Raw genomic sequence first — 144,179 nt, forward strand, 5'->3', positions numbered from 1 at the left:
ATCTAAGCAATCTGACTAGATTGCTTAGAAGTTAAGCACGGATCTCTCCGTGTGTAAGCCCCACAGCAATAGCGATGTGCGGCCCCGCACGTCGCTATTGCTGGTGCTAGATTGGCCTGTATGTAGGTACAATCTAGCACATCGCTAGAGCACCACCCGCTCCCCCCCTCGCTCAGCACACATCACTCTGTGCTGAGCGGGGGAAGAGATGTGTGCTGAGCGGTCTGTGATAGATCGCTCAGCACACATCTCTGCCCGTGTGTACTGCACTTTAATGTCCAAAGCCACAATATTCTCATTGTATTTTTTATCTTCTATTTTCATTACTAATGTTTCAGAATATCACTTTTATATAGTTAATAAATTGTCAGTGCATATCAAAGTCCCAATATATAATTAGTGATTAAAAGAAAACCAAGAAAACCTATGGTTAATATAAAAAACTATATAACTCAACCATGCAGGCTCTGGTAGCCCAGAAATTTAACAGAGTTTCTCCATATATTCCTCAGCATATAACGCTAATATAGGATCTTTAAAGGGTTAACTTTTTCTGACTCTTGTAAGGATAGGAGAATAAGTAATTAACACAGTCTTATAATCACTTTCCAGAGAGCACATATAAAGAGCTCATATTATATAAACTCAAATAGCCACCACAACTTGCTTCAATTTCTCCACGTATTTCTCAGCATCGAAAACTAAGATAAAGGAGTAAATGTTATAGGGTGCAAGAGGTCGGTGGAGCGGTACTTCGTTTGAGAATGCCCATATTTTTAAAGTGGCAATCACTTACAAGACAAAACCAGGTTGGTGTTGCCTTCTAAATGATTGCTGCTTTAAAAATATGGCCTATCTCACACAAAATCCGGCACCTCCGGCATCTTGAACCCTATTACATTTACCCCAAAGTCTTTGAAAGTTTGTCCCTCAAATAAATGTAGACGTGCTGGATACAACAATGCAAATTTGTGGTCTAATTGAAACAAGTAAGAAAAGATGGGGAAGAATACTTTCCTAGCCCTTTGTACGCTTAGGGGAGTAATCTTGAAAAGTATAAAACTTGGAATTGTTCCAGGAGAAATCCTTTTGCTTACGTGAGGCTGACCATATTGCTCCTTTATGTAAATAATTCAGGCAACAAAACAATATAGCTCTAGGTTTGGATTCAGACTGTGATCTAATAGGCCTAGTCCTGTGAGCTCTCTCAATAAAAATGTCACTGCATACATCTTTTATCTGAAGAATCTCAGGTAGTTTGTTTCTTAAAAAGTGATAAAATGCAGGACCTTTAAGTGTTTCAGGCAAGTCCACAATTCTCATATTATTATACCAAGATCTGTTCTCAAGGTCGTCTAATTTAGCCCATATTCGCTAGTCAGGCAGCTGTAGTTTAGAAGTCAGTGCTTTTAACTCTGTAACATCCTGAAAGTTTTCCACACACCTCTGTACCAACAGAGACACTCTCAGGGCTGGTATCAGACCACAAAGTAGAAGCTGCTCACTCCATATCAGCAAGAACAGCCTCCACCCTCCTGTGTGGTGCCATTTAAAAAAAAAAACATGCCCTAATGCAAATGAGAGTTTGTGATATGAAAAAAGATATTTAAAAAAGATTTGAGGTGTGGAGACTGGGCAGTTAGTATTTTAGGAGGAAAAAGTTGGGAGGCGATAGTGGGGGGGTGACCCTAAAGTGATAGTAGGAAAGACATGATATATTTGCATTTTCTACCAAATGTAGATACTATATAATTAAGCCTGGAAGCCCAGAAATCACCACACAAGACACATCCAGTGGCGGCTCCAGAATCAAATAGAGGAGACACACCAACTGCCACCCCAGACACTGCCACCCATCGCCAGCTGTGACTCACTGGCAGTTGGTGTGCCTCCCCTAGTTGACTCTTGACTGCTCTGCAGCCCCACATCTGGAGTCACATCTCAATAGTCCACATAAAGTATGCACCAGCTACTATTGTACACTGGGGGATTAACATAAAATGTGAGCTCATAGTTTTATTATCTGGATATTATTTATAAGGTGCTATAAATATTATAACAGAACTAGATTACTTTTTCTGTATATGTGACCAACAATCTAACTTTTAAATATTTACCTTTAATTCAAAGAAAATTCAGCTAAAAGGCCAGATGTACTTAGATTAGACGCATTACTCAGTGTATATGAAACGCGTTAGTGCACAATGGTTTTTATTCTTTCATAGCTGTTATATATATATATATATATTTCTGTTTCTCTGCTACTGTCTGTATATACAGTGTAGTTTCATTAACTGTACTGTACATATAAAAAGGGGGAAAAAATTATAATCTGATAATGGTTACCCAGGACGCACATGCTGCTTCTATGCCATTGTTCAGTAAAAGCTTAAATTGCTTTGCTTTTCATGAAGTAATGAACACTACATTCTACTTCAGTCAGAGCGCCATTGTGAGCTTAGAACATGGCCAATTAGAAGAAAAGAATACAGCACTTCACTTCTATATATTAATTTAAGTACTCTGAAAGTGTGTAGGAATGATTGTGGAATTAGAATTGCTTAAATAATGGCCCTGTAAAAACTAGTCAACATTTTAGCTATTATGTGATCTTTCTGGGGGTTTTACACTATGTAAATTCTTAGACATGTAAAATTAACAACACGCATTACAGTAAATCTAATGTTACTTCTAATCACAGTGACAATTAGTATATATTTAGAACAATAATCTTGAAACACATGCTATGTATTATATAAAATAGCATATAGATCTATGTATACAAATACTTTGTACCTATTTTACACTATTTAGTATGATGGTGCACAGAAGTCTTAACTGACATACATAACTACATTTTCAAGATGCTGGTGCTGCAACATCCCAGTGTTCTTGCAAATGCTGGTACTGCAACAACCCAGTTATAGCTGGTGCCGTCCATCCCAGCATTACTGATATAACTGGTACTGTCTATCCCGGCGTTCCTGTTATAGCTGGTGCTGTCCATCCCAGCATTCCTAAGCTAGCTGGTACTGTCCATCCCAGCCTTCCCGATATAGCTAGCTCTGTCCATCCCAGCATTCCTGTAATAGCTGGTGCCATCCATCCCGGCAATCCTGATATAGCTGGTATTGTCTATCTGGGGTGGTCTTCAGTATGCCGACTGACGGGATCCCGGCGCACATTATACCGGTGCCGGAATCCCGACAGCCGGCATACCGACACTTATTCTCCCTCGTGGGGGTCCACGACCCCCCTGGAGGGAGAATAAAATAGCGTGGCGAGCGCAGCGAGCCCGCAAGGGGCTCATTTGCGCTCGCCACACTGTCGGTAAGCCGACGGTCGGGCTCCCGGCGCCGGTATGCTGGTCGCCGGGAGCCCGACCGCCGGCATACCATAGTGAACCCGGGCAGTACGGATGGTGTAATGGTTAGCATTACTGCCTCACAGCACTGAGGTCATGGGTTCGATTCCCACCATGGCCCTAACTGTGTGGAGTTTGTATATTCTCCCCGTACTTGCGTGGGTTTCCTCCGGGTACTCCGGTTTCCTCCCACAATCCAAAAATATACTGGTAGGTTAATTGGCTCTCAACAAAAAAATTAACCCTAGTGTGAATGTGTCTGTGTGTACATGGAATAGGGAATATAGATTGTAAGCTCCACTGGGGCAGGGACTGATATGAATGGCCAAATATTCTCTGTAAAAGCGCTGCGGAATATGTGTGAGCTATATAAATAACTGGTAATAATAATAATAATAATAACCCGTCTATCTGGGATGCTGGGATGGACGGCAACCAGCTATAACAGGTATTGTCTTTCCTAGTGTTCCTGATATAGCTGGTACTGTCCACCCCAGCAACCCTGACATAGCTGGTACTGCTACGCATCCCAGAAATCCTGATGGGTATGGGTTATTGGGTCGACCCAACTTAGGTCGACACTCATTACGTCGACCAATGAAAGGCGACATTGCCATTAGGTCGACATGCATTATGTCGACCTTTTGACCTGTCGACCCAGTACATGTCAACTAATGGCCATGTCGACCTAATGTATGTCAACCTAATGGCATTGTCGACCTTCAGTGGTCGACCTAACGACCGTAACCCCTCCTGACATAGCTGGTACTGCTCTGCATTCCAGCACCATAGTAACCACAGAGCTGCTCCTTCTCTCTTCGTTCATATATCCTGCATGAAGAAAGGGTTTATTAAGCCGCCTAGTCTGACATCTTCAGATCTAACAAAAGGGTATTGGCAAATTCTGCTAATGGAGCAGGCAAAGGCGAAGACTACATTTTCAACTCCTGATGGGCTGTTCCAATATTGGATGCTGCCTTTCGGTCTTCATGGGAACCCAGTCACTTTCCAGGGGGCTATGGATAGAGTGTTGAGGCCACACCGAGTTTACACAGTCTAACACCTCAATGACATAGTCATTTTCACTCAGAATTGGAAGGACCACCTTCCCAAAATAAATGCAGTCCTCCAGCCCCTCCAGACTCATGGCCTCACCACTAATCCAGAACAATGTGCTATTGGCATGTGCAATTCCCAATATCTGGAGTACATACAGTAGTAGGGTGTGGATAGGTAAAACCTCAAACCAGTAAAGTAGAGGTGGGGCTTACCTTGCCTGAACCCACTTGTAAAACCCAACTATGGACCTATTTAAGGTCTAGTAGGCTGTTATTGAAGGCTTAGTCCCCATTTTGCGACTAGAGCTGCGGCTTTAACTGATTGCCTGAAGAACAGCCCAGACAAGATTATCTGGCCACAAGAGGTAGAAGCTGTGTGGAAGGACTTGAGAGAAGCCTTGTGCTTGTCCTAGTGTTACAAGTGACTGATTAAAAAAAAAATTACATTTAATTTGTACAATTAAATGTTACAAACGGATGCTTTGTAAAAGGGTCTGGGAGCTGTTCTGGCTCAGGAGGTGATTGGAAAGGAAATAACCCGTTGTATGAGGGTCGTTCTGACCTGTTCGCTCGCTGCTTTTTATCGCAGCCGAGCGAACGGGTCCCTACTGCGCATACGCTGGCACCATAGTGCGCCGGCGCATGCCAGACGGCAGAGGTGGTCGCTGGGTGGGAGGGGGCGGAACGGTGGCGTTTGGCCGCCATTTCGTGGGAGCAGTCCAGCCAACGCAGGCATGGCCAGACCGTACGGGGGGCAGGTCGCAGCGGCTGCATGACGTGACACGCAGTCGCTGTGGGCCGGGGAGCGATGAGTAGCTCCTGGCCAGCACGCTAAAGCTGCGCTGGTTGGGAGCTACTCTTGAAGTACAAAGGCATCGCCGCACTCACATGCTGGGCGTCCCCCCGCATGTCAGTGTGAATGATCGTAGCTGTGCTAAATTTAGCACAGCTACGACCATCTCGGAATGACCCCCTATATCTTATCCACAAGCTCTTACCCATGGATAGGAAATATGTCACAGTAGAGTGGGAATGTCTGGCTGTAAAGTGCACAGTGGAAACATTACAATATTTCCTTCAGGGTAGAGAATTTCTGTTGGTAGCAGACCACGCCCGTTGAAGTGAGATGAGGCTCCAATTGCGGTCATCTTTTTTTTTTCATAGTTCTTTGACCTACATTTATGGATGTTGATCCAAAGAAGTACTAATTAACGATGCTTACCTATAAATAAGTATATCATGGTAAATGGGGCCTAATTCAGTAAGGATTGCAAATACTGCTAATTAGCTGGGGCTGTCCATCGCATGGCAAGGCTGCCCAGCATGCTGACCGATGCCTCCCCCCTTGATGAAGCAGAAATTGCTTCATCGTAGAATTTGAGGTTGCATCTGCTGCAGGAGGCCCGACGCCATGTTTCTGATTGCAGTGGCTGCGTGTGTCGTCATGCAGCCACCGCGATCACACCCACGCAACGCCGCCCATTTCCTAAATGCCGCCCCTGTTTGTCCGCCTCTGCCCCCGCAATGCACCGTCTCCGCCTAGGAAACGGAGCGTTGCCACCCCCCTGCCCACCCCACGAACGCCTCTGCCTAAATGACAGGCAGAGGCGATCGCATTTCTGCGGCCCCCCACAGAAAATGCATGCGCAGGACAGGCGCTGCGCATGTGCCCGCATCCTTTTAGAAATTTTTGCAGTCTGATCACGTTTTGCTATTTTAGCAAAACTGCAACTGAAGCTGAATAAGGCCCATAGTACACATGTGCTGCAATGTTCTGATCTGTCGCTATTGAGGAACGTACGCCTGTCGCTGCCAACTTGCCGAGAGCTGTGCAGGGGACACCTTTCCTCAGGGGGCTCCTGCCCACAGCCCCCTGATGACCAATTATGATGATACTTAGTCTAAAACCTGCATGGGAAAATTACCTACATAGCATACTTGCCTACCTGACCCTCTCCATGAGGGAGAAAATGCTCTGTTCCTGGACTTTCCTGGTAATGTATGATTGCCATCACCTGTGGTGAGACGCCTTTCTTATCAATTAACTAGCTCACCACAGGTGATGGCAATCATACATTACCAGGAAAGTCCAGGAACAGAGCATTTTCTCCCTCGTGGAGAGGGTCAGGTAGGCAAGTATGCTACATAGACAATGGTGAAAAACTCATCACAATTGGTTCAGTGGGTTTAGAGTTTATCGCAATCAGACAAACCAGCAAACAGACATTTTTATTTGTAAGATGTATAAACAATGCATAAAGCTATTCATGTTGTAGAATTCAAACCAGCATACATCAGACAGACATAATTTGGGAAAATTACTCTGGTTCAATAACGTACATTTGGATCAGAAAAATTGTCAAAAATAGACTAATCAAATAGCAAATTACCTCTTATGAAACAAAATTGCTTACTATGCTGAAGGCCAATGCAATAATCTAAACCAGCTCTTTCCAAATTACAAGTACAATAATAGAACAGTGTTGCTTCTGTTGCAATTTTTTCTGTATCTTTTAACTAATAAGTGACCTGCAGAGAGCGCATGCCCCTGTTCAATAACTTAAAAACCAACAATAGAAACAGCTTTTATGGAAAACTGTGGAATGCATTCCCTGACTAATCACATTTCACAGAATTTGCACTAGTAACACCCCCCCCCCCCCTCCCCTGTGGTTTTTGTATTTGCAGTTGTCTGTGCATTTTATGCAGTAAATTATGGAGGTATCTATCTGTGGGGCTCACGTAGTCCACTGGATGCAGGTAGCACCATTGTGTCACAGGATGAGGGGTGCTGTGCTGGGAGAAGGGTTCTCTATGAGGGGTGTTGTGCTGGGCGAGGGGTGATGGGTGCGGAGCTGAGTGAGGGGTGCTGATATGCTGTGCTGGGAGAGAGATGCAGGATGAGGAATTCTGCGCTGGGTGAGGTGTTATGGGTGTGGTGCTGTGTGAGGGATAATAGGTGCAGGGAAGATGGATACATTGCTGGATAAGGGGTGATGACATGCTGTAATGGGAGAAGGATGCTGGATGAGGGGTGCTGTGCTGGGTGAAGTCTGATGGGTGTGGTGCTGGGTGAAGGGTTCTGTATTAAGGGTGTTGTGCTGGGTGAGGTGTGAGGAGTGGTGCTGGGTGCTGAATGAAGGGTGCAGTTCTGGTTGAGGGGTGCTGTGCAGTGGTGTAGCAAGATGTCATGGTGCCTGGAGCAAGGTATGTTTCGGCGCCCCCCTCCCTTGTACTGAATTGGGGGCGTGGCCACCTGGGCCGGTTCTAGACCTTGTGGCACTCAGAGCAAAAGTTTCCTTTGGCGAGCCCCCCCACACACACACACACACACACACCCGCAGGTGAAACAGTACGCGCCGTAGACGTGCGGAAAAAAAAAGGAGCATGGCTTCATAGGGAAGGGGCCACAGTTATTCCGCCTTTAGTTATGGACCCAGTAGTTGTGCCCCCTGTAGCTGTGCCCGGAGTAGTTGTGCCCCCAGTAGTTGTGCCCCCTGTAGCTGTGCCAGCTGTAGATTTGCCCCCTGTAGTTGTGCCCTCAGTAGAGTTGCCACCTGTAGTTGTGCCCCTGTAGCTGTGCCCCTGTAGATTTGCCCCCAGTAGTTGTGCCCCTGTAGCTGAGCCCCCTGTAGATTTGCCCCCAGTAGTTGTGCCCCCCATACTTGTGCCCCAGTAGTTGTGCCCTCAGTAGTTGTCCCCCAGTAGCTGTGCCCCCCGTAGATTTGCCCCAGTTGTTGTGCCCCTGTAGCTGTGCCCCCAGTAGTTGTGCCCCCAGTAGCTGTGCCCCCTGTAGATTTGCCCCAGTAGTTGTGCCCCTGTAGCTGAGCCCCCTGTAGATTTGCTCCCCGTAGATTTTCCCCCAGTAGTTGTGCCCCCTGTAGTTGTGCCCTCAGTAGTTGTGCCCCCTGTAGATTTGCCCCCAGTAGTTGTGCCCTCTGTAGTTGTGCCCCCTGTAGATTTGCCCCAATAGTTGTGCCCCCTGTAGATTTGCCCCAGTAGTTGTGCCCCCTGTAGATTTGCCCCCAGTAGTAGTGCCCCCTGTATATTTGCCCCCAGTAGTTGTGTCCCCTGTAGATTTGCCCACAGTAGTTGTGCCCCCTGTATATTTGCCCCCAGTAGTAGTGCCCCCTGTATATTTGCCCCCAGTAGTTGTGCCCCCTGTATATTTGCCCCCAGTAGTTATGCCCCCTGTATAGCGCCGCTTACACTCACAAAGAAAAACAACAACAAAAACAATACTCACCTGCCCCGCTCCTGGTGCTCCGTCTCCGCAGTCCTGTCCCATCTGGCTGCGGTGCGTCTCCACCCGTCGGGCGTCTGCCGTCATGACGTCAGCCGCCCGTGCATCACAAAGCACGGAGCAGGGGAGGGAGGTAGAGAGCTGACGCTGCTCCGGCTTGCAGCTGTCAGTGACTGACAGCTGCGTGCTCCGTGCGGCCAGACGGAGGTACCGGTGGAGTTGAGCTGCGGCGCCCTGTACTGTCTTGGGCGCCTGGAGCTCGAGCTCCACCGGAACCACCCTCCCTACGCCCCTGGTGCTGTGCTGGGTGAGGGGTGATGGATGTGGTGCTGGATGAAGGTGAGGGGTGGATGGATGAGGTGCTGGATGAGGGGTGCTGTGATGGGTGAGGGGTGATAGGTGCAGTGCTGGGTGATGAATTCGGTGCTGGATGAGGGGTGATGGGTGAAGTGCTAAGTGAGGTGTGCTGACATACTGTACTGGGATAGGGGTGCTGGGAGTGGGGTGGCGGATGAGGGGTACTGTGCTTGGTGAGGTGTGATGGGGAGGGGTTCTGTATGAAGGGTGTTGCACTGGGTGAGGGGTGAGGAGTGATGGGTGCTGTGCTGGCAGAGGGGTGCTGGATTAAGGGTGCAGTGATAGGTGTGCAGCTGGGTGAGGGGTAATAGGTGCAGTGCTGGGTGATGGGTGCTGACATACTGTACTGGGAGAGGGGTGGCAGATGAGGGGTATTGTGCTAGGTGAGGTGTGATGGGGAGGGGTTCTGTATGAAGGGTGTTGCACTGGGTGAGGGGTGAGGAGTGATGGGTGCTGTGCTGGCAGAGGGGTGCTGTGTGCTGGGAGAGGGGTGCAGGATGAAGGGTACAGTGCTGGGTGAGGGGTGATGGGTGCAGCGCTGAGTGAGAGGTGCTGACATGCTGTGCTGGGAGGGGGGTGCTGGATAAGGGGTGCTGTGAAGGGTGTGGTGATGGGTAAGACGTGATAGGTGCAGTGCTGGGGTAGGTGTGATGGATGCGGTGCTGGATGAGGGGTGATGGGTGTGGTGCTGAGTGAGAGGTGCTGACATGCTGTGCTGGGAGAGGGGTGCTGGATAAGGGGTGCTGTGATGGGTGAGGGATGATAGGTGCAGTGCTGGGGAGGGGTGCTGGATGCAGTGATGGATGAGGGGTGCTGACATGCTGTGCTGGGAGAGAGATGCAGGATGAGGGATGCTGTGCTGGGTGAGGTGTTATGGGTGTGGTGCTGTGTGAGGTGCAATTCTGGGTGAGGGAAGATGGATACATTGCTGGATGAGGGGTAATGACATGCTGTACTAGGAGAGGAGTGCTGGATGAGGGGTGCTGTGCTGGGTGAAGTCTGAGAGGTGTGGTGCTGGGTGAGGGGTTCTGTATTAAGGGTGTTGTGCTGGGTAAGGGGTGAGGAGTGGTGCTGGGTGCTAAATGAAGGGTGCAGTGCTGGGTGAGGTGTGATAGGTGTGGTGCTTGGTGGGGGGTGATAGGTGCTGTGCTGGGTGAGGGGTGATGGATGTGGTGCTGGATGAGGGGTGATGGATGTGGTGCTGGAATCGGGTTGCAGTGATGGGTGTGGTGCTGGGTGAGGGGTGATAGGTGCAGTGCTGGGTGATGGATTCGGTGCTGGATGAAGGGTGATGGGTGCAATACTGAGTGAGGGGTGCTGACATACTGTACTGGGAGAGGGGTGCTGGGATAGGGTGGCGGATGAGGGTTACTGTGCTAGGTGAGGTGTGATGGGGAGGGGTTCTGTATGAAGGGTGTTTCACTGGGTGAGGAGTGATGGGTGCTGTGCTGACAGAGGGGTGCTGGATGAAGAGTACAGTGCTGGGTGAGGGGTGATGAGTGCGGTGCTGCGTGAGAGGTGCTGAAATGCTGTGCTGGGAGAGGGGTGCTGGATAAGGGGTGCTGTGAAGGGTGTGGTGATGGGTGAGGGGTGATAGGTGCAGTGCTGGGGTAGGTGTGATGGATGCTGTGCTGTATGAGGGGTGATGGGTGTGGTGCTGAGTGAGAGGTGCTGACATGCTGTGCTGGAAGAGGGGTGCTGTGATGGGTGAGGGGTGATAGGTGCAGTGCTGGGGGAGGGGTGATGGATGCAGTGCTGGATGAGGGGTGCTGACATGCTCTGCTGGGAGAGGGATGCAGGATGAGGGATGCTGTGCTGGGTGAGGTGTTATGGGTGTGGTGCTGTGTGAGGGATAATAGGTGCAATTCTGGGTGAGGGAAGATGGATACATTGCTGGATGAGGGGTGATGACATGCTGTACTGGGTGAGGAGTGCTGGATGAGGGGTGCTGTGCTGGGTGAAGTCTGATAGGTGTGGTGCTGGGTGAGGGGTTCTGTATTAAGGGCGTTGTGCTGGGTATTGGGTGAGGAGTGGTGCTAGGTGCTAAATGAAGGGTGCAGTGGTGGGTGAGGTGTGATAGGTGTAGTGCTTGGTGAGGGGTGATAGGTGCTGTGCTGGGTGAGGGGTGATGGATGTGGTGCTGGATGAGGGGTGTTGAATGTGGTGCTGGAATCGGGTTGCAGTGATGGGTGTAGTGCTGGGTGAGGGGTGATAGGTGTAGTGCTTGGTGAGGGGTGATAGGTGCTGTGCTGGATGAGGCGTGATGAATGTGGTGCTGGAATCGGGTTGCAGTGATGGGTGTAGTGCTGGGTGAGGGGTGATAGGTGCAGTGCTGGGTGATGGATTTGGTGCTGGATGAAGGGTGATGGGTGCAGGGTGCTGGGAGAGGGGTGATGGTGCTGGGAGAGGGGTGCTGGGAGTAGGGTGGCGGATGAGGGGTACTGTGCTAGGTGAGGTGTGATGGGGAGGTGTGATGGGGAGGGGTTCTGTATGAAGGGTGTTGCACTGGGTGAGGGGTGAGGAGTGATGGGTGTTGTGCTGGCAGAGGGGTGCTGGGTGCTGTGAGAGGGGTGCTGGATGAAGGGTACAGTGCTCGGTGAGGGGTGATGGGTGCGGTGCTGAGTGAGAGGTACTGACATGCTGTGCTGGGAGAGGGGTGCTGGATAAGGGGTGCTGTGATGGGTGTGGTGATGGGTGAGGGGTGATAGGTGCAGTGCTGGGGGAGGTGTGATGGATGCGGTGCTGGATGAGGGGTGCTGACATGCTGTGCTGGGAGAGGGGTGCTGGATGCAATGACTGTAAAGTCCAAAACAATCAGTACTTAGTTGCTCAGCAGATTGGACCATTAGATCTAAAGATAGGACTGGCCTTGGACAGGACAGGCTTCATTCACTGGGCTGACTTGGAACTGAAATAGCAGAGTAACTGGAACCGGGCTGAAACCGGAATAGCACAATGGGGTTGATTCCGAGTTGTTTGCTCGCTAGCAGATTTTAGCAGCATTGCACACGCTAGGCCGCCGCCCTCTGGGAGTGTATCTTAGCTTAGCAGAATAGCAAACGAAAGATTTGCAGAATTGCAAATAAGAATTTCTTAGCAGTCTCTGAGTAGCTCCAGACCTACTCACAGATTGCGATCAGCTCAGGCCGTTTCGTTCCTGGTTTGACGTCACACACACGCCCAGCATTCGGCCAGCCACTCCCCCGTTTCTCCAGACACTCCCGCGTTTTTCCCTGACACGCCTGCGTTTTTCCGCACACTCCCAGAAAACGGCAAGTTACCGCCCAGAAACACCCACTTCCTGTCAATCACACTCCGATCACTTCAACGATGAAAATTTTTCGTTCGGACGTGAGTAAATCTACTAAATTTTGTGTTAAAATACTTAGCGCATGCGCACTGCGTACCATGCGCATGCGCATTTTAGCCTTAATCGCTCCGTTGCGAAAATCGGCAACGAGCGATCAACTCGGAATGTCCCCCAATAACTGGATCTGGGCTGGAACCGGATAAGCACAATAACTGGATCTGGGCTGGAACCGGAATAGTACAATAACTGGATCTGGGCTGGAACCAGAATAGCACAAAAACTGGAACTGGGCAAAATCCGGAATAGCTCAATAACTGGAATAGGGCTAGAACTGGAATTGCACAGTAATTAAACAGAAAGAAACAGAAAACAGCCATGTGCTTTTAGGAAGGTGCTCCTGGATTCCAAGTATTGAAGTACACCCAGACCTCTCATAAATGAACATACTGTACACACACAATACAAACTGGGAACCAGCACTCTCTATAGTAAGTCACTTTTTAGTTAAAAGTTATGCATGAAAAGTTATCCCACAGTGCAATGTTATGAAGATTCCTCCTACACTTTTAGACTAATGCTAACTCACATACACATTAAGGTATCTTTGCTGGATTTTGGATTTCCACTTTACACAACCCGCTTTCCCCCTGCAGCAAACACTTACAGTTGTGTTCTGTCACAAATGCACATAAAGGTATCTTTCATCCACCTTTGCCACAATACTGGATGGGTAAATGCTTGAATGAGGATTAGCAGAAATGGATGTCCAAAAGGTATTTTAGCAATAAATATATAACTTCTCCTTCAAATCCATATAACAATCCCAGTGATTGAACGGTGCAAAAAGGTGTCAGACACCGGAGGCTGATGAAGTAATGTGGCTTACATAAATCCCAGCTACAGACAGGGAGGTATGAACCATCCGGAGCTCGCTATCCTCACTGGTATCCAGAATCTTGAAACTCCTGGATCATGAGAGACGACTTCAACGTGTTTCTGGGAACACTGGCCCCTTTGTCAAGAAGTGCCGTTTATCTCCTGTGTCTGGGATTTTATTCCCAAACACCTAGACATGTGATTTAGTACGAGCAGTGATCGTATATTATTGAACATATATATAATTCCAAAATCACTTTCAATAAATTAAAAAAAGATGCATCATGTGAGGAAATGAGAGGTCTGTGACAATTAATATAGCTATGCCTCATTTCCCATGTCAAATATGTACTTTTTATACCCATATCTGTATACATTCAGTTCATCTGTTTGTTCATTCTCCATAATATGTCCATTGCTGCTCACCCAATATTGTGTTTAAATCAATCTTATTATCTATTTATCAATTGTGTCATGTTATCTGTTACCCTTTAGCTAACGAATGCAGGTTAGACCTAGTTTCCTATTGTTTACTAACACCACAGTGAACATTCAAAGGGTGAGTCATATAAGGTACCATTGTCCCTTTTTGTTTACTCCCTATTGTCCAACAGTGAGCTGACCAGACAGGGTGGATCACTGACTGTTGTAATCACCTTGATTATAATATGTATGGTATTCCAATGCTGTAAGATCCTAAGACAAAGAAATCAAACACACCCCTTCAATATGAAGCTTCTGGGGGTATAAGTAGAGCTACCCAGAGAGCTGAGAAAGATGCTATGTTCCTTGACTAAGAAGTAATGTTCTGTCAGGAGTTTGTGGTGGGAACTGTCATGTGGAATTGGATTACAGAAGTGTGCTGAACTGTTTATAACCCATTCTGTTTAATAAACCACTGTTGATTTTTCATACACCACCATGCCTGAGTGATTTGGAACCCGGTATCTTCATATTTGGTGGCAAGCAGAGGGATCACTCAGGTTACAAGCATGGATACAAGATATTACAGCAGAATTGAGGCAGCAGCGCAATGCTACAAACACAGGAAGTAGGGAGTCCTGCAAGAACTGTGTCATGCAAGAAAAATTGTAATCAATGCAGTGGATACCAAGGGGTACCTAATTGGAAAATTAGCTCAATGGGACTTAGAGCACCCTTGTGATGAGGAGGAAGAGGAGCATATGGTCCTGGACCCATTGGAGGGGACCAGTAATGGAACCTGGGCAGTGGAGCTTGTGGATAGATTTTCTTCAGCATATCGGCAGGCTGGGAAACCAGGTTTTGTTATTTATATTTACCAAGATGCAGTACATTTGGGAGTACTGGAATGAAGCTCAGCAGGTAATCAGCAGGTGGAGAGTATCCAGCATACAGGACAAATTTTGTCATCTGGGCAATGCGTACATGCACTGCAGAAGTGAAGCAGCCACATGGAATCTGCTGGGGGAGCCAGAGTTTGTGGAATTCAGGAAGGAAGTGATTGCCACAGTGGGCCCAAATGACACAAAGAATACAATTTACAGAGACGGAAGGGCAAGTCCAGAGTAAATTGTCTTCCCGGACAGAGCCAGAGGAAGTGGCATTGGATCGGGGGCCCCTGGATACCCCAGCATGGCGAGACCAGTGTTGCAGGGTTGATGCTGAAAAGCACCATCTGCAACAGCTTCTCCCATACCCAAGGGAAGAAGCTACCCAGTGTTCTAAATGGAAAGTGGGTAGCGCTTAAGTGATAAAAGCAGTGCCCACAATCCAGACACCCAAGGAGGAACTGTACTACAACTTCCCTTTTGCTGAGATGGAAGATGAGGACTTAGTGAGAGAGTGCCAAGGACTGTCTGCTCAGTATGTTACAATGGGGAAGGCCGACCTTGACCAAGTGGATGCAACGAAGCACTGTTTGCAACCCCTTATCTCCTCCCTGGGGGAATGCCGCAGTGAAACACTCTGTGACTAGCCTGAGCTGTGTTACAACTGGCCATTTGTGGGCTTGGACGATAGAAAAAATCACAGAGTGCAAGTAAAACATTGAGGAAGAAGTCACCATGGTCACCCTACCATCACTCGAGCAACAGAACCTCCAAGGGAATTCCTCAGGTGAGCACTTACCAGTCCTGGCTACTGAGCCATTCCCAGTGTTGTGTTTGGGAGGGGGAATTGGCTTTTGAGGGAGAAGGCATGGACAGGGATCTGTCAGTCCTGTCAGCTTCTCTGCAGCCACGTGGGGAATTATGTGAGGAAACAGTGGAAGTGGCTTTTGAGCGGGAAGAGATAAGAGACAAATTGTCAGATTTTGCTACCTCCCTGCAGCCTAAGTTCAATTTGCATTTGGCAATAGGGCACTATCCCCAACATGTTACTTCCATTGGGCAGATTTTAGGGCATGCAATCCGGGGAGGGGGGAGAGCCCCACACTGTATCTGGAGCCATTGCCGAGCACCAGCATGTGCCCGTCTTTATGCAACTGACAAATTTATGTATGGTACACATAGATAAAATACCCACTCCTGAAGTGCCAGAGGCGAGGGATGTAATGCACCACCAGGAGGAAAACAGCTCTCAGCCAGCATCCCACTGTTTGCTTGTTCTCAGGTGGAAGTCCACGGAACAAGTGGGAGAGCTACAGGCATTTACAAGTATGTTTTGGTCCCAGAGTTATTTGCTACCAGGGATATATAATTGGGAATCTGGTGAAGAACTGAACAATGGTGGATTGCTAATCATAATTCCACCAGACCCAAAAGACCTGTCATTAGACTTACTGGATTGTCCCAACAGCCTCACTTAAGGACTTTACCTACAACTTGCCGGGACATTGGGTCGTAAAAGTGGGAGAGGAATGTGAAGAAATGAGAGGTCTGTGACAATTAATATAGCTATGCCTCATTTCCCATGTCAAATGTGTACTTTTTATACCCATATCTGTATACTGTACATTCAATTTGTCTGTTTGTTCATTCTCCATAACATGTCCATTGCTGCTCACCCAATATTGTGTTTAAATCAATCTTAACATTGTTTATATATGCAATTGTGTTATGTTATGTTATGTTATGTTATGTTATGTTATGTTATGTTATGTTATGTTATGTTATCTGTTACCCTTTAGATAATGTATTCATGTTAGACCTAGTTTCCTATTGTTTACTAACACCACAGTGGACACTCAAAGGGTGAGTCATATAAGGTACCATTGTCCCTTTTTGTTTACTTGAACAGTGAGCTGCCAAGACAGGGTGCATCACTGAATGTTGTAATCACCTTGATTATAATATGTATGGTATTACAATGCTGTAAGATCCTAAGACAAAGAAATCAAACACACCCCTGCAATATGAAGCTTCTGGGGGTATAAGTAGAGCTACCCAGAGAGCTGAGAAAGATGCTATGCTCCTTGACTAAGAAGTAATGTTCTGTCAGGAGTTTGTGGTGGGATTTGTCGTGTGGAATTGGATTACAGAAGTGTGCTGAACTGTTTATAAGCCATTCTGTTTAATAAACCACCATTGGTTTTTCATCCACCACCATGCCTGAGTGATTTGGAACCCGGTATCTTCACACATCATTATACATATTCATCGATCATATTTAAACCATAAAAATTATTTGTATCAGTTTTTATGGGTGACGTGACACCGATCAGTATTTAAATAAAATCATCCCATAGACCGCAGAGGCCGGCAATGAACCGTGTATCAGCGGTAACCATGATAAATGATCATACAATTGACTATGCTATATGTAATCACGTGACCCATTAAATCAAAGTCTTATAAAAAAACATAGCCCTATATGAAAGATTGATGTCCAAAAACGGATACCTGATTATCTAATACTTCCATGTAGTTCTCTGCTCTGAATAGAGCGTAATACAAAGCATTAAAAAGGATACATAAAGAATACAGAGGAGACATATAATAACAATTATAACTCCAGGAGGTCGATTACATGACCACCTTAATCCAATCCGGAGATTTAAAGGACGGATCATGCAAAGTGATAAAGGTAGCCCCAGGACAGGGCACCCCTCGCTGATCCAAGTTCAAGCACGCACTCAGTCGGTCAGCATCAGGTTCATTCATGGCTGCAGCAGTTACCAGTTAAATAAAGAGAGTGAAGTAGGAAATAGCAGAAGCAGAAGCAGATTTTATTTCCTGAAAACAGCATATTATAAAGGAATACATATTTGCATACAGTGTCGTAATTTCCTTACACAAAGCTTAATCCTATTGGTTAATGACCTCTTTAATTCTATTGGTTAACATACTTTCTAATCCTATTGGTTAATAAACTCCTATCTTATACGTAATATTTTTAGTAACGTCTAACATTTCTATATGTGCTCTTAAGTGGAATAACTGGGGTTTTTTGCTAAGATGGTAACCTACATATGTCTGGTTATGTTTTCACACCTGCTATACCGCAAACTGATAAATACCCTTTGAATCTTAAATGTCTAGCTGCTGACATTATATTTCTGCTAGGAAATTACCTTAAAATATATCTTAGCTAAAGGTCATAACTTCACAATATGGGTTCAAACAAAGTACAATGTCTGGTACTTTTTCCAGTATCAGCACTAAGCTAAAACAATTAGAAATAGATTATCAGATGTCAATTACAAATGGAGTCTTATGAACAAAAATGGCTTCCATCTTTATCAACTTCCCCTCTTTGTTTCTAATTTTTACCTCTAATTTACCCTTCTTTTACCTGGTCATTGATTCTATAGGGACACCTACTTTCACGTAAAGTGTACCATAAGGGCACTCAAGACGTGGGCTAGTCCATTCAACACCCCTATGCTCAGGCAGAACCAATGTTCCCTATTCTCTTATTCCTAACTACAAGAGAAAGTTCATAAAGGAGAAACATTTTTTGAAGATGAGATTGTGATAATGATCATAGTCCTTGCTCAATAGTCCTCGAAAGTCTTTTTGACTCAATATTGTGACAGCAAAGTTCATTAGATTACGTCATCATAACAGTAGGGACAGCTTCTGAGTATCTTGTATGGCAGCTTTCACAGTAGTGTGATGTGGAGTTATATATTGTAGCTCCTCCAATAAGTTCCATATAAATTGGTTGCGGTTTAGCAGTTTCAGCAATGCCTTAGGTAGAAAAACATTTTAGTGTCAGTATCCACATAATAAGCCTTACAATAAAATATGCAATTAATAGCAAAACAAGTCCCTTAGCAACAATAGATAATATTCCTGAAAAGCAATTGGTTGTATAGTGTTTATAAAACCAAGAAAAGAAAGAATCTGGAAATACACTGATATAATTATGATTAGTAGCAAACTGATATTTCAACTGTATTACTTTATTTATCTTTTCATCAATAATATCCTCTGGGTTAGTATCATTAGTTAAATAAGTTCAACATTTAACTACATACACAGTTTGCAATGTGACACAATAGCCTGCAGATACAGTAAACAATTGGTGACCGTTTATATTGGTCCTGTTTTACGTTTAACGACCAGCATCTTCTATGCCTATTTGTCTTTACCTGGGTAATTGTTGACATTCTATGTGTAGACATTTCAGGTGGAGTAAGGGTAGTTAGTTGTGTATATATATTCCCTTTTGTTCTGTTATTTTTGGCATAGTTACTGATCATTGCACTATCACTTGACTCCTCATATAAGTAAGGGTCATTTATTACTGTTTATATAAGAATAACCATGCTAACAAGAAGAACTGAGTAACACATTATACATCCCCCAGACCATTATATGGCCTGGGGCCTCTTAAATTGTATTTATATATTTTGATTATGTATCGTGATTGGATAATACTTCCTTTGTCACTTTCTTGCAATGAGATGCGTTTATTTACGAGTTTCTTTCACTTAACGTGACTGAAGTGGCGGTAGTCAACAGAACTTAAAACGGTCCTTTGAATCTGGGTTCAAGAGACTTTCTTTTTTCTTAGTGACCACCCAATCACCTTGCTTTAGTTCATTTGAGTCTTGGGAACAGTTGGTATCTGGAATAGAATCAAAAATTTTGCCATGCAATTTGGTTAGTTGCTGTTGTATATGAATTATATAATAAGTTAAGTCACCATGCTCATGCAGAAGCTGCTGGGGAAAATAACATACTGTCCTAGCAACAATACCAAATAAGATTTCATATGGTATTAACCCATGCTTTGCCTGTTTCTATAACTAATTTTTATAGCTTTAGTTTTAAGGTAATAGATAAGTTATTCTACATGTTTACTACTCTGCTTATAGGGAGTGTAAAAGGCCTGAGTAACACCCAGATATGACAACATTTTGCCTAATACTTCTCCTGTGAAATGGGTACCTCTGTTGCTTTCAATAACTTACGGTAACCATAGTAACCACAGAGCTGCTCCTTCTCTCTTCGTTCATATATCCTGCATGAAGAAAGGGTTTATTAAGCCGCCTAGTCTGACATCTTTAGATCTAACAAAAGGGTATTGGCAAATTCTGCTAACGGAGAAGGCAAAGGCGAAGACTACATTTTCAACTCCTGATGGGCTGTTCCAGTATTGGATGCTGCCTTTCGGTCTTCATGGGAACCCAGTCATTTTCCAGGGGGCTATGGATAGAGTGTTGAGGCCACACCGAGTTTACACAGTCTAACACCTCAATGACATAGTCATTTTCACTCAGAATTGGAAGGACCACCTTCCCAAAATAAATGCAGTCCTCCAGCCCCTCCAGACTCATGGCCTCACCACTAATCCAGAACAATGTGCTATTGGCATGTGCAATTCCCAATATCTGGAGTACATACAGTAGTAGGGTGTGGATAGGTAAAACCTCAAACCAGTAAAGTAGAGGTGGGGCTTACCTTGCCTGAACCCACTTGTAAAATCCAACTATGGACCTATTTAAGGTCTAGTAGGCTGTTATTGAAGGCTTAGTCCCCATTTTGCGACTAGAGCTGCGGCTTTAACTGATTGCCTGAAGAACAGCCCAGACAAGATTATCTGGCCACAAGAGGTAGAAGCTGTGTGGAAGGACTTGAGAGAAGCCTTGTGCTTGTCCTAGTGTTACAAGTGACTGATTAAAAATAAAAATTACATTTAATTTTTACAATTAAATGTTACAAACGGATGCTTTTTAAAAGGGTCTGGGAGCTGTTCTGCCTCAGGAGGTGATTGGAGAGGGAAAAACCCGTTGTATGAGGGTCGTTCTGACCTGTTCGCTCGCTGCTTTTTATCGCAGCCGAGCGAACGGGTCCCTACTGCGCATACGCCGGCACCATAGTGCGCCGGCGCATGCCAGACGGCAGAGGTGGTCGCTGGGTGGGAGGGGGCGGAACGGCGGCGTTTGGCCGCCATTTCATGGGAGCAGTCCAGCCAACGCCGGCGTGGCCAGACCGTACGGGGGGGCAGGTCGCAGCGGCTGCATGACGTGACACGCAGTCGCTGTGGGCCGGGGAGCGATGAGTAGCTCCTGGCCAGCACGCTAAAGCTGCGCTGGTTGGGAGCTACTCTTGAAGTACAAAGGCATTGCCGCACTCACATGCTGGGCGTCCCCCCGCATGTCAGTGTGAATGATCGTAGCTGTGCTAAATTTAGCACAGCTACGACCATCTCGGAATGACCCCCTATATCTTATCCACAAGCTCTTACCCATGGAGAGGAAATATGTCACAGTAGAGTGGGAATGTCTGGCTGTAAAGTGCACAGTGGAAACATTACAATATTTCCTTCAGGGTAGAGAATTTCTGTTGGTAGCAGACCACGCCCGTTGAAGTGAGATGAGGCTCCAATTGCGGTCATCTTTTTTTTTTCATAGTTCTTTGACTTACATTTATGGATGTTAATCCAAAGAAGTACTAATTAACGATGCTTACCTATAAATAAGTATATCATGGTAAATGGGGTCTAATTCAGTAAGGATTGCAAATTCTGCTAATTAGCTGGGGCTGTCCATCGCATGGCAAGGCTGCCCAGCATGCTGACCGACGCCTCCCCCCTTGATGAAGCAGAAATTGCTTCATCGTAGAATTTGAGGTTGCATCTGCTGCAGGAGGCCCGACGCCATGTTTCTGATTGCAGTGGCTGCGTGTGTCGTCATGCAGCCACCGCGATCACACCCACGCAACGCCGCCCATTTCCTAAATGCCGCCCCTGTTTGTCCGCCTCTGCCCCCGCAATGCACCGTCTCCGCCTAGGAAACGGAGCGTTGCCACCCCCCTGCCCACCCCACGAACGCCTCTGCCTAAATGACAGGCAGAGGCGATCGCATTTCTGCGGCCCCCCACAGAAAATGCATGCGCAGGACAGGCGCTGCGCATGTGCCCGCATCCTTTTAGAAATTTTGGCAGTCTGATCACGTTTTGCTATTTTAGCAAAACTGCAACTGAAGCTGAATAAGGCCCATAGTACACATGTGCTGCAATGTTCTGATCTGTCGCTATTGAGGAACGTACGCCTGTCGCTGCCAACTTGCCGAGAGCTGTGCAGGGGACACCTTTCCTCAGGGGGCTCCTGCCCACAGCTCCCTGATGACCAATTATGATGATACTTAGTCTAAAACCTGCATGGGAAAATTACCTACATAGACAATGGTGAAAAACTCATCACAATTGGTTCAGTGGTATTAGAGTTTATCGCAATCAGACAAACCAGCAAACAGACATTTTTATTTGTAAGATGTATAAACAATGCATAAAGCTATTCATGTTGTAGAATTCAAACCAGCATACATCAGACAGACATAATTTGGGAAAATGACTCTTTGGTTCAATAACGTACATTTGGATCAGAAAAATTGTCAAAAATAGACTAATCAAATAGCAAATTACCTCTTATGAAACAAAATTGCTTACTATGCTGAAGGCCAATGCAATAATCTAAACCAGCTCTTTCCAAATTACAAGTACAATAATAGAACAGTGTTGCTTCTGTTGCAATTTTTTCTGTATCTTTTAACTAATAAGTGACCTGCAGAGAGCGCATGCCCCTGTTCAATAACTTAAAATCAACAATAGAAACAGCTTTTATGGAAAACTGTGGAATGCATTTCCTGACTAATCACATTTCACAGAATTTGCACTAGTAACACCCCCACCCCCTCCCCTGTGGTTTTTGTATTTGCAGTTGTCTGTGCATTTTATGCAGTACATTATGGAGGTAACTGTGGGGCTCACGTAGTCCACTGGATGCAGGTAGCACCATTGTGTCACAGGATGAGGGGTGCTGTGCTGGGAGAAGGGTTCTCTATGAGGGGTGTTGTGCTGGGCGAGGGGTGATGGGTGCGGAGCTGAGTGAGGGGTGCTGATATGCTGTGCTGGGAGAGAGATGCAGGATGAGGAATTCTGCGCTGGGTGAGGTGTTATGGGTGTGGTGCTGTGTGAGGGATAATAGGTGCAGGGAAGATGGATACATTGCTGGATAAGGGGTGATGAAATGCTGTAATGGGAGAAGGATGCTGGATGAGTGGTGCTGTGCTGGGTGAAGTCTGATGGGTGTGGTGCTGGGTGAATGGTTCTGTATTAAGGGTGTTGTGCTGGGTGAGGTGTGAGGAGTGGTGCTGGGTGCTGAATGAAGGGTGCAGTTCTGGTTGAGGGGTGCTGTGCAGTGGTGTAGCAAGATGTCATGGTGCCTGGAGCAAGGTATGTTTCGGCGCCCCCCTCCCTTGTACTGAATTGGGGGCGTGGCCACCTGGGCCGGTTTTAGACCTTGTGGCACTCAGAGCGAAAGTTTCCTTTGGCGAGCCCCCCCCCCCCCCCCCCCACACACCCGCAGGTGAAACAGTACGCGCCGAAGACGTGCAGCAAAAAAAAGGAGCATGGCTTCATAGGGAAGGGGCCACAGTTATGCCGCCTGTAGTTATGGACCCAGTAGTTGTGCCCCCTGTAGCTGTGCTGTATCTTGGTTCCTCCTGATCCTGCTTGGTCGGTTCTCTGTTGCTGCTGCAGCCCTGCCGTTTCTTGCCTGCTACTGCCTGTGGAAGCGCTCCTGGAAAACCCGGTCCAGTAAGACTCTTTGGGCACAGTCGGCCCCGGGTCTTCTGCCTCGTCTTTCAAGCCACACTCCACAGAACTCCTTCACCAGCCACGCCTTTGTACCACTGACCACAGCCTGCAGATTATTATCTTCAAGCCTCGTTTACCACAGTCCACAGTCCTTGTCTCCAGCCACGTTTTCAACTACCATCCACAGTTCCACAGTTCATCATCTACAGTCTCGTCTTTAAAATCACAGTCCGCAGTTCTTCACCTCCAGCCACGTCTTTAACCATTGTGCTTCAGCCTCAGTTCCCTACCTCAGCCCTGTACATAATAAATACTTTCCATTGACTCTCAAACCCCGCCTACGTTCTTCATTGCTCCGTGTCCCATGCGAAGGAACTATATCCAGCCCCCTCATCTGGTTCATTCATAGCCTGCTACCTCCTCGGGCAAATCTCAGCAGCCGGATCCTCAAACCCTGCCAGACGTGACAGTAAGCACTGGCCCAATGGATTCGACGGGTGATCAGGCCTCAGGAGGGGATTCAACCGCAGATATCTGGTCTCGCTTAAGTAAGCAGGAGGCCACACAATCTCAAATCGTGCAGTTCATGCAGAGTATGTCCGAACGTCTCGATTCTCTCTGTGTTGCCATGACGGCACCTCAAGTATCTACAGCTGCTCCCACATTGGCACCTCCGGTCCTGCTTCCTCCTGTACCAGTACCACTTCCACGTTTGCATTTGCCACCTCCCAGTAAATTTGATGGGAATCCAAAACAATGCCGCGGGTTTCTTAACCAGTGCGAAATCCAGTTCGAACTACAGTCGGCCAACTTCCCATCAGCACGAACCAAAGTAGCCTATATAATTTCTTTACTTACCGGGCAAGCATTGGAATGGGCTTCACCTTTGTGGGAGAGGATGGATCCCATCTTATCTAACTATCCAGAATTCATGGCCACCTTTAGAAGAATCTTCGACGAACCGGGCAGGACTTCTGCCGCCTAATTGGAGATCCTGCGCCTGCGTCAGGGCACGCGTACGTACGTACGGTCAGTCAGTACGTGATCCAGTTTCGCACCTTATCCTCAGAACTGAACTGGAACGAGGAGGCTCTCATTGCAGCTTTCTGGAGCGGTCTCTCCGAAAAAATCAAAGATGACCTCGCAACTCAGGACGTACCTGATAAGTTGGATAAACTAATTTCTTTATGCAATAAGTTAGATCTGTGGTACAGAGAACGCTGTATGGAGAGGTTGCGGTCAGATCGCCCTAAGCCTAGAGTTGTTCTTCCACCAACACCATCATCACCAACTGTGGAAGAACCCATGCAGATTAATCGCTCCCACCTCTCCAATGAAGAACGTCAGAGACGGCGACAAGGGAACCTCTGCCTGTATTGTGGTGCATCTGATCACTTTGTTAAAACTTGCAGTCTACGTCCGGGAAACGCCCGCTCCTAGTTTGTGCTGGAGAGGTCAAGCTAGGAGAATTCTCAGAATTACATACCAAGAAAGAGTCTGTCCTGTTAACCCAATTGGAGCTCCCTTCTTCTTCTCTTCTCATCCCTGCACTACTCGACTCCGGAGCCGCCGAAAGCTTCATTACGTCAGCTCTGGTCAAACGATCTGGAATACAAACGGTTCCTTTGGATCGTACCATTTCTGTTACCGCAGTGGATGGAAGTTATATCCCAGAGGGTATTATATCCTTTCGTACTATTCCTCTCAAGATGAAGGTCGGAGTTCTCCATTCAGAAAAAATCTCTTTCCTTGTAATTCCTAAAGCCTCTCATGAACTAATCCTAGGGTTTCCATGGTTAATCAGACAATCCCCACATAGATTGGCAAACTATGGATGTTCTCTCTTGGGGACAAGACTGCTTTCAGAACTGTTTACCTTCAGTTAGACCTCTCTGTTCTTCCAACCCTTCCAGCCTTCCTGTGGAGTACCAATCTTTTCAAGATGTTTTCAGTAAGCATGGGGCGGACACCTTGCCTCCGCATCGTACTTGGGATTGTCCCATTGAGCTAGTACCCGGTAAGACTCCTCCCCGAGGTCGAATTTACCCTCTCTCACTTCCCGAGACACAGGCCATGTCGGAGTATATACGGGAGAACTTGGAGAAAGGGTTCATCAGGTCTTCTACATCTCCGGCCGGAGCAGGGTTTTTCTTCGTCAAAAAGAAGGATGGGGGGTTGCGGCCCTGTATTGACTATAGAGGTCTCAATGACATAACAATTAAGAACAGATATCCGTTACCTCTGATTCCAGAACTGTTCGACCGTGTTAAAGGAGCTACTGTATTTACTAAGTTGGACTTACTGGGGGCCTACAATCTTATACGTATTCGCCCAGGGGACGAATGGAAGACGGCATTTAATACCCGCGACGGCCATTATGAATACCTGGTAATGCCTTTTGGCCTATGCAACGCCCCAGCCGTCTTTCAAGAGTTCATTAACGAAATCTTCAGAGATCTCCTCTATGACTGCTTGGTAGTGTATCTGGATGACATCCTCATTTTTTCTAGGGATCTGAAGACCCACCGGGAACAAGTCAAAGAAGTGTTAACTCGTTTACGAAGGAATCAGTTATTCTGTAAGTTAGAGAAGTGCACCTTTGAAGTACCCACGATTCCATTCCTCAGTTACATTCTTTCAGGGCAGAGGTTACAGATGGACCCCGCTAAAGTCCAGGCGATTCAGGATTGGGCACTTCCAGCTACCCTTAAAGGAATTCAACGTTTCCTGGGGTTTGCTAACTTCTACCGAAGATTCATTCAAAATTATTCTTCTGTCATAGCTCCTATAACCGCATTAACTAGGAAGGGAGCTGATCCTGCCAAGTGGTCTAAGGAGGCTTTGGAAGCTTTTTCATCTTTAAAGGAGGCCTTCACGACTGCTCCAGTTCTTCGACAACCCGATCTCAGCCGTCCGTTCTTGGTGGAGGTTGATGCCTCTACTGTAGGAGTAGGAGCAGTATTATCCCAGCTTTTCGAGGACAAGAAGGTCCATCCTTGTGCATTCTTCTCGCGAAGATTCTCCCCCGCTGAACAGAATTACGCTATTGGGGAACAGGAATTACTGGCAATTAAGTTGGCCTTTGAGGAGTGGAGGTATTTGTTGGAGGGAGCTCAGCATCCAATTTCGGTGACCACGGATCACAAGAACCTCCTGTATCTACAGTCAGCCCGATGTCTGAACCCACGCCAAGCAAGATGGGCACTCTTCTTTACCCGTTTTAATTTTAAACTCGGTTACAGACCAGGTTCCCTCAACAAAAAGGCAGATGCATTATCTCGCTCCCTAAGTTCAGAAGAGCCCTCTGACCGTTCAAAAGAGCAATTTATCCTGGAATCCACCTCTTTTTCTGCAACTAATACCTCTCCACTTCCTCCTCCAGGGAAGATCTTCGTTGCACCAAATCTACGCAAAAAACTTCTTACATGGGCTCACTCCTCCTCCTTCATGGGTCATGCGGGCGGTCATAAGACACTTAAATTCATTCAACGCTCCTACTGGTAGCCTCATCTCAGGACTGACGTTCAGGAATTCGTAGCTGCCTGTCCAAAATGTGCCCAGCATAAAAGTCCCAAAGGTCCACCAGCCGGGTTACTCCATCCTTTGCCGGTACCACTAAGACCATGGACGCATATTTCTATGGACTTTATTACAGATTTACCTATGTCTGGTGGGCGGAACACCGTATGGGTCATAGTTGACCGATTCTCTAAAATGGCACATTTTGTTCCTTTGGTTAATCTTCCATCTGCATCCCAGTTGGCAAAATTGTTTATAGCAGAGATCTTTCGACTCCATGGTCTACCCCAGGAGATCGTGTCTGATAGAGGTCCTCAATTTGTGGCCAGGTTTTGGAGATCCCTATGTTCTGCTCTTGGCGTGAAATTAAACTTCTCCTCAGGATATCATCCTCAAACGGATGGTCAAACAGAGAGAGTGATCCAGGATCTGGAGACTTTTCTGCGTTTATTCATGTCCTCCTCACAGGACGACTGGCTGGACTTCCTCCCGTTCGCAGAATTTGCCCATAACAATCTTTATCACTCTGCCACAAAATCTTCTCCATTCTTCATTAATTATGGTTACCATCCAAGAGTTCCTGACTTCCAACTTCTGCCTACGCTCGAGGTTCCGGCCGCAGAGTCAACACTTCGTCAATTTACTGAAGCCTGGAAACAAGTTCACAAGACTTTGCTCAAGACATCCAAGAGATATAAGACCTATGCAGATCTGAAACGAAAAGCTGTACCAAGCCTTAAGGCAGGAGATCGGGTTTGGGTTTCCACACGTAACCTAAGATTAAAGGTTCCTACAAAAAAGTTTGCTCCCAGATTTATCGGGCCTTACCCAATCGAAAGAGTGTTGAATCCTGTGGCTTACAAAGTGAAATTACCTCCGCAGCTAAGAAATCCTAATGCATTTCATATTTCTCTCTTAAAACCACTGGTACTTAATCGGTTCAGAGCCGCTCTGCCTAAATCACCCAAGATCCAGTCAGCACATGGAGATGAATTTGAGATTCACAAGATCCTCGATTCTCGCAGACGTTATGGTCGCATCCAGTACCTTGTTGATTGGAAAGGGTATGGGCCAGAGGAGAGATCTTGGGTAGATGCAGAGGATGTCCATGCTCCAAGACTTCTTCGGACATTTCATGCCAAGTTTCCAACTAAACCACATAGGTGTCCGGAGTCCACCCGCAAAAGGGGGGGTACTGTCAGCGTCCGGAGTCTTACCGGTACGCTGGGGCCGCGGGGCTGGCTTCCTTGGCGTTGTGCGGGCAGCGGCGGAGGTGGGCTGCGGCGCCGGATCCGTGGGCAGCAGTAGCGGAGGTGAGGGGGTCCGCTCGTGGCGGCGGGACGCCGCTACAGCGGGTCGCTCTTGCTGAACCGTTGCTTGGAGACCAGGGGCAGTGAGCAATGTGGCTTTGCAAAAAGGTCTGCATTACTGGGCGCCGCCATGTTGGAGACCAAGTTTTAAGCATAGTTCCTGTTTCCTGTTTCTTCCAGCCAATCCAGGGGAAGCTCTCCCTATAAAAGGGGGCTGGTTTAGGACAGGGATGCCAGTGCTTCAAGTTACAACCCTGTTGTAGGTGCTTTAGCCTGTGCTCCCAGGATTCCTGCTGTATCTTGGTTCCTCCTGATCCTGCTTGGTCGGTTCTCTGTTGCTGCTGCAGCCCTGCCGTTTCTTGCCTGCTACTGCCTGTGGAAGCGCTCCTGGAAAACCCGGTCCAGTAAGACTCTTTGGGCACAGTCGGCCCCGGGTCTTCTGCCTCGTCTTTCAAGCCACACTCCACAGATCTCCTTCACCAGCCACGCCTTTGTACCACTGACCACAGCCTGCAGATTATTATCTTCAAGCCTCGTTTACCACAGTCCACAGTCCTTGTCTCCAGCCACGTTTTCAACTACCATCCACAGTTCCACAGTTCATCATCTACAGTCTCGTCTTTCAAATCACAGTCCGCAGTTCTTCACCTCCAGCCACGTCTTTAACCATTGTGCTTCAGCCTCAGTTCCCTACCTCAGCCCTGTACATAATAAATACTTTCCATTGACTCTCAAACCCCGCCTACGTTCTTCATTGCTCCGTGTCCCATGCGAAGGAACTATATCCAGCCCCCTCATCTGGTCCATTCATAGCCTGCTACCTCATCAGGCAAATCTCAGCGCCGGATCCTCAAACCCTGCCAGACGTGACACTGTGCTTTTAGAACTGTCCTCACAGTTCTGGAATAGCTGGTAATTTGCTTTAGCCTGAGGGAACCACTGCCTTTATTGTGTGGAATACGCTTTGGTGTGGGATACACATCTGCATGGAATGAGATTTTATGTTATGTCTATGTTTTAAATTGTATTAAATTGTACTTCACTATATGACAATTTCTCGCTCCTATTTCATGTGAACCTCCGGAGCGATACACTCACGATCTGGAAAGGTTTTTTTTTACAGGGGACAAGAACGTGATTTGTTAAAGCGCCAGTTAAGTCCCACCTTGATCTTTTGTTTGAGGCTAGTGTCTTTATGTGAGTAATGGAATGCACCTGTGCCCACTACTCAATACCTGACTCCACTACCCCTGTATCTACTGCCATATTTACCCCAGTGCCCCCTGCCATATCTAATACTGTCTCCATTACCCGTGCATATTACATAATCTACCCCTGACTCCACTATCCCTGTGCCCACCCCCATATATACCCCTGACTTCACTAACCCTGTTCCCACTGCAGTACCTAACTCTGACTCCACTAACCCTGTGACAACTACTATATATACACATGACTCAACTAACCCTGTGCCCACTATTATATATACCCCTGAATCCAGTAATCCTGTGCCCACTACTATATATACCCCTGTATCCACTAACACTGTGCTCACTACCATATAGCCATTTGGGCAGTACGGATGATGTAATGGCTAGCATTACTGCCTCACAGCACTGAGGTCATGGATTCGATTCCCACCATGGCCCTAACTGTGTGGAGTTTGTATATTCTCCCTGTGCTTGTGTTGGTTTCGTCCAACAATCCAAAAATATACTCGTAGGATAATTGCTCCCAACAAAAAAATTAACCCTATTGTGTAAGTGTGTATATGTATATGGGCAGACTAGATGGGCCAAGTGGTTCTTATCTCCTGTCACATTCTATGTTTCTATAGGTAATGCAATATCCTCTGGTATTAGTGTTAGTTTAGAGGTTTGGGTTTTGGGGGGCCCCAAATGGGTATCTTACCTTGGACCCCATGAGGTATAAATCTGGCTCTGCATACAGGAGTGCAGAGTAGGACCTGTTCCTGGGCCTTATACAGTGATTTAGTGCTTCAGCATATGGTAGTGCAGAGTATTGCATAGAGAAACCATGTATCTAGTGCAGAGTATCAGGGGACTTGTTTAGCCCATCTAGCCAGTGATCACCATCAGGGGGTGCAGTCAGTACTAATGTTCCAGGCCTAGATTTAGGGGCCCCTGGCTATGTCATTTGTACTTGTCCTCACAATTTCTAACAGTAGCCTGGTTGCAGTGCAGATCCTGGTGTCAAAGTAAAAAATATTACATACACACCACATGCAAACACCAAACAGAGTGGCCTCTGTGCGTGCGCGTTTTCGCTGTGCGTACGCATACACGCACGCTACGTACACTGGTTCACGAGCCTTGCGTATTGGCACATGGTATGAGTAAATACGGTAGCATACGCATTCGCACAGAAAAGCCACAAAGTCATATTCAATATTCTATTTATATAGTGCATAATTTGTCTCCACACACTTTTCCAGCAAGTTACATATACTCAAAAGATAGAACAACAGAGTTATTCAGGTTTACAGGGTGTGAGGGGATAGAGTATTTTGAGATCTACGTTCCGGTTGCTATTTGCAGTTTATAGCATGTTTCAGTGCATAGATATGCGCAGAATTGTAATATTCACAAACTACTGTAAATACCGTGTATTTCACCTCTGGGCATCTGGTATGAATTTACGCCTCTGGTGATGAGTAAGGAGGCCCATCCCGGTCCTTTTTTTCAATCCTGGGTATCAGGATTGAAAAAAGGTCAATTTCAGTATTCCTGGGATCGGGGTGAAGACCCGCCCAGCACAGCTCGCACAAATACTCACCATTCTAGGTGGGAACTGGGCTTGCGGGTGGCGATGTGCGGTCCGGGCGGCTGGCTTTAGATTCACCATTGTGGGTGGGAAGGCTCGCGGACGGCATGGTGCGGGTGGCGAGGCGCGGTACGGATGGCGCAGGTGGCTGGCTTCACACTGCGCAGCGTGACCTCTGACATCTTGTCACGCTGCGCAGTACACTCTATGGGGGCAAGGGAGCCGGGAGGAAAGAGTTGGGCAACGTCTCAGCTTCCTGAGGACGCTCAATGCTGGCCGGACATTTTTTGGCCTAAATCCCAGGATCCCGCCGATCCTGGGATTGGCCTCCCTAGTGATGAGTATGCCGTTTTAAAATAAGTTTATACATTCAATTTGATACACAGCCCAATGGTCGACATACTGTACCCTATATATATATATATATATATATATATATATATATATATATATATATTTTTTTTTTTTTTATTATTTTTTTTGATAGATTTCAATTGTGTTTACATCAATCTAAATTGATGTTGTGTTTCCAGGGCTAAAACACACATTTACTAACAGACCTTTATATTAATTTTTAAATGTTAGGAAATGTGTGTTTTAGTCCCTGACATCATTTATCATACAGTAGATTTGAAAATGATTATAAAAACAACCGTTAGTAAATGAATAGGAAACTTGTATTATTCAAATTTATGGAATAATATGGCTTGTTTCTACATTTGCCTGCAAATTCAGGTGCAACCTGTGTGCATTGGAAAGAGCACACCCTAGTGAAATAAGTGGATATTGCAGTATCATGTCCTTCAATCATTCATTAGACTATTTTTTATACTGTGGTTGCTGTTGTTCTACAACACTACTATCTGTCAATCATGGTTTTTAAAAATGTAATGTATCAAGCTTAAGGTACAGTATGACTGTGAGGAGGAACTGTAAAACTGTACAACTATTTTTTATTTGCACCAGAGTGAAATGCATCTCAGTATATGTTTATTTAAAAATAAATACATCTAGAAAACAAATTCCATTAAAATATGTGCACAATAACCTTCCTGTTAACGACCAATGCAGTTATAGAATGTCACCATGAATTAACATTATTTTGTTTCAATGTAAAAAATACACACACTGATAAGCCATAACTTTACACTACGTGCCTAATATTGTGTAGGTTCCTCTCATGCTGCCATAACAACTCTGACCCGTTAAGGCATGGAACTCCACAAGACCACCGAAGGTATCCTGTTGTTTGTGGTGCCAAGACATTAGCAGCAAATCCTTTATGTTCTTAAATTGCGAGGTGGGACCTCCATGGCTTGGACTTGTTTTACTTGCACAACACACAGACTCTAGACCAGATTAAGATCTGGGGAATTTGAAGGCCAAGTCAACACCATGAACTCTTTATCATGTTCCTCAAGCCATTCCTAAACAATTTTCATTATCCTGGTGAAAAAGGCCACTGTCATCAAGGATCTTAGATATTGAGGACTACAAAAAGTACTGGAGTGAAAAAAAAATTGAGAGGTAACCCCACTGAAGGTATTGAATTTGTATACCTCCCAAGGGGGTACCAACTCAGTTCTCTAAAACGTATCCCATAACATGAATTCTTTATTAGAGCCATTGGTATGGAAAACCCCCCCTCCAAAGTCCAGGAGGGAAACATTCTCCAAATGAAGAGAAGCAATAGGACACGAGGACATGCACTGAGACTGGAGGGGGGGAGGTTCAGGGCAAATTTGCGGAAAAATGATTTCACAGAAAGGGTAGTGAACAAGTGGAATAGCCTCCCATCAGAGGTGGTAGAGGCTAAGACAGTAGAGCAATTTAAACATGCATGGGATAGACATAAGGATATCCTTACAAAGAAATAAGGATCAAATAAGGTTAGAGATAAAAATATAAAAAAAAAAAGGGGCAGACTAGATGGGCCAAGTGGTTCTTATCTGCCGACAAATTCTATGTTTCTATTTCAAAGATACTATTTCAGTTTTAAGAGAAGTAACTAATATGGAATGGAAACCAGGGTATAAGATCGTGACTTCAGATGTAACATCACTTTACACCATCATAAATCATGAACTGGGTTTACAAGTGGTTGAATCCTTTTCAGATGAAGAATATGTCTCAGAGGAGCATAAGAGGTTTATATTAGAAGGCATTGCAATTATTTTGCAAAATGATTATTTTTGGTTAGATGGCTCTTTTTAGTTGCAACTTATAGGAACAGCCATGGGCTGCAATCATTCTTGCTGTTGCTCAGACTTGATCAAACTGAATACCTGGACTAGATTCCACATCCATGTCAGGTATGTTTATGCTGTCCGTGTGACAATATATTTTTTATATGTATCTATTTATAATTATTGATATGTATTTTTTAAATAACTTTTCACTGTTTTTGATGTTCCTGCTTAATATGTATACTAATGGTATTTTTTTAAATTCTTTACATGGTATTTTAAATGCTTGAAATATTTGAGAGACATCTATTTATATGGAAACAGTTTTCATGTCCCTAAACTTCAGAAAAATGGCACAGGTCCAACCGTTATGAGTGGATATATTCCAAAATGGATAATTCCCAGTTTGTGTTCCTTTTCAGTGGAAGTTGTAATCACTACGTCCGTTGTATGCATTCCAATTGCCAGAAGTCGTCAAGGGGAACTTCCAGCACTCAGACACTGTCCAGAAACCCGGGATGACGTGGCTTTTAATGTGGCTTCCAGAAAATAATGCTGGAAATGACGCCTACTGGACAGTGCTAAAATACAGACTAAACTGTGCTGGAACTAAACATTTTAAGATGTACTAACGGAGTAAGTTGTCTGTATTGGTGACACTACAGAAATATGTGGAATATCAGTAGTATATATACCCTATATAGTATTAGTTATATATGTCTTCTGTTTTGTTTCATGTAGTATTAACAGATTTTATTGTAATCAATTTCTGTAATTATTGCCACCTCAGGACATGTGACCTGTTACATGTGTCACAGTAATTATTTTTCTTATATGTATTTTGTTTTTCGTTATTTTCTTGTTAAGTAAAGTGTTAAAAAAAAAAAATTAGTGTCCGTCTTTCTTTATGAAGTTATTAGCATATACAGCTTTAGAACTTTTGTAAATGTGTTTTTTATTGTATATGTATGTACGCTATCAAGGGGTAATGGGTTTGGGTAATGGGTTTAGCACTAAACTCACACATTTTACAAACTCAGACCTTATTATATCCCCCGAGTCTGTAAAATAAGGTGTATTTAAAAAAAAAAAAACATTTGGTAACTTATTACCATGTGTTCATTACTTGCCTCATGCAGCTGAAAGAATACAGTACGAATTCTGAATTTACCATTTAGTCATATCATACCAATTTAAAGCCAGGTGAATACAGTGCTATTAAAGCTGAGCACCATGTATAGAAGTGATGCCAGTATGGTCCCTCACAGCACTCGCTCCCCGCATTGCTCCATACCCCACTCCCCCATTCGCAGATACAGTAGATTAGAGGCGTGGATAAATTAGTGGCACTGGGTGCCTCCCCAACCATAGAACTTACAGCATGTCAGTGCGGCGGTAAGTTCTATGGCTGGGGAGGCACCCAGAGCCACTAATATTTTTAGATCAGAAAAAATGAATTAGCATGGAGGAATTGTAAAATATGGTTTGTTTTTTTCCTTTTCATAAACCGTGCACACCAGGAATCAATGACTGGCCCTGCTTTTCAACTTGTCTTATTATTATTTTTGGATGTCACTTTAATAATATTCATGCATTTCATTTCTTGTTAATTTAGTTTCCAAGGCAGTATATCTAAACCAGAAGGATTTGTTGAGATAGGAAGAAGAGCTGCCAGCATTAACAATGTACTATTTTTAGATTAGTAAATAAATCTTCTGTGTTGTGTGTCAACATGGTTCACTCTGTTACAGTGAAGATAACATTATTTGGATATATAGTAGTCCAGTCTATACTAGCTTGCAAACCTATATCATACAACAGTGTATTCTTACGTAGATCCATTTTTCTAGCCCCTGATATTTATTATAACTAGTGTCTGAACAAACAGTTCAAGTAGAATGAAGGATTCCAAATCCCCCAGTCATATCATCATGCACTAACTAATTCATCAGTGACACCTTTCTAGGGATATATTTGACAGTTGTGGCTAAATGAAACTGGGCTCATTAATCGCATTAATGTAAAGAGCAAAATGCAATATTTTATATACTGATGTGGATGCCCACTGTACACATCCTTCTTCATGAACTTGGCCAACAAATACAAAGCAATTGGTGATCATCTTGAATGTAATGAACAGATCTAACAGTTATACACTCCTCCATTCTTCTCCTCACTTAAAAATCGTTCCCTATCTGACCGACTTGCTATACAAGTTGCTACAGTGATTTGCTCTACTTTGAATAACTAGTCTGAAACATTCCTCCAGTTGTCTTAGCAATATATAGGTAAACATCCGTCATTGTAGCTTATCAGCTCTGCTTTCAGTTATAACAATGAGGAGCATCCAATTAGAGGACATTTAAAAAAAAAAAATTGGGTATGACAAAAAACAATAACAGTTTTTTGCATTTTTTAACCATTGTTTCACACATTATATATATATATATATATATATATATATATTTATTTTTAAACAGACTATCCAATTAGATCACCCGGGAAAAGAAAGAAAAAAAAAGCTTTCCTTCCAAAAACAGAGAAACCTGCATGTTTCATGAGAAAACGGTGATGTTTCCGGGTATTTGGTTTTGCTAGCCTGAGGATGGCGAAACAAAATCCCTGATAAGCCGTGCCTCGTGCCGGCTTATAGGGGCTAATTAGATAGCTCCCGGCACACTATTTAGCCCTGGTAAATGACCGCAGGAAATACGATACCGCCAATAGTCAACCAGACTGGGCTAGAACGGTTGTAGTAACGGAGAGGGACCATGCCAAAGTGAGCCTGCTAGTGACACAATGTTCCTATAAGCCCAAGCATATGGCTGTGAATATGTAACATTGTTAATAAAAACCTTTCCCCTACTGTACAAGGATGCATGTGAGTGCGCAATTACTGAGATGCCCACTTTGTGTATCTTTAGATGCAACATTCCTGTAGGTGCATCATTAGGCCCTACCCATCAGTCTTACCATTGAAAATTGCACCTGCCTCACACTAGGTACAAATTCTCCATCAGAGTATGGCCTTCAAATACAAGAAGTTAAAGCATCGGAGTTTGCAGATAGTTCTGCAACACACCCACTACATTCCCATAACACATCCGTAAGATGTTCCATATCGGTGCATCTGAATAACTATCTCCCAGTCACAGCACAGGAACACTCAATTGCTACCTCAATGCTGTGTGTACAGACCATGGGATGCACGTGTTGTGCAACTTTTTAGTGACTTAATTAAACACACACGCAGTTGAAAAACATTGACTATTTGTGTGCAACTCAGTCAGGTCCAAAGCCATGTTTTCAGTACAGAAATTGGAGGATGTCTTCTTACATTCTGTCTGCTTCATAAATCTAATTTTTCAAGACTATCCATTCAGTGTACACCATATATATTAGGACTCCACACCCACCATACACCTTATCTTATTTAAATGGCATCTAAAAAAAAATATGTTTCTTCCATCACTGAGCGCCTTGTACCCGGGAGAGATAATGCAAACATTCAAATTTCACAGCAGCTTCAGTTTATACACGAGCTACTGACAAATAAAGCTGGTTTTAGAAATTATCTAGGTCCTAATAAATAGCAAAACAAACAAAAATAATTTTTATATATATATATATATATATATATATATATATATATATATATATACATACATACATACATACATACATACATACATATATACACATACATACATATACACACACACATATACATACATAACACACACACACACGTATATACATACATAATAAATAAATATGTTCCAATACAAGCATTAATTTTGTCATAACAAAACTGTGGGATTAGGAGTTTGTAAGTACCCAAATTAAGCATGAATCACCCTCCATAACACTTACAGAAAGAGCCCTTTTTGTACAATAAATTAGTAAAGAAGTATTTGCTGCACAGTGTAATCCATATTTGGCTAATATTTTGAACATAATTCTGAAAGTGAAGTTGTATAATATAATAACCAGTTTATCTATATTCTTAGATTTTACCTAGGACATGAATAATTGCTTTGTGATTAGCATGCAGTATCCTATTGCTTTACTCTTGAAATTTTGGCTGGACTAACCAGTCCCAAAACAAAAAAGCACAAGGGGTCAGTGAATGCCAAGGACTCCTGGCTAAAGCGGATGGTACAGTCGGTTGTGCGTGGCAACTACTTGACAAGTCAGGACCAGTAAAGAGAGTGCTCCAAAACAGTATTTTCAAACAGTAAATATTTTAGAAAAGCAATGTAACAGCTGAAATTAATCAATCAGAGATCAGATTTGCTTAATAAAAACAGAAAGCCATTCAGCTATCTACAGCCATATACATGCTTTCAAAATAACATTTTTATTTCTCAAGTATAAATGTACAGGCATAAATGCAGACAACAGTAATGATAAACCTTCTACATAGCATATACAGTAGCAGTCCTATTCTTCAGTGATTTGTTTTTTATCTTTTGGTGGAATGATTGTTATATCAAACGGTTTAAAATACTCCAGCATGGACTGCGTGTCCTTCATATTTAAGCTGTACTCTTTTGCTATTCGCTCTTTCGTCCACGTTTTTGGGGATAGTTTGTAATTGTGTAAAACGGTCAAAGCCTCAATAAAAGAAATGTTTCCTTTTTGAATTTTGTCAACATCAATTCCAGAAGCCATATTCTTCAGTATCTGGTTAGGAAGTCTGAACTCTCCTTGCTCAGATGCCTGTAGTTCATCTTTTACCTATTTTAAAAACACAGAGAAAAACCATGTACAGGTTAGCAAGAATTCAATAGTAGCATGAAAATGTCAATTAAATCAGATAATAGCCACTGATGTTATACAATTTAGCTTGATGCCAACCAAACCTGTTTACTGCGATTTCTAAAGCACCAACATCTCAAGTCTATTCAGCATTTTCTACGTGTCAACGTTGATGTTGACTTTTTAACAATATCGTTATCACACCAGTCTACATTTTGGTATCAATATTATGAATGTTGACAATGTTACTGCATACCATGCAGACTCCTCTTACACAGCAGCAATAATTTACTGGTTAGTTTATAAGTACAACCTCTGAATAGACCCATCTTTGTAAAGATTCTTATTCTTTCAAATAGATCTTTAGCTACAGTACAAGATATCTGGCTCTCACAGATGCATCAACTAGCAGACTGAACAGAGCAGAGCAAACGTTACTGACACTACTCCAAAGGGGTAATTCCAAGTTGATTGCAGCAGGAATTTTGTTAGCAGTTGGGCAAAACCATGTGCACTGCAGGGGAGGCAGATATAACATGTGCAGAGAGAGTTAGATTTGGTTGTGGTGTGTTCAATCTGCAATCTAAATTGCAGTGTAAAAATAAAGCAGCCAGTATTTACCCTGCACAGAAACAAAATAACCCACCCAAATCTAACTCTCTCTGTAAATGTTATATCTGCCCCCCCCTGCAGTGCACATGGTTTTGCCCAACTGCTAACAAAATTCCTGCTGCGATCAACTTGGAATTACCCCCCAAATACACAACATTGTGTATGTGGAAAGCTGGTGGGGGATGGGTGCAGAGAGAGGTCTGCATATGTGGTGCCATGTGTGTTCTAATGGTGAGATCCTTACTATGTGATTTCCCTTGAACTCCCCCAGAGCCCAGATAGTCAAAATATGTGCTATCTGTGATCTGGGGGAGTTCCAGGGAAATCACAGTCAAAATCTGTGCTATCTGTACTTGAGATTTTGTCTATGTACGATTTTGACCATACTTTGTACTAGAAACTAGATAGTCAAGATTGATTTGACTGCACAGTCTGTCTAGCCTTGCAATACCGACCCTGCGGGAGTGCGCATCGGAATCAAATCGGTATCGCAAGCTGCCTAACACCTTGCGATTTCTACTAATTTTCCTTAGGATTTTGACTATATAGTCAAAATCGAAAGGAGAAATCTCACAGTGTGCACACTCCTTAAGTTTACATGTTAGATATAAGCAGGGTTGGCAAAATTAGCCAGTATAAAAAAAAAAAAAAAAAAAAAAATAGAAAACATACAAACATACTTTTGTTTAAAATGCGTTTTTTTAACCCCTTTTCTCTTCCAGTTAATGTGTTAACAAAAAAAAAAAATCCTGCTTATTATATCATCAATACTGTGATACATTGATATGTATTAGATACTTGATCAATCATTGTTTAATGCTTTATAATATTAACAATACAAAGTTACTGGGCTTTGATACGATTTATTTTATATGTTTCAATAAAATAAGATTTTAAACCTACCGGTAAATCTATTTCTCCTAGTCCGTAGAGGATGCTGGGGACTCCGTAAGGACCAAGGGGTATAGACGGGGCTCCGCAGGAGACATAGGCACCTAAAATAACTTTTCCTATGGGTGTGCACTGGCTCCTCCCTCTATGCCCCTCCTCCAGACCTCAGTTAGAGAACTGTGCCCAGAGGAGATGGACAATACGAGGGCAGGATTTTATAAATCCAAGGGCATGATTCCTACCAGCCCACACCAATCATACCATGTAACCCGGAACATACATAACCAGTTAACAGTATGAACAAACAGTAGCGGTCCAAGACCGATTCTAACTGTAACATAACCCTTATGTAAACAACAACTATATACAAGTCTTGCAGAGTTTCCGCACTGGGACGGGCGCCCAGCATCCTCTACGGACTAGGAGAAATAGATTTACCGGTAGGTTTAAAATCTTATTTTCTCTTACGTCCTAGAGGATGCTGGGGACTCCGTAAGGACCATGGGGTTTATACCAAAGCTCCCAATCGGGTGGGAGAGTGCGTATGACTCTGCAGCACCGACTGAGCAAACGCTAGGTCCTCATCAGCCAGGGTATCAAACTTGTAGAATTTAGCAAAAGTGTTTGACCCCGACCAAGTTGCTGCTCGGCAAAGCTGTAATGCCGAGACACCCCGGGCAGCCGCCCAAGAAGAGCCCACCTTCCTAGTGGAATGGGCCTTAACCGAATGCGGTAACGGCAATCCAGCCGTAGAATGAGCCTGCTGAATCGTGTTACAGATCCAGCGAGCAATAGTCTGCTTCGAAGCAGGCGCGCCAATCTTGTTGGCAGCATACAGGACAAACAGAGCCTCTGTTTTCCTAATTCTAGCCGTCCTGGCTACATAAATCCTCAAGGCCCTGACTACATCCAGGGACCTGGAATCCTCCAAGTCACTCGTAGTCACAGGCACCACAATGGGTTGGTTCAAATGGAATGAAGAAACCACCTTAGGGAAAAATTGAGGGCGTGTCCTCAATTCCGCTCTATCAACATGAAAAATCAAGTAGGGGCTCTTGTGAGACAAGGCCGCCAATTCCGACACTCGCCTTGCAGATGCTAAGGCCAACAACATGACCACCTTCCAGGTAAGAAATTTCAACTCAACCTTGTTAAGTAGTTCAAACCAGTGTGATTTTAGGAACTGCAACACCACGTTCAGGTCCCATGGTGCCACTGGAGGAACAAAAGGAGGCTGGATGTGTAGCACTCCCTTTACAAAAGTCTGGACTTCTGGAAGAGAAGCCAATTCCTTCTGAAAGAATATCGAGAGGGCCGAAATCTGTACCTTAACAGAGCCTAATTTCAGGCCCATATCCACTCCTGTCTGTAGGAAGTGGAGAAAACGACCCAAATGAAAATCTTCCGTAGGTGCGTTCTTGGTTTCACACCAAGACACATATTTTCGCCAGATACGGTGATAATGTTTTACCGTCACCTCCTTTCTAGCCTTTATTAGAGTAGGGATGACCTCCCCCGGAATCCCCTTCTCAGCTAGGATCCGGCGTTCAACCGCCATGCCGTCAAACGTAACCGCGGTAAGTCTTGGAACACGCAAGGACCCTGCTGCAACAGGTCCTCCCTTAGAGGAAGAGGCCAGGGATCTCCTGTGAGCATCTCCTGAAGATCTGAGTACCAGGCCCTTCGAGGCCAGTCTGGAACAATGAGTATTGTCTGTACTCTTTTTCGCCTTATGATCCTCAACACCTTTGTGATGAGAGGAAGAGGAGGAAACACGTAGACCGATTGGAACACCCATGGCGTTACCAGGGCGTCTACTGCTACTGCCTGAGGGTCCCAGGACCTGGCACAATACCTCCGAAGCTTCTTGTTGAGGCGTGACGCCATCATGTCTATTTGAGGAACTCTCCAAAGACCCGTTATAACTGCAAAGACTTCTTGATGAAGTCCCCACTCTCCTGGATGGAGATCGTGTCTGCTGAGGAAGTCTGCTTCCCAGTTGTCCACTCCCGGAATGAAGACAGCTGACAGAGCGCTTACGTGATTTTCCGCCCAGCGAAGAATCCTGGTTGCTTCCGCCATCGCGGCTCTGCTTCTTGTCCCGCCTTGGCGGTTCACATGAGCCACTGCTGTGACATTGTCTGATTGAATCAGAACCGGTAGGTTGCGAAGAAGACTCTCCGCTTGTCGAAGGCCGTTGTATATGGCTCTTAGCTCCAACACGATGTGTAGACAGGAGTCCTGGTCTGACCACAGTCCCTGAAAATTTCTTCCTTGGGTGACTGCTCCCCATCCTCGGAGGCTCGCGTCCGTGGTTACCAGGATCCAGTCCTGAATTCCGAACCTGCGACCCTCCAGAAGGTGAGCACTTTGCAGCCACCATAGAAGAGACACCCTGGTCCCGGGGGACAGTGTTATTTTCCGATGTAAATGTAGATGGGACCCGGACCATTTGTCCAGAAGGTCCCATTGAAACGTCCTTGCATGGAACCTGCCGAAGTGGATGGCCTCGTAGGCTGCCACCATTTTCCCCAGAACACGAGTGCATTGATGAACGGACACTCTTTTTGGCTTTAGCAGGTCTCTGACCATGTTCTGGATGTCCTGGGCTTTTTCCAACGGGAGAAAAACCTTATTTTGTTCCGTATCCAGTATCATACCTAGGAACGTTAGTCGAGTTGTCGGAATCAACTGTGACTTCGGTAGATTTAGAATCCAACCGTGTTGCTGGAGCACTCTCAGAGAGAGTGTCACATTGCTCAGCAATTGCTCTCTTGATCTCGCCTTTATCAGGAGATCGTCCAAGTATAGGATAATTGTGACTCCATGCTTGCGCAGGACCACCATCATTTCCGCCATTATCTTGGTGAATATCCTTGGGGCCGTGGAAAGCCCAAACGGCAATGTCTGAAATTGGTAATGACAATCCTGAACAGCGAATCTCAGGTACTCCTGATGGGAAGGATATATGGGGACATGAAGGTAAGCATACTTTATGTCCAGTGACACCATAAACTCCCCCTCCTCCATGCTGGCTATTATCGCCCTGAGCGATTCCATCTTGAATTTGAATCTTTTCATGTACAGGTTAAGGGATTTTAGATTCAAAATAGGTCTGACCGAACCATCCGGTTTCGGGACCACAAAGAGGGTTGAATAGTACCCTCTTCCCAGTTGGTTCAAGGGAACCCTGATAATTACTTGCTGTTGATACAGCGTTTGAAATGCAGCTAACACTACATCCCTGTCTGGGGTAGAAGCTGGTAAGGCCGACTTGAAAAATCGGCGTGGGGGCACCTCTTCGAATTCCTGGTTGTAGCCTTGGGAAACTATTTCCAACGCCCAAGGATTCAGGTCTGAGCTGACCCAGACCTGGCTGAAGAGTCGAAGACGAGCCCCCACCGGTGCGGACTCCCACAGGGGAGCCCCAGCGTCATGCAGTGGGTTTTGTAGAAGCCGGGGAGGACTTCTGTTCCTGGGCACCAGCCGAAGCAGGTGTTCTTTTCCCTCTACCCTTACCTCTGGCAAGGAAGGAGGATCCCCGACCTCTTCTGGACTTTTGTGACCGAAAGGACTGCATCTGATATGTTGGAGTTTTCTTGTGCTGTTGGGGAATAAACGGTAAAAAGTTAGATTTACCTGCGGTAGCTGTGGAAACCAGGTCTGCCAGCCCATCCCCAAACAACACGTCTCCCCTATAGGGTAGAACCTCCATATGCTTTTTTTAATCCGCATCACCCGTCCACTGGCGGGTCCATAAGGATCTTCTCGCTGAAATAGCCATGGCATTGGCTCTGGAAGCCAGTAATCCAATGTCCCTTTAAGCGTCTCTCATATACAAGACTGCGTCTTTGATATGGGCTAGAATTAACAAAACAGTATCTCTATCCATGGTATCAAGGTCAGCCGACAGGTTATCTGTCCAGGCTGAAATTGCGCTACATACCCATGCCGACGCAATTGTCGGTCTTAGCAAAGCTCCAGTATCTTTGACAGGCGCGTTAAAGCCTTGTCCACAGTGGGAGAGGATTCCCAACGTACCCTGTCCTGTGTAGGGAATGGGTGTGCCATATCAATTCTTTTGGGAATCTGCGGTCTCTTATCCGGAGTCTCCCAAGCTTTTTAAAAAAACTCATTAAGTTCATGAGATGGGGGAAAGTTTATTATCCGTTTCTTTCCCTTAAACATGTGTACCCTCGTGTCAGGAACAGAGGGTTCATCAGCAATATGCAACACATCTCTTATTGCTATAATAATACACTGAATGCTCTTTGTCACCTTAGGGTGCAATTTAGCTTCATCATAGTCGACACTGGAATCAGAGTCCATGTCAGTAGTTGTGTCCACAATTTTTGCCAAGGGACGCTTTTGAGACCCCGACGGGCCCTGTGAGTCGGTCCAATCCGAGGATTGACCCCCTGACGCCTCCCCGAATTCAGCCTTATCTAGCCTCCTATGTAAAGATGTCACACTTGCATTCAACATATGCCACATGTCCATCCATTCCTGAGTCGGCACTACCGACGGGGACACACCACTCATCTGCTCTACCTCCTCCTTGGAGAAGCCTTCCGCTTCAGACATGTCGACACGCACGTACCGACCCCCCACACACAGAGGGATATACCTATAAGGGGACAAAACCCCAACCAGGCCCTTAGGAGAGACAGAGAGAGAGTTGCCAGCACACACCCAGCGCCCAAATGACACTGGAAAAAAAAGATAGCGCTTTTTTATATTATATATATATATATATATATATATATATATATATATATATATATATCCAATTTCTCACTCCACTGCGCGCCACTGTGCCCCCCCCTTTCTTTTTTCCAACCTCTGAAGCGTTCAGCAGGGGAGTCCGGGGAGCCAGCGTTTCTCATGCAGCTCTGTGGAGAAAATGGCACTGGTTAGTGCTGAGGGATCAAGCTCCGCCCCCCCAGCGGCAGGCTTCGGTCCCTCTTCAATTTTCACAAAAATGGCGAGGGATCATCTATTTGCTGCCTCCGCAGTCTAATAGCACCTTATTGCCCAAAAACGAGGTTTATTGCTGCCGAGGGCGCCCCCCTGCGCCCTACACCCATCAGTGCTGTCTGTGTGTTGTGTATGGGAGCAATGGCGCGCAAGATCTGAAGTCTTCTGCCGCCTGAGATGTCTTCTTCTTTCTCATACTCACCCGGCTTCTATCTTCAGGCATCTGTGAGGAGGACGACGGCGCGGCTCCGGGACGAACCCCAGGGTGAGACCTGTGTTCCGACTCCCTCTGGAGCTAATGGTGTCCAGTAGCCTAAGAAGCAGAGCCTATCAGTTAAGTAGGTCTGCTTCTCTCCCCTCAGTCCCACGATGCAGGGAGCCTGTTGCCAACAGGACTCCCTGAAAATAAAAAAAACCTAACAAAATTCTTTTTCCACAGAAAACTCAGGAGAGCTCTCTGCAGTGTACCCTTCTCCTCTGGGCACAGAATCTAACTTAGGTCTGGAGGAGGGGCATAGAGGGAGGAGCCAGTGCACACCCATAGGAAAAGTTATTTTCGGTGCCCATGTCTCCTGCAGAGCCCGTCTATACCCCCTTGGTCCTTACGGAGTCCCCAGCATCCTCTAGGACGTAAGAGAAAACCAATTTTTTACTGCTTATTATTTCTAATACATTTGAATATATGAGAATAGACTAGACATATTAAAACATACAAAGTACAGTCAAAGGGGTGTAGTATGGTATGCCGGCGGCCGGGCTCCCGGCGACCAGCATACCGGCGCCCGACCGCCAGCATGGCGAGCGCAAATGAGCCCCTTGCGAGCTCGCTGCGCTCGCTACGCTGCAGGCACGATGGCGCGCTACGCTATTTATTCTCCCTCCAGGGGGGTCGTGGACCCCCACGAGGGAGAATATGTGTCGGTATGCCGGGTGTCGGGATTCCGGCGTCGGTATACTGTGCGCCGGGATCCAGACATTCGGCAACCAGAAGACCACCCCAGTCAAAGACATCTCAATAGGACTGAAGGTTTTAAATTTAAATAAACATGAAGGAGATTAAACCAGGAGGTGTTTCTCCGTGTATTGCCTATTTATTGTGTTGGAGCTGTTTACACATTTAAGATTGAGAATGTTAGTTGTGGTTTTCTCCTGTCCTAAAAGATTGATAGGGGAGGAAATTGTGGAGTCTTAAGCCCCATACACACCAGGGAGATGTGTGCTGAGCGATCTAGCACAGACCGCTCAGCACACATTTCTCCCCCCACTCAGCGCGATGTATGCTACGTGAAAGGGGGGGGGGGGGGCAGGGCGACGGGGGGGCCTCTCATTTCACCCAGTAGTGAAATGAGCGACATCCCCTTTAGATTGTAAGCTCTCACAAGCAGGGCCCTCTTCCCTCATGTGCTTATCCTTTGTCTTACTTTAATATTCTTCAACTGTACCACATCCAGCAGTCTTCTGCCACCTGATACTTATTCCAGTGTCATCTGCTGATGTAAATATGTTTATTTACCCTGTACTTATCCTATACTGTCATCAACTGTAAGTTGCTGTTTTCCTGTTTGATTATTTATGTACTCTGTAATTGGGCGCTGCAGAACCCTTGTGGCGCCATATAAATAAAGGATAATAAAAAAACAAAGGTTTCACTGTCTCCCTCTCACTCAAAAACTCTGTATTTCGGAACATTTGGATATGAGATACTCAACCTGTATCACAATTAGAGATGAGCGGGTTCGGTTCCTCGAGATCCGAACCCCCCCGAACTTCCCCTATTTTACACGGTTCCGAGGCAGCTTCGGATCTTCCTGCCTTGCTCGGTTAACCCGAGCGCGCCCGAATGTCATCATCCCGCTGTCGGATTCTCGCGAGATTCGTATTCTATATAAGGAGCCGCGCGTCGCCGCCATTTTCACTCGTGCTTTGGAGATGATAGCGAGAGGAAGTGGCTGCATTCTCTCAGTTTCTGTGTTCACTGTTCAGTGTGCTGCAAATATCTGTGCTCAGTGTGCTGCAAATATCTACGTTCTCTGCCTGAAAACGCTCCATATCTGTGCTGCATTGTAGGAGGACAGTGCAGAATTTTGCTGACCACCAGTATTTATTTATTTATATATATATATATATATATATATATATATATATATATATATATGGTACAGTAGTACATTGCTCTACCTCTGTGTCGTCAAGTATACTATCCATATCTGTGCTGCTTTGTAGTTGTGCGCAGTATATAGTAGGACAGTGCAGAATTTTGCTGACCACCAGTATATATATAGCTTTACGGTACAGTAGGCCATTGCTCTACCTCTGTGTCTTCAAGTATACTATCCATATCTGTGCTGCATTGTAGTTGTGCGCAGTATATAGTAGGACAGTGCAGAATTTTGCTGACCACCAGTATATATATAGCTTTACGGTACAGTAGGCCATTGCTCTACCTCTGTGTCGTCAAGTATACTATCCATATCTGTGCTGCATTGTAGTTGTGCGCAGTATATAGTAGGACAGTGCAGAATTTTGCTGACCACCAGTATATAGCAGTACGGTACAGTAGGCCATTGCTATTGATTACTGGCATATAATTCCACACATTAAAAGATGGAGAACAAAAATGTGGAGGCCGGCCGGCCACTTGGGTCGCTTAGCTTAGCCATCCAGCGACCTTGGTGCACCTCTTTTTTTCTTTGCATCATGTGCTGTTTGGGGACTATTTTTTAAGTGCCATCCTGTCTGACACTGCAGTGCCACTCCTAGATGGGCCAGGTGCTTGTGCCGGTCACTTAGCTTAGTCATTCAGCGACCTCGGTGCAAATTTTAGGACTAAAAATAATATTGTGAGGTGTTCAGAATAGTCTGGAAATGAGTGAAAATTATGGTTATTGAGGTTAATAATACTATGGGATCAAAATGACCCCCAAATTCTATGATTTAAGCTGTTTTTGAGGGGTTTTTGAAAAAACTCTTGAATCCAAAACACACCCGAATCCGACAAAAAAATTTCAGGGAGGTTTTGCCAAAACGCGTCCGAATCCAAAACATGGCCGCGGAACCGAATCCAAAACCAAAACCCGAAAAATTTCCGGTGCACAACAATGAATATTTATTTCTTCACATCACGTCTCGTCACTATGGTATCCAGGCCCTCATTCCGAGTTGTTCGCTCGCCAGCCGCTTTTCGCAGCAGTACACACGCTAAGCCGCCGCCCTCTGGGAGCGTATCTTAGCTTAGCAGAATTGCGAACGAAGTATTCGCAATATTGCGAAAAGATTTTTCTGTTAAGTTTCTGAGTAGCTCGAGACTTACTCTTCCAGTGCGATCAGTTCAGTGCTTGTCGTTCCTGGTTTGACGTCACAAACACACCCAGCGTTCGCCCAGACACTCCCCCGTTTCTCCAGCCACTCCCGCGTTTTTCCCAGAAACGGCAGCGTTTTTTCACACACTCCCATAAAACGGCCAGTTTCCGCCCAGAAACACCCACTTCCTGTCAATCACACTACGATCACCAGAACGAAGAAAAAAACCTTGTAATGCTGTGAGTAAAATACCAAACTTCTTAGCAAATTTACTTGGCGCAGTGCGAACATTGCGCATGCGCAATTAGCGGAAAATCGCTGCGATGCGAAGAAAATTACCGAGCGAACAACTCGGAATGAGGGCCCCGGTCTTTAGGTCGACACTCATTAGGTCAACCACTATTGGTCGACATGCATTAGGTCAACATTTCAAATGTCGACACATGAAAAAGATATGTTTTCCCCATTTTTAAATTATTTTTAGCTTTTTCATATTTTACGATCCACGTGGACTACAATTCTAATTAGTAACCTGTGCCAAGCGCAGCGGAGCGAGGCACCTTGCCTGAAGCGAGGGGACACAGTGCACTAATTGGGGTTCCCGGTCATTTTATGAAGAAAACGACACCAATTTTTCTTTTAAAAACTCATGTTGACCTTTTTCTATGTTGACCTTTTCCATGTCGACCTAATGACCGTGTCGAGCCAATGATCCACACCCGTCACTGCGCCAGTGGAGCGTACAATCTATATTCCCTATCACATGAAAATACATTAAAAAACTAGGGTTAAATTTATATCAAAAGCCAATTAACCTATCAGTATGTTTTCGGAAAATAGGAGATTTTGATTATTGATTCTTATAAACATACGTACATATATACGCGCACTTAAAAATCACTACAGAGGCACTTTAATGTACAGCCAAATACTCTATACACTGGTTGGCTAGCATTTTTCCATCATTTATTAAATTTCCAAAAACCATTTGACACTATGCTTATAGCTGTTAACAGCCTTCTACACCGGTTTTCTTATTTGCCACTTTTTTGGGAATTCAGGATAATTTTTTCATTGTTTCTCATAGTTCGCACACTGCAAAATGAATGCACAACGTCTGACTATTTGCAATGGGTTGTATGATACGATCACCCAGCAATGTTGGCCAAGGGTCAGGAGGGTGTGAGAGTAAAGAAAGACAAAATATGTAAGGTTGTGTACTGTACAGAGAGGATGTAGTTAGATAGGGAAGCATTGAAGGTTATGTGGGTGGGTCTGGAATTTGATAGGCTTGTCTGAAGAGGTGAGTTTTCAGGGAACGTTTAAAGGTTTGTAGACTAGAGGCGAGTCTTCTTTTGCGTGGGAGGGCATTCCACAGAGTGGGTGAAGCCCGGATAAAGTCCTGTAATTTTGAGTGTGAACAAGTAATGCGTGTAGATGAGAGACGCAGAGCAGAGAGGTCGGGTAGGGAGATATTTTGAGATGAGTGAAGAAATGTATATCGGTGCAGTTTGGTTAATAGTCTTGTATGTCAGTAAAAGTATTTTACATTTAATACGGTAGTATACCGGTAACCAATGAAGGGATTGACATAGCAGATTAATTATCTTTATAGTGTCAGCATATTATGCAGGACTTTACATATGTTTAGAATTACTTTAGATATGTTAATTCATTAACATCAGACCCTGCAAGTGTAGCTTACAACCTTAATTTCCCTAATACAGGCACACAAAAACACAGATGTGTACAGCTACTGCACGCGTATCCTCAGTCCACACCAAAAAGCTCAATTTATCACACCACAGACTTCGCGACTTATGCTGGGTACACTCTTATAGATACATCTGCAGATCAATTAATTGAAATACTGGGCGGGTATTTACATCCGTCCGCCCAGTTGAGCTGTCAATCACCGCCAGCTTGTGCAGTGAGTGTACAGGCGGTCAGCTGACAAGCCGTACACACAGCACGTATTGCTGGCACACAGTGGCCAACGGTCCATAGATATATTGGCTGTTCAATTGAATATAGATATATCGGACAGTTTGTATACACAGCCGAAATACTAATTGTAAGTGCCTAGTACACTATTTGTGAACAAAAAGTTACGTTTGAGGAAAAAGTATCAAAGTATATTATGGTTTTTGTTGCAAAGGAATTGGTATATTTGGCAACTAATATGCAAGCTTGAAGAGAAAGTAACAGAAAAAAATAGCAGGGTTGAGGAAAAAGTATTACTAGGCAGGTACAATATGGGTGACCCTCACCATACTCAGGGGCAGATGTATTAACCTGGAGAAGGCATAAGGCAGTGATAAACCAGTGATATGTGCAAGGTGATAAAGGCACCAGCCAATCAGATCCAATATGTAAATTAACAGTTAGGATTTGATTGGCTGGTGCCTTTATCACCTTGCACATATCACTGGTTTATCACTGCCTTATGCCTTCTCCAGGTTAATATATCTGCCCCATAATTAGGGTGCACTGGGGTAATTTTCAGACAGACAGGGTACTCGGGAGTAATTAATAGACAGAGGCACTACTCTCACAGGATTCTGAATTTTGTCAAAAAAAATAAATTTTTTGTTAGATCAGTACTTTTCCTACATCTATATGTATTTTGTGGGAAATTATTTGCTTATTCTGTTTACTGCAGCTTTGAATTCCTACATGTAGCAAAAACTGTGCGTCAAACATTTTGTTGTGCGTCTAATAAATACCCCAATTTCTTGTTCTGCCAAGGTACAATGATGTCTGTCACTTACCCCATTTTGTGATCATATCATCCCTATTTTATTTTATATCTCCTGTGGTATAAATTCTCTCAGTATAATAACTAGGCATGTGAGAATACAGATTTTTTTTTTTAAATAATAATAATAATAATAATAATAATAATAATAATAATAATAATAATCTCCAGAGATACAGCAAGAGTTTTATTTTTATCTGAAGATGACCCCAGTTAACCCTATGCTTAATTTGCAACTTTATACCAATTCTTTGAAACAAAAAAAAAAAAACCTAATTACACTACTTGCAGATAAAGGTGAAAGACTGTGGAAAAAGAAATTGAGAAAAAAAAAAGTGCGCAGCATAAGCATCACACCAGGCGTCTTACACCATATGGCGCAAAAGGGATAGGTACAGATGTGTCGTGTGTATGAATCGCCAGTGCGATTATTGGCACCAGCGTGCCACTCATTCGCAGGAGCACGTGCACTATGGGATGCCATGGATCGCGGGTGTGTACGCAGTGTCCCCGCACGGCCACAATATTAGCAGCAACCTACCCACAAATACCACGGCTAGCAGCAAAGATGAACAGGTACTCCTCTGTACAGTATATGAGAACGCATCTGCACTCAATCGACAGTAGTTATAGACTGTAGACTTGTTACCAAGGACCCCTTATGACTTGTATATTTGTTACTTACCGGTCTTCTGTTATTTCTGTGTTTGTTACTATTTTGTAAAGCGCTACAGAGTATGTTGGCACTATATAAATATTATTATTATTATTAATAGTTAAAAGTGTCTGTAACCTACTAATATATTTTTGGCATAAAATATAACTTCAGTCATAAATAAAGTAAAAAAGTCTTGAAATATAAAGCAAATCAAAGTAGAGGCTGTGAGAGGCCCATACAATGATTCAAAACATTATATAACTGGGAAAATAAGGTTAAATGTTTTCTGAAAGAAAAAACAGGGGAAGAAAAGGTGTTTGTCTTCTTTGTCAAAATCAGCATGATAATTGATAAATGGAACTGCAAGTTTCCATATTCATTATTTTTAAACCGAAACAGCAAGCGATCCATTCAATGAAGTACACACTGTGACTTGGGAAATCTATAGGAGAGCAATCCATAATGGACCTCAAAGAGAGAGCATTACCAACATGCAGGATTAGAACCCAAGCTACAAATTAAAGGCAACACAGGTGATAAATGATGTTGCAGTTGTGGTAGAAGATAATTGAAAAATAAAACCACAAGTAATGAAAAATGTTAATGAAGGTTAAATAGGCAATAGAAAAAAAAAACCCCACACAATTAAAATTAGTAAGAAATGGACAGAATTTTCTTTCAATTTATTGTAGACCATCAATATGTTCTTCTCAGAGATTTTATTAATCCTAAATATTAAAAGAAATAAACTGGATTTACATGTAAAAAAAAAAAAACAATTGGCGTTTTAAATCTAGTCATTATCTCACCGGAATCGCAAAGGCTTCCGTAAAATAGAGGGTCTTACATTTAGCCCCAGATGTTTAAAAAAAAAATTTAAAAAAAATTATAAGTCAAAAATAAGAATTTACTTACCGATAATTCTATTTCTCATAGTCCGTAGTGGATGCTGGGGACTCCGAAAGGACCATGGGGAATAGCGGCTCCGCAGGAGACTGGGCACAAAGTAAAAGCTTTAGGACTAGCTGGTGTGCACTGGCTCCTCCCCCTATGACCCTCCTCCAAGCCTCAGTTAGGATACTGTGCCCGGACGAGCGTACACAATAAGGAAGGATTTTGAATCCCGGGTAAGACTCATACCAGCCACACCAATCACACCGTACAACTTGTGATCTGAACCCAGTTAACAGCATGATAACAGGGCGGGAGAGTGCGGATGACTCTGCAGCACCGAATGAGAGAACTCCAGGTCCTCCTCAGCCAGGGTATCAAATTTGTAGAATTTAGCAAACGTGTTTGCCCCTGACCAAGTAGCTGCTCGGCAAAGTTGTAAAGCCGAGACCCCTCGGGCAGCCGCCCAAGATGAGCCCACTTTCCGTGTGGAATGGGCTTTTACAGATTTTGGCTGTGGCAGGCCTGCCACAGAATGTGCAAGCTGAATTGTACTACAAATCCAACGAGCAATCGTCTGCTTAGAAGCAGGAGCACCCAGCTTGCTGGGTGCATACAGGATAAACAGCGAATCAGATTTTCTGACTCCAGCCGTCCTGGAAACATATTTTCAGGGCCCTGACTACGTCCAGTAACTTGGAATCCTCCAAGTCCCTAGTAGCCGCAGGCACCACAATAGGCTGGTTTAAGTGAAATGCTGAAACCACCTTAGGAAGAAATTGAGGACGAGTCCTCAATTCTGCCCTGTCCGTATGAAAAATTAGGTAAGGGCTTTTATAGGATAAAGCCGCCAATTCTGAGACACGCCTGGCTGAAGCCAGGGCTAACAGCATTACCACTTTCCATGTGAGATATTTTAAGTCCACAGTGGTGAGTGGTTCAAACCAATGTGATTTTAGGAATCCCAAAACTACATTGAGATCCCAAGGTGCCACTGGAGGCACAAAAGGAGGCTGTATATGCAGTACTCCCTTGACAAACGTCTGAACTTCAGGAACAGAAGCCAGTTCTTTTTGGAAGAATATTGACAGGGCCGAAATTTGAACCTTAATGGACCCTAATTTGAGGCCCATAGACAGTCCGGTTTGCAGGAAATGCAGGAAACGACCCAGTTGAAATTCCTCTGTAGGGGCCTTCCTGGCCTCGCACCACGCAACATATTTACGCCAAATACGGTGATAATGTTGTATGGTTACATCCTTCCTGGCTTTGATCAGGGTAGGGTTGACTTCATCCGGAATGCCTTTTTCCTTCAGGATCCGGCGTTCAACCGCCATGCCGTCAAACGCAGCCGCGGTAAGTCTTGGAACAGACATGGTCCCTGCTGGAGCAGGTCCTGTCTTAGAGGTAGAGGCCACGGGTCTTCCGTGAGCATCTCTTGAATTTCCGGGTACCAAGTCCTTCTTGGCCAATCCGGAGCCACGAGTATAGTCTTTACTCCTCTCCTTCTTATGATTCTCAGTACTTTTGGTATGAGAGGAAGAGGAGGGAACACATACACTGACTGGTACACCCACGGTGTTACCAGAGCGTCCACAGCTATTGCCTGAGGGTCCCTTGACCTGGCGCAATATCTGTCCAGTTTTTTGTTGAGGCGGGACGCCATCATGTCCACCTTTGGTTTTTCCCAACGGTTCACAATCATGTGGAAGACTTCTGGGTGAAGTCCCCACTCCCCCGGGTGAAGATCGTGTCAGCTGAGGAAGTCTGCTTCCCAGTTGTCCACTCCAGGAATGAACACTGCTGACAGTGCTATCACATGATTCTCCGCCCAGCGAAGAATCCTTGCCACTTCCATCATTGCCCTCCTGCTTCTTGTGCCGCCCTGTCTGTTTACGTGGGCGACTGCCGTGATGTTGTCCTACTGGATCAACACCGGCTGACCCTGAAGCAGAGGTCTTGCCTGACTTAGGGCATTGTAAATGGCCCTTAGTTCCAGGATATTTATGTGAAGTGACGTTTCCATGCTTGACCACAAGCCCTGGAAATTTCTTCCCTGTGTGACTGCTCCCCAGCCTCTCAGGCTGGCATCCGTGGTCACCAGGACCCAATCCTGAATGCCGAATCTGCGGCCCTCTAGGAGATGAGCACTCTGTAACCACCACAGGAGAGACACCCTTGTCCTTGGAGACAGGGTTATCCGCTGATGCATTTGAAGATGCGATCCGGACCATTTTTCCAGCAGATCCCACTGAAAAGTTCTTGCGTGGAATCTGCCGAATGGAATCGCTTCGTAAGAAGCCACCATCTTTCCCAGGACCCTTGTGCATTGATGTACTGACACTTGGCCTGGTCTTAGGAGGTTCCTGACTAGGTCGGATAACTCCTTGGCTTTCTCCTCCGGGAGAAACACCTTTTTCTGTACTGTGTCCAGAATCATCCCTAGGAACAGCAGACGTGTCGTCGGAATCAGCTGTGATTTTGGAATATTTAGAATCCATCCGTGCTGTCGTAGTACTATTTGAGATAGTGCTACTCCGACCACCCACTGTTCTCTGGACCTTGCCCTTATCAGGAGATCGTCCAAGTAAGGGATAATTAAGACGCCTTTTCTTCGAAGAAGAATCATCATTTCGGCCATTACCTTGGTAAAGACCCGGGGTGCCGTGGACAATCCAAACGGCAGCGTCTGAAACGGATAGTGACAGTTCTGTACCACAAACCTGAGGTACCCTTGGTGAGAAGGGCAAATTGGGACATGGAGGTAAGCATCCTTGATGTCCAGAGACACCATATAGTCCCCTTCTTCCAGGTTCGCTATCACTGCTCTGAGTGACTCCATCTTGAACTTGAACCTTTTTATGTAAGTGTTCAAGGATTTCAGATTTAAAATGGGTCTCACCGAGCCGTCCGGCTTCGGTACCACAAACAGCGTGGAATAATACCCCTTTCCCTGTTGTAGGAGGGGTACCTTGATTATCACCTGCTGGGAATACAGCTTGTGAATGGCTTCCAATACCGCCTCCCTGTCGGGGGGAGACGTTGGTAAAGCAGACTTCAGGAACCGGCGAGGGGGAGACGTCTCGAATTCCAATTTGTACCCCTGAGATACTACCTGCAGGATCCAGGGGTCCACTTGCGAGTGTGCCCACTGCGCGCTGAAATTCTTGAGACGGGCCCCCACCGTGCCTGAGTCCGCTTGTAAGGCCCCAGCGTCATGCTGAGGACTTGGCAGAAGCGGGGGAGGGCTTCTGTTCGTGGGAAGAGGCTGTTTGCTGCAGTCTTTTTCCCCTTCCTCTGCCCCGGGGCAGATATGAGTGGCCTTTTGCCCGCTTGCCCTTATGGGGACGAAAGGACTGAGCCTGAAAAGACGGTATCTTTTTCTGCTGCGAGGTGACTTGGGGTAAAAAGGTGGATTTTCCAGCCGTTGCCGTGGCCACCAGGTCCGATAGACCGACCCCAAATAACTCCTCCCCTTTATACGGCAATACTTCCATATGCCGTTTGGAATCCGCATCCCCTGACCACTGTCGCGTCCATAATCCTCTTCTGGCAGAAATGGACATCGCACTTACTCTTGATGCCAGAGTGCAAATATCCCTCTGTGCATCTCGCATATATAGAAATGCATCCTTTAAATGCTCTATAGTCAATAATATATTGTCCCTGTCCAGGGTATCAATATTTTCAGTCAGGGAATCCGACCAAGCCACCCCAGCACTGCACATCCAGGCTGAGGCGATTGCTGGTCGCAGTATAATACCAGTATGTGTGTATATACTTTTAAGGATATTTTCCAGCTTCCTATCAGCTGGTTCCTTGAGGGCGGCCGTATCAGGGGACGGTAACGCCACTTGTTTTGATAAGCGTGTGAGCGCCTTATCTACGCTAGGGGGTGTTTCCCAACGCGTCCTAACCTCTGGTGGGAAAGGGTATAATGCCAATAATTTTTTAGAAATTAGCAGTTTTTTATCGGGGGAAACCCACGCTTCATCACACACCTCATTTAATTCATCTGATTCAGGGAAAACTACGGGTAGTTTTTTCACACCCCACATAATACCCTTTTTTGTGGTACTTGTAGTATCAGAAATGTTCAAAACCTCCTTCATTGCCGTGATCATGTAACGTGTGGCCCTACTGGAAAATACGTTTGTTTCCTCACCGTCGACACTGGAGTCAGTGTCCGTGTCAGTGTCTGTATCGACCTGAGGTAACGGGCGTTTTATAGCCCCTGACGGTGTTTGAGACGCCTGTACAGGTATCAACTGATTTGCCGGCTGTCTCATGTCGTCAGTCTTTTGTAAAGTGCCGACACTATCACGTAATTCTTTCCATAAGACCATCCAGTCAGGTGTCGACTCCCTAGGGGGTGACATCACTAACACAGGCAATTGCTCCGCCTCCACACCATTTTCCTCCTCATACATGTCGACACAGCGTACCGACACACAGCACACACACAGGGAATGCTCTGATAGAGGACAGGACCCCACTAGCCCTTTGGGGAGACAGAGGGAGAGTTTGCCAGCACACATCAGAGCGCTATATATATACAGGGATAACCTTATATAAGTGTTTTTCCCTAATATAGCTGCTGTATATATTAATATGCCAATTTAGTGCCCCCCCTCTCTTGTTTTACCCTGTTTCTGTTGTGCAGGACTGCAGGGGAGAGTCAGGGAGCCTTCCTCCAACGGAGCTGTGAGGAAAAAATGGCGCTTGTGTGCTGAGGAGATAGGCTCCGCCCCTTTTTCGGCAGCCTTTCTCCCGCTTTTTTGTGGAAAACTGGCAGGGGTTAAATACATCCATATAGCCCAGGAGCTACATGTGATGTATTTTTAGCCATTTAAGGTATTTTCATTGCGTCCCAGGGCGCCCCCCCCCCAGCGCCCTGCACCCTCAGTGACCGGAGTGTGAAGTGTGCTGAGAGCAATGGCGCACAGCTGCGGTGCTGTGCGCTACCTTATTGAAGACAGGACGTCTTCTGCCGCCGATTTTCCGGACCTCTTCACTCTTCTGGCTCTGTAAGGGGGCCGGCGGCACGGCTCCGGGACCCATCCATGGCTGGGCCTGTGATCGTCCCTCTGGAGCTAATGTCCAGTAGCCTAAGAAGCCCAATCCACTCTGCACGCAGGTGAGTTCGCTTCTTCTCCCCTTAGTCCCTCGATGCAGTGAGCCTGTTGCCAGCAGGTCTCACTGAAAATAAAAAAATAAGAATTTACTTACCGATAATTCTATTTCTCGTAGTCCGTAGTGGATGCTGGGGACTCCGTCAGGACCATGGGGAATAGCGGGCTCCGCAGGAGACAGGGCACATCTAAAAAGCTTTTTAGGTCACATGGTGTGTACTGGCTCCTCCCCCTATGACCCTCCTCCAAGCCTCAGTTAGGTACTGTGCCCGGACGAGCGTACACAATAAGGAAGGATGTTGAATCCCGGGTAAGACTCATACCAGCCACACCAATCACACCGTACAACTTGTGATCTGAACCCAGTTAACAGTATGATAACAAAATGAAGTAGCCTCCGAAAAGATGGCTCACAACAATAGTAATAACCCGATTTTTGTAACAATAACTATGTACAAGCATTGCAGACAATCCGCACTTGGGATGGGCGCCCAGCATCCACTACGGACTACGAGAAATAGAATTATCGGTAAGTAAATTCTTATTTTCTCTAACGTCCTAGTGGATGCTGGGGACTCCGTCAGGACCATGGGGATTATACCAAAGCTCCCAAACGGGCGGGAGAGTGCGGATGACTCTGCAGCACCGAATGAGAGAACTCCAGGTCCTCCTTAGCCAGAGTATCAAAATTTGTAAAATTTTACAAACGTGTTCTCCCCTGACCACGTAGCTGCTCGGCAAAGTTGTAATGCCGAGACTCCTCGGGCAGCCGCCCAGGATGAGCCCACCTTCCTTGTGGAATGGGCATCTACATATTTCGTCTGTGGCAGGCCTGTCACAGAATGTGCAAGCTGAATTGTACTACAAATCCAGCGTGCAATAGACTGCTTAGAAGCATGAGCACCCAGCTTGTTGGGTGTATACAGTATAAACAGCAAGTCAGACTTTCTGACTCCAGCCGTCCTAACTATATATATATATATATATATATATATTTTTAGGGCCCTGACCACGTCTAGTAACTTGGAGTCCTCCAAGTCCCTAGTAGCCGCAGGCACCACAAGAGGTTGTTTCAGGTGAAAACGCTGACACCCCTTCATGAAGAAACTGGAGACGAGTCCCAGTTCTGTCCTGTTCAAATGGAAAATTTTAATATGGGCTTTTGTAAGACAAAGCCGCCCATTCTGACAATCGCCTGGCCGAGGCCAGGGCTAACAACATGGTCACTTCCCATGTGAGATATTTGTCAACAGCATGGTCACTTTCCATGTGAGATATTTCAAATCCACAGATTTGAGCGGTTCAAACCAATATGATTTTAAGAAATCCCAACACTATGTTGAGATCTCACGGTGCCCCTAGGGGCACAAAAAAGCTGTATATGCAATACATCCTTTACAATCTGGACTTCAGGAACTGAAGTCAATTCTTTCTGGAAGAAAATCTACAGGGCCGAAATTTAAATGTTAATGAAACCCCAATTTGAGGTCCAAAACACTCCTGTTTTCAGGAAGTGTAGAAATCGACCTAGTTGAATTTCCGTCGTGGAGCCTTCCTGGCCTCACCCACGCAACATATTTTCACCACATGTGGTGATGACGTTGTGCGGTCACCTCCTTCCTGGCTTTGACCAGGGTAGGTATGACCTCTTATGGAATGCCTTTTCCCCTCAGGATCCGGCATTCAACCGCCATGCCGTCAAACGCAGCCGCGGTAAGTCTTGGAATAGACATGGTACTTGCTGAATCAAGTCCCTTCTTAGCTCCCCAGGCCCTTAGTCCTCTGTGAGCATTTCTTGAAGTTCCGGGTACCAAGTCCCTCTTGGCCAATCCGGAGCCACTAGTATAGTTCATACTCCTCTATGTCTTATAATTCTCAATACCCTGGTTATGAGAAACAGAGGAGGGAACACATACACAGACTGGTACACCCACGGTGTTACCAGAACATCCACAGCTATCGCCTGAAGGTCTCATGACCTGGCGGAATACCTGTCCCGTTTTTGTTCGGGCGGGACGCCATCATGTCCACCTTTGGTCTTTGCCAACGGTCCACAATCATGTTGAAAAACTTCCCTATGAAGTTTCCACTCTCCCGGGTGGAGGTCATGCCTGCTGAGGAAGTCTGCTTCCCAGTCGTCCACTCCCGGAAAGAACACTGCTGACAGTGCTATCACATGATTTTCCGCCTAGCGAAAAATCCTTGCAGTTTTCACTGCCCTCCTGCTTCTTGTGCCGCCCTTCTGTTTACGTGGGCGACTGCCGTGATGTTATCCCACTGGATCAATACCGGCTGACCTTGAAGCAGAGGTCTAGCTAAGTTTAGAGCATTATAAATTTGCTCTAAGCTTATTTATGCGGAGAGAATTCTCCAGACTTAATCACACTTCCCTGGAAATTTTTTCCCTGTGTGACTGTTCCCCAGCCTCTCAGGCTGGCCTCCGTGGTCACCGGCATCCAATCCTGAATGCCGAATCTGCGGTCCTCTAGAAGATGAGCACTCTGTAATCACCACAGGAGAGACACCCTTTTCCTTGGATATAGGGTTATCCGCTGATGCATCTGAGGATGCGATCCGGACCATTTGTCCAGCAGATCCCACTGAAGAGTTCTTGCGGGAAATCTGCCGAATGGAATTGCTTCGTAATAAGCCACCATTTTTACCAGGACTCTTGTGCAATGATGCACTGACACTTTTCCTGGTTTTAGGAGGATCCCGATTAGCTCGGATAACTCCCTGGTTTTCTCCACTGGGAGAAACACGTTTTTCTGGACTGTGTCCAGAATCTTCCCTAGGAACAGTAGACGTGTCGTCGGAAAAAGCTGCGATTTTGGAATATTTAGAATCCACTCGTGCTGTCGTAGAACTACTTAAGATAGTGCTACTCCGACCTCCAACTGTTCTCTGGACCTTGCCCTTATCAGGAAAGCGTCCATGTTTTTTTTTTTGTTTTTTTTTTGTTTTTTTTAAGAAAAATCATCATTCCGGCCATTACCTTGGTAAAGACCCGGGGCGCCGTGGACCATCCAAACGGCAGCGTCTGAACTGATAGTGACAGTTCTGTACCAGGAACCTGAAGTACCCTTGGTGAGAAGGGCAAATTTGGACCTGTAGGTAAACGTCCCTGATATCCAGTGACATCATATCGTCCCCTTCTTCCTGGTTCGCTATCACTGCTCCGAGTGACTCCATCTTGATTTGAACGCTTGTATGTAAGTGTTCAAATATTTCAGATCTCACCGAGCCGGTTGGCTTCAGTACCACAATATAGTGTGGAATACTACCCCCTTCCTTGTTGTAAGAAGGGTACTTTGATTATCACCTGCTGGGAATACAGCCTGTGAATTGTGTGAGGGGGAGACGTCTCGAATTTCCAATGTACACCTGGGATATTACATGTAGGATCCCGGAGTTCCCTTGCGAGTGTTGCTGAAACTCTTGAGATGACCCCCTACCGCACCTGAGTCCGCTTGTACGGCCCCAGCGTTATGCTGCGGACTTGGCAGAAGCCGTGAGGAGCTTCTGTTCCTGGGAATGAGCTGCTTGCTGCAGTCTTCTTCCCTTTCCTCTCCCCCTGGGCAGATATGACTGGCCCTCGCCCGCCTGCCCGTATGGGGACGAAAGGACTGAGACTGAAAAGACTGTGTCCTTTTCTGCCAATATGTGACTCGGGGTAACAAAAGGTGGATTTTTCAGCTGTTGCCATGGCCACCAGGTCCAATGGACCGCCCCTTTATACGGCAATACTTCCATATGCCGTCTGGAATCTGCCTCACCTGACCACTGTCGTGTCTTCGTCTGGCAGATATGTACATCACATTTACTCTTTGATGCCAGAATGCAAATATGCCTCTGCGCATCACACATATATAGAAATGCATCCCTAAAATGCTCTATAGACAATAAAATCCTGTCCCTGTCAAGGGTATCAAAATTTTCAGTCAGGAAATCCGACCAAGCCCCCTCAGCGCTGCACATCCAGGCTGAGGCGATTGCTGGTCGTAGTATAACACCAGTATGTGTGTATATACTGTTATGATATTTTTCAGCTTCCTATCAGCTGGCTCCTTGAGGGCGGCCGTATCTGGAAACGGTAACGCCATGTTTTTTATATGCGTGTGAGCGCCTTGTCCACCCTAAGGTGTGTTTTCCAACTCGCCCTTACTACTGGCGGGAAAAAGGGTATACCGCCCATAACTTTCTGTCGGAGGAACCCCACGTATCATCACACACTTCATTTAATTTATCTGATTCAGGCAAAACTACAAGTAGTTTATTCCCACCCTACAAAATACCCTTATTTGTGGTACTTGTGGTATCAGAAATACGTAACACCTCCTTCATTGCCCTTAACATGTAACTTGTGGCCCTAAAGGAAAAATACGTTTGTTTCTTCACCGTCGACACTGGGGTCAGTGTCCGTGTCAGTGTCTGTCGACCGACTGAGGTAAATGGGCGTTTTTACAAGCCCCTGACGGTGTCTGAGACGCCTGGACCGATACTAATTTGTCCGCCGGCTGTCTCATGTCGTCAACCGGCTTGCAGCGTGTTGACATTATCACGTAATTCCATAAGTAAGCCATCCATTCTGGTGTCGACTCCCTAGAGAGTGACATCACCATTACAGGCAATTTTCTCCGTCTCCTCACCAACATTTTCCTCATACATGTCGACACACACGTACCGACCTACAGCACACACATACAGGGAATGCTCTGATAGAGGACAGGACCCACTAGCCCTTTGGGGAGACAGAGGGAGAGTTTGCCAGCACACACCAAAAGCGCCATAATGTATATAACAACCCTAGAAGGTGTTGTTTCTATATATGGGCTCTTAATATATAATTATATCGCCAATTTATGCCCCCCTTCTCTTTAACCCTGTTTCTGTAGTGCAGGGGAGAGTGGGAGCCTTCCTCACCAGCGGAGCTGGTCAGGAAAATGGCGCTGAGTGCTGAGGAGAATAAGCTCCGCCCCTTTCACGGCGGGCTTTTCTCCCGGTTATTAGGAAAACTGGCCTGGGTTAAATACATACATATAGCCTTAATGGCTATATGTGATGTATTTATTTGCCAAATAGGTATTTATATTGCTGCCCAGGGCGCCCCCAGCAGCGCCCTGCACCCTCCGTGACCGTGTCAGTGAGCCGTGTAGCAACAATGGCGCACAGCTGCAGTGCTGTGCGCTACCTCTCTGAAGACTGTGAAGTCTTCTGCCGCCTGTTTCCGGACCTCCGTTCCGCCGTCTTTCTTCAGCGTCTGTAAGGGGGATCGGCGGCGCGGCTCCGGGACGAACCCCAGGCTGACCTGTGTTCCGACTCCCTCTGGAGCTCAGTGTCCAGTAGCCTAAAACTTCAATCCTCCTGCACGCAGGTGAGTTGCAAGTCTCTCCCCTAAGTCCCTCGTTGCAGTGATCCTGTCGCCAGCAGGAATCACTGATTAGAAACCTAAAAAAAAACTTTACTAAACAGCTCCTTAAGAGAGCCATCCAGTTTGCACCCTTCTCGGACGGGCACAAAAACCTAACTGAGGCTTGGAGGAGGGTCATAGGGGGAGGAGCCAGTACACACCATGTGACCTAAAAAGCTTTTTAGATGTGCCCTGTCTCCTGCGGAGCCCGCTATTCCCCATGGTCCTGACGGAGTCCCCAGCATCCACTAGGACGTTAGAGAAAACCTATTTAAACTTTTACTCTAAGCAGCTCAGGAGAGCCACCTAGATTGCACCCTTCTCGTTCGGGCACAAAATCTTAACTGAGGCTTGGAGGAGGGTCATAGGGGGAGGAGCCAGTGCACACCAGCTAGTCCTAAAGCTTTTACTTTGTGCCCAGTCTCCTGCGGAGCCGCTATTCCCCATGGTCCTTTCGGAGTCCCCAGCATCCACTAGGACGTTAGAGAAATGTGCAGATATACAAGTGATTTATCACCAAAATACCTAGAATATCCCTACATACCTTTTTTATATTACAGGTTGAGTATCCCATATCCAAATATTTCCGAAAAACGGACTTTTGAGTGAGATAGTGAAACCTTTGTTTTTTGATGGCTCAATGTACACAAACTTTGTTTAATACACAAAGTTATTATACATATTGTATTAAATGACCTTCAGGCTGTGTGTATTAGGTGTATATGAAACATAAATGAATTGTGTGAATGTACACACACTTTGTTTAATGCACAAAGTTATAAAAAATATTGGCTAAAATCACCTTCAGGCTGTGTGTATAAGGTGTATATGAATCATAAATGCATTCTGTGCTTAGATATAGGTAACATCACATCTCATTATGGTATGCAATTATTCCAAAATACGGAAAAATCCCATATCCAAAATACCTCTGGTCCCAAGCATTTTGGATAAGGGATACTCAACCTGTATTACAGTTACTTGCGATCCATAGTTAAACAGAAATTATATGTCCCACAATGTTATGGACATTAAACTTATTACATATTCCATAATTATATGATGTTTTGCAGAGCCTTAACCCGTGTGTTATCATTACAAATGTGCCTCTCTGTGACGCTTAAGACAAAGTATAATGGCTCCTAATTTTCCCAAGTGTCTCTAAACCAAACCCTGGACAGCAGTGAATCTAATGTTCCAGCTGCAGAAAGGCATCTCACTAGCATGCACTCTTTTGTTGGTGCTACTTGCATTTCTATCAATAACTTTAAGGGCATGTCTCAAAGTTTCATTTTTGGGAAAAAAAAGGTTTCCTACAGTATATGATACAATGCAAGTGTTCTCCCCAGAAAATTCTGCCAGCCAGGTGGCATTAGGAAGCAACCAGGTGGGGGCAGTGCAATACATTACAATAATGAAAAATGCTGAAATCCTTAAATTGATCTGAGCAAAAGATTCATTTTTTTATTTTTATTTTTTAAATAATTCAGACTCCCACAAATACTGCTCATTTGGTGTCTGTACATAAATACAAAATTGTGTTCAACAATGCATGCTGAGACACCGTGCACGTCTGCACTCTTCTTTTACCTTTTCTGCAATGTTCCTGCTATCAAAACTGCACCCTAAATCTTAAAGATGGTGGAGAGATTTCGGTTTCTGTGCCTGTCACAATAACGTAAGTGCAGCACACAGGGCCGGTGCAAGGTCTCTCTGCATCCTAGGCAAATCTTCAGCCCAGCACCCCCCTAACCTGCAAACCCCACCACCACGATCACCACCTACCGAAGGGTAGATGCAGGTGGGCTGGGGTGAATTGCATCATTAAACATATACAGAGAAAAGGGACAACACTCAAGGACTTATAAAGTGATAAAGTATATCTTTACATATATATATATATATATATATATATATATATATATATATATATATATATATAAAAGTAAAAAAAACAGTTGTGATTTTGTGCACAACCTACTTTCACTTAAAAAGCGCTATAGTGCCGTCTATTCTTTATATACCGTATAATACTGTATATGGGGTCTGCTGGGGATATTTAATTGGGGTTGGATATGGGATGCCGCTGGTCAGAATACAGACAGCAGCATGCTGACTACTACAATCAGCATGCTGACTACTACAATATCAACATCTTAAAATTAAATTAACCTTACCCTTAACCCTAACCTTACCTCAATGCAGCCTAACTGTAACCCTCCACGGCATGCTAAAATTCAGGATGTCAGCTGTCAGGATTCCGGTATCATATATTTGTATTCTCCGTATTGTGTTCCATCTGCCTATCTGTAAGTTCATTACTGAACCACATACAGAGTCATCCTTAAGTTTTTTGCTGGATGAATACAGTGGTGCCCTTCAGTGGCTGGCGCCCCTAGGCAGCCGCCTAAAGCTGCCTAATGGTAGAGCCGGCCCTGGCAGCACAACTTTGCCGTCAGACCTTTGAAGCAGGATAGTGCCAGGTATCATGAAAAAAAAAAAAAACAGATGGAGCACCCATAAAAGTCTCCCTGGGGAGAACAATGAATGCTGTACCTACTAGACTCAGGCCCTTCCCTGGCAGTCATTCTGAAGTAGGTATGGTATTCCTATAGTCAATGCCACACAGTTGCACTAGAATTGGTCTCAGCAAATATTTCTAATTTTCTTTCTTACATTTCAATACCTTGCTTTCCAATGCTTAAGAAAAACGGTCATGGGAGAGATTTATCAAACCTTCGAAAGAGGACAAGTTAAAATATTGTCCATAACAACCAGACTCAAGCTATCATTTATCACAACATTCTATAAAATAGCTAGAATCCATTTGGTTGCCATGAGCAACATCTCCACTGATATTTAGAAGTTTTAATAAATCTCCCTGTAAAAATAGGATTTTAAATACCTACCGGTAAATCCTTTTCTCGTAGTCCATAAGGGATATTGGGGACATGTTAGTACGATGGGTATAGACGGGGTGTCCAAAGGAGCCAGTGCACTTTAAATTTCCTCCAATGGGTGTGCTGGCTCCTCCCCTCTATGCCGCCTCCCACAGGCAGTTATAGGTAAAACAGTGCCCGAAGGAGAAATGACATACTTGAGAGAAGGAACATAAAAAGAGAAGTGTGGTGAGATTTATACACCAGCACACCATAACATAAGCGGGCCAGCAACAGCTGGCAACAGAAAACAGCAATGGCTGAACAGGTAACACCTAACAGAGAACCTGAAGTCACCACACAGAGGCGGGCGCCCAATATCCCTTATGGACTACGAGAAAAGGATTTACCGGTAGGTATTAAAATTCTATTTTCATTAGCATCCATAAGGGATATTGGGGATACATTAGTACGATGGGGATGTCCCAAAGCTTCCAGAATGGGCAGGAACATGCAGAGAAATCTGCAGCACCGCCTGCCCAAACTGGGTATCCTCTTTGGCCAGGGCATCAAACTTGTAGAACTTCACAAAGGTGTTCTTCCCCGACCAGGTAGCGACTCTGCATAGTTGCAAGGCCGAGACTCCATGGGCAGCCACCCAGGAAGAGCCCACCGATCTAGTAGAGTGGGCCTTTAGAGACTTAGGAACAGGTAAGGCTGCGGACACATAGGCCTGTTGGATAGTAAGTCGAATCCAACGAGCAATGGACTGCTTTGAAGCAGGGCAACCCTTCTGCGCATCATAGAGCACGAACAAGGAATCAGTCTTTCTGATCAGAACTGTACGCTTGACATAGATCTTCAAGGCACGCACAGCATCCAATGCCTCCGGTGGAGCAGCAGAGTCAGAATAGGACGGAACTACAATAGATTGATTCAGATGAAATGCGGAAACAACCTTTGGCAGGAACTGCTGTCTAGTCCAGAGCTCCGCTCTGTCCTCGTAAAAGACCAAATACGGACTTTTATACGATAAGGCCCCCAATTCTGAGACACGTCCAGCAGAAGCCAGGGCCAGTAACATCACAATCTTCCACGTGAGGTACTTGTCTTCTATCGTCATCAGAGGTTCAAACCAGGAGGACTGTAGAAATCGTAATACCACATCCAAATCCAAGGAGCCGTAGGCGGCACAAACGAAGGCTGGATGTGAAGCACCCCTTGCAAGAAGGTCTGAACTTCAGGCAGTATAGCCAACTTCTTTTGGAAGATTGAAAGAGCTGAAATTTGAACCTTAATGGATCCCAGACATAAGCCTTGATCCACTCCAGCCTGCTGGAAACAAAGAAATCTTCCAAAGTGAAAATCGGCAGAAGGATATGTGCGTTCCTCGCACCAGGAGACACATCGCCACCAGATATTATGATAGTGTTTTGACGTTACAGGTTTTCTGGCTTGCACCATAGTGGCAATGACATTTTTGGAAAGTCCCTTGTGAGCTAGGATGTTCTGCTCAACTTCCATGCCGTCAAACGAAGCCGCCGTAAGTCCGGGTAGATGAACTGTCCTTGCTGAAGAAAATCTCTTCTGAGTGGTAGAGGCCAAGGATATTCAACGGACATGTCCAGAAGATCTGCGTACCACGTTCTACAGGGCAAGCAGAATTGCTTATACTCCTTGATGCCAGATCCTCTTGAGTTCCATGCATATCATCATGGTAAAATACACCTCGTCACAATCTTTCATCTACTGCATCCTACTACAGATATCGCAAGAAACACATAAATGTGATAAAGAAAATAAAAATAAATATAAACATACTCCACATATATCCACCACTCTCCCTCCCATCTCTCTCTTCAATCTGATCTTATTATTCATCCTCCATTCATACTATCTATCTATTTTCCAAAAAACAATTACTCCACATGACTTTCTTTTTTTGGTTTACAATACTGCTTTACATCAGTTTCCTTTTATTGATAAACCCCATCATCTCAACAATTGCAATCCCTAATTTAACCCCTCACGATACACTGCACTCACCATTAAATCATTAATACCATTCACAACAAATGGTTAACAATCACAGACATACAGACACATATCCACGGACAACTGCTTGATTGACAGATTACTCCTCCAATGACTAAGGAGTCTGCATTCCCATGACAGCCAATTACAGACACATAGACACAGATTGACAAATCAACTCATTGACAGATGACTCCACCAATGACAGACGGAGTAGAACTCACATACAGCCAATCAACACATACAGGGATGTTTAAAAGCATCCAAGGACTTATGGCAGGTAATCCTTGACAAAGGCATTATTGCTGAAACGCGTTGGACACTGCAACACAATTATTTACCACACTTTACAGCTCTCTCCCCCGGCTGGAGAACGAGGACTGCCCGAGAGATCCCGCACCACGTGACGCATCACATGACGCGGCTACCAGGAAGTGACCAACAGTACCCTAAGCAGGCGAGTGCAGCGGCTGCTGCACCGCACGGTGTTCGAGACACCACGGACTGGTAGACAACAGCACTGGAGGATACAGGCACGGAAGCTGAGCCGGCACAGGCGCGCTGAAAGCACCCCCGGCGGTAAGTAAAAGAACCAAGCCCGTAACCTGTTTTCCTCATAGTGGTGCACATAGACATCAGCAATACAAGGGTCAGACTAGCGGGACGCCGCAACAGTCTCATACCACACGAACACTGATAAACTATTATACTCATACTAAATACATAGGTCATATCCACCTATGGTAAAGGTGCCCTAACAGGAACACCTGACATTCACCCATCAGGGGTCAATCCAGATCAGGATATACCGTTTAGGAGGGTATACTGTACAAAGGGCGGTCTGCATGTCACACCCGATAGAGACTTATTTACCCACAAATAAATATCAGATCTCAAATCAGTACAAACATAGTCCTCATTTCTTTAATCATTTCACACACAGTCATTGACTAAATCAATATTCCTCCCCCCCTCCCCCCTCCTCTCAGCCTTCAAATCTTCACACACATCCTCACATCCGAGTGCGCTGACCATATCCAATTCAGATCCTCTTGAGCACCTTTGGGATCAACGGAATCAGAGGAAATATGTAGACCAGCTGGTAAGGCCAAGGCGACATCAGTGCATCCATTGCGCATGCCTGAGGGTCTCTGGTTCACGAGCAATAGGAGTAAAGTTTCTTGTTGAGACGAGACGCCATCATGTCGATCTGGGGGCAACCCCACCGGTCGATGATCTGTTGAAACACTTCAGGATGTAGGCCCCACTCCCCTGGGTGGAGATTGTGGCGACTCAGGAAGTCCGCTTCCCAATTGTCCACTCCCGGAATGAAGATTGCAGACAGTGCTAGTGCATTCCTTTCCGCCCAGAGGAGTATTCTTGATACTTCTCGCATGCAGGCCCTGCTTTTTGTCCCTCCTTGTCGATTGATGTACGCCACAGCCATGGCGTTGCCCGACTGTACCTGGATTGCTTGATGCCGAAGCAGAAGGGAGGAGGGAATCAGGGAATTGTAGATAGCGCTAAGTTCCAATAAGTTGATCGGAAATGGGGCCTCTTGGGCAGACCACCCGTCCTGGAACTGCACCCCTTGGGTGACAGCCCCCCATCCTCTCAGCGACTCATCTGTCGTGAGGAGAATAAAATCCTGAATTCCGAAGCGTCGACCTTCCTGGAGATTGGCAGACTGCAGCCACCACAGAAGTGAAATCCTGGCCCAGGGCGATAGTTGAATCATCCGGTGCATCTGAAGATGGGAACCGGACCACTTGAAAGGGTCTGGCATGGAACGGTCCATACTGGATGGCCTCGAACGAGGCTACCATCTTTCCCAACAATCTTATGCAAAGATGAATGGAAACTCGAGTCGGTCAGAGAACCATGTGAACCATTTCCTGGAGAGTTCTCACTTTGTCCTCTGGGAGGAACACTTTCTGCGCTATATTATCCAGTAGCAATCCCAGAAACAGGAGCCGCTGAGATGGCTCCAGGTGGGACCTTTCTAAATTGAGGATCCACCTGTGGTGTGACAGAAGGTGTATAGTGTGATCTATATGGAGCAGTAGTAGCTCCCTGGAACTCACTTTTATCAGGAGATCGTCCAGGTAAGGGACCACGTTGACCCCCTGGACCCTGAGTTGGAACGTAATTTCCGCCATCACCTTCGTGAACACCCTCGGAGCCAAGGTGTAATGCCTGTAACTGGTAGTGATTGTTCAGCAGGGCGAACCTCATATGGATATGGAGGTAGGCGTCCTCGATATCCAGGGACACTAGGAATTCCTGACGTTCCAGGCCTGCGATCACTGCTCTCAAGGATTCCATCTTGAATTTGAAAACCTTTAGGTAAGGATTCAAGGACTTCAGATTCCAAATTGGCCTCACAGACCCATCTGGTTTTGAAACAACGACCAGACTGGAGTAGTAACCTTGTCCTTGCTGTTGCAGGGGTACTGGAACAATGACTTGGGACTGGACCAACTTGGTGATGGCCTGTAGTAGCGTAACATGCATATTTTCCAAAGCTGGTAAGCTTGATTTGAAAAATCGTTGGGTAGGAGCACCGTCGAACTCCAGCTTGTATCCCTGAGAAATAAGGTCCCTTACCCAGGCGTCCTGGCAGGAACTTTCCCAGATGTGGCTGTAGTGACGTAACCGGGCTCCCACCTTGAGATACTCCCGTGGTGGGCGGGCACCGTCATGCTGAGGTATTTGCGGAAGCTGAACTGGTGACGTTTTTGAGAGCCGGCAACGGCTGGTTTCTTAGGTTTACCCCTGGTGCCTCTAGCTGCATTTGGTGTACCTCTGGCCCTAAATCGAAATCTGGTGGACCGAAAGGACCGAGTAGACGGTCCCGGGTAGGTACGTCTAGCAGTCGGAGCCCCCGAGAGAAGAAACGCGGAAATCCCAGCAGTAGCTTTGGAGATCCATGTGTCCAATTTGCCTCCGAAGAGCCATTCACCTGTAAAGGGAAGAGATTCCCCATTGCGTTTGGAGTCAGCGTCTGCAATCCACTGGCGCAACCAAATGGCTTTGCATGCTGACACAGCTATAGCAGTGGTTCTAGCATTAATATTGCCAATCTCTTAAAGGGAGTCACAGAGGACTCTTGCCGTGTCCTGAATTTGTTTTAGGAAAGTCACCGTAGTAACTAGGGTCATGTCACCAGAGAGACCATCCTGAATTTGAGTAGCCCAGGAGTGAATTGCATGTGTCATTTAGCAACTTGCAATGACCGGTCTTTGAGATACACCTGCAGCAATGTACATAGATTTCAGAGTGGCCTCAATTTTCCTATCCCTCGGGTCCTTTACCATAAAGGAGCTCGGAGCCGGGAGTACCATCTTCTTAGAAATGCGAGAGACTGAGACGTCTACAGCCGGAGATTCTTCCCAGAACGTTCTACCCTCAGGGGTAAAGGGAAATGTTTGCAAAAACCGTTTTGATGCCTGATATTTCTTATCTGGATTCTTCTAGGCTAGCTTAAATAAATAATCTAATTCTTTAGAATCAGGAAATGTGACAGTCAGTTTGTCTTAAGGGAGGAAAAACGACTGCTGACTTGCAGCGTCCTCTATGGGGAGCTTTAGCACATCCCTTATAGCTAAAATGAGGGGTTCAATACCCTGTGTAGGAGTGGAATCCCCACCTAAGGGATCCACACCGTCCCCATCATCCTGTATATCATCATCATCAGAATATGATAGAAGTGCAGGTAAAGCAACGTTTTTGCGCACCTGTATTAGACAGGGGGGATGGGGGATATCATCCCTGGCAGCTAGATCTCTGTTTTGCAGTGAGCTGAGATGACATATCAGACATCATAGTTTTTATAGCGCCCAGCCAGGTGGGCTCGTGACTCTCCCCCACATTGTGCTCAGCATTTTGTGAGGACTGACTACACTGCTCACATGATATGGAACCAGATGAAAGAGGGGAGAATCTAGCATTACATACACTGCATAACTTTTGTTTTACCATAATGAAAACACACAATACACATACAACACAAACTGATTACAATGCAAGCCTGCCCTATTGCATGTGAGAGGAGATGCAGAGGAAGAGAGGACACCAGCCCACCCAACGCTGCAGAGCCCCAGTGAGGCTGTCAGCGTTTTTACATATCAGTGAAAACTGCTTATACAATGTAATTCCCTCAGAGGAATAATATCTGTGCACAATTAGCATCTCTCCCCCTAATCAATCCCCTGTACCAGTGATCCAGCGTGTGACAGTCTGGAGGAGCTGTGTGAGGCTGCTGCTGCTTATGCAGAGGAAGGCGCCAAAATGCAGCTGAGCCCGCTCTGATGTAGCTCCGGCCTCCGTAATGGCGTTGGAGCTACCTATATATATTTATAATGGCCCTGTCTCCTAACCATGCTGTAGCCTCACATGAATGTTTAGTACAGCCATCACTAGCCAGTCTCATGCAGGGCCTATAGCGGGTCCCCCCAGGAGGGACCCGTATGCCTCACCCGCGCTTCTGCCACACCAAGAACCGGGGGACCCCCCTAGCGGGGTCCCCGGTGTGTACTCACCACCGACAATCACCTTCAGGCAGTATTAGGCGTGTGCGGCGTGCTGCGGTTGCAACAGCCAAGGCGCAGTGCCCCGCTGAACAACCAACCCCTCAGGACAGTGGTCCGGCAGCAGGAAAGCTGCTCTGCACCTTGGTGCAGGTATGCTGTTGCCCAAACAGCATACCGAAATAAACAAAAGTTTAAAATAAAATGAAGAAAAACTCTGGAGCTAGCAGAGTGTGCATCCTCTCCTGAGGGCACTTTTTTCTAATCCGCCTGTGGGTCGGGGCATAGAGGGGAGGAGCCAGCACACCCAGTGGAAGAAAGTTAAAGTGCACTGGCTCCTTTGGACCCCGTCTAAACCCATCGTACTAATGTGTCCCCAATATCCCTTATGGATGCTAAAGAAATGTCTATTTACAAAGCATGAAGAGTATCTTTAAAATGACAAGCTAGCAGCAATTTCTCACGCTTTGGCAGTAATAGGTTTATGCTTCAAAGCCAATGTAATGATAATGATGTCCATTCCTTGACAAAGTTCTTCCCCCTTTCACCCAACCATCTTTGAAGTACCTACAGTAATGTATTACTAGCTTGCTTATTCTGGTAGTTCTTGTCTGACCTGGTGAATTTGGTCTCCTTCCTGGCTACTGCTTTTATGGTTTCCTAGTACAATAAAATATTTTGTGGTAGTGGCACATGGGGGCATTACGCTTGCTAATGAACACGCACCATAGTAACTATAGTGTTCACGCTAGGCTGTTTTAGCAGGGCAGGGCAAAATCCGCCCTGCCCTTTCTGCGGCGCCCTGCTAAAACAGCCGCCCGCTTCGTGCCCTCCCAGCGTGTAAAGATGCCGTGCGCATGCGCACACGGCATCCATTCAAGCTGTGGAAGAGCGCTTGGGGGAAGTCCAGCACGCACGCCCGCAACAGTGACGCAGATGGCTGCCCACACCCCCTGTAATAATGTCTGTGGGCCGCACCGCCCACTTCAATGACGTTAAATGACCACACCACCTATTTTGCATGGTCAGGTGCGCGCATATGCCCCCCGCAGTCTGGCGCCTGCCCGATTCCTAGAGTGAACACTATAACTAGCACACAGTAGGCACTGTAAATAGATTTCATGGCATACATCATAGTTATACTCTTAAAGATATGTGAAATTAAACAATCCGGAATGACAGAAACTGACAAATGGAAAAAATATGCGGCGGGATGTTATGGAGTTCATATGCCTTACCATACCCTGTAAGGGATTGTCCCTTTAAAAAAAACCTCAGATCATCCGGAAACCCGCATCTCCAGCGGTTTCGGCCTCCATTACATCCCGCCGATGGTGTACTATTAAGAGTTTAAATATACCAATGAACGACAGATGCAAGTATGCTGATCTGTGAAATACTGCTCATCTAGGAGATGACAGACAACAAGTACTGGAATAATAAGATTTTACTTACCGGTAAATCTATTTCTCGTAGTCCGTAGTGGATGCTGGGGACTCCGTAAGGACCATGAGGAATAGACGGGCTCCGCAGGAGACATGGGCACTTTAAGAAAGAATTTAGATTCTGGTGTGCTCTGGCTCCTCCCTCTATGTCCCTCCTCCAGACCTCAGTTAGAGAAACTGTGCCCGGAAGAGCCGACAGTACAAGGAAAGGATTTTGGAAATCCAGGGCAAGACTCATACCAGCCACACCAATCACACCGTATAACTTGTGATAAACTTACCCAGTTAACAGTATGAACAACAACAGAGCATCAGATCAACCCTGATGCAACTATAACATAACCCTTATTTAAGCAATAACTATATACAAGCATTGCAGAAGTCCGCACTTGGGACGGGCGCCCGGCATCCACTACGGACTACGAGAAATAGATTTACCGGTAAGTAAAATCTTATATTCTCTAACGTCCTAGTGGATGCTGGGGACTCCGCAAGGACCATGGGGATTATACCAAAGCTCCCAAACGGGCGGGAGAGTGCGGATGACTCTGCAGCACCGATTGAGCAAACACAAGGTCCTCCTCAGCCAGGGTATCAAACTTGTAGAACTTTGCAAAGGTGTTTGAACCTGACCAAGTAGCTCGGCAAAGCTGTAATGCCGAGGCCCCTCGGGCAGCCGCCCAAGAAGAGCCCACCTTCCTTGTGGAATGGGCCTTAACTGATTTAGGCAGCGGCAATCCAGCCGCAGAATGAGCCTGCTGAATCGTGTTACAGATCCAGCGAGCAATAGTTTGCTTTGCAGCAGGCGCCCCAAGCTTGTTGGAAGCATACAGGATAAACAAAGATTCCGTTTTCCTGACCCTAGCCGTTCTGGCTACATAAACCTTCAAAGCCCTGACTACATCAAGTAACTCGGAATCCTCCAAGTCAGTAGTAGCCACAGGCACCACAATAGGTTGGTTTATATGAAAGGATGAAACCACTTTCGGCAGAAATTGTGGGCGGGTTCGCAATTCTGCTCTATCCGCATGGAAAACCAGATAAGGGCTTTTATGTGACAAAGCCGCCAATTCTGACACACGCCTAGCCGAAGCCAAGGCTAGTAGCATGACCACCTTCCATGTGAGATATTTCAATTCCACCGTTTTGAGTGGTTCAAACCAGTGTGATTTCAGGAAACTCAACACCACGTTAAGATCCCAAGGTGCCACTGGAGGCACAAAAGGGGGCTGAATATGCAGCACTCCCTTTACAAACGTCTGAACTTCAGGCAGAGAAGCCAGTTCTTTTTGAAAGAAAATGGATAGGGCCGAAATCTGGACCTTAATGGAACCCAATTTTAGGCCCAAAGTCACCCCCGACTGTAGGAAGTGAAGGAAACGGCCCAGCTGGGATTCCTCCATAGGGGCATTCCTGGCCTCACACCAAGCAACATATTTTCGCCATATACGGTGATAATGATGAGCCGTCACGTTCTTCCTAGCCTTTATCAACGTAGGAATGCCCTCATCCGGAATGCCTTTTTCTGCTAGGATCCGGCGTTCAACCGCCATGCAGTCAAACGCAGGCGCGGTAAGTCTTGGAACAGACAGGGCCCCTGTTGCAACAAGTCCTGTCTTAGAGGCAGAGGCCATGGGTCCTCTGTGAACATTTCTTGCAGATCTGGATAGCAAGTCCTTCTTGGCCAATCCGGAACAATGAGTATTGTTCTCACTCCTCTTTTTCTTATGATTCTCAGCACCTTGAGTATGAGAGGAAGAGGAGGAAATACATAGACCGACTGGAACACCCACGGCGTCACCAGTGCGTCCACAGCTATCGCATGAGGGTCTCTTGACCTGGCGCAATACCTCTGTAGCTTTTTGTTGAGGCGGGATGCCATCATGTCCACCTGTGACAGTTCCCACCGACTTGCAACCTGCGTGAAGACTTCTTGATGAAGTCCCCACTCTCCCGGGTGGAGGTCGTGCCTGCTGAGGAAGTCTGCTTCCCAGTTGTCCACTCCCGGAATGAACACTGCTGACAGTGCGCTGACGTGATTCTCCGCCCAGCGAAGACTTCTGGTGGCTTCTACCATCGCCACCCTGCTCCTTGTGCCGCCGTGGCGGTTTACATGAGCCACTGCGGTGATGTTGACTGACTGAATCAGAACTGGTTGGTCGCGAAGTAGGGACTCCGCTTGACGTAGGGCGTTGTATATGGCCCTTAGTCCCAGGATGTTGACGTGAAGGCAAGTCTCCTGACTTGACCACAGACCTTAGAAATTTCTTCCCTGTGTGACTGCCCCCCACCCTCGGAGGCTTGCATCCGTGGTCACCAGGACCCAAGTCCTGAATGCCGAATCTGCGACCCTCGAGAAGGTGAGCACTCTGCAGCCACCACAGGAGAGACACCCTGGCCCTGGGGGATAGGGTGATTAGCCGATGCATCTGAAGATGTGATCTGGACCATTTGTCCAGTAGATCCCATTGAAAGGTCCTCGCATGGAACCTGCCGAAGGGAATGGCCTCGTATGATGCCACCATCTTTCCCAGGACTCGCGTGCAGTGATGCACCGACGCCTGTTTTGGTTTTAATAGGTTTCTGACCAGTGTCATGAGTGTCCGAGCCTTCTCCATCGGGAGATAAACCCTCTTCTGGTCTGTGTCCAGAATCATGCCCAGGAAAGGCAGACGAGTCGTAGGAATCAACTGCGATTTTGGAATATTTAGAATCCAGCCGTGTTGTTGTAACACTTCCAGAGAGCGTGCTACGCTGATCAGCAACTGCTCTCTTGACCTCGCTTTTATGAGGAGATCGTCCAAGTATGGGATAATTGTGACCCCTTGCTTCCGCAGGAGTACCATCATCTCCGCCATTACCTTGGTAAATATTCTCGGTGCCGTGGAGAGACCAAACGGCAACGTCTGAAATTGGTAATGACAATCCTGTACCACAAATCTGAGGTACGCCTGATGATGTGGATAAATGGGGACATGAAGGTATGCATCCTTTATGTCCAGAGACACTATAAAATCCCCCCCTTCCAGGCTTGCGATGACCGCTCTGAGCGATTCCATCTTGAACTTGAACCCTTTCAGGTATATGTTCAGGGATTTTAAATTCAATATGGGTCTGACCGAACCGTCCGGTTTCGGTACCACAAACATGGTCGGATAATAACCCTTTCCTTGTTGAAGGAGGGGAACCTTGACCACCACCTGTTGAAGATACAATTTGTGAATTGCAGTTAACACTATTTCCCTCTCTAAAGGGGAAGCTGGCAGGGCCGATTTGAGGTATCGGTGAGGGGGCATCTCTTCGAATTCCAGCTTGTATCCCTGAGACACAATCTCTATTGCCCAGGTATCCAACTGGGAGTGAACCCACTTGTGGCTGAAATTTCGGAGACGCGCCCCCACCGGGCCTAGCTCCGCCTGTGGAGCCCCAGCGTCATGCGGTGGATTTAGTGGAAGCCGGGGAGGACTTCTGTTCCTGGGAACTAGCTGCGTTGTGCAGCTTCCTTCCTCTGCCCCTGCCTCTGGCAAGAAAGGATGCACCTCGGACTTTCTTGCCTTTTTGTGATCGAAAGGACTGCATTTGGTAATACGGTGCTTTCTTAGGTTGTGAGGAAACATGGCAAAAAATTTGACTTTCCAGCAGTAGCTGTGGAGACCAGGTCCAAGAGACCCTCCCCAAACAATTCCTCATGTGCTTTTTTGAGTCGGCATCACCTGTCCATTGCAGAGTCCACAGGACCCTTCTGGCAGAAATCGACATAGCATTTATTCTAGAACCCAGTAGACTAATGTCTCTTTGAGCATCTCTCATATATAGGACAGCGTCTTTAATATGCCCCAGGGTCATTAATATAGTATCCTTGTCTAAGGTATCAAGTTCCTCAGACAGGGTGTCCGTCCATGCTGCTACAGCACTACACACCCAGGCCGACGCGATCGCTGGCCTCAGTAAGGTACCTGAATGTGTATAAATGGACTTCAGGGTACACTCTTGCTTTCTATCCGCAGCATCTTTGAGGGTGGCCGTATCCTGTGACGGCAGGGCTACCCTCTTGGATAAGCGTGTTAAAGCTTTGTCCACCCTAGGGGAGGGTTCCCAGCGTAACCTGTCTGTTGGCGGGAAAGGATATGCCATAAGCATCCGTTTGAAAATCTGCAGTTTTTTATCTGGAGATTCCCAAGCCTTTTCACATCACTCATTTAGCTCATGTGAAGGGGGAAAGGTCACCACCTGCCTTTTTCCCCCATACATATGAACCCTCTTGTCAGGGACTGGGGTTTCCTCTGTGATGTGCAACACATCCTTAATTGCTATAATCATATAACAGATGGATTTAGCCAATTTAGGCTGTAACTTTGCATCATCGTAATCGACACTGGAGTCAGAATCCATGTCGGTATCTGTGTCAACAATTTGGGATAGTGGGCGCTTCTGAGACCCTGACGGCCTCTGCGACATAGGATCAGGCACGGGCTGAGACCCTGACTGTCCTAAGGCTTCAGCTTTATCCAACCTTTTATGCAAGGAATTAACATTATCATTTAAAACCTTCCACATATCTATCCAATCAGGTGTCGGCGCAGTCGGCGGAGACACCACATTCATTTGCTCCCGCTCTGTTTCCACATAGCCTTCCTCGTCAAACATGTCGACACAAGCGTACCGACACACCACACACACACAGGGAATGCTCTTTTTGAAGACAGTTCCCCCACAAGGCCCTTTCGAGAGACAGAGAGAGAGTATGCCAGCACACACCCCAGCGCTATATAACCCAGGAATAACACAGTAACTTAATGTTAACCCAGTAGCCGCTGTTATGATTTTTGTCCTCAATTATGTGCCCCCCCCCCCCTCTCTTTTTACCCTCTTCTACCGTGTATCTGCAGGGGAGAGCCTGGGGAGCTTCCTCTCAGCGGAGCTGTGGAGAAACAATGGCGCTGGTGAGTGCTGAGGAAGAAGCCCCTCCCCCTCAGCGGCGGGCTTCTGTCCCGCTTTAATGTACAATATTTTGGCGGGGGCTCATACATATATACAGTGCCCAACTGTATATATGCATAACTTTTGCCAAGAGGTCCTAATTGCTGCCCAGGGCGCCCCCCCCCCCCTGCGCCCTGCACCCTTACAGTGACCGGAGTATGTGGGTGTGTGTGGGAGCAATCGCGCACAGCTGCAGTGCTGTGCGCTACCTCAGTGAAGACTGGAGTCTTCTGCCGCCGATTTCGAAGTCTTCTTGCTTCTTATGCTCACCCGGCTTCTGTCTTCCAGCTCTGCGAGGGGGACGACGAGGGTGAGATCCTGTGTACGATCCCTCTGGAGCTAATGGTTTCCAGTAGCCTAAGAAACAGGACCTATCTGCAGAGAGTAGGTTTGCTTCTCTCCCCTTAGTCCCACGATGCAGGGAGTCTGTTGCCAGCAGAGCTCCCTGAAAATAAAAAACCTAACAAAATACTTTCTTACAGCAAGCTCAGGAGAGCTCACTGAACAGCACCCAGCTCGTCCGGGCACAGATTCAAACTGAGGTCTGGAGGAGGGACATAGAGGGAGGAGCCAGAGCACACCAGAATCTAAATTCTTTCTTAAAGTGCCCATGTCTCCTGCGGAGCCCGTCTATTCCCCATGGTCCTTACGGAGTCCCCAGCATCCACTAGGACGTTAGAGAAAATTGGATAAGCAAGCATAACGAGCAAAACACTGCAGTTGGCAATGTAAAAATGTATAAAAAGGGTGCTGGGAAAGGAAACAAATAAAGGGCTGGGGAACCCTATTAATTGACACTACAGAGAAAGTAATCCATAGGTTACCTCAGACGATGGGTCTGTCGAATCAACATAAACTTCTTTTAGCAGTGATAAGAGCTTCTCATCCTTGTTGTGAATTTTATCCTGGATGTCAGGATGCTCTAACAAATGATGAGAACATAAAAAGAAATTAAAGCAGAATATTTCAGTTTTCATTGGTAAACACATTATTTCCTGGCGTAATACATCTTATGCTACAGGGCTCAACAAATCCCAGAGGGCACGTCACCATGGCCCCCTAGATTTTGCTGTCTGGCTATCAGATTATGCAGGGAGGATGGAAGCACAGCCTCTTCAGCCCTAGCAGAGATTTGGATATTGCGGCGGACAATTCATGCACATGAGTGCATGTGCTGAGCGTCTGTCCCGACCTGCGCTGACTGTTGTGCCTGCCCATCCCAGCCTACGCGGTCTGCTGTCTCCAAACTCCAGCTGCATAGAGCTCTATGATAACAAAATCTATGCGTGGCTGAGGAGTGCGGTTTCAGAAGTGGTAGTGATGTGGCCACTGGGCAGGGGGGATTGTTTATGGATGCTGCGGATGGGTGGTTTGCCTGGGAATACCACCTTAGTTGGATTGCTGTGGGGGTGGTTTGCCTGGGTGGTGGGGAGCCCTCCTACCACCTGTCATAGACAAAAGTCTCTCATGAATCCCAGGTATCTAGTTAGGGTCCCGGTTATCCAGTTAGTATTTTCCTCACTCTTCTCCAAACCACTAACTATAGTGTACATTTTTCAAATGCTATCACACTATGTTGATGTCATTTTTTCTGCATGTAAATTCCTATATAAATGAGTGGATTTCAGATATGCCTAAAAGCCAAGTGGGGCTCTAGTAAGCATAATACCACACCTGAATAGTATACTTTCCTTTAATTTGTGGTGGAAGCCTCAGGAAAACACAACTTTTTTTTAAAGACACAATGGGTGTGAGTTCTTTCATTAAGATCCATGCACTACGTATGTATAGATTCTATATTTTGTAGCAATGCTAGTTACCTGATGTCTTGTAATGATACATTTGTATCCGGGAGTCTATAACTCCTGAGTGTGATTTCATTATACCACCACTGTTAAGGTTTACTTTCGTGTCTGCATCACCGTCTTATCATACACTCTCATTATAAACACTTAAGTGGTGGACCCTTATAATTGACCACAGTGTCTATTGATGTTCATTACACATTCATAAATAAAGTTATTTTAAACAGATTATTGCCTCCGGGAACAATGTCCCTGTGCTGCTGCCCTTAATGGGTGACTATTTGATGAATTATATGTATTAGGGCCTCTCTTTGCCTTAAGCTCCTCTTGTTCCTATCTGACAAGGGGATGATCCACAGATTATTAGGGCTAATTCAACTTGCCTCTACATTAGGGGTGGGCAAAATACGGCCCGCGGGCCGGATGCGGCCCGCAAACCGATCCTACCCGGCCCACTGCTTCCCCCCAGTGCGCAATGACAAGCGGCCCGACAGGCTGAGCTGCTTGTCATTGCTCTGCAGTACCTACAAGCCGCCGGCGCCTGTCTCCCCTGCTGCTGCTGCTGCACGCACGGCGCCTGTCTCCCCTGCTGCTGCTGCACGGCGCCTGTCACACTTATCTTCTTGCCTTGTAGCCTCCCCCTCCCGCCTCCAGTGACAACGGCAGTGTTCATGGTCAGCCAAAAAGGGGGTGGAGCTATGCGAGGACGAGGGGCGGGGCTACACGGACCTCAGGGGGCGGAGCTACACGGGACAAGAGCAACTGCTACAGATCCATCCTTCCTGCCACTGCCAGCCAGATAAGTTAATGGAAAAAGTGAATAAGAGAAAGAAAGTGTATTTGTGTGTGTGTGTGTATATATATGTGAGAGTGTGTGTGTGTGTGTATATGTTTGTGTGTGCAGGCAGTGGCATCAGACTGTTTTTAGGTTAGGGGGGAGATCTTTAACGCTCGCTGTACCACCCCTAACTCCCCCCCCCCGTGTTCTGTCACTGACTTAACCCCACATGTTCTGTCACCGCGTCACACCCCCGTGTTCTGTCACCGCGTCACACCCCCGCGTTCTGTCACCGCGTCACACCCCCCGTGTTCTGTCACCGCGTCACACCCTGCATGTTCTGTCACCGCGTCACCCTCAGTGTTCTGTCACTGACTTAACCCCACATGTTCTGTCACCGCGTCACACCCCCGTGTTCTGTCACCGCGTCACACCCCCGTGTTCTGTCACCGCGTCACACCCCCGTGTTCTGTCACCGCGTCACACCCTTGTGTTCTGTCACTGTGTCACACCCCGCATGTTCTGTCACCATGTCACCCTCAGTGTTCTGTCACTGACTTAACCCCACATGTTCTGTCACCGTGTCACCCCCGTGTTCTGTCACCGCGTCACCCCCCCCGTGTTGTCACCGCGTCATCACCCCGTGTTGTCACCGCGTCACACCCCCCGTGTTGTGTCACCGCGTCACCCCCCCCGTGTTGTGTCACCGCGTCACCCCCCCCGTGTTGTGTCACCGCGTCACACCCCCCGTGTTGTGTCACCGTGTCACACCCCCCGTGTTCTGTCACCGTGTCACACCCCCCGTGTTCTGTCACTGTTTCACACCCCCCGTGTTCTGTCACTGTGTCACACCCCGCATGTTCTGTCACTGACTCAACTCCACATGTTGTGTCACCCCCCGTGTTCTGTCACCGCGTCACACCACCTGTGTTCTGTCACACCTTTCCCCAGGGGCCATAAGACACTGGATAATTTGCTTGCTGTGCAATGATTATCCCAAATAAAATGTTAATGTGTAAAAGGGGGCTCTACCTTCCGTACTGTGTAAAAGAGAGCTCTACCTGCCGTAATGTGTAAAAGAGGACTTTACCTGGCGTAATGTGTGACAGGGGCTCTACCTGGCGTAATGTGTGTAAGTGGCGCTACTGTGTGGCATAATTTGAATAATGGAGACTATTGTGCAGCCTAATATGTATCTATTTTATTTTTTGGCCACACCCCTTCCCTATGAAGCCACGTCCCTATATTTTTGGCATGTGGGGAAGCTGCTATTTTGTGTGCGGCCCTCGGATACTGACAGGAAAGTGTCAAGTGGCCCTTCAGCTGAAATAATTGCCCACCCCTGCTCTACATACTATGTGTGTATTAAATTGATGTCTTTAATGCTATATTCTGTATGGCAAGCTACAGTGTTTAAAATTTCTATATCGACACCAGTCACACACGATATATTGCTAGATTTATAGGGGCACATTCATCATCCAACTTGTATTCACTTGATGGTATTGGGACAGTTATTTATTCAATGTAATATTACACACATATTTTTCACAGTGATGACACAGTGGGGGAGATTCAAATGTTTGAAAAGTCGGTTGGGTGTCTGTTTTTTCCTGTCTATTAGATAGGAAAAAACAGACTCCCAACTGACTTTTCAAACGTTTGAATCTCCCCCAGTGTGTTTAAACTGTGAGATTACTTCTATAGTGCAATTCCCATATCACAGTATCACCGGGACCTTGATGTGTCCCTTCTTTGCAGTGCTGCTCGCACACTAATAACCGTGTCTCGGGGCCCCCACGTTATGATTTAACACACTGTAACCCTGGAGCGGCATTAATCTCAGCTCTCTCCCGCCGCGTGTGTCAGCGGAAAGCCGCTGACTGCGGGTCTCGTGTGAGACCACCCGCGTGATTTGGTATGCCGAGTAGCGGCCGCCTCCAGCGGTGTGTACTAGCAATGGCACCCGCAGCAGCTGTGGCTTCTATTTACAATATAGACAAACAGTACAACTAAACAGTGGCTAAGCTAGGTAATAGATCGGACACATGGTGTGTGCATCCGATCTCCTTAACAGTGGTGGTATAATGAAATCACACTCAGGCGTTCTAGACTCCTGGATACAAATGTATCATTACAAGACATCAGATAACTAGCATTGCTACAAAATATAGAAACATTGTTTAAAGATACTGGAGACAGTGAAGAAAGACAACTACAGTGGCCAAGCTTTTTAATTCACTTTATTTCATTTTTCACGTTTTATTTTCACATGCACCATATTTCGGTTTTGTTTTAATGATTTCAATAAAAAAAAGTTATATTTTAGAATTTGTGGTCATCTATCACAAAGATATTTGACTTTAAGAAAGTATACCAGTCTGTGTGTGCCCACTATAGGGAATTCTTGTACAGAGGATGACCAAGCTCCTGGATCTGTTTATGGGCCAAATAATCCACCATTTTCCTGGATTTATGGTCAAGTACATTGTCGTGATGGAGAAGGGCACTACGAGTGCAAGTTCTTGGACGGAACCTGGAAATGGCTTCCAGAACTTGCTGCAGGCATTGCTTTGCGTACCGGTCCCTAATGATGGTGCACTGCTCCATGAGTGGTTTGGCAGTTACAGGACCAGTTTTGGCTACAAAAACATCCACAATTTTCTTAGCCTCACTGCGCTCATGTCAGAAATGATGTGGCAGCGCACCTCCAAATGAGGTCTACTGGGCCAACGGTTGGTCTCGGTAGTCGAAACTGTAGATCCAGGATTCATCGCCATGGATGATCTCCCAAAGTTTGAGCGACCGTCATCAAATCTGGCCAGCATGATGCAGCACCAAGTCACCAGAGCCTCCTTCTGCTCTGAGTCAGCTGATCATGCACCCAGTGTGCAGAAACCTTGCTGAAGCCAAGCTTTTCATGGAGTATCAAGCAGATGGATCCCTATTAGATGCCTATATCCTTATTTAACCAAGTTATGCTCACCATGACATCCACCTCAGCTATGGTCCGCACGGAAACAAACTTGTCCTCGGTGGAGGCGAACACAGGCCGGCCGCATCGCTCATCATATTCCGGGGACCGTCCCTCGCGCCAAAATTCTGCAAACCATTTAAACAGTGGTTTGGTACGGTGCTTCTTCTCCAATTGCAGCCTGCAGGCGGTTAAAACTCTCCTGCTGTCACAGACCACTCTTGTAGTCATAGAAGATCATGGCTCTCCAGTAGCCTTTGTCAGAGATTACAGTTAACAGCCAGATTGTGTCAACTCTACCTATACACTGCACATCAGGCAACTTTTTGCACATCATAAATTTGGCTAACAAAGAAAAGCACAAATACTGCTAAATATAATCTAAAAATATAAAGAATGTATGTTCCTATCCTCAAAGTTATATAACAAAATATGACATTAGTGAAAATAAACCAGCAATGAATGTATACATACAGGAGAGAAAACGGTGTCCGCTGTCCTAGGAAGACACGGTGTCATGAATCGCATTACAACAAACCATACCACGCAATATTGTGATTTGTGACATATGCCATGATGAATGGATTCACTGCAAATCACCTCACCACAGCCCACACTTCATTGTAGAAGGGGATGTAATGCAGGAGAGTTGTGTGCAGAGCAGGGAGAACTCAACACTCTCATCTGAACCTCTCGACGCCATTCCTGTTTGCAGCCAGATGGAGCGGGGAGTGAGGTGAGACAGCTCCAGAGAAACCACATGACCAGCAGGGAGGAGCAGATCATGAAGGCTGGCAGCAGGGTGTCGAAGTCGAAAAATATCATGATGCATATGCCTTGTACTAACCCCTCATGCACACGCGCGCTGCTTGTGCACCCACTCCCCCGTACGTGCACATACCCGCTAGTTGCGTAGGGGACGCTACAGCATCTCGTGCGCATGAGATGTGTATTTACGGCGGAGTTTGTGAGCGTCTAGCATGCGACTCGATCGTAGCATATTTAACCCATATAGTGTGTTTTATAGCTAATATTCCCCTAGACAATGTCAGCGAGTATGTTTAGTTTAAACGGTTCCTGGACAGAGAGATTCCTCTTTGCATGATAGGAAGGGTCAGATAAAGGTATCCAGCTGTAGGATATTTTAAGGGTAACATTTCGGTGTTGGTTAGGAAAGGATCGCTCGCTCCTGCGTATAGTTATGTGCAAAAGTAGTTTATGAACATATATTGTATTTGCTGTAAATTACACATGCGGCGGGACTCCTGAGGATACCTCCCACCTGAGCAGTTGGGGAAAGACAGCCCACCTGTTCAAATCCACCTATGACCTTTGTTATAATGTGGAGACACATTCCTGTGTCCAATGAACAATGAGATTATAGGGACCATTGTATTGTGAATGTATGTTGTGTATATAAAGACCACCATTGCCTGGCCAGACACTCACTCTCTCTGAAGGCTTTCTCTCTGAATGCTGAGGGCTGGATCCAGGACGCGCTTGCGAATCATCCCCACGTATGTATATTTCTCTGTAGCCATTTTGTTATCCATTCTGTTCGCCATTTGTTCACTCTTGTTTGTTATTGTTCATATTATTCTCTGTTATTGTGTTAGATTTTGATGTTAGTTTGTAGTGTATAACGTGTATTGTGTTTTTCACCTTTTCTCTAAACCATCCACGGCAGTGTTAGAACCGCTGTGGTTTTTAAATCAAAACCAGGTCTTGTGTTTTCACTCCTTACTAAGGGTTTTCTTAGCGTCTCAATCGCTCAAACAGCATACACATAGTTAAGGTTTTTAAGCGTTACATCATTGTAGTATTTGACTACTAAGGTTTACAGTATAAGCATATTCTTACTGTGTGTTATTAATAAGGTTTACTGCGTATCATTCTGTGAGCGTCTGCGCCGCTCATGTCTCACTCTCACGGCGCAGCGTCCGCTACGCCAATAGCGTAGCAGTACGGTACTCAGTACGCCTATAGCATGCTTGGTACGAAGCGTGAAACCTTGAGCGTATGCATCGCTCGTGCATCGCGCCCACAGCTTAGCGTCTGTTACGCTAAGTGCGTACCCCTACGGTACTCAGTACGCAAATAGCGTACTTAGTCCGTAATAGTAAATAGCTTATGTTTAAAGGTAATATTTGACATTATCAAGGGGATCGAGGCACCAAGTAAAGTACAGACAGCCCCCACCCCAGCCTACATTCACTGTGCCTGCCCACCCACTTCGATGGCACTCACATTAGGCAAGCAGGACCGCGGATACAGCGTCCACCCCACTGGTCACCACATGGCAGCCTGCAGACCTGGGCAATGTATACAGAATTATGCCGATCCCCACCAGCCCTGCCGCACAATGTGTCCCTTAAATGCAGACACAAGAGCCTGGCTGATGGGTTGGGGAATGGGACCTGCAGTGGGTAATGAGCAGGGGCCTGCTAGTGGTAGGAAGTGGTATATAATGGGAGGCATTAGGACTGGAAGGGTGGGAGGAGAAAATAGGGAGGAGTCAGGATTCATTTTGAAACCGAACCCCCTATAAGAAACGTCTAGACCCGCCCCTGATAGAACCTGGCCGAAATTTTGATTTAAAAGACTGTGCATAAAGTGTCATACATCATTACTAACACAAATCCCTTATGCACTGTATTTTTAGAATTTATTTTTTTATGGTGACGGACTATAAATAATTTGTATAAAAGTTGACTAATTCAGAGGGAACATTTGTCTGTAGGCCAACTGTTGCCATTTAGAATGAGCAGCTGTGCGTTTGCATGGTCTAGACCAGTAGCGGATCTTGCCACGGGCAAGCAGGACTTTTGCCCGGGGCGCCGCCATCCGGAGGGTGCCGCACCGTGGCAAGATCCGCCACTGCTGCCCGCTGTGTCCCCCGTCCGCCTCCGCTGCCCGGCCCGCTGTGTCCCCGCCTCCTGTGAAGGGAACTAGACGCTACGCGTCTAGTTTCTCTTCGTGGAGAGGACCTTTTGCTGTGCGGTGCGCGATGACGTCATCGCGCACCGCTCAGCATTCAAGCGGCGCTAGTAATGTACAGGGGGCGTAACTGACCACGCCCCCTGTATTCGGCCACGCCCCGTTTCCTGCCCGGGGGCGCAGAGCGGCCTTGAACCGGCCCTGGTCTAGACCAGTGGTTCTCAAACTCGGTCCTCAGGACCCCACACAGTGCATGTTTTGCAGGTAACCCAGCAAGTGCACAGGTGTATTAATTACTCACTGACACATTTTAAAAGGTCTGCAGGTGGAGCTAATTATGTCACTTGTAATTCTGTGAGGAGACCTGTAAAACCTGCACCGTGTGGGGTCCTGAGGACCGAGATTGAGAACCTGGTATATCATACCCACTTGTACTATGACTCAAAGTTTTAAAAACAAACTATTTATTCAGATGGGCAACACTGAGAGCGTGGCCACACAGAGAAACACCTCTATGTGACGGTGACCTCCAACCACAGGACTACAGCTCCCAGCACGCACAGCTACCGGATGCTGCTACCGGCTGCTGGAACGCATGTGCTCGGAGCATGAACCGCTGCTGCGCTGTGCGTCCTCCTACTGTTTGTCCCTGGGAGCGCCAGAGGTCACACAAGCGGCAGCACACCCTCCTGCGGGTGATCCCCGGTCACCCCTGGGGTGTGTGTGACTCGGCGCAGGAGTGTGGACACTCACGTGAGATGACCGCCTGTAGCGTCTTGTTTGCGGCCGGGTACATAGGCGCCGGGCTGGGCTTCTCCCTCTCCAAGATCCGCTGCGCTCTGTTCTCCACATTAAAGTTCCTCACAGCGCGGACAAGTTTAGATCCCATGTCTGGTGCCCTCGCTTCCCTCTGCAACCCAATACATGCCGGGGAGGAGGGAGGGGGCAGCTGTCATCCAGAGGAGGGAAATGGGAATGACAGCTTCCTGTGCAACAGTGCAACCACTCCGGCTGCTCCTCCTGTACTCACATAGGCTGTGTCATGTTATCTTCGCTACCTACTCACATAATCATAATCGCACAGCCCTCCTCCTCTGTCTGCTGTCATTGCGTGCTGCTGCTGGGGTAGCTTGTACATGGCAATACAATTAGAGATATAACCGAAATGTTCCTGTATAACAAGTGACATAACATTACAGCAGTCACCCTCACCTCCCAACATGACCCTCTCCAAGAGGGACAGAATGCTCTGCTCCTGGACTTCCCTCTTATCTTATGATTGCCAGCACCTGTAGTGAAACACCTTTCTTATCCATTAACCCAGAGGTTCTCAAACTCGGTCCTCGGGGGCACACACAGTGCATGTTTTGCAGGTCTCCTCACAGAATCGCAAGTGAAATAATTAGCTCCACCTGTGGACCTTTTAAAATGTGTCAGTGAGTAATTAATACACCTGTGCACCTGCTGGGTTACCTGCAAAACATGCACTGTGTGTGCCCCCGAGGACCGAGTTTGAGAACCTCTGCATTAACCCATAGGTTCTCAAACTCGGTCCTCAGGAGCCCACACAGTGCATGTTTTGCAGGTAACCCAGCAGGGGCACAGGTGTATTAATTACTCACTGACACATTTTAAAAGGCCCACAGGTGCAGCTTATTATTTCACTTGTGATTCTGTGATGAGACCTGCAAAACATGCACCGTGTGGGCTCCTGAGGACCGAGTTTGAGAACCTATGCATTAACCTGTCCAACACAGGTGCCGGCAATCATAGATTAAGAGGGCAGTCCAGAAGCAGAGCATTCTGTCCCTCCTGGAGAGGATCAAGTTGGGAGGTATGTCTCACGCTTTAGCTGTGTACCCACTTGTCCAATCCTTAGGAGGTCAGACTCCAAGTGAGATTGTTTATTTAAACTGTCCTACTGCAGACCATTGCAGATTCTACATCCACTCCATGCATTCACACTTACAGGTTGAGTATCCCTTATCCAAAATGCTTGGGACCAGAGGTATTTTGGATATCGGATTTTTCCGTATTTTGGATTAATTGCATATCATAATGAGATCATGGAGAAGGGACCTAAATATAAGCACATAATGCATTTATGTTTCATATACACCTTATATACATAGCCTGAAGGTCATTTTAGACAATATTTTTTATAACTTTGTGCATTAAACAAAGTGTGTCTACATTCACACAATTCATTTATGTTTCATATACACCTTATACACACAGTCTGAAGGTCATTTAATACAATATTTGTAATAAGTTTGTGTATTAAACAAAGTTTGTGTACATTGAGCCATCAAAAAACAAAGGTTTCACTATCTCACTCTCACTCAAAAAAGTCTGTATTTCGGAATATTTGGATATGGGATACTCAACCTGTACCTGATTTTTCAGCAGACCTCCAATCTGTATCTGCTGGAAGCACAATTAGATAATGTGGTGGGGGAGGGAAGGAATAGGTTTAAGTTCAGAACATGGTGGGGCCCCCTGATGTTAGCATATCTAACCTGCTTCAGAACTCCGTAAACTTGTTTAATTTAGCACTTAAAACTTGATAAAACACTTGGGAGGAAATTCAATTGCTGGCAGGAAATAAAAAAAAAAACTTAGCAGCACAGGGTTTTGCTATTCAGTTAGAGGACTGAGAGTGGGATGCAGTGATTTCTATAGAAATCCACGTTTCTTTTTCTCACACTTCCAGAGCAAGTCTGAATTTACCTGGGACTTGCTCTGGAACCCTGTGGCTCCACCCCACCCCACCCCATGTAGTGTCATCTCCGAAGAAGGCAGAAGTACATCTCCCGGCAGCTCCATCGCCAGTGGAAAGATAGAGGGGAGACCACCTGAGAGGTGAGTATACATATATATATACGTTATGGTAAGAACTTAACAATGGGATATGATGAAGCGACAGCGGATTTGTACCGGTCAAAGCTTTTCCGCCCTCCCAGCATGCAACGGGCCCGTCCATATATCCCCGCCTCCTGGCTCGGGCCAATCAGTTGTATTCCAAAGCTCAAGGCAGGAGTATTATAGATAGCCCTAATCAGGCGATAAGAACACACATGCACACCCTTCCGTACAAGAATGAAGGGGTTAGTGAGTAAAAGGCCCTCAAATCAGGTGCGTCAGAGTGGGATTCCTGTGGACTTAGGAGAAATACTGTTATCAACGGTAAGTTCTTATCATAACGTATATTTCTCCAGCAGGGTCCACAGGATAACAATGGGATTTCCCAAAGCAATTTAGTGGTGTGGATGCTCCTGATTGGACAGAAGAATCCTTCGCCCGAATTCAGTGTCATGAGAGGCAAAGGTATCCAAGGCATAATGTCTAATGAATGTGTTAATGGAAGACCATGTGGCCGCCTTACATATCTGTTCTGCTGAAACACCACGTTGTGCTGCCCATGATGGACCTACCTTATGAGTAGAGTGATCAGAGACATTAGCCGGAACAGGGAGATCAGCCTGAGAATATGCTTCAGAAATCGTCATCCGAAGCCATCTTGCCAGCATCTGCTTATCAGCACGCCATCCTCTCTTCTGAAATCCGTAGAGAATGAAGAGAGAATCTGTTTTTCTGATGGCACTGGTACGATCCACGTAGATTCTTAATGCAAGGGCCACGTCTAGCGATGCATCTCCTGCAGAAAGGCCCAGTACCTGGAAAGCCGGGACTACAATTTCTTCATTAAGATGGAATTTAGACACCACCTTCGGAAGATACCCAGCTCTAGTTCTGAGAACTGCTTTATCTGCATAAAAAAATCAGAAATGGGGAATGACATGATAATGCCCCTAAATCTGATACTCTTCTAGCTGACGCCATAGCCAGTCGAAAGAGAAATTTAGCTGTCAACCATTTAAGATCCACTTTATTATGTGGTTCAAATGGGGCAACTTGAAGGGCTTTCAGGACTAGACTTAAGTCCCAAGGCACTGTAGGAGAAACAAAAGGAGGTTGAATGCGCAGTATTCCTTGGGAAAAAGTACGCACATCCTGTAAATTGGCAATTTTCTTTTGGAACCATACAGTCAATGCCGACACTTGCACTCTCAAGGAAGCCACCTTCAAACCTTTATCCATTCCTGCCTGAAGGAATGCTAAGACCCTGGAAACTCTGAAAGACTTTGGGTCCATTTTTCGTTCCCTGCACCAATGAATATAGGTTTGCCATATTCGGTGATAAATGCGAGCTGAGGAAGGTTTCCTTGCTCTGATAATAGTTTGAATTACCTGTTGTGAGAATCCTCTTGACTTCAGGATAGAGGTTTCAAGAACCACGCCGTTAAAGACAGTCGATCCAGATGTCTGTGATAACAAGGACCCTGCATCAGTAGATCTGGACGTTGAGGGAGCAGAAGTGGAACATCCATTGACATCCTCTGCAGATCTGTGTACCAATGCCTTCTGGGCCAAGCCGGAGCTATTAGTATCACGACACCTTTTCCTTGCTTTATCTTTCTCACCACCCTGGGTAATAGGGTGATTGGAGGAAACACATAAGCCAGATGAAAGTCCCATCTCACCGACAGCGCATCCATAAAGATCGCTCTGGGATCCTTTGTTCTTGACCCATATGCGAGCACTTTGTTGTTCAGACGGGACGCCATGAGATCTATCTCTGGCAACCCCAACTTGTCTTCTAGAGTCTGGAATACCTCTAAGTGTAGAGCCCATTCGCTTGCCTTAATGGCGTGTCAACTGAGAAAGTCCATTTCCCAGTTTAGGACTCCCGGAACAAACACTGCAGACAAGGCTGGATGATGAAGTTCTGCCCACTTTAGTATGTGACTTTCCTCCATCGCTTTTCGGCTGCGAGTTTCCCCCTGATGGTTGAGGTACACTACTGCCATCGCATTGTCCAAGCGGATCTGGACTGGTTTTCCCCGAAGAATGTCCTTTGCCTGAAACCGTGCCATGTATGTGGCCCGAAGTTCCAATATATTTATTGGCAGGCAGCTTTCTTTCTTGGTCCATTGCCCCTGAAAACACAACCTTCCTGACACTGCTCCCCAGCCCTGGAGACTGGCATCTGTCGTCAGAATTTCCCAATCTGATATCCAAAAGGGTCTCCCCTTGTCCAGATGGGATGTCTGTAGCCCCCAGGCTGATGACCTTCTTACTTCTAAGGCAAGAACCATAGTCTGTGTTTTTATCATCTGATGCAACCCATTCCATTTGGCAAGAATCAGACGCTGCAGAGGCCTCGAGTGGAATTGTGCATATTCCACCATGTCGAATGTTGACACCATCAAACCCATCACGGACATTGCTGCGTGAATGGATACCTTTTGACTGTGTAACAAGTCCTGAATCCTTGACTGAACCTTGGATATCTTGTTCAGAGGTAAATTTACTCTCTGAAGACTTGAATCCAGTGCTGCCCCAAGTGAGTCATCAGCTGTGATGGAACCAGAGACAATTTTGCCCAATTTATGAGCCACCCGTGGTTCTGCAGACACGTTATTGTCTATTGCAGATGACATAAGAGCAATTCCTGTGTCTGTGCAGGATTAAAAGATCGTCAAGGTATGGAAATATTCTTATCCCCTGCTGGCGGAGATAAGCAGCCATTACCACTATAATCTTGGTTAATACTCTGGGGGCTGTGGCTAACCCAAAAGGTAGGGCCTGGAACTGAAAATGCTGTTGAAGGGTAGTAAACCTGAGATAGCACTGCTGGGACAGTGCTATAGGAACATGTAGGTAAACGTACTGTATATCCAGGGATACCATATAATCCCCTGGCTCCATTGCCAAAATGATGGAACGTAACGTCTCCATGTGAAACCGAGGTACTCAAATGTATTTGTTCAGCACTTTGAGATTGAGAATGGGCCGAAATTAACAATTTGGCTTCTAAACTAAAAACAGGTTGGAGTAAAAACCCTGTCCTCATTGTGCAGGAGGAACTGGAATGACTACTCATCTGTTGTAGACTGCTGCCAGATCTGTGAAAACTGAAGAAGTTGCCCCCCACCCTGCAGTTTCCCAGGTGGAGGCCCGCACCATCAGGCTAATGGCTTATTATCTGTTTTCCCAACCGGTCCTCTGGTAGCCCAATGCTTTTTAGTCTTACCAGACTTGTTGTGTTGGGGCTGCTTTCCATCACTTTTTCCTTGAGACCGAAAGGGCCGAAAAAGCCGGAACTTTAGGTTTGAAATTGTATGTGGAAGGAAACTTGACCTTCTTGGAGTCTGCTTCTGACTTTTTAGGAAACCATCCACTCTCCTATCCGTGACATCTTTTAATGATGTTGAAGGCAAAGTTAATGTAGATTTTTGCACTAATCGAATTACATGTGTATCTACTTTAGGAGCCGCCTCTCTTTTTAAACAATCCCCAGCTGGAAGAGGATAATTGGAATTCCCTTTCTTAATAATTCTAAACTTCTTATTGGGCGTAGCCCAAGCCTCTTCCTTGATTTCCGTCAGCTGATCTGACCCTGGAAGCTCAGTCTTAACTGTTTTGGGATGTTTAAACACAGGTGCCTTGGTTTTTAACACAGGCTCTGCTGAATCCTCTAAGGATAGAATGGCTTTCATAGCTTTAATTAACTCAGTTATATCCACTGAGCTGAGACCTTCCTCCTCCTCTTCGTGTGCCAAAGTAGAATTAATCGAGGTTTCTTCTTCCGATGAATCCTCATCTGAATCATGTGTAGCCTGTGAGGGTGAAGATTTACTTAACACCGACTTATCAGCTTGTTTCTTTTGAGAGGCTGCTGCTGGAAGTGATATACCATAGGTGGGGAGCTGCATATAAGGGTTAATAGTGTAACCTATCCCTGGTACAGGAGTTCGAGGAATTATCCGTTCAGCTATACTGGATAAAGTCTGTGCAAACTTAGCCCAAGGTGGATACATCTGCACCTGAATCTGTCTTGTATTTTTCAATAACCCCTGGTGAAAACTAAAAAATTTGCACACAAACCATCCTGAACCAGATCCTGAGAGGATAACACAGGTTTGCTAGACAAACATGATATGAATGTTGGTGTTGCTGTGAGTGTACCTTCCTCACCTTTGCCGCTCTTAGACATGATAAATAATCAACACTTCCCCAGTGTACTACACAATTTGTGACTGTAATCACTTTAACCTTCTTAAAGTGACATACAATCCGACTCTACCCATGCACCAGCATTGAGGATCGGAATAAACAAAACTGATAGAAATATAGTAAAATCAGCAATCACACTAGCAGTCAGTCACGTGTTATACATTAGTATAATAAGCAATATGAGCACATCATCAACTACAACTACATTTTAAATATGTAGGAGAACATATTACTGCATCATGTTTAAACAGATCTAACGTATTCAGACGCATTGCGAAAGAAACAACAGTAAATGTATACAGACTCATATGCAATAGACACTTATCTAACTATTCATACTCAAAAAGGTAGATAGAGACTTAGTGCTGTATTACCCGTACTCAGTAGAGTGGGATACAGGGAGACTCACCTCGCTTCCAGGACCGATCAATACGTTAGCGAACGATGAGTGGATCCAGACGCTACTAGTGTACACTTCCGCTCCATGAACACAGACGCACCAGTCACACAGCCGCCTATGCTGCGACTGGGTCCCCTTTGTGTACAGCGTCTCAGACGGAAGCGGGAAACAGTTCATGGCGGGAGACTCGGAGGAAAATGGTCATGTACCGGGGGGAGGGGCGACCAGGAGAGCGTCTGACTCCCTACTGCTGACATCAACCCTAGGGACTGCGGCCTCATACTATTCCTGGAGCCTCTGATCCCTAAGGTCTAGCGCTGGTGCACCCGGGGTGGCAGCCGCGTCAGCGACTGGTAGTCTCCTCCCAAAACAGTGCGGCTGTGTCCATATTCCCCTACTAAGCGGAACCGATGCCTTACTTTCTCCCTGTGCTCCGGCCACAGCCTGGTTACGTCTGCTGGACCTGCTAGTATATCTGACACAGACGCCCGCCGAAGCAGCACTGTACTCGTGGGTAAGCGTTGTCACGATCCGGCAGAGAGTTGTTGGAGCGACTCTTTCTAAGGTACGTATAAGACTCTGTTTAGAAAGATCACTCAAGAAAAAATAGACTATAAAAATAAAATAAAAAAGCTTAGGGCTGCTAAAAACCAGCAGCCCTCTGACCATGGTCCGGCTCCTGCCACACCAAACAAAAAACTGATTTGCCTGAGCCAGGAGGCGGGGATATATGGACGGGCCCTTTGCATGCTGGGTGGCTGGAAAAGCTTTGACCGATTGGTGCAAATCCGCTGTCGCTTCATCATATCCCATTGTTATCCTGTGGACCCTGCCGGAGAAATATTTTTTCACGTGCAGCAGGATTTTCAGATGAAAACCCAGTGATTTTTTTTTTTTTAAATAATGATACCACAGGCTTTAAACTGGCTGCACACTTGTTCAATACCTTGGAGATCTCATCCCATACCGACCAGTTAGTTTGACATTGGACGAGTTTGTACCCTCCCCCGACCAATGTTTCACTCAAACTTGGTCGGGTCTCCTGGATTTTAAACATGCTCAAAAACCAGAAGGCCTGACCACCTACTAGTTGTGCAGTGTGTAGGCTGATGAGACCGGAGCTGGAGTCCAATATCCACGTCTGCAGTAGGATTGTATAAACAGTCTTATATATATATTTTACTGCTTCGCCTCTTGTCAGGAATGCATTAACACCGAGATATATTAACATCTAGGCTGCCAATGTAAAAAGTGATTTTTTTTTTTCTCCTATGGTATCTGCTTTCATACATGTTCAGTTTAAGTGTTGATTTTTTCACATATCAAATAGCTCTGGTTATAGCGCATTCAACACTTACCAGCTCTTCGTACTTCTCCCCTGTAGTAAAATTAGAATAATTTTGTGTTGTGACAGTGAAATCAAAACTTCATGGCAGTGCTGGCCTTTTTATTTTTTCTCCATGGAGAGTGTTATTACACACCCTATTACTGGGCACTATTGTATGACTTCTGGAAATTTGTTAGACTTTTACAGATACCATGAAGTGATTTTCTCTATGTTATCTGCTTTCATAAATGGTGGTTCAATGTGAGTGTCAAATAGGGCCGGTTATAGCATACTTGACATCTGCCACGATACTCGTACATCTCCCTCTATGTTCCCAGTAATAGTGTGATCACTGACCAGTGCTTTCTATTGGAAAAAAAAGCACTCCTCTGAAGTTTCAAGTCGATACAAGATCCAATAGCTGAACAGTAGTTAGTATATTATTGTAACACCAGGGACAGACTGAATTAATTCATTTTTAGTTCCCTGGCTGCCCACGGTTTTGAATTAGTTTAGCTTTTCATTTCATGATTTTCTTACTAATTCGGGTCAACATCTTGGAGCTCTGAGTAATTTACAATGCATTGCTGGAGGCATCCCACCTTCTGAGAGGACTTTCTGTTCAAGTACAGTCAGACAATGCCATGGCGGTGGCGTACATCAACCGCCAGGGAGGAATTCAAAGCAGAGGAGTCATGAGAGAAGTCACACACATTCTCCTTTGGGTGGAATGCTACGTTGCAGCTCTGTCCATGGTGTTCATTCCCGCTGTCAACAATTGGGAAGCGAATTACCTCAGTCGGCAAGATCTACATCCAGGAGAATGAGCGCTTTACCACTCGGTTTTTCATCAGTTGACTCTGCGGTGGGGATGACCTCAGATTTGATGGCATCCAGACACAATCACAAACTCTAGGTAGACGAACGGCCCTTGTTGAAGTAGATCCTCACGGAGAGGAGCCACCACGATTTGTCCGCCAGGAGGAGATGCAGGTCTGAGTACCATGCTCTGTAAGGCCAGTACAGGGCCACTAGAATGACAGTGATGGATTCCCATTTTATGCACTTGAGGTCCCGAGGTAGAAGGGGAAGTAGAAGGAACAGGTAATTAACCTGAAGTTCCATGGAGTTAAAAGTGCGTCCACCACCACCGCCACTGGATTTTGAGTCTGGGAGCAGTACAGCAGAGTTTGTGATTGTGACCCATCCCTGGAATGCCTCTGTTCCTTAAAAGTGTGGTCTCAACCGCCATGCCGTCAAACAAAGCCGCCAGTTATCCCTACCATGATAAGGGCCCGTAAACCAGTGACTTATTATTATGTATTTATTAACAGTTTCTTATATAGTGCAGTATATTCCGTTGTGCTTTACAATTAGACTTATGCGCATTATGACAGGATCTGGAAGTCTTATATCTCTTCTTTTAGATTTCCTCGTTATTTCAGTTTCCTGCAGACCGGACTATCTGCTAGCCTTCGCCTGGGGTCTTTTTCATTCGCAGGTTAGCCCTGATCCCTGATATTCATACCTTCCTTCAAGGATTTTACAGGTTTGATACCTTTGCGGCCTCTGCTTCTCAGTTTGGCCATGTGGTATTACATGGGTCTCCGCACTCTCCCACCCATTGGGGTAGCTTCGAGACGACCCCACTGTCATGAAGGCTCCAGTGTTCCCTATGCAAATGAAGGAGAAAACAGGAATTTGGTACTCACCGATAATTCCACATCTCCGATTCCATATAGGACACTGGACGCCCACCCCGCACTGAACTCTCCTGTTTTGGTTGGTTTGTGTCTGTGTGTTATGGCTCTATTCGTTTTCTTTGATCTGATCCTGTGCTGTCTTCTTCTTTCCTCTCTGGAGATTGCCTGGTCTCTGTCTCCTCTCGGGCACAGTTTCTACGACTGAGGTCTGGGAGAGGTGTAGAGGGAGAGGAGCGTGTCACACTTCTAAATTTTTAAAGTGCCGGCTCCCATCTACCACCATCTATACCCAACTGTCATGAAGACTCCAGTGTCCCCTATGGAATCGGAGAAAGGGAATTATCGAGGAGTACCAAATTCCATTTTTTTATGTAGGACAATCATTCATTATTTCTCTTACGTCCCAGAGGATGCTGGGGTCCACATTGGTAACAGGGGGTATAGACGGGTCCATTAGAAGCCATGGGCACTTTAAGAGATCATTAGTATGGGCTGGCTCCTCCCTCTATGTCCCTCATACCAGACTCAGTTTAGAAAATGTGCCCGGAGGAGCCGGTCACAGCTAGTGGAGCTCTTAGGAGTTTTCTTATTTTTTTATTTTAATTAGATCTTTAGGTACAGGAAGGCTGCTGGCAACAGCCTTCCTGCTTCGTGGGACTTGGGGGGGGGGGGGGGGTCGCCAGTGGGTTTTGCGGCACAAGGGTGGGAACGCAGCTCTGACAGGCTGCGCTCCAGGAAGGCTCAGCAACACTTTGCCTGGGCGCTTGGAGGGGTGTCCTGGGCCAGCGCAGTCACCCTAAACTGGTCACAGACGCTAACAGGGGCTAATCCAGCTGTTAGCATAGAGACCTCCGGCCAGTATAATCAAATTTGTGCGGGAAGCAACGCGCCATTGCGGGGGGCGGGGCTTCTCTTCAGAGCAGATCCTGCACTCACCAGCGCCATTTTCCTCCCTGCAGACACAGAAGAAACGCTGACAGGGAGCGCTGACCCTCCACTTAAATCCAGTTACTGTGGTACCAGGGTGTTATAGACAGGGCGGGGAGTGAAGTGTTAGTAATAATGAACCTATTAAGGTTGGTTTCTCAGCGCCGGGCTTTTATCATAATAACTGCTCCAAAGGGTGCTGTGTGCCTGGCTCCTTAGACTCTGTGACTCTCTGAAGGTACTCTGGGGGGAAACTGTATCTGACATTTTCCTGTGTGTGTATCCCACATTATCATGTCTAAGGACTGTGTCCTGAGCTGCAGAGTGTTTCCTCTACTGAGGAGTCTATCCCATGTACTCAGAACTGCAGTATACTGTCTCATCCTGCTGAATCCAAACCCCCATGGGTGGATTCTTTAAGGGGTATGATATCCCAGATTTCTACAAAGATGTCACATACTGAGAAAGAGATGCAATTTTTGAGGAAATCTGTGGAGGGGTTACAGTATTTGGCCCCCACTACTTCATCAAAAACCCCACCTACATACCCACAAAAGTGTACACTTGCCCAGATAATGCAAGCTGACACTGATACCGACTCTGATACAGGGAATGGTGATGGGGACATAAGGGGTGCAACTATTGATTGAAGGCACTAGGGATGTTTTACACATTTCTGAGAACGTACTTGGACAGGTGAAGGAATCTTATTTTACAGAAAGTAAGAAATCCTTGCTTACGTTTCCGACTTCCAAGGAGTTAAACTCTTTGTTTGAAAAATCCTGGGAAAACCCAGAGAAAAATTCCAGATCCCAAAAAGGGTTCTCATTGCTTTCCCTTTTCCTGAAGATGATAGAAAAAAGTGGGAAAACCCACCTATAGTTGACGCATCTGTATCTAGGTTGTCAAAAAAAGGTAGTTTTACCTCTTCCTGGCTCAACCGCTTTAAAAGAACCGGCTGAACGCCAGATTGAGAATACACTCAAATCACTATACACAGCTAATGGCGTCGCTTTACGGCCCACTATTGCTTGTGCGTGGATTTCTAAAGCCATAGTAAAATGGTCAGGCACATTGCTAGAAGACTTAGATATTATGGATAGAAGTGACATTGATTTGTTCTTACGTCACATAAAGGATTCTGCAGGGTTCATGGTGGAGTCCATGAAGGACCTTGGCATGCTGAATGCACGGGCTACTGCTATGGCGGTCTTGGCGCGCAGAGGACTCCGGCTACGCCAATGGGCTGCAGATGCGGAATCCAAGAGAAGTGTGGAGAACCTACCCTTCACAGGTCAGGCTCTGTTTGGGGATGCATGGATCTCCACGGTAACTGCGGGTAAGTCAACTTTTCTTCCCTCAGCAACACCACGTCTAGGAAGTAACATAGTATCTAAGGTTGAAAAAAGACAATTGTCCATCGAGTTCAACCTATTTGTGGTCTCCTATGAAGGATTATTTTGTATAAAATTTTGACTGATGTTGATGACTACCGTTACGTTTTACCCCTCTTTTTTATAATAACCATAGTTGGTGACTATGCCCCGTAACCCTGGATATCCTTATCCATTAGGAATTTATCTAACCCATTCTTAAAGGTGTTGACTGAGTCTTTTCCTTCACCTACACTGCAATCCTTTCGGACTGCAAAATTTAAGAAATCCAAACCCCCTCCCACCTTCTTTAGAGGTGGTCTGAGGAAAGTCCAAAACACCTGCGCCATGAGGTTCCCAGGAACAGAAGCCAGGTTCTGCTCCCTTAAAATCTTCAGCATGACAGTTGACCTCCTTGCCTGGAGGTCGGGCAGGTGGGAGCAAAACTAAAAGTCTTCAGTCACGTTTGGGCATCTTCATGCCTAGACCCCTGGGTAAAGGATATTTTGGCCAGGTTGATGTTCCTGACCTGGTGGAAGCTATTAAGTTAATTCTTCAAATAGAGCATGACATTGAGCCTACTGCTGCGTCTAAGAAACCTGATAAGTTCAAACGTCAGAAGGTTGCTAAGGTATTCTTACCACATTCTGACCACTTAATTGACATACGTCAGGCATCCTGGTTATCGCCAGGAAATACATTTTCCCTGTCTAAAAAGATGCTAGCTCATTATCCTATCCCCGCAGAGTTGAGTAATAAGTGGGAAACTCCACCGCCAGTGGACTCATGTCGCCCGTCTTGTGGTGTCATCTACTCTGCCTGTCACCACTGTCACCTCACTGAAGGAACAATGGATAAGTGTGTGGAGGGATGCCTGAAGTCTATTTAGTCCCTCACTGGCGTGGTACATAGACCCACCATGGCAGCCTCCTGGGCTGCGAAAGGTTTTGAAGCATGGGTTCAGGCAATTGAGAATGACCTGCTTCAGGATTTTTCTGACACTGCCAGACAATATCTGTCTTATATTACCACAGCCTCCCACTATATTCAGGAGGCGGCCTCTGATGCAGGTGTAATGGCGGCCAAGGCATCTACTATGTCCATCCTTGCTCGTTGAATTATGTGGTTGAGGTACTGGAAGGTGGACCTGGACTCCAAAAAGACCTTGGAGGTGCTCCCTTTTAAGGGAGACATCCTATTTGGGGAGGATCTGAACAAAATTGTAACTGACTTGGATACTGCCAAGACTGTCTCCCAAATACTAATCCTTATATTCCGAAGGCTAAGAGTACCACCTTTCGTTCTTTTCGACCTCCAGGAAAAGCAAAGGTTCAGGCGTATCCGCAACAGGCTCATGCTTCCAAAACCACTAAGCCTAAATCTAAACAATCCTGGGCCGCCCATCAGCCTGCTTCCAAACAAGACAAGCCTGCTGCATGATGGGGCGGGCCTCCCCCTGGGGGACCCCAGGGTGGGAGGCCTACTTCTGCAGTTCGCCCAGGCCTGGTTAATGACCACTTCAGACGCCTGGGTGCGAGAAGTTGTCTCAAACGGGTACGCAATCTCTTTCAAGAGACATCCCCCTCCCCAGTTTTGCAAAATGGTTATTCCTGCAGATCCATTAAAAGCGCAAGCTCTACACTTGGTTGTACAATCCCTCCTGGATACAGGAGTGGTAGTGCCGGTACCTCTGTCTCAGAGGGGCAGGGGATACTATTCGACCCTCTTTCTAGTTCTGAAGCCAAATGGATCCTTCTGGTCTATACTCAACCTCAAATCTTTGAACAACTTCGTGAGAGTATCCAAATTCTGTATGGAAACTCTGCACTTTATAGTGCTGGCCATGGAACGCAAAGACTATATGGTATCCCTGGACATACAGGCTACTTACCTGCACATACCTATTGCCATGTCGCATCAGCAATATCTGTGGTTTGCTATTGGCAACCTACATTATCAATTCCAGGCACTGCTTTTTGGATTGGCTACGGCCCCTCGGGTCTTCACCAAGGTCATGGCCGTGATGACGGCTCTTCTCCACCGGGGAATCAGGATCCTGCCGTATCTGGATGACTGGCTGATGCTGGCAAACTCCCAAGAGGTTCTCCTCAGTCATCTGGAACTGACGGTCCATTTCCTACAAGCCCACGGGTGGCTCATCAACTGGAAAAAGTCCTCGCTGGTCCTGGCTCGGAACATGATGCACCTGGGGGCACTACTGGACACACACAACCAACGATTGTTTTTGTCTCCAGAGAAAGTCCTGAAACTTCAAGACAGGATCAGATATTTCCTCTCTCGCCCAAGAGTGTCGAAACTCTCAGCGATGCAAGTACTAGGCTTCATGGTGTCGGCCTTCAACATGGTAGAGCACACTCAATTTCATTCCCGCCCTCTGCAGAGGTTAATCCTTTCCAAGTGGGATGGCCTGTCTCATCGGATCAGGTGTCAAATGGTTTCCTTGACTCCTGAGGTTCGTCTGTCACTGAGCTGGTGGCTACAGGACCAACAGTTGAGCAGGGGCCGTTTCTTCTGGATCTCCAACTGGGTCCTCCTGACAATGGATGCCAGTCTGCGGGGTTGGGGCGCGGTGTTGGAGCAACACTCTCTCCAGGGTCGGTAGACCAGGGAGGAATCCCTCCTCCCGATAAACATTCTGGAATTGTGGCCAGTGTTCAATGCACTGACACTGGCCCTGCCTCTAGTACAGAACAGGCCTGTTCAAGTACAGTCAGACAATGCCACCACGATGGCGTATATAAATCATCAAGGCGGCACTCAAAGTCGCATGGCAATGCTGGAAGTATCAAAGATCCTCCATTGGGTGGAACGCCATCTGCCAGCAATGTCAGCAGTGTTTATTCCCAGGGGTCCTCAACTGGGAAGCGGATTTCTTCAGTTGTCAGGACGTTCACGCCGGAGAGTGGAGCCTTCATCCGGAAGTCTTTCAACTCCTGGTGGACAAGTGGGGCCTACCAGATGCAGACCTGATGGCGTCTCGACACAATCACAAGGTACCGGTCTTTGGATAAAGGAGAGGGATCCTCAAGCAGCGTTCTTGGATGCACTGGCAATTCCATGGAACTTTTGGCAGCCATACCTGTTCCTTCCAGTGTCGCTCCTGCCTAAGTTCAAGCAAGAAAGAGGAATACTACTTCTAGTCGCTCCAGCGTGGCCCAGACGGCATTGGTTCTTAGATCTCGCAGGGTCTCTCGATAGAGCATCCTCTTCTACTTCCTCAATGCCCAGACCTCCTTGTTCAGGGCCCTTGTGTCTACCCGCACCTGGCCAGACTGGCTTTGACGGCGTGGCTCTTGAAGCTTCACTCCAAAGGGCCAAGGGATTCTCTGAGGCGATTATTCAAACTGTGTTGAAAGCCCGTAAACCGGCTTCTGCACGGACTTATCATAGAGTCTGGAATTCTTACTTCACCTGGTGTGCTGGTAAGAATTATGATGCATATACTTTCAAAACTTCTAGACTTTTGGCTTTTCTGCAACAAGGCCTGGACTTGGGCCTTCGTCTGGCCTCCCTCAAGGTTCTTATAACAGCCTTGTCGGTATGGTTTCAGAGGAAAATTACGTCTATTCCTGACGTTCATACTTTCACTCAGGGTGTTGTAAGGATTCAGCCTCCCTAAGTCCCTTCTGTGGCTCCATGGGATCTGTCTGTTGTCTTAAATGCCCTGCAAGAGTCTCCATTCGAACCTCTTGAGTCTGTGGATCTTAAATGTCTTACACTTAAGGTCGTGTTTTTATTGGCTATTGCCTTTGCTAGGAGGGTATCGGACTTAGGCGCTTTATCCTATCATCCACCCTTTCTGATTTTTCACAGTGACCGGGCAGTTCTTAGAACTCGCCTGGTTATCTACCTAAGGTGGTATCGTCTTTTCATCTTAACTAAGAGATTGTGGTTCCGGCCTTTATCTCTTCTGGTTTGTACTCCAAAGAGCGGTCTTTGGATTTGGTACGGGCTCTCCGTATTTACGTAGCGAGGACTGCCTCCATCAGGAGGTAAGATACCCTTTTTGTATTTTTTGGTTTTCACAAAGGTGGCTGGCCTGCGAATAAGCAAACCTTGGCCAGATGGATTAGAATGGTCATTGCACAAGCCTATACGCAGGCTGGACTCCCAGCTCCTGCTGCAGTTAAAGCCCAAATCTACTCGGTCTGTTGGACCTTCTTGGGCGGCCCGCCGTAGCGCGTCCCCAAAACAATTGGGCAAGGAGGTTATGTGGTCGTCGGTGAACACGTTCATTAGGTTCTATACCTTTTGATACTTTCGCCTCCCGGGATGCTTCCTTTGGACACCGGGTTCTCTTACCCGCTAGGTTGCGTCTTCTTCCATGCCTTCAGGAACTGCTTTAGGACATCCCTGATGATTTCCCTGTGGAACACCGTGTACCCCACTGCAGAAAAGGAGAGTTATGGAAGACTTACCATGGTAAACTCTCTTTCTGCGAGGTACACTGGGTTCCACAGGGCGCCCACCCTGACGCACCTAGCTTCTTTGAGTTGTATGGCATTAGCTGCTGGTACCCTCTCCTGTCGTGAGATTGTGGTTCTATGTGACTAACATCTGCCTTCTCTTTTACCTGCTCCTGCATTGGACTGGTTAACGAAACTGAGCTCTCAGTGCCTGGAGGCGGGGTTATAGAGGAGGCCTCAATGCATCCTGGGACAGTCAAAGCTTTAGCCTGATGGTGACTCTGGATCAAGATCCCACTCTACACCCCAATGTTTTCCCTGTGGAACCCAGTATACCTCGCAGAAAGAGAGTTAACCATGGTATGTCTACCATAACTCTCCTTTTTACAGGCTGTGTTTGAAATATTAAATTTAAGAGTTGATGCTTTATTTGTCTCCATTTTACTTCTCCCAGAGATTTGATAAATCTCCTCCATGGTTTTGGAACATGTGATTTACAGGTATCGCCAGGAGAGGATGTGATTGCAAAGAGTGCATGTGTGAACCAAGCCCCACGCCCCACACACAAGGTGATGACATTTTTATCAAGGTCCAATTTTATAATAATAGATTTCCTATAATCATAACTTAAATGTTACATGTTGCATGCCTAACACTATGCATTTCATAACACAATGTTATCCAGTATATTAATGTTCATGCACAACTACAGAAATTACCTGGCATTTAATATTTTCTCCTACACAATCGCAAAATAATTTCTATAAGTGGATATTTTCAACCCAGGTACCACAATTACTCTCAATTGTAAAATACCTACAAGCTATTTCAGGAACCAGTTCCAAACATTCACCATTTCCTGAGATACATACTTATTATTAATAAACAACTTAAAATAACACACATGGGGAAAATGATTATTATTATTAAGTGCTTGGCAGAAAAGTTTAATATTCATGCCCCACCTGAGAAAAAAACATGAAAGACCTGACCTTTCTCTAAAAATAAGGGAGGCAGTAAATAATTTGTTCTTGCGAGATGATATTAACCACTGTTGCCCTGGCAGAAAAGAATACATTATGATGCAAAAACAAATTGAAAGGAAAAAATACAGCGCTGATTTCTTATGATGACTGTCATGGAGTGTTATGAACTTTTTAAAAATCAACATCCAACATTGAAAATTGCAAGCTGTGCCCAAAGTTCTGCCTGCCAATATCTCAGACTAGCTAACCTCTGGTTTGCAGTGGATATGGGACTCAGGGTCGACACCCATTAGGTCGACACTAGAAATATGTCAACATGGACATTAGGTCGACATGAACAAGGTTGACATGAGTTTTTAATGTTTTTTCTGTGTCGTTTTCTCAATCAAGTGAAGGGGAACCCCAATTAGTGCACCGCGTACCTCTTGCACGGCTCGCTTCGCTCGCCATGCTGCAGGTTACCATTCCCAATCGTAGTCCACGTGGATCGTAAAGTATGAAAAAGTCGGAAAGAAAATTGTGAAAAACTCACGTCAACATTTTTTCTCATGTCGACCTTGATTCATGTCAACCTATTGGCCATGTCGACCTGTTTCTAGTGTCGATCTAGCTACTGTTGACCAATGGGTGTTGACCTAATTGGTGTCGACCTAGAGTCAGGATACCGTTTGCAGCTACCATGCAAACATGGAACTCCTGTAAAAAGCTTTGTTGGCATTTTTTCCAAACTTCCCACAATAGATTATTATTATTTTTTACCAGTTTTTTATGTAGCGCACACATATTCCGCAGCGCTTTACAGAGAATATTTGCCCATTCACATCAGTTCCTGCCCCAGTGGAGCTTACAATTTATATTCCCTATCACATGTACACACACACACATTCGCGCTAGGGTTAATTTTTGTTGGGAGCCAATTAACCTACCAGTATATTTTTGGATTGTGGGAGGAAACCGGAGAACCCGGAGGAAATCCACGCAAGTACGGGGAGAATATACAAACTCCGTACAGTTAGGGCCATGGTGGGAATAGGACCAATGTCTTCAGTGCTGTGAGGCAGTAATGCTAACCATAACACAGTCCGTATTGCACCAAATGAATACTTCCTTTGCCAGGACGGTGATGAAAAGGACTGTCTATTACAAAACTGTAATTATTGTAAGCAGGGATTTCTAGCCGGTGCTGAATAGGATATACTTTCAGAAAGCATAACCTACTTCCAATGGTGAATAGACTGTGAAGTTAAAAAGCTGATTAAATGCTGTTTCAATATACTTTTTAAATGTATTTTTAGTTGTAAGTCCGTGACCACTTTCTTTGTTAGTCCGTGACCAGACTTTTTTTGTCAAATAAGTAAACAAATTAAATTAATTATATATAAAAACACATGTTGACATGACCTCTAACATGTACTGTGTATCATAGAATATAAATTTCGTCAACTGTAATTCTTAGGGTGTGTACACACGGTGAGATATTTTCTTTCGATTTTGACTATGCAGTCAAAATCGCAAGAAAAGTTAGTGCAGATCGCAAGGTGAAAGTCACCTTGCGATCCCGATGCGCAGTCCCGCCAGGTCGGCATCGTAAGAAAAGATAGACTGTGCAGGCAAGTCAATCCTTGCTAGATCAATGTACTATCTAGTTCATCTCACATGTCAATTACATTTCACATAAGCCAAAATCTCACATAAGCCAAAATCGTAAGCACACACAGTCCATATCTCAAGAAAAGTTAGTCAAAATCTGTGCTATCTGGGCTCCAGGGAGTTCAAGGGAAATTGCAAGTGAAAATCGGGCATAGCAAAGATCTCACCGTGTGTACAGACCCTTAGTTCAGACTGTTCATTAAGTTGTGTCACTATAAATGTTGATGTCTTTTGTGTAGAGATGTGCGGCTGGCACTTTTCGTGTTTTGGTTCTGATTCCACTTTCGTGTTTTGGTTTTGGCTTGGTTTTGCCAAAACCACCCTTTCGTGTTTTGGTTTTGGACCTGGTTGATTTAAAAAAAACAACAACATAAACACAGCTAAAATCACAGAATTTGGGGTAATTTTGCTCCTACGGTATTATTAGCCTCAATAACATTCATTTCCACTCATTTCCAGTCTATTCTGAACACCTCACAATATTGTTTTCAGGCCTAAAAGTTGCACCGAGGTGGCTGTATGACCAAGCTAAGCGACACAAGTGTGTGGCACACACAGCTGGCCCATTTAGGAGTGGCACTGCAGTTGCAGACAAGATGGCACTTTTCAAAAACTAGGCCCCAAACAGCACCTCATGCAAGATGTAGAAGAGGTGCAATGAGGTAGCTGTATGACTAAATCAAGCGACGCAAACAATTCCCACTGGAATTATACGTCCAAATCACTGGAATTATATGTCCAAATCACTGGAACCAAATGGCAAAATCACTGGATTTATACTGCCAAATCACTGGAATTATACGTCCAAACCACTGGAATTAAATTGCAAAATCACTGGAATTATGCTGCAAAATCACTGGAATTAAATGGCAGTACCACTGGACATATACGGAAGTGTCAGACAGGGTGGCACTTTACAAAAAATAGTCCCCAAACAGCACATCATGCCAAGAAGTAAAAGAGGGCAATGAGGTAGCAGTATGACTAAGCTAAGTGACACAAGTGTGCGGCACAAACACCTAGCTCATCTAGGGTTGGCACTGCAGTTCCACTGCACTAATGGTGGATACCGGATGCACGTCTAACACCAGCATAGTTGTTATGGCCTCAGTAATCGGCTTTGCAAGAGGGTGTATATATATATATATATATATATATATATATATACACTGCTCAAAAAAATAAAGGGAACACTAAAATAACACATCCTAGATCTGAATGAATGAAATATTATTATTAAATACTTTGTTCTTTACATAGTTGAATGTGCTGACAACAAAATCACACAAAAATTATCAATGGAAATCAAATTTATTAACCCATGGAGGTCTGGATTTGGAGTCACCCTCAAAATTAAAGTGGAAAAACACACTACAGGCTGATCCAACTTTGATGTAATGTCCTTAAAACAAGTCAAAATGAGGCTCAGTAGTGTGTGTGGCCTCCACGTGCAGGGACCCCTGTTTGTGTGTGTGTGTGTGTGTGTGTGTGTGTGTGTGTGTGTGTATATATATATATATACATATATATTGTCGAAGTCGAAAAATATCTTGATTCACATGCCTTGTACTAACCCCATGCAAATGCCCGCTGCACGTGCACCCAGTCTGCGGTGCGTGTGCATATCCGCAAATTGCGTAAGATCGCACCGGCGATCACGCGCGTGTTATGCGCATTTACGGTAGAGTTTGTGAGCGTGTAGCGGGCGACTCGATCGTAACATATTTAACCTATATAGTGTGTTTTGTAGATAATATTTCCCTTAAAAATGTCAGTAAAATTGCTTAGTTTAAATGGTTTGTGGATATGGGGATTCCTCTTTGCATTATATGAAGGGTCAGACAAAGGTTGAAAGGTGGTGTTTAGTATCCAGCTGTAGAGTATTTTAATAGTAACATTTCAGTGTTGGTTAGGAAGAGATTGTTCGCTGCTGCGTATAGTTACGCACAAAAGTATGTTTGGAACATTAAATGTATTTGCAGTTTATTACACATGCGGGGGGAATCCAGAGGATACCTCCCACCTGGGCAGTTGGAGTAGGACACAGCCCACCTGTTTAAACCCACCTATGACCTTTACTATAATGTGGAGACACATTCCTGTGTCCAATGAACAATGAGATTGTAGGGACCATTGTATTGTGAATGTATGCTGTAAATATAAGGACCACCATTGCTGGGGCAGTCACTCACTCTCTGCAAGGTTTTCACACTGAAGGCTGGAGGCTGGTTCCAGAAGCGCTTGCGAATCATTCCCATGTGTGTAAGTTCACTGTAGCCATTTATTCCCTTTGTGTATGCCATTCATTCTCTCTCTGTGTGCTTGTATTTGCGATCGCATTGCTAATGTTTATATCTTATTTCTTGTTATTCTGTTTAGATATTGATGTTAGGTTTGTAGTGTATAAGCTGTAATTGTTTTCCCCTTTTATATATATATATATATATACTAAAGAATCTTCTAAGAAGGTGTTGGAACCTTACAAAGTTTTGTGTATTTCACCATTTATTACTAAGGGTTTCTGAGCATCTCAATCGCTCAAACAGCTTGCTTAATTACATCATTGCAGTATCTCAGTACTAAGGTTTACAGTATAAGCATATTCTGTGTTTAAGGTTTAAAAGGTTATTGACTGTGTGTGCGCTCGCTGTGTGTATTCCGTACACCCAGCGCAGCGTGTGTACGTTACTTGCGTACCACGTGCGAAGTCTTTGTACGCAAATAGCGTACAAAGTGCGTAGCACGTGCACATGGTTTAGCGGCCATAACGGCTTCACGTTGTTAATACATAGCTTATGTTCAAAGGTAAATATTTGACTTTATCAAAAAAAAAAAAAAAAAAAATATATATATATATATATAGCAGTATCACTGGACTGGACTTGTACGCCAGTACCACTGTAATTATACGGCAGGATCACTGAACTTATACGGCAGGATCACTGTAATTATATGCCAGTACCACTGTAATTATACGGCAGGATCACTGGAATTAATTGGCAAAATCACTGGAATTATATGTCCAAATCACTGGCATTAAATGGCAAAATCACTGGAATTATACTACAAAATCACTGTAATTATACGTCCAAAATCACTGGAATTATACGTCCAAATCACTGGAATTAAATGGCAAAATCACTGGAATTATACGTCCAAATCACTGGAATTATACGTCCAAATCACTGGAATTATACTGCAAAATCACTGGAATTATACGTCCAAATCACTGGAATTATACGTCCAAATCACTGGAATTATACGTCCAAATCACTGGAATTATATGTCCAAATCACTGGAATTAAATGGCAAAATCACTGGAATGATATGTCCAAATCGCTGGAATTAAATGGCAAAATCTCGGTATTGCCTGCCTAGTGAAGTGGAATCTAGATGGTACTGGGGACACAATACCTCCATCAATTGTCTAAATCCCACTGCAATAATGGCGGATACCGGACGCACGTCTAACACCAACATAAGTATCAAGGCCTCAGTTATGAGGGCTTCCATCGTCATGTGAAGCTGAACCACTAGTCATGAACATAGGCCAGGGCCTCAGCCGTTCCTTGCCACTTCGTGTCATAAATGGCATATTGCCAATTTTACGTTTCTCCTCAGACCATTTAAATTTATTTTTTTGGGGGTCTTTTTACTGAACTTTGGCTTTTTGGATTTGACATGCCCTCCACTATCACATTGGGCATCGGCCTTGGCAGACAACGTTGATGGCTTTTCATCGTCTATGTCATGGCTAGTGGCAGCAGCTTCAGCACTAGGAGGAAGTGGTCCTTGATCTTTCCCTATTAACTCCTCCAAATGTTTGTTCTCCATTAATTTTTTTGGAGTTATACAACACAATATGCGGCACAGGAGTGACAGGACACTACCACTGGTCTGATGCAGCACAACACAGCAACACTGTAAGGGACTTGTTGTTGTTGTTATTATTATTATAATACGGCAGCAGTGGACATATAGCAGCAGCGTATACCACTGTGACTGCCTGTTCACTGGAATGACTGATGGCCAGGACACTACCACTGGTCTGATGCAGCACAACACAGCAACACTGAACTGATGCAGCACAACACAGCAGCAATGGACATATGGCAGCAAGAGGACACAAACACTGTGACTGCCTGGTCACTGGAATGACTGATGGCTGATGCACAGGACACCACCACTGAACTGATGCAGCACAGTACACCACCACTGAACTGATGCAGCACAGTACACCACCACTGAACTGATGCAGCACCACACAGCAGCAATGGACATATGACCGCAAGACACAAACACTGTGACTGGACAAATACAGCACAAGACACTACCACTGAGGACGGAGACACGTCCTCTCTCTACACTCTCCAATGCCAGAGTGAAAATAGTGGGGACGCGCGGCTCCTTATATGGAATCCAAACCCCGCGAGAATCCGACAGCGGGATAATGACGTTTTGCCTCGTTCGGGTTTCCAAGTCAGGCGGGAAAACCCGAGCCTGGCTCGGAACCGGACTCGAATGGTGAAGTTTGGTACGGTTCGGTTCTCTGAGAACCGAACCAGCTCATCCCTACTTTTGTGTGTTAGTCCGCGACCAAAACTTCAATGGTCCTGAACATACAATATATAAATTTGGAACCATGCATTATGTGGGTTTAGTATGAAATACCTACAATCAAAATACCGACGGTCAAAATACTGACATTTAAAATACCGACATGGTCAAAATACCGACATTTATGTTGACAGACCATAAAGTCGACAAGTTTTTCATTGTTTTTTTGGTGTGTATGTTGACGTAGGTCGACATGGACACTGTATAAGTGTACTACGTCCCCTCACATGGCTCGTTGTGCTCGGCTCACTATTATATTGCCCCTCCAGGTCCACTGGGATGGTAAAGTATGAACAAGTCGGTTTCAATGAAAAACTCATGTCGACTTTTTTACTTGTCGACATTTAAATGTTGGTATTTTGACCTTGTCAGTCTTTTAAATGTCGGTATTTTGACCTTGTCTGGATTTTGACCGTCGATCAGTGGTTGTCTGTGTTTTGACTGTCGGGATTTTAATTGCAGGTAAATTAACCGCATCCCCATTATATTTAATTCTACACTACATCTTTGGAGTACCAACTCGTACCACTTTCAGTTTTGTCCCTGAAAGTGTAACACTAGGTTATTAAGATCATAGTTCAAAATGTGTGCCCTGAATGTTAGTCCGCGACCATGGAATTGCCCATATATACAGTGGCGCCGAGAGGGGGGAGTGTGTACATTTTACCTGGGCCTGTTGGAGGGACCCAGGGAGGGCCCAGTTCCCACTGCCCCTCACCCCGGTTGTAAATAGAGCTGGCACTTGGGTGCAGGGAGAGAAAGGAGTGACTGCTGATTGTGTGCTGTGCTGGGGAATTAGCAGCAGATGCAGTCACTCCACTCTCTCCCTGTGTTATATGTAGGGGGGTGAACGGTCGCGCTCACCACCCGTGTGTGGTGCCAATCAGTCCCCATGCCTGTGGCTGCACAACTACTACTTTTTTCAAATTTACTAAGGAGCGGGCTGGCCACACCTCCTTGCATAGGCCAATCCCCCTCCCATTACCTGGGCCCGGCACAGCAATCATCGCCCCTCTGTGTCGGTCGGTCACTCTTGTGGTTGGCCCCACTTAACCTCGCGGTCTACCGCAGACCGCATAGTTCCCACCATTGGATATAATGTAGCGCCGCTGCGCTACATTGTATCCACAGTGCGCCGCTTGACTGACAGTGCAGGAGCGCACAGCCAATCAGGAGAGTGCCATGACAGGGCGCTCCCTGATTGGCTGAAGGGACCCTCTTTGACAGAAGTCACAGGGGGTCCCGACATTCGGGGAAAGGGGTTCCATGTGTAAATATGGGACCCCTTTCAGTGCGTGGACCGGGTATTTCGTTTTTTAATCTTAATAAGTACGTGCATTATAACTTTGAAGTACAATTTTATTTACAGGTACCCATGGATTCTACTGGACAAGAGGACCGAGTGCTTCGTGTCAACATAGGTAAGTATGTATGTATGTAAGTGTGCATGTATGTTCATTAAACTTTTCTTTCACGGTGTCTGTGTTCTGTTTTTATTTGGGTATTTTTTTGTAGTAGAACTACAGGTACCAGCGGACCCGTTTCCCCCCCGCATGCTGGTACTTGTGGTTCTCCAAGTACCAGCTTGCGGGGGAGGCTTGCTGGGACTTGTAGTTCTGCTACAAAAACCAAAAGGCTATCAGCCTCCCATCCACTGCCCACAGATGGGGGGGGGCAGCCTCTGGCTTCACCCCTGGCCCTTGGGTGGTTGGAGGGGGGGACCCCTTGATTTTAGGGGTCCCCACTCCTCCAGGGTACCCCGACCAGGGGTGATTAGTTGGAGATTTAATGCCAGGGTCGCAAGGACTAATATAAAAGTGTCCCCAAGCTGTGGCATTATCTCTCTGACTAGTGGAGCCCGGTGCTGGTATTAAAAATACGGAGGACCCCTACGTTTTTTGTCCCCCGTATTTTTTGCACCAGGACCAGGCGCAGAGCCCGGTGCTGGTTGTTTAAATATAGGGGAACCCCAGTCATTTTTCCCCCTGTATTTTTACAACCAGGACCAGCTCAAAGAGCCCGAGGCTGGTTATACTTAGGAGGGGGGACCCCACACATATTTTTTTTTCTGATTTTTAACTCTTTCACACCCCTTCCCACTGATAAACATGCACGGATCTCACTGATCCATGCATGCCTATCAGAATACGGTAAAAAAAAAAGCAGGTCTATTTGAAAACTGCTTTTTTTTTTTTTACGATTTGTACTTTTTCACGGCAGTGTTTGGCTATTGCCGGCAGTGATTGTGAATACGAAATTTTGGTAAAATGACAGAGTTGTATAAAATAACAGGTGTGTTTGACCGATGGTGTATTCATTCATATTTTTTTTTCTTTGCCTTCAAAAAAAATACGAATGCCCTCATCACTGCCGAGATTTGAGTTTAGTAAATTCCCAAGATGACACTTTGAAGAAAAAACTCAAAATCGGTCAAAATCGGGAGCTTAGCAAATATACCCCTTGGAGTTGAATCCTCTTCTAGGGGTTGGCCAGGGCCTCAACACTCTCCCTTTGAAAATTTGGTTCCCAAGCAATAGATATTTGTGATTTTCAAAAGTCTAAAAGCAGCACTGAATGCCAGCCTCCAAGACAAAAGTTTGAGAAAGAGACTACCAGCTCCATTGGCTAGGTCAAGGGTGGGGAACTTTTTTTTATGCCAAGGTCCTTTCAGAAATTTAGAATATCATTTGCAGGCCATACAAATTGATTAACTTAAAAATTAGCCTGCTACTGTATATTTGAACAAACATTTAATTAACTCACCCCTAAAGTGATGGCTGTAACTGGTTCTCTTTGGTGAGGCATATGATGTTAGCTAGTATTGGTGAGGTTGCTGCTCGCAACTGCTTTTCCAGGATTGCGTTGGTTAACCTGGAGCACGTCGACTCTTTACAATGGTAAGTATACAAACAGTATGCATACATACACACAGCAGACACATATACAGTAACATACATACACACACACATAGTATACATGCATACTCAAGCCCCCAACTTTACTGGCTGCTGGGTCAGGGAGTACTCACCCAGCTAACTTCAGTTATTAACACCAAACCATACCCCCACCCCGACACCCCACACACCTGCAGAGTCAGTCACCAGTCACTGCCGCAGCCGGCCAGCCCTGCTCTGTCCCCATGGGAAGTGACATTTCCTGAGAGGAGCCTCCTCTATCTTCAGCCAGTAGCTGAAGCTGAGCTCTAGCGCATTATGGGCCTAATTAAGAGTTGATCGCAGCAGCAAATTTGTTAGCAGTTGGGCAAAACCATGTGCACTGCAGGTGTGGCAGATATAACATGTGCAGAGAGAGTTAGATTTGGTGGGTTAGTTTGTTACTGTGCAGGGTAAATACTGGCTGCTTTATTTTTACACTGCAATTTAGATTTCAGTTTGAACACACCCCACCCAAATATAACTCTCTCTGAATTACCCCCAATGTCTGTGCTCTGCTCCATTAAGTAATTTAAAAAAAATCAGCCTGCTGAATTTTCGAGTCCCACCTTCAATTGCCTTGGAAGGGTCAGACCAAATGATTGTGCGGGCCTTATACAACCCGTGGGCCAGACATTCCCCACTCATGGGCTAGGTAACAATTATAACAGCCTACAAAGGCTATAGCTCAGGTTTTCTTCATCGATGCCTCCTGTTTATGATGTGTGCTTCAGCTTGTGCTGTAGAAAGCTCTTGAGGGATTAACCAGATAGTTCTACTCAAGGCCATTTTAGAGGTATACTAAAATTTTGGCACACAGCGGGAACTAAGCTAATTTCTACAGCACATTTATCATTTGATGTAGTTGGCATTCCGATGGACAGGATACCGATGGTACCTACATCTGTTAGAATGCCAACACCGGAATCCCGGCAGTCGGAATCCCAAACATAAATATGGGAGGGTTAGGGATTATGGCAGTTGGGATGCAGGTGTCGGTATTCTAAAAGCCGGCATCCTGTATCCAAACCCTTCAAAATGAGCTGTATAGTATGGACTCTGCATATTAAATGTATAACCAACGTTTAATTAGTCTTGCCTATCTCAGTACAGGGAAAAATCCAAGCTTTATAGCATTTAACAATATATATAGGAATATGCATTATTTCTTGATGGAATTTTTGTTATCTTTTGTACTATATGACCTTTAATATTTCAAAAGGACAAAATGAAATAGCTGGAAGACAAGCAACATGTGAAGAGTAGAGTTGAAGAGAAGTAATTTACAACAATATCACAGCAAATTGCAATGATCCCTTATACAATCAGGCAGAGTAGCCGTATACCTGGAAGTGATTGATTAATCACTGTACTGGAGGTCAGGTCATGTATTTCATGATGATGACTGGAACAAACTAATCAGTGTTTTATAAAAAATAAAAAAAGGCAGATTCGCTGATCAGTTTCTTCTCACCACTAAAAGTATCATTATAATATATACATTTAGATTTTAAATAAACTTCATTTGGAAAATAAGCAGATCAGAAAAAATGAAGAATAGAGGAATAAGCAGAAAGTAGAGGTACTGTACATTGAGCCTGATTCAGAGGTGCATACAGTTTTGTTTACAACTGAGTCTTCAAACATAGCGGATCTACCAATACACTAAGGGTGTGTACACACGGTGAGATCCCTGCTATGTTCGATTTTGACTATGCGATTTCCCTTGTACACCCCCAGAGCCCAGATAGTCAAAATCTGTACAATCTGTGCTATCTGTGCTTGAGATTTTGTCTGTGTACAATTTTGACTAAGTGCCAGTTGTGACTATACTTTGTGATAGATGGTACACTAGATAGTCAAGATTGACTTGCCTGCACAGTCTATCTAACCTTACGATACCGACCCCACGGGAGCGCGCATTGGTATCGAATCTGTATAGCAAGTTGCCTAGCACCATGAGATATGCACTAACTTTTCATAAGATTTTGACTATATCGTCAAAATCTCACAGATTTATCTCACCGTGTGTACACACCCTATTGACGCTGCCGCTGGGGTTTGTACAGAGATGTCCACTAACGGGCACATCACTTGCACCATCGGACCTCTGAGTTCTATGGTTACTCTATTGCAACTAAGCCTTTACAGACACGCCCAGAGCCGGATTAAGGCTTCAATGGGCCCGGGGCACTTAAGGCAAGGCGGCCCCCAACGGACTAAAAAAGGATGGATAGATAGATAGATAGACCAAAGGACCCACTATATGGACTGACGTGATCTTCTATATAGAATTATGGGGAGTATTACACTGACCCCCTCTATTACTTTCTTAACTGCAGCAGCTACAGGAGGGGGGGTCACTAGGACCCAGAGTGGAACAGTTTGCAATGGTCCCGCACGTGCCACCGGTGGGACCATTGCCCCCAGGACTGAAGTTAAAAAGGGACTCACGGACCGTTAGGGAGAAGGTCTGAAGTGACTGAGAGGGAGCTGTGCTGTGACACACAGCAGTGCTGACAGGCTCCATTCACAATAGTGAGGCTCCAGTATTACCTGTCAATGGCCAGACCCCGGCGGCTGCTGAGTACTGAGCGGGGGAAAGTTCTGGGACTGTGGTGGTGATCCCCAGTAGTGACGGAGGTGGACAGACCTCCCTGGAAGGCTTACCCATGTAGGATGGGTGTGTGTGGAGAGACGGCCTCCCTTAGTGCTGGACTGGGAACGGAGGTGAACTGGAGGCAGCTTACCCTATCAGGAAGCGCAACTCTACAGAGTGAAGTAGAGCTAGAGGCGGGATGTAAGGTGTATCTTAATCCTTGTGTGACAGCAAAGAGGCAGATCAGGCCCAAAAAGACAGTTCCAAAGAGAGAGAGAGAGACGGAGGCAGACCTGGGGGAGTGGGGTTAATATTTAAGCCAGGCACGCCTCTGCAGCTGACAGTGAGAAAGGCCGGATTGGTAGGCACAGCTCTCCTGAGTATTATAGGGTATCTCCGGTCCTGAGTAGGCAGACACTGGCTCTCCACTAAGTGTGTGACTGGAACCTGCATATTAGAAAGTCACGGTTTCACCACTGGGACTGCAGTGCATGCTAACAAAAACGCTGGAGTGCAGGATGGCAGAAAAGGGGGCCACTGAGAGAGGAGGGCCCGGGGTAATGTGCCCCCCCTTAATCCGGCTCTGAACATGCCCCTGGACTGGTTGCAACATATCTGTTGTTGTTTTTTTAAGCTACCCCCTCTTTATTACCTCCCACACATGCTCATTACCTGTCACTCACTTTCCAAGTAAAACCTCACTGCATCCGCCATCAATAATAAATCTCCGCACATCCACAGTGCGATTTTGACATATGCGTAGTCTACAATAAAAACTCAGGTATGCAAACAGCATTGCATCCACTTTTGAATCAGATCCATTGTATTTAGATTAACTCCGTTTCCTATAAAAATAAATACTACTAGAGTACTTTAACATTTAGTTAAAAGCCAAAGAAAGGTAGTAAACTGGATGTAAATGTGGTGGCCTATTTCATAGACTTTGGAGTCAGTTTGCACTATTTCAGTGACAGTATACTTCCACTTTCTGTTTTCTCTCTATTTATCATACTTAAGGATGTGGTGTGTTAAATAAATATTTATCATGTCGACATTGATCATGTCAACATTCATCGGTGTAATTCAAATGATATATCACGCCCAATCTCCTTTCTAAAGTGATCCCCATTATCACGCATATTGCACCCATAGTAATCAGGTTTAGCTGCGTACAGGGTTAGGGTGCCTCGCTATTCCAGGGGTAGTGAGCTGAAATTAGGATACTACACCTGTCAGCAGAAACATAACGGGTGTGGTAGGGGGTGAAAAGAGTTGAATACCGCCCATCATGTCTACACGGATGACATGTTGATATGATATATTGTTGACCTAACATACCTGGTGGTCCAGTGGAGCAGCTTCAGTGTCTACTTCCAGTTCCAGGCGGCCATGTGACATGCAGTTCTGGTGCAGGTATCTGAGGAGCGGCTTTCCAGTAAGTATTCTATCCCTAACTATAATTCTTCCTAATGCCTAACCCTCAGCATTCTGAGAATGCTGATATTTCACATGATGATAATTCAGATATGACATTGTGAACATACCAATAATTAAGGCGCACCCATTTTATAAAAAGGATGGTCACCACGTAGTACTTATTGTCTGTGATGATCACCCAGTCTACATGCCCTGCCACCCCTATAATATCACGTGCAACCCTGGGGGCAGGGGTGTATCTAGGGTTCCGGGCGCCCCTGGCAAAGTAAGCAACTGGCGCCCCCCATATTTGAAATAGGGAAGGTGTATGTGCAAAAAAGTGACATAATCTTGTGCAAAAGGGGCATGACCATACAATAGTACCCCCAATTTAAATTACGCTACAGAGTAGTATCCCTTAAACACATCATGCCCACACAGTAGCAGTTCCCTTTACACATTATGCCCACACAGTAATCCTTATCACACTGTGGAGACATCAGCAAAGCCTGGCTTGGCTGAGGAGACAATGCTACCCAACGCCAGGTGGAATAATCAAATAATAGTGCAGTGAATTGTAGTGCAGTGCAGTGCAGTACCTAATTCTCCTATTCAAATGTACATAGCTGTAGTCCCCCCTTAGCACATAGCCATAGTCCACACCAGAACACACCATAGCCAAAGCCTCCCCACTTCTCCAAGCACATAGCCGTACACCTCTCCAAGCACATAGCTGTAGTTCCCTCAGCACATAGCCATAGTCTCCACCTCTTCCAGCACAGTCATAGTCCCAACCCTCTCCCATCACGTTGCAATAGTTCCCTCACAGCTTAGCCAGAGTGCTTCTCCCAGCACATAGCCCCCCACCTCCCCAAGCACATAGCCATAGTCCCCATCCAACTCCCAGCACATAGCTGTAGTCCCCCCTCCATGCACATAGCTGTAGTCCCCATTCAGCACATAGCAGTAGTCTCCCCTACTCCCAGCACTTAGCCATAGTCCCCCCTCCTAGCACATAGCCATAGTCTCCCCACACAGGAAATAGCCTTAGTCCCACCCAAGCACATAGTCATAGTCCCCATCCCCCTCCCAGACCATAGCCATAGTCCTCTCACCCTCCCTCCTCAACCTAGCACATAGACATAGTCCCCACCCCACAACATCCCAGCACGTAGCATCTGGTAATACCTGGTGTGTTGAGCTGCCTGGGCATTGCTCGGACTGAAGAGCGGAGGCTTGCACACCAGGCAGGAGCTGTTGCCAGTCTCCGGCACCGCACCATACTACGTGAAGAAACTGAAAATAAACTAGAGCTCCCAGAAGCTCTTGCCGTCGGGAGCTCCCGATAGCAAGGGTTGCTGGGAGTTGTAGTTTATTTTCAGTTTCTTCCCTGTAGTGCACTGCGGTGCCGGACACCAGCGCCAGCTCCTGTCTGCTGAGCGAGCCTCCGCCCTTCATCCCAGGCAATGCACAGGGATCTTGGCACACCAGGTATTGCAAGACACTACAGCTTAAGGGATTCCACCCATTGGCCGAGGGTGGCACCACTGGACGGCGCCCCCTGCTTGGCTGGTGCCCCTGGCAAGTGCCATCCTGGCCAATGGGTAGATACGCCCCTGCCTGGGGGTACCAATATTTGAAAGCAGGGACCCCCTCTTTCAATGTATTTATGTCTACATTGGTGAAAGGCCATCTGTAAATGTGGTGGCACCACTGGTGCAGAGGGGGGAGATACTATCTCTCTGACGTCCTAGTGGATGCTGGGGACTCCGTAAGGACCATGGGGAATAGCGGCTCCGCAGGAGACTGGGCACAGCTAAGAAATATTTAGGACTACCTGGTGTGCACTGGCTCCTCCCACTATGACCCTCCTCCAGACTTCAGTTAGAATCCTGTGCCCGGCTGAGCTGGATGCACACTAGGGGCTCTCCTGAGCTCCTAGAGAGAAAGTATATTTTAGGTTTTTTATTTTACAGTGAGATCTGCTGGCAACAGACTCACTGCAGCGAGGGACTAAGGGGAGAAGAAGCGAACCTACCTAACTGGTGGTAGCTTGGGCTTCTTAGGCTACTGGACACCATTAGCTCCAGAGGGATCGACCGCATGGAATCGGCCATTGGTGTTCGGTCCCGGAGCCGCGCCGCCGGCCCGCTTACAGAGCCAGAAGCAAGAAGAATCCGGAAAATCGGCGGCAGAAGACATCAGTCTTTACCAAGGTAGCGCACAGCACTGCAGCTGTGCGCCATTGCTCCTCATACACACTTCACACTCCGGTCACTGAGGGTGCAGGGCGCTGGGGGGGGGGGCGCCCTGAGAAGCAATAAATACACCTTGGCTGGCAAATATATCACAATATATAGCCCCAGAGGCTATATATGTGATAAATACCCCTGCCAGAATCCATAAAAAAGCGGGAGAAAAGTCCGCCGAAAAAGGGGCGGGGCTATCTCCCTCAGCACACTGGCGCCATTTCTCCCTCACAGCTCCGCTGGAAGGAAGCTCCCTGGCTCTCCCCTGCAGTCTACACTACAGAAAAGGATAAAAAAGAGAGGGGGGGCACTAAATTTAGGCGCATTATACATATAGCAGCTATAAGGGGATATAATTTAGTTAATCCCTGATTTATATAGCGCTCTGGTGTGTGCTGGCATACTCTCTCTCTGTCTCCCCAAAGGGCTTTGTGGGGTCCTGTCTTCTGTCAGAGCATTCCCAGTGTGTGTGCGGTGTGTCGGTACGGCTGTGTTGACATGTTTGATGAGGAGACTTATGTGGAGGAGGAGCAGGTGCCTATAAATGTGTTGTCACCCCCTGCGGGGCAGACACCGGAGTGGATGGACTTGTGGAAGGAATTACGCGAAAGTGTCGACTCCTTACATAAAAAATTTGATGACATGCCAAATGCGGGGCAGCCGGCTTCTCAGCCCGTGCCTGCCCAGACGTCTCAAAAGTCATTAGGGGCTCTAAAACGCCCGCTACCTCAGATGGCAGACACAGATGTCGACACGGATACTGATACCAGTGTCGACGACGAAGAGACTAATGTAATGTCCAATAGGGCCACTCGTTATGATTGAGGCAATGAAAAATGTTTTACACATTTCTGAGGTGACCCCAGGTACCACAAAAAAGGGTATTATGTTTGGGGAGAAAAAACTACCAGTAGTTTTTCCCCCTTCTGAAGAATTGAATGAAGTGTGTGAACTAGCGTGGGCTTCCCCCGATAAAAAATTGGTAATTTCAAAAAAATTACTAATGGCGTACCCTTTCCCGCCAGAGGATAGGTCACGTTGGGAAACACCCCCTAGGGTGGATAAAGCACTTACGCGCTTATCAAAAAAGGTGGCACTGCCGTCCCAGGATACGGCCGCCCTAAAGGAACCTGCTGACAGAAAGCAGGAGGCTCTCCAGAAAGCTATATATACACACACTGGTATTATTATTATTATTACATTTTATTTATAAGGCGCCACATGTGTTTCGCAGCGCCGTACAAAGGACAGTACAGGGGACAAAACATTGCATTACAGTAAATAAATAACAGAAGTAGAGTACAGGTAACAGAGCACCACACATTCTCAAGACATAGTACAGCTAAGATGTAAGTATTGAGGGAGTGATCATCGTACTACTAGAGGCTGGTGGTCATAGATGAAGATGAGCCTTTACTAGCAGGGTAAAGATGGTCGTTGAGTAGGGGAGAGCTGTGTTGAGACTAGGGCTTAGATAACAAGAGGAAAGAGGGCCCTGCTCTGAAGAGCTAACAATCTATTGGGGAGGGGCGACAGACAGATGACAAGAGGTGCAGGCAAGCGGGAGGTAGCCTGATGGCAGTATGCAAGCAAAGCTGAGATGTTCACGGCATGAGGCAGGGGGTGGAGGCGCGGCTTCAGCTCTGGGTTATGCATTAGAAGGGTACGCTTTGATGAATAGGTGGGTTTTTAGAGCCCGTTTGAAGCTTTGCAAGGTTGGGGAGAGTCTAATGGAGCGGGGGAGTGCATTCCACTGAAGGGGTGCAGCACGTGCAAAATCCTGAACTCGTGCATGGGAAGCAGTGACCAGGGCGGTGGAGAGGCGACGGTCATTAGTCGACCGTAGGGGGCGGGAGGGAGTATGAAGGGAAAGGAGGTTGGAGATTTAGGGAGCAGTGGAATTAGAGATGGCCTTGTATGTGAGGGTGAGGAGTTTGAAGAGGATTCTGTAGGGGAATGGGAGCCAATGTAGATTTTGTTGAAGGGGAGTGGCGGATGTGGTGCGGCGGGAGAGGAAGATAAGCCTAGCTGCGGAGTTCAGGACAGATTGGAGGGGAGCAAGATGGGAGCAAGCGAGGCCAGTGAGGAGGACATTGCAGTAATCAAGTCGTGAGATGACCAGTGAGTGGATGATGAGTTTAGTTGCACTCTGGGAGAGATATGGCCTGATACGAGCAATGTTGCGTAGCTGGAAACGACAGGATTGTGCCAGAGCTTGTATGTGGGGTGCAAAGGAGAGGGAGGAGTCAAGAGTGACGCCCAGGCAGCGGAGTTGGGGAACGGGGGAGATGGTGGTGTTGTCAACAATGATGGAGATATTGGTTGGGGGTGTTGCTCTGGATGGGGGGAAGATGATGAGTTCCGTTTTGTCCATGTTGAGCTTTAGAGAGCGTTCAGACATCCAGGAGGAGATTGCAGAGAGGCAGCTGGAAACCTGAGAGAGGACAGAGGGGGACAGATCAGGAGATGAGAGGTAGAGTTGTGTGTCATCAGCATAGAGGTGGTATTGAAGGCCAAATGAGTTAATGAGCGCACCCAGGGAAGAGGTATACAGGGAGAACAGAAGTGGTCCAAGGACAGAACCCTGAGGGACACCAACAGGAAGGATGGAAGGGTGTGAGGTGGTGCTTGAGGCAGACACAGAGAAGGAGCGGTTAGTGAGGTAAGAAGAAAACCAATCAAGGACAGTGCTAGAGAGGCCAGCGTGTTGGAGTGTGCCGAGGAGGAGAGGATGATCTACAGTGTCAAAGGCAGCAGAGAGGTCCAGAAGGATGAGCAGAGAGAAGTGGCCCCTGGATTTGGCCGAAAGCAGGTCATTGGTGACTTTCACCAGGGCAGTCTCAGTTGAGTGGAGTGGGCGAAAGCCAGATTGTAGTGGATCGAGGATGGAGTTGTCAGAGAGGTAGCTTGTGAGACGGCTGTAGACTAGTCGTTCAAGTAATTTGGAGGCGAAAGGGAGAAGAGAGATGGGGCGGTAGTTAGTGGGTGATGAGGGGTCGAGGTTGAGTTTTTTTGAGAATAGGTGAGACCAGAGCATGTTTGAATGGTGAGGGGAAGATGCCGGTGGAGAGGGACAGGTTAAAGAGGTGAGCAAGGTGGGAGCAGGCAGTGGGGGAGAGGGAGCGGAGAAGACGGGAGGGGAGGGGGTCCAGGGGGCAGGTGGTAGGGGGGGAGGATAAGATGAGGGAGTGGACTTCCTTTTCTGAAGTCGGATGGAAGGAGGACAGGGTGGGATAGATGGAGGGGAGGGATAGAGGGGGCAGGGGGGTAGCAGAGGGGTGACGGCGGGAGATGTCGTGTCGGATATCCTCAATTTTGGAGATGAAGAAGGAGGCAAAGTCAGTGGCAGTGAGGGAGGATGGGAGGGGAGGAGGAGGGGGGCGAAGGAGAGTGTTGAAAGTTTCAAAGAGACGGCGTGGACAGGAGGACTGAGAAGAGATGAGTGCTTGGAAAAAGGATTGCTTGGCGAGGGAAAGAGCAGAGCTGTAGGAGGAGAGAATAAACTTGAAATGGAGGAAGTCCGGTAGAGAGTGAGATTTCCTCCAGGAGCGTTCAGCGGAGTGTGAGCATTTTTGTAAGAAACGTGTTAGTTTGGTGTGCCAGGGTTGGGGTTTGGAGCGGCGGAGGGGGACAGAGGAGAGGGGGGCCACAGAGTCGAGAGCAGCGGTTAGGGAAGAGTTATAGAAGGTGGCTGCCTGGTTGGGACAAGTCATAGTGGAAAGAGGAGAGAGGAAAGTCTCGAGGGAGGACATGAAAGTGGGATTGAGAGACCCAAGATTGCGTCTGGTGGTGGTGGGTCTGGGCGTGGAGGGGAGGAGGGAGGATGAGAGGGTGAAAGAAAGCAGATGGTGGTCAGAGAGAGGGAAGGGAGAGTTTGAGAAATCAGAGAGATCACATCGGTGGGTGAAGACAAGGTCGAGGGAGTGGCCGAGATTGTGAGTAGCGGTGGAGGTCCATTGAGAAAGTCCAAAGGAGGTGGAAAGGGCGAGAAGATTAGTGGAAGCGGCATTAGTGATGTCAATAGGGATGTTAAAGTCTCCGAGGATGACAGAGGGGAGGTCAGAGGAGAGAAAGTGGGGAAGCCAGGCAGCAAAGTTGTCAAGGAAAGGTGAACAGTGGCCAGGGGGGCGGTAGATCACTGCCACAAGGAGGTGAATGGGGTAGAAGAGGCGGATAGTGTGTATTATACTGAGACCAGCTATTGCCTCAGCATGGATGTGCAGTGCTGCAGCTGCATGGTCAGACTCCCTGTCAGAAAACATTGACACCCTAGACAGGGACACTATATTGCTAAACGTAGAGCATATTAAAGACGCTGTCTTTTACATAAGAGATGCACAGAGGGATATTTGCTGGCTGGCATCAAAAATAAGTGCACTGTCCATTTGTGCCAGGAGAGGGTTATGGACCCGGCAGTGGACAGGGGATGCAGATTCTAAAAGGCACATGGAAGTTTTGCCTTATAAGGGTGAGGAGTTGTTCGGGGATGGTCTTTCAGACTTAGTGTCCACAGCAACAGCTGGGAAGTCAGCATTTTTGCCACATGTCCCCTCACAACCAAAGAGAGCACCGTATTATCAGGTGCAGTCCTTTCGCCCCCAAAAGAGCAGACGGGGTAGAGGCGCATCCTTTCTGCCCAGAGGCAGAGGTAGGGGAAAAAAGCTGCAGCATACAGCCACTTCCCAGGAACAAAAGTCCTCCCCCGCTTCTTCTGCTAAGTCCGCCGCATGACGCTGGGGCTCAGCAGGCGGAGCCAGGTATGGTGGGGGGCCGTCTCAAAAACTTCAGCAATCAGTGGGCTCGCTCACAGGTAGATCCCTGGATCCTTCAAGTGGTATCTCAGGGGTACAGGCTGGAATTCAAGACATCCCCCCCCCCCCCGCCGTTTCCTCAAATCTGCCTTACCAACGACTCCTTCAGAAAGGGAGGCTGTGTTAGAGGCAATTCACAAGCTGTATTCCCAGCAGGTGATAGTCAAGGTGCCCCTACTTCAACAAGGACGGGGTTACTATTCCACAATGTTTGTGGTACCGAAACCGGACGGTTCGGTGAGACCCATTTTAAATTTGAAATCCTTGAACACATATTTAAGAAAATTCAAGTTCAAGATGGAATCGCTCAGGGTGGTTATTGCAAGCCTGGAAGAGGGAGATTACATGGTATCTCTGGACATCAAGGATGCTTACCTGCATGTCCCCATTTACCATCCTCACCAGGAGTACCTCAGATTTGTGGTACAGGATTGTCATTACCAATTCCAGTCCAGAAAAAAGTGTTTCTCCCAGAGGAGAAAGCCATGGAGCTGTCATCTCTAGTGAGAGGCCTCCTGAAACCAAAACAGGTGTCGGTGCATCATTGCACGCGAGTCCTGGGAAAGATGGTAGCTTCCTACGAAGCGATTCCATTCGGCAGGTTCCATGCCAGAACCTTTCAGTGGGACCTGTTGGACCAATGGTCCGGATTGCATCTTCAAATGCATCGGTTGATAACCCTGTCTCCAAGGACCAGGGTGTCTCTGCTGTGGTGGCTGCAGAGTGCTCATCTCAGAGAGGGCCGCAGATTCGGCATACAGGACTGGGTCCTGGTGACCACGGATGCCAGCCTTCGGGGCTGGGGTGCAGTCACACGGGGAAGAAACTTCCAAGGACTTTGGTCAAGTCAGGAGACTTCCCTACACATAAATGTTCTGGAACTGAGGGCCATTTACAATGCCCTAAGTCAAGCAAAGCCCCTGCTTCAAAACCAGCCGGTTCTGATCCAGTCAGACAACATCACGGCAGTCGCTGTTGTAAATCGACAGGGCGGCACAAGAAGCAGGACGGCGATGGCAGAAGCCACAAGGATTCTCCGATGGGCGGAAAATCACGTGTTAGCACTGTCAGCAGTGTTCATTCCGGAGTGGACAACTGGGAAGCAGACTTCCTCAGCAGGCACGACCTCCACCCGGGAGAGTGGGGACTTCATCCAGAAGTCTTCCAACTGATTGTAAACCGTAGGGAAAAGCCACAGGTGGACATGATGGCGTCCCGCTTAGACAAAAAGCTAGAAAAATATTGCGCCAGGTTAAGAGACCCTCAGGCGATAGCTGTGGATGCTCTAGTGACACCGTGGGTGTACCGGTCGGTTTATGTGTTCCCTCCTCTTCCTCTCATACCCAAGGTACTGAGGATAATAAAGAAAAGAGGAGTAAGAACTATTCTCATTGTTCCAGATTGGCCAAGAAGGTCTTGGTACCCGGAACTTCAAGAATTAATCTCAGAGGACCCAAGGCCTCTGCCGCTCAGACAGGACCTGCTGCTGCAGGGGCCCTGTCTGTTCCAAGACTTACCGCGGCTGCGTTTAATGGCATGGCGGTTGAACACCGGATCCTAAAAGAAAAGGGTATTCCGGAGGAAGTCATTCCTACACTTATTAAAGCTAGAAAAGATGTAACCGTACAACATTGTCACCGCATATGGCGAAAATATGTTGCGTGGTGTGAGGCCAGGAAGACCCCAATGGAGGAATTCCAGCTAGGTCGATTTCTGCACTTCCTACAGTCAGGGGTGACTATGGGCCTAAAACTGGGTTCCATTAAGGTCCAGATTTCGGCTCTGTCGATTTTCTTCCAAAAAGAACTGGCTTCACTGCCTGAAGTTCAGACATTTGTCAAGGGAGTGCTGCATATTCAGCCTCCTTTTGTGCCTCCAGTGGCACCGTGGGACCTCAACGTGGTGTTGGGTTTCCTAAAGTCACATTGGTTTGAGCCACTCAAAACCGTGGATTTAAAATATCTCACGTGGAAAGTGGTCATGCTTTTGGCCTTGGCTTCGGCAAGGCGTGTGTCAGAATTGGCGGCTTTGTCAGGTAGAAGCCCCTATTTGATTTTCCATATGGATAGGGCAGAATTGAGGACTCGTCCCCAGTTTCTTCCTAAGGTGGTATCAGCTTTTCACTTGAACCAACCTATCGTGGTGCCTGCGGCTACTAGGGACTTGGAGGACTCCAAGTTACTGGACGTAGTCAGGGCCTTGAAAATTTATGTTTCCAGGACGGCTGGAGTCAGGAAGACTGACTCGCTATTTATCCTGTATGCACCAAACAAGATGGGTGCTCCTGCTTCAAAGCAGACTATTGCTCGCTGGATTTGTAGCACAATTCAGCTTGCGCATTCGGTGGCTGGCTTGCCGCAGCCTAAATCTGTAAAAGCCCATTCCACGAGGAAAGTGGGCTCTTCTTGGGCGGCTGCCCGAGGGGTCTCGGCTTTACAACTTTGCCGAGCTGCTACTTGGTCAGGGGCAAACACGTTTGCTAAATTCTACAAATTTGATACCCTGGCTGAGGAGGACCTTGAGTTCTCTCATTCGGTGCTGCAGAGTCATCCGCACTCTCCCGCCCGTTTGGGAGCTTTGGTATAATCCCCATGGTCCTTACGGAGTCCCCAGCATCCACTAGGACGTCAGAGAAAATAAGATTTTACTCACCGGTAAATCTATTTCTCGTAGTCCGTAGTGGATGCTGGGCGCCCGTCCCAAGTGCGGACTGTCTGCAATACTTGTATATAGTTATTGTTAACTACAAGGGTTATTGTTGAGCCATCCTTTGAGAGGCTCTGTTGTGTTCATACTGTTAACTGGGTATATTATCACGAGTTATACGGTGTGATTGGTGTGGCTGGTATGAGTCTTACCCGGGATTCAAAATCCTTCCTTATTGTGTCAGCTCTTCCGGGCACAGTATCCTTACTGAAGTCTGGAGGAGGGTCATAGTGGGAGGAGCCAGTGCGCACCAGGTAGTCCTAAATCTTTCTTAGCTGTGCCCAGTCTCCTGCGGAGCCGCTATTCCCCATGGTCCTTACGGAGTCCCCAGCATCCACTACGGACTACGAGAAATAGATTTACCGGTGAGTAAAATCTTATTTTATCCTGGCCCAGGCCTGATGGAGGGGCCCAGAGGAGCCCATGTCCCCGTCATTCCTTTCCTGGCAGCAGCACTTGCAGCTCTTCTCCTCAGCCCAGCACACGCTGCTGTGTGCTGGGCTGCAGTGTGGCCATGGAGGCATGTAAAGTATTATTTTTCTGTATTTTTTCTAAGTGTGCATCCCCGCCTCCCATGAATAGGCCACTCCCCCAGAAAAGTACCTGGGCCCGGCCAGGCTGTCTTCTGCCCTGGATGGCACTCACATATAAAAGAAGGAAGTCCCCTTTTTCAAATGATGTGGCCCCCATAACAGCTATTATCTGGCTAAACACCTGTATCACCAGACAATATTACCGGGCTGCAGAATCTTTTTTTTTTTCCCATAGATGCTCTATCTCCCCCCGTACTGACTCAGACATACATTGCAGACCATGCTTTGAAATAGGGGAGTCTCCTTTTTCAGACAATGTGTCCCCTTAATAGGTATTTTCTGCTGTGGTGTATAAATATATATATATATATGACAAGAATTACTCTCCAACTGCGCTATTTCAAATAAAACACTAAAATTAATTAATTATATGGCTGCCTGTATCCTCTAAGTTCCCTGTTAGGAGGAACTAAATGTGTGAAAATATGAAACGAAATAGAGGAGATGGCGCCAAGGGAGTTATATCAACGCCCTACCTAAAAACGGACCCTTACAGCACTCTGCGGATAAATTACGTCAGATAACAAATACTAACATAAAAATTTATTAAAACAACATATAAACCCGACACAAATGTTCATAAGTATACAGAGTTGATACATTTACATTTGTCGCACAATTTGAACAATCAGTTTGTAGTGATGAGGAAAAAGCGTAGATATATCACTACGATTTCCTCCTTCTCCTTATTGTAGATTCGGAGGTAACATCAGATAATAGATAGATAAATAACCCAATGTTCCAAGACTTCATCAGGGGTAAAATCTCTTGATTTCAGACCATCTCCTCTATTTCGTTTCATATATATATATATATATATATATATATATACAGGCAAGGTAAGAGGTGACCCTTGGAGACTCTCATAAAACATGAGTCAACCCAACAGGGTGCTTTATTAGTTGTCAAAGTTTTGGTGAGCGTATCACCTTCCTCAGGACAGTCCTGAGGGACGGGAGATAATTCCCCGAAATGTTGACCACCCTTAAAGCACCCTGTTAAGTTGATTAACATTAAGGAGAGAGCTGCCTATTACCTTGCCTGTATATTTGGGGGCGCATACCACCTGTCTTAATTTGGTTATGGATGTCTCCAGACCTATGTCAGAGTTACCGGCTACTGGAGCGGTGTTGTGCTGAAAACTCAGAGGTTTCATGTAGTTCCTTCTCATAGATGTGGAAGGACTTTTAATGTTCAGAGGTTGCAGGAAGATGCAGAGACTATTTAACACTAGGTAATTGACAAAACTAAGAGCAGGGGGGCAAAGTCTTACACCACCTTTGTTGCACCTGGTGGGCTGGTAACGGTCCCGTGGACTCGGTCACCTGGGCTAACACTAGAGACTGGGATTGCAAGTAACTGTAGTATCAGACTGGAACCAATGGTATTTGTAATATTGTATTGAAACCGATGGTATCTGTAATCGATTGTATTGTCGGAATGTAACCGATGGCTTCTGTAACTGATGGTATCTGTATTATCTGACTGGTACCAATGATATTATCTGTATTATCGGACTGGAACCGATGGTATCTGTAGCTTATGGTATCTGTATTATCAGACTGGAACCAATGTTATCTGCATTATCAGTCTGGAACTGATGGTGACTGTAATGGGACAATAGTGCTGACCGGGCTGGATTTAGAATGATGACACTGGAGTGCTGATCCGGCTGAATCTGGAATGATAACACTGAATACCCAGAGGAGCGCAGCTTCAAAGCTCACACACAGAGCTGTGTGACTTATAGCACTGCCAACCTGAACACTGAGAGGCAGGAAGCTTTAAACCCCTAGTTGAAACAGGATTGGCTGGGAGTGTCAAGTGACACTCAGGCTGCATGAGACTGGTCAGCTGACACCAGGGGCGGATCCAGAAGAAAATGATAGGGGGGCACAATGGAAGGGGCAAGTACATTTGCGTGCGGCTTTGGTGCATGTGAGGTGCAGGGGGCAGCGTTTGAGGGGCAGGGGGCAGCGTGTGAGGGTCAGGGTGCAGTGTGTGAGGTGCTGGGTACAGGGGGCAGTGTGTGAGGGGCAGGGGGCAGCGTGTGAGGGGCAGGGAGCAGCGTGAGAGGGGCAGGGTATAGGGGCAGTGTGTGAGAGGCAGGGGGCAGCGTGTGAGGAGCAGGGTGTGAGGGGCAGGGGGCAGCATGTGAGGTGCAGGAGGCAGCGTGTGAGGTGCAGGAGGCAGCGTGTGAGGGGCAGGAGGCAGCGTGTGAGGGACAGGGTGTGAGAGGCAGGGTGCAGTGTGTGAGGGGCAGGGGGCTGTGTGTGTCAGTGTGTGAGTGTGGGGTTGAAGAGAACTCTCATATGTGGGCTGCAGCCAGGGAAGTGAGTAGTGAATTGGTCACAGGGGCTGCCTCTCAGCAGCAAAGCTGGCCAGCCCCCCTCCTGCTTACCTAAGCCTGCTTCCTGGCACCAGTGTCCAGGCTCAGCAGCTGAGGTTGGAAGCTGTTTCTCAGCCATCATACCCGCCGCACTCTGCAGCAGCTCCGGTCTTCAATGTGAGGCGCTCTGTGGAAGGTTGGACTAGTACCAGCAGGATGCCGCCCACTATGCAAATACTCCAGCCGCAGCAGTGCAGTGAGAGGCTGCCAGCCTGGATATGTGGGATACCCGGCCCCTCAATGCTCTGGCTGCAGCTGGAGTACTTGCATAGTGGGCGGGCGGCAGTGCTTAAAGTGGTCCTAGAGAGGTGGTGGAACTCACCCCCTTCCCCACGGCGCCCAAGTAATAAAGGTATTGCGAGCCCAACAAAAAAGGGGCATGGTCTCCAAAAGAATGGGGCGTGGTCACACAATAGTAATGCCCACAGTAGTAGCACCCCGTAATACAATTAATGCCCACCACAGTAGCGCTTCTTATACAATGCCCACAGTTGTGCTCATTATGCAATGTACACTGTACTGGTAGTGCCCTTTATATAGACCCCATAGTAGTGGTGCCCCTTATGCAATGCCCGTATTGCCCCCAGTAGTAATGTTGCCTGTAGTAATGCCCCCAGTCGTTTAGCGCCCTAGTAGTTATGCCCCCAGTGGTAATGCCCCTGCAGTTATGACCCCAGTAGTTCACCCCCCCTTTAGTTTAGCCTCCCAGTGGTAATGCCCCCAGTAGTTTGCCTGCTTGTAGTTTAGCTGCCAGTAGTAATGCCCCCCTGTAGTTTGCCCCATTGTAGTTTAGCCCCTGTAGTTATGCCTCCAGTAGTTTAGCCCCTGTAGTTATGTCCCCCTTGTAGTTTAGCCCCCAGTAGTAATGCCCCCAGTAGTTTGGCCCCTGTAGTTATGCCCCTAGTAGTTTGGCCCCCCTGTAGTTTAGCCCCTGTAGTTACGCCGCCAGTAGTAATGCCCTCCTGTAGTTTGCCCCTTTGTAGTTTGCCCCCTTGTAGCTTACCCCCAGTAGTTTGCCCCCTTGTAGTTGGCCCCCAGTAATAATGTCCCCCAGTAGTTTGCCCCCAGTAGATGCCCCCCAGTAATAATGTCCTCCAGTAGTTTGCCCCCAGTAGTAATGCCCCCCAGGAGTTTGCCCCCAATAGATGACCCCCTCAGTAGTAATTCCCCAGTAGATGCCCCCCAGTAATAATGCTCCCAGTAGTAATACCCCCAGTAGATGCCACCAGTAATAATGTCCCCCAGTAGTTTGCCCCCAGTAGATGCCCCCCAGTAAAAATTTCCCCCAGTAGCTGCGCCCAGTAGTAATGCCCCCAATAGATGACCCCCCAGTAGTAATGCCCCAGTAGATGCCCCCCAGTAATTATGCCCCCAGTAGTAATGCCCCTTGTTGATTCCCCCCCAGTAGTAATGTCCCCCCGTAGTTTGCCCCCAGTAGATGCCCCCACTGCACTAAGGAACTAAAAAAAACATCATAATTACCGAGCCCCGTTCCCGCTTCCAGACCGCTGCAGTCCTCCTCTCTTGGCGTCCGCTGTTCAGCACTACGAGAGAGACATCATGACTGACGTCTCTCCCATAGCGCACGCCACACAGTGACAGCGCCGGAAGCCGGAGCTCAGTACTGAGCTCCTACCTCCGCCTTTCGGTGAGGAGAGACAGGCGCCCGCTGGTAACACAATCTCCCTGTGCGGCGCCGAGGACAGATACGGTTAGAGGGGGGGGGGGGGGGACGGAGGAAGAGTGAGACCGCTGCTGCTCTCCAATTAGAAAAATAAAAAAGCTGCCACAAATGACAGGGGGGGCACGGGCCCGAGTGCCCCCCCCCCATCCCTGGATCCGCCACTGGCTGACACTAAGCAAGATGGCATCGTCTATGCTGCATGGCTGGTAGGAGCATCGCACACAGAGGCTAAATCCCCAATCGCTGTGACATGGGAAGAGCACGCCGCTGGACTGATAGAGCACGCTGGGCCCTCACAAGCAGCGTGACAAGTAGGAAGCGGGGACTGACCTTAGCAGCATCCCCTGGGGCCATAACACCCCCTAAAAGGATGCCAGAGCAAGTTATCCTATACAGATTTTGTAGTGCCAGGGACATGAGCAGAGCTTATATATACTGTATATACAGTAGATAGATAGATAGATAGATATTGATTCAGAAAGAAAATCTGCATAATTACATAATACAAACCCACCAATTAATTACATCTAGGAGACATTAGGTAAGAGGGCCCTACCCATAAGAGCTTTTTTTCTAGTAGGTATATAGACACACACAAGGGGGTAAATTTACTAAAATAGGAGTTCTATTTAAGATAGGATGTTGCCCATAACAACCAATCAGATTCAACTTCTCATTTATCTAGCACCATCTAGAAGATAATACCTGGAATCTGATTGGTTGCTATGGGCAACATCACATCTTAAATAGAATTCCCATAGTAAATTTACCCCATGGAGTGGGATGTGATCAGAGCTGTGGAGTGCGGAGTATGTGGAATTAGGAGGAAAGGTGAGTGGCTTGAGTGAAAAGATGGTGGGAGCTAGTACAATGGCCCTCATTCCGAGTTGTTCGCTCTGTAAATTTTTTCGCATCGCAGCGATTTTCCGCTTAGTGCGCATGCGCAATGTCCGCAGTGCGACTGCGCCAAGTAAATTTGCTATGCAGTTAGGAATTTTACTCACGGTTTTTTCTTCGTTCTGGTGATCGTAATGTGATTGACAGGAAGTGGGTGTTTCTGGGCGGAAACTGGCCGTTTTATGGGTGTGTGCGAAAAAACGCTACCGTTTCTGGGAAAAACGCGGGAGTGGCTGGAGAAACGGAGGAGTGTCTGGGCGAACGCTGGGTGTGTTTGAGACGTCAAACCAGAAACGACAAGCACTGAACTGATCGCAGATGCCGAGTAAGTTTGAAGCTACTCAGAAACTGCTAAGAGGTGTGTATTCGCAATTTTGAGAATCTTTCGTTCGCAATTTTAAGAAGCTAAGATTCACTCCCAGTAGACGGCGGCTTAGCGTGTGTAAAGCTGCTAAAAGCAGCTTGCGAGCGAACAACTCGGAATGAGGGCCCATGTGTTGAAATGAGATTGGAGGCAATAAACTCAAATTTTTGCTTGCACCACAATAATGAACAATTACCATAATTGTCAGTAATGTGTGCAGAAGCGTAACACACAACTGCATCACTTCCTATATGTAGGGATGGGCTATTAGATTATAATCTTGTAAAGGTTTTATATTTGGAAACTCTGTACTAGATAACATAGTTAATATTTGAAGCTACTACACGCATAACAATTTCTGGGAGTAAAGAGGTGAATATGAATAAATTATCTATTACACTGATTTCATCAATAACTACTTTCTCATACAGAAATTACGGAAACCTTTGTTCCTGACACTTTCCAAGTGTAAATCTATTATTAGTGTTTCTTTTGCTATTGAATGCAATCCAACCATTCAATTATAAAAGGTCAATCAATATCTGAGGTTGCTGTTTTCAGTTCCATCCAGTCAGAGCGTATATAAAAGCAGCAGGACAGGGAACTGTCAGGCTACAGTGGTGTCCATAGAAACCAGAAAAAAAGTAGAACAGATGGGAGAGGTTATATTGCATTTTGTTACAGAGAATTTATGTGACTTGACAGGTATACTGTAGTCATGTCAACTGTTCAGCAGTTCAGCGATAACATCTCGGTTGAACAGGTGTACTCTGTGTGTGTGAATAATTTAAGTGATGAGAAAAGCTGTGTACAGATGACAACTAAGCCGTGTAAGTCTGTGAAAAACATTATTGGCTCAATTTTCTTTGCAGTCTTCTATATATGATACATTAAAATAAAAGCAGCTTTGTGCTTCTATAAACCATACATGTTTTTATTGAAGACATATATTACAATACATTTGCAAGTTAAATAATAGTTCATAGACCATGAAAGTGAAGACCAATCTAAATGTAGAATTCTTCAGATGCTCACATAAAATTTCATTCCATCATCATAGGCACAAAATATGTAGCGATATGGGCACTTGATGATATGGAGGCCAATAGTGCCATCTTGTGTTTTTTGGGTAATGTGCAATTATTATAAATACTTACCAGAACTATTTAATCATCCAGGTCTTGCAACAGAAGCTTGTGTAGACTAGCTTTACATTAACTGTAGTGGTTGTGACGATACTGCAATAGAAGGTTTTGGTTAATGAGCTTCTTAGTTGGGGCAAATCGTTCAGAATATAATTGCATTTACACTCACAGCTCATCAGTACTACAGGAAATGCATGGTTTATACGTTGCCTCACAGAATCACAAGTGAAATAATTTGAACCACTTGTAGAACATTTAAAATGTGTATGACAGAGACAGTTTAACAACAGGGCAGCTGGGGCTGTCACCCAGGGCCCCCAGATGCTGCGGGCACCCAGGGCCGGTGCAAGGTCTCTCTGCACCCTAGGCAAAGCTTCAGCCTGGCGCCCCCTAACCTGCAAAAGAATAAAAAAACACCACCACCTTTTCGGAGGGGAGATGCAGGTGGCCACTAGGTGGGCTGGGGTGAATTGCATCGTTATACATATACAGAGAAAAGGGACAACACTCAAGGACTTTTAAGGTGAAAAAGTATGCTTTCACTTTCAAATCCTTGAGTGGCGACCATTCTTTCTGCCTATGTATACACGCTAGCCAGCATGTTAGGTATTGTATAGTACACTGAGGCCAATTTCACATTTTCGCTAAGTGCTAAGAAATGCATCTGCATTTGGGGTCTGGTGAGGATATTTAATTATATGTGTACACATACATATATATATATATATATATATATATATATATATATATATATACACAAAAACACACACACACACACACACACACACACACACACACACACATACAGTTGTTTGCTCCTTATTGTGTTCCATTCCCCCATCTGTAAGTTCATTACTGACCCCTCTACCTCCACATTACTGACCCTACCACTCTACTGAATTGTGCACCAGTATTTTCCCTATTATGCTGTTTACATCGGGCTGTAAGATCTGCACTGTCTGTGGTCCCGCAGAACCCTTATGGGTTACTTACCTAAAAATTGTTTCCATGTTTTCTTTGGTAATTGGTTCCTCTTACAGGTGACAGTAGCATTACAGCGACGCTGCTGGCAGCCGACATGTAGTCAGGTGCTGCTTATTGCTGGGGAGCCGGGATCCAGGTGGAGGAGGTGCATCAGGGCTATGAGAAGCGGACGTAGGGGCGCCCCCCCACGATCCACAGTTACATCTGCCCCTATGTGCCTTCACATGACTTGATGTTACATGTGTCAGCACAGAGGAAACGCTGAGACACTATGTGATACAGCCTGATAGCGGCGGCTGTACCTGATTAGACCCGCAGCAGTTGCCAGCGCAGTGTAAAGGAGAGAGCACATTGATATCCTTCAGTTTTTTGTTAGATGAATTCAGTGGCGCCCTCCAGAGAACGGCGCCCCTAGGCAGCCGCCTAAAGCTGCCTAATGGTAGAGCCGGCCCTGCGGGCACCCATACATAGCTATATCACCAACACGGGAGCACTGTGTGTACTGTGGTTTCTGTATGGCATAATGAGAACTGAGGTAGAGTATTACATAGTCTTCAACATACGTTTTGTGGTGCTGGAACTAGTTTACACAATTTATTTTTTAGTACATCGTCAGGATATCATATTGACAGTTTTATTGGTAGGGATCCCCACAGGTTATTTACCCTGGGGCCAGCACAAACCTTAATCTGGCCTTGGTGTCAGTTAGTAATGAAGACCCCTATTATTTTAAGCGACAGAGGATTTCTTCTCTCGCAGTCCCAGAGCATGACCAATTTTCCTAAAATTCATATTTTATATGGAAAATGGTCAGGAATTGCTCTGCTCTGGAAGTGTTATGGCCTCCCCTCGATTACTTATGCAACTGGAGGTTTCCAATTAGCTTAATAAGACTGATTACTCACCTTCCGAAGCGCTGTCTCCCCCGGTTCTTCTCTCCAGCGGCGCAGACAGCAGATAGAGCTTTCAGGGACAGGCCATGCACAAGACAGGTACTATCCCTAACCCTGCTCCCCACTACCCCTAACCATACATCCGCTCCTCGCACACGCTACCTACACTACACTACCCCTAACCATACATCCGCTACTCACACACACTACCTACACTACACTACCCCTAACCATACATCCGCTCCTCACACACACTACCTACACTACACTACCCCTAACCATACATCCGCTCCTCACACACACTACCTACACTACACTACCCCTAACCATACATCCGCTCCTCACACACACTACCTACACTACACTACCCCTAACCATACATCCGCTCCTCACACACACTACCTACATTACACTACCCCTAACCATACATCCGCTCCTCACACACACTACCTACACTACACTACCCCTAACCATACATCCGCTCCTCACACACACTACCTACACTACACTACCCCTAACCATACATCCGCTACTCACACACACTACCTACACTACACTACCCCTAACCATACATCCGCTCCTCACACACACTACCTACACTACACTACCCCTAACCATACATCCGCTCCTCACACACACTACCTACACTACACTACCCCTAACCATACATCCGCTCCTCACACACACTACCTACACTACACTACCCCTAACCATACATCCGCTCCTCACACACACACACTACCTACACTACACTACCCCTAACCATACATCCGCTCCTCACACACACTACCTACACTACACTACCCCTAACCATACATCCGCTCCTCACACACACTACCTACACTACACTACCCCTAACCATACATCCGCTCCTCGCACACACTACCTACACTACACTACCCCTAACCCTACACTACACTACACTACCCTACACTGCACCTGCTCCAGGCACACAGCATTGGCAGCCGTCCACGGGCCCACTATCCCCTCCCGTGGAATTCTGCCCACAAATAACCCAACAACCAATTTTTTAAAATTGGATACTTCGGGTATAAGGAGCATACATAACCATGGTAATCCAAAATTGGTTGCGAGGTCCACATAATTTTTTATGGGCAGACTCTGTCAGGCAATTGGATATGAACCTAGAATGGCACGGATGTGTCCTCACACATCTTTGTTTAAAAATGCAGCATGGAGTGGTGTTGCCGCAATGCATATACATCACAGGAACGCGCACTGCCACCATCCATTTCATCTGCTACTATTCGCGGGGTGCATGTGTACAATTGCTGCCGTGCAAACCCACTTATAACTACAGGTAGCGAGAGCTTAACATCCCACTGCTCGTGCCCATACACTACCGCTGAGTCTCCCTCCGTTTGTATGGCAGTGGGAGCATCCTAGGCCCGCTGCCTGCGATCACACTGCATATTTTAGCATATAGTAGCGGGTGCGTGTGTACCAATGCACCTGTGAATGCCATTCTGTGACGGGTTCTTTGTGGGCAAAGGTGTATGAGGACACATCTGTAGATAGCTGACTGACTAAAAGTGCCAGACTTTCCCAATGGCGATCTTGCAGTACTGGTTTACATAATGAGTCAATGACAATTTTTTTTTCCAGAAACATGCAAATTCTTGTCCCCGGTTAATTGAAATCAAGACACTAAAGCAAAGCAACATCACTGAAGAAGGAATATACCCAACCTAGAAATCGTACATTTTATTATTATTATTATTATTATTATTATTATTTTTTTTTTTTTTTACATTTTTAAACTTAATTGCCTTATAAAATTTAGAATATAAAAAAAATTATATATCATATCAATACAACCCCTTCATTATGATAAATATTTGCATTTTAGTTTATTATTTAAATGTGATTTACATTAAAAAGAATAGGGTGTATAGTATGCTCATGTACAGAATGTGATATTTTTCATCACTAGATTTAAAAGCACTTAGTATGTAAATCTTTGATATCCCTTCCCTTGGGTATTGCAGACAAGAGATTTGCTGCATGTGACATTAATCCTAGTGACAGGCGCTCCTAGACACGGTGGGATTGTGAAAGAAAACAAAGCATTGCTACTGGCATTGATGCATGTTGCCTGGATTTTGATGTTTGTGTGTTCTTGGCTCCTTATTAGCTCTCCTGCTAGCTTATGTGTGAAATAATTGATTATATCACTTCAGCAACTTCAAAATACAACTCTCATATTTACTTGAAGCTCATCTATTTCAGCTTCTATTATCACATACCCATATAACATTACTATATATTGTTGTATGCAAATACTTGATCCTACAATGCAACATTTACTTACTCTTCCAGAAATATGACATTGGCACAGTCTGCGCAGGTGCTATATTTCTCTTACGTCCTAGAGGATACTCGGGTCCACATTAGTACCTTGTGGGCAAATGGCGGGGGTTTGAGACGCTGGTATGGGAAATAGCATACATAAACTGACAGGGCCCTAGGCCCCGGACCCATCGATTTTGCTAAAAAATGAAAATTCCAAAAGTGCCCCAATTTCTGCTTTAAACTTTAGTTACCATCCCAAAATGTATCACTGAGGTGACAGAAGTTGATTTCGGAGCATGACAGGAACTTTAACCATTTTGTAGCAAGTGAGATCGTAACTGCTAATATATGCACGCCCAGAAAACGCTATCTGAAATGCCATGATTGTCTGCATTTAGCCGACCACTCCCCATTCCCACTCCCAAACAATGTCTACCTGTCACTCCCTTTGCAACTAATACCTCGGTGTGACCGCTATTGCAATTCACTCACTGTGGCTCAGACGCATGCGCATTAAGAAACTGTCGACCGATTTGCTTACAATAGCTGCTTTGCGACCACATCTGAATTAGGCCCCTGGTGCTCTAATAGCAAAGACTTGTGCAGAAGTCAGCATCATAATTACAAAGAACGTATCAAAAATGTGGTGCCAAAGGCAGTTTCTAAACAATCTGCCTCCCAGTGTGAAGTCAAAATCCACCCATAATATATTATAAATAATTTATTTATTTATAGTTTTTTAACAGTTTCTTATATAGCGCAAATTCCGTTGCGCTTTACAATTGGAAATAACAATGATATAACAAAACTGGGTAATAAACAGTCAGAGGTAGGAAGGCCCTGTTCGCAAGCTTACAATCTATAGGGAAATAGGCATGGATACACAAGGATAGATGCTATCTAATGCATAGATATCCACCAGATTGCAAAGGTTCTTGGTGGGCTGTATGATATTGTCATACAGCAATGATTAACCGGGGTCGAGAAGAAGGGAAAGTGAAGAATGAGAAGATAAGTGAGGATATGTGTGGACTGTGCAGAGTGGATGCAATTTGATAGAAAGGTTTATGAAAGTTATGTGGGCGGTTCTGGAATTTGATACGCTTGCCTAAAGGACGATCTCCATCCAGGAGAGTGGGGACTTCATCAAGAGGTCTTTGCAGAAGTGACAAGTTGCTGGGGGCTCCCTCAAATAGACATGATGGCGTCACGCCTCAACAAGAAGCTTCGGAAATATTGTTCCAGGTCAAGGGACCCTCAGGCGATAGCAGTGGACGCGCTAGTAACACCATGGGTGTATCAGGCGGTCTATGTGTTCCCTCTGCTTCCACTCATCCCAAAAATATTGAGAATTATAAGAAGAACAAAGGTTCAGACGATACTCATTGTTCCAGATTGGCCTCGAAGGGCCTGGTATCCAGATCTTCAGGAAATGCTCATGGAAGATCCTTGGCCTCTTCCTCTCATTTATTTATTTATTAGCAGTTTCTTACATAGCGCAGCATATTCCGTTGCGCTTTACAATTAGAACAACAGTTATAGAACAAAACAGGGCAGAGACAGACATAGCGGTAGGAAGGCCCTGCTCGCAAGCTTACAATCTATAGGGAAATAGGCATTGATACACAAGGATAGATGCTACCTGTTACATAATGGTTCCCCAGATTGCTAGGTTCTTAGTGGGTTGTATGATATGATCACCCAGCAATGTTGGAAGACAAAATGTGAGGTTATGGGGACTGTTACAACAGGGGCCGTGTGTGTTCCAGGACTTACCGCGATTACGTTTGACGGCATGGCAGTTGAACACCAGATCCTAGCTAGGAAAGGTATTCCAGGGGAAGTCATCCCTACTCTACTTAAAGCTAGGAAGGAGGTAACGGCGAAGCACTATCACCGTATCTGGAGGAAGTATGTGTCTTGGTTTGAATCCAAGAATGCTCCTATGGAGGATTTCCAGCTGGGTCATTTTCTCCATTTTCTACAGACAGGAGTGGATATGGGCCTAAAGTTAGGCTCCATTAAGGTGCAGATTTCGGCCTTATCAATATTCTTTCAGAAGGAATTGGCCTCTCTTCCAGAAGTGCAGACTTTTGTGAAGGGAGTACTGCACATCCAACCTCCTTTTGTGCCCCCAGTGGAACCGTGGGACCTTAACGTGGTGTTACAGTTCCTTAAATCACATTGGTTTGAACCTCTTCAAACTGTTGCCTTGAAATTTCTCACTTGGAAAGTGGTCATGTTATTGGCCTTGGCATCTGCAAGGCGGGTGTCCGAATTGGCGGCCTTGTCTCACAAGAGCCCCTATCTGATTTTCCATGAAGATAGAGTGGAATTGAGAACTCGTCCTCAATTTCTACCCAAGGTGGCTTCGTCGTTTCACATGAACCAACCTATTGTGGTGCCTGTGGCTATGGATGTCTTGGTGGATTCCAAGTCCCTTGATGTGGTCAGGGCTTTAAAGATCTAGGTAGCCAGAACGGCTCGTATTAGGAAAACAGAGGCTCTGTTTGTCCTATATGTGGCCAACAAGATTGGCGCGCCTGCTTTCAAGCAGACTATTGCACGCTGGATCTGTAACACGATTCAGTAGGCTCATTCTACGTCTGGATTGCCGTTACCAAAATCGGTAAAGTCCCATTCCACTAGGAAGGTGGGTTCTTCTTGGGCGGCTGCCCGAGGTGTCTCGGCGTTACAGCATTGCCGAGCAGCTACTTGGGCGGGTTCAAACACTTTTGCTAAATACTATAAGTTTGATACCCTGGCTAATGAGGACCTCATGTTTGCTCAATCGGTGCTGCAGAGTCATACGCACTCTCCCGCCCGGTCTGGATCTTTGGTATAAACCCCATGGTCCTTACGGAGTCCCCAGCATCCTCTAGGATGTAAGAGAAAATAAGATTTTAAACCTACCGGTAAATCTATTTCTCCTAGTCCGTAGAGGATGCTGGGTGCCCGTCCCAGTGCGGACTGAAATCTGCAATGATTGTACACAGTTATTGATAAGGTTACACAAGGGGTGTGTTACAGTTGAGATCAGGCTATTGCTGATTTTTGTTGTTCATACTGTTAACTGGTTTACTTATATACCATGTTGTACGGTGTGTTTGTGGTGTGAGCTGGTATGTGTCTCACCCTTAATTAACAAAATCCTTTTCCTCGTAATGTCAGTCTCCTCTGGGCACAGTTCCTATAACTGGAGTCTGGAGGAGGGGCATAGAGGGAGGAGCCAGTTCACGCCCATTTAAAGTCTTAAAGTGCCAATGTCTCCTGCGGAGCCCGTCTATACCCCATGGTCCTTACAGAGTCCCCAGCATCCTCTACGGACTAGGAGAAAAAGATTTACCGGTAGGTTTAAAATCTTATTTTTATATTGAATACGGTAGAATACAGGTAACCAATGGAGGGACTGGCAGAGTGGATCTGCAGACGATGAAAGTCTAGCGAGGACGATTAGCCTCGCAGCTGCATTCAGAATGGATTGTAGTGGTGAGAGTCCCGTTTTGGGAAGACCAGTTAGGAGACTATTGCAATAATCCAGGGCTGGCCAAACCGGTCCTCGAGATCTACCAACAGTTCATGTTTTCCAGGCCTCCTGCAGATCTGTAGAATTGTCAGTTAGGAATGAATGCAGCACATCTTAATTAGTAATGACTACACCTGTGCACCAGCTAGGTGTTCTGGAAAATGTGAACTGTTGGTAGATCTCGAGGACTGGTTTGGCCAGCTCTGGATTAGAGTTTTAGCAGTGTCCTGTGTAAGGTATGGTCATATTTTGGATATGTTTTTTAGATGCATGTAACATGATTTTGAGACAGATTGAATGTGGGGAAGACAGATCAGAGTCAAATAATAAATAATGTAATTTAATTTAAAAAGAGAAACAACTAGGACAAGCAATGATCATCTTTTATAAAGTGCACTTTTATATACCATATAGCTCACATTATAAACAATGTAAGTGTAACGGTGTTCAAAGGAATTTTTTTTTAAAGGTTTTCCTACACAAAAGACACTTTGTTATACTTAGCTGCCACAAAAGTATGTACTGCCATGGCATAATCTATGTTTTTTCTACCATTTTGCTCTCAGTTGACAATACAGGTTGGGTATCCATTATCTGGATACCCGTTAACAGAAATATTTTAAAAACCAGAATATTTCGGGCCTGTAATGACATCATGACGCGGCCGGCATCATGATGTCACTGAGTCTGAGGCTAATCACAGAATGGTAGGGGAGTGGCTTTGCAGCCATTCCCTCATCATTACTACTCCAAGGACCCACCGCCGACTCCCGTCAACACACAGGACCCTCCACGACACACCAGACCCACCGCCGATGCTCTGGTTCCACCATGGACCCCCAGGACCCGTCTGGATAACAGGTATTCTGTTATCAGGAAAAATCCCATATCCGGAATGCTCCTTGTACCAAGCATTACGGATATGGGATACTCAACCTGTATAAGTTGATAAGGGTTCATAAACTCGCCCTGGATCCGGCGATAGGCGCGCAGACGGAACCACGATTAGCGTGGCTCCATCTGTTCATTTGGAAATAACCCTTGTGTCTGTGTTCCTGATTCAGGTTCGTTAGCAAAGCAAAAATGCACACAACTGAGCAAAACCATGTTGCACTGCAGGTGGGGCAGATGTAACATGTGCAGAGAGATTTAGATTTGAGTGGGTTATATTTTGTCTGTGCAATAGAGAAAAACTGTCCATTGCAGAAATTGCAAAGGCATCACAATATGCAGGCAGATCGCAAAACCATAGGCAATTACCGGAACATCGAAGGTTTTTCCTATCTGCGCCAGGCAAGGTCGTCCACAATTCTTGCAACACAAGAGGCTGGAAGTGGTCATCGCTGATATCAGATACCCTCCTTAAAAACACCTGGGCATGCCTGCATTTTTTCAGACACACCCAGAAAATGGCAGGTTTCCGCCCAGAAACGCCGGCTTTCTGTCAGTCAAACAGCGTCT

General features: G+C 46.1%; 1 protein-coding gene across 1 annotated transcript; it reads right to left on the reverse strand.

Annotated features, from left to right (window-relative positions):
- Positions 1 to 37,316: 37,316 nt before the first annotated feature.
- Positions 37,317 to 87,751, reverse strand: NDUFAF4 (NADH:ubiquinone oxidoreductase complex assembly factor 4). Its single transcript, XM_063917016.1, has 3 exons — positions 87,480 to 87,751; positions 79,057 to 79,154; positions 37,317 to 37,715 (listed from the first exon to the last, which is right to left on the reverse strand). The coding sequence occupies exons 1-3, from the start codon at positions 87,613 to 87,615 to the stop codon at positions 37,419 to 37,421; spliced, it is 531 nt and encodes a 176-aa protein (XP_063773086.1). The 5' UTR covers positions 87,616 to 87,751; the 3' UTR covers positions 37,317 to 37,418.
- Positions 87,752 to 144,179: the final 56,428 nt, after the last annotated feature.

Source organism: Pseudophryne corroboree, chromosome 4, assembly GCF_028390025.1.
Source record: "Pseudophryne corroboree isolate aPseCor3 chromosome 4, aPseCor3.hap2, whole genome shotgun sequence".
Classification (NCBI taxonomy): Eukaryota; Metazoa; Chordata; class Amphibia; order Anura; family Myobatrachidae; genus Pseudophryne; species Pseudophryne corroboree.

Bases quoted from the DNA above. Each gene is read 5' to 3' on its own strand.
- NDUFAF4 (XM_063917016.1), bottom strand. From the start codon at position 87,615: ATGGGATCTAAACTTGTCCGCGCTGTGAGGAACTTTAATGTGGAGAAC. The intron at 79,155-87,479 runs GTGAGTGTCCAC...ATCATTTGTTAG, and splicing joins GCTACAGGCGGTCATCTCAC to AGCATCCTGACATCCAGGAT. The intron at 37,716-79,056 runs GTAACCTATGGA...TTTTTAAAATAG, and splicing joins CGACAGACCCATCGTCTGAG to GTAAAAGATGAACTACAGGC.